This window comes from Panthera leo, chromosome B3 (assembly GCF_018350215.1).
Source record: "Panthera leo isolate Ple1 chromosome B3, P.leo_Ple1_pat1.1, whole genome shotgun sequence".
NCBI classification, from domain to species: Eukaryota; Metazoa; Chordata; class Mammalia; order Carnivora; family Felidae; genus Panthera; species Panthera leo.
In genome coordinates, this window is record NC_056684.1 from 4,646,621 (window position 1) to 4,773,997 (window position 127,377).

The 127,377-nt window shown below is 46.7% G+C and overlaps 2 protein-coding genes and 1 long non-coding RNA gene across 11 annotated transcripts; 2 read left to right on the top strand and 1 right to left on the bottom strand.

The window, feature by feature from the left end:
- Nucleotides 1–2,940: 2,940 nt before the first annotated feature.
- Nucleotides 2,941–51,206, bottom strand: ZNF592 (zinc finger protein 592). 4 transcript variants are annotated; one of them, XM_042940913.1, is made up of 11 exons: nucleotides 51,105–51,202; nucleotides 38,664–38,767; nucleotides 33,634–33,717; nucleotides 20,769–23,046; nucleotides 13,849–14,027; nucleotides 7,814–7,990; nucleotides 7,380–7,539; nucleotides 6,978–7,265; nucleotides 6,633–6,745; nucleotides 5,937–6,072; nucleotides 2,941–4,377 (listed from the first exon to the last, which is right to left on the bottom strand). In XM_042940913.1, exons 4-11 carry the CDS (start codon nucleotides 23,025–23,027, stop codon nucleotides 3,823–3,825), a joined length of 3,867 nt encoding a protein of 1,288 aa, XP_042796847.1. In that variant the 5' UTR covers nucleotides 23,028–23,046; nucleotides 33,634–33,717; nucleotides 38,664–38,767; nucleotides 51,105–51,202; the 3' UTR covers nucleotides 2,941–3,822. The 4 variants fall into 4 exon arrangements, with proteins under 4 accessions (XP_042796847.1, XP_042796848.1, XP_042796846.1 ...); XM_042940914.1 differs by lacking the exon at nucleotides 51,105–51,202 and adding an exon at nucleotides 50,524–50,746; XM_042940912.1 differs by lacking the exon at nucleotides 51,105–51,202 and adding an exon at nucleotides 39,657–40,143.
- A 347-nt stretch (nucleotides 51,207–51,553) lies between these two features.
- Nucleotides 51,554–74,996, top strand: LOC122221570. 3 transcript variants are annotated; one of them, XR_006203299.1, is made up of 5 exons: nucleotides 51,554–51,818; nucleotides 54,901–55,074; nucleotides 57,269–57,409; nucleotides 67,441–67,565; nucleotides 74,607–74,996. It is a non-coding gene; the product is annotated as an uncharacterized LOC122221570 (long non-coding RNA). The 3 variants fall into 3 exon arrangements; XR_006203298.1 differs by lacking the exon at nucleotides 51,554–51,818 and adding an exon at nucleotides 51,865–52,017; XR_006203300.1 differs by lacking the exon at nucleotides 51,554–51,818 and adding an exon at nucleotides 52,394–53,348.
- A 5,157-nt stretch (nucleotides 74,997–80,153) lies between these two features.
- Nucleotides 80,154–121,148, top strand: SEC11A (SEC11 homolog A, signal peptidase complex subunit). 4 transcript variants are annotated; one of them, XM_042940917.1, is made up of 7 exons: nucleotides 80,154–80,315; nucleotides 102,048–102,157; nucleotides 107,486–107,635; nucleotides 113,943–114,062; nucleotides 114,579–114,616; nucleotides 120,137–120,194; nucleotides 120,624–121,148. In XM_042940917.1, the coding sequence occupies exons 1-6, from the start codon at nucleotides 80,265–80,267 to the stop codon at nucleotides 120,160–120,162; spliced, it is 495 nt and encodes a 164-aa protein (XP_042796851.1). In that variant the 5' UTR covers nucleotides 80,154–80,264; the 3' UTR covers nucleotides 120,163–120,194; nucleotides 120,624–121,148. The 4 variants fall into 4 exon arrangements, with proteins under 4 accessions (XP_042796851.1, XP_042796850.1, XP_042796853.1 ...); XM_042940916.1 differs by lacking the exon at nucleotides 114,579–114,616; XM_042940919.1 differs by lacking the exons at nucleotides 114,579–114,616; nucleotides 120,137–120,194; nucleotides 120,624–121,148 and adding an exon at nucleotides 114,790–115,241.
- The last annotated feature ends 6,229 nt before the right edge of the window (nucleotides 121,149–127,377 follow it).

Consider the following 127,377-nt stretch of genomic DNA (forward strand, 5'->3'; position numbering starts at 1 on the left):
AAGAATGGCCTGGATCCCTTGGAAAACACGGCCCCGGGGAAGGAGGGTGGGTAATTGAAGGGGTGATGACACGGCACATCCTAGAATCTAGAACATTCTGTCTTGCTCAGAGTAGACCCTGAGACAACTTTGTAGCGACCAGTTGAATCAGACTCTTTCATTCCCACGTGCATACGTGCGTGTACTCACTCACTCACTCACTCGAACACTCTTGGGACCGCTACGGTTTGCAAGGAACCGTGTGAGGAGCTTTCAAAGAATTAGACTGACCCACTGGATGAATTTGAAACAATCTCCATTGCGGAAGTGGAAAAAAAAAAAAAAGCAAGCTTCAGAACACTGCATAGAATGCTACCATTTGTATTAAAAATAGATATATAAATATACATATTTATAAACTTGTAAATGCATAGAATTGCTCAGAAAGGGTACACAGGATCTAGGTAACAGTGATTAGTTCTGGAGGCGGGCTGGGGAACTGAAGGCTGACCTCCGATAGGAAGCTTACTTTCCATTGTATACTCACTCTTTTGTATTGTTTGGATGTCTTACCGTGTAAATGTATTAATTTTTCAAAACAACAACAAAAAATTTAAAAACGAGTTAAAGAAAGTGCGCCCAGAGCGGAATATACAGTGGTGAACAGGGCAAGCAGGGGTTCCTCTGTCTCGGGGAAGGCAGAGTTTGTCGAGAACTCGCTAAGCCACAACTGTGAAGTTTTCAAAACCAGACTGTTTACATAAGTTAAGGGAACAGTTCTTTCTACACCAATTATAGTAATTCAGCACATCATTTTACAGAGATAAAGCAGTTGGAAAATAAATACGAGTCATTTGTCAAGCCTTAGAGTGTATTAAGTTGTAGTTTCTACAAGGGTGGGGATCTTATCTGTTTAACTTGATCGGCAGAGTGTTCACTCCGGCTAATGTGCAGATAAGTGCTTGTTACAGCAAGCGTTTTCTGATGATAACAAACGATATGATAAGCACACCCATTAAAAACGTCTGAAAAAAAGAAAAGATCGGAAGATATTGGACCCTGAGGGAACCATGTTTTCTGGGATGGTCCCCCCGGCCCGCCCCGAAAAAGTCTTCAAATGCAAGATATACCCCAATGTGAATGGAAGGTCGGGGAAACACTGCCTGGGCTGCAGAACGTCACGCACGGAAGTTTCGCGCAGGGCTCTCCTTGGGGTGACTTGGCACAGACTGACTGCAGAGAGAACCTGGCGCTCCGTGGGGTACCCGACCACAGGGGAGGTAGGAAGACAGGTGTGTGGGTGGCTGCGGAGTGCCACTGAGCTGGTGGCCAGCCAAAGCAGCCGGGGCACTGAGGAGGCACAGGGATCGACACCGTGGACTTGAGGATCCCGCGGGCTTGACTCGGCACCAGCACTGACAGGCGGCCCAGCGGGTTATTCGACCTCTCGGAGCCTCGGTTTTCTTTCTGCGAGATCCTCGTGAGGACTCGACGGAAACCACCGGAAAGTATTTAGCAAGATGCGGGGCGCGCTAGCAGGGTCTGAAGTGCCATCGTCGTCAGTGCTGCTACATGATGGATACGTGTCCCGGGCAAGTTATCGCTGACCATCCGCATCCAAGCCTGAACAGCAGGTGAGGTGCGCCCCACCCTCCGTGCCCTAAAGGCAAGAATCCCTTACGTTCATGTAGTGTTTCACGAACTTAGAAAAGGTCCCACAGTCCTCATCCCACAAAAGCCTGTGAAGCGAGATGGAGGGGAGTCACCAGGACTATCTGGAAGGGGGGTGGGTTTGCTAAGAGCCGATTAGGGGCGGAACCCAGGCTGTGGCCCAGGCTTCCTGGCGAGGAGCTCGGTCTTTTCACCACACACCACTCCCGGGAAAGAGAGCTGGATGTGGGTCAGGACAGGTGGTCATCGAGGCTGCGAGGTCACCACCCCCTCCCCCACTCCACCCACCGCTATTTCTGAGCGGGAAGAGAGGCAACAATCCATGTCAAACCCTTCTCAGGGCCTCCTCTGTGATCCGTCCCTGCGGATGGACCATGGGGGGCAGGGCGGGCCCCGCAGCGGAACCAGGAAAGGGATGACAGCCCACGTGGGGTGGCCTCAGTGTCTGCAGGTGGCTGGATCGGGCCCAGCTTGCCTCACTGCCTGCCTGGGAAGCAGGGACGGCAGGGTCTGAAAAGGAGGCGGGCTCTTAGCGGTTCCCCGTGCCGTTCACATTTCCACCGGCATCTGACAGAAAATGTACTTTTTTTCAATTGTGAAAAGGTCAGGCGTATTTATCTGACAACTGATAGTGCCTCCCTTGAAAGAGCACCTGTAAGAACTCAGCCAGCGCCCGCCTCCCTCTGCTGCAACGGACGGACGCCACCGGACCAGCCCCACACCCCGGCCGTGCAGGGCTGCAGCCACGGCTTGGGTCAGAGCTCAGAGGTCGCCTCCACAGGGCCCCGACTCTGCCAGCAGTGAAGAGGGCCCAGCCTCCCGTCTGATCCCGAATCTCCACACCAGAGAGGTCCCTGTGGCAGCAGCAACAGCAAGGCCTCCCGAACACGAGGTAACTACAGAACATCCCCCCACCCCCACCCCTGCCGTCCTCCCCCCTCCCCCCCCCCCCCACCACCCCACGGCCACCGGTTTGTAGGAAAGAGAGAGGCGCCCGGAACATTTCAATGGGCCCTAATGCCAAGGCTGCTGACCCCGGGGAGGCCTTGCAGGTGACGCCTGACCAGTACAAAGACCCTCCCCTCACGCCCTTGCAAGGTTTCTAGAGGACCAAGTTCCGAGCCGCTGGTTTCCTAACCACGGCTCCAAGAAATCTGGGGAGGACCTTCCTGGGACGGCAGGACACTGCTCTCCCCCAGAGATGGGACAGTGACAGAAGTGTGGGAGAGACTCTTACACGCAGCAGGGTAGGGCCAGGCTCACCTGAAGAGGAATACAAGAGCCCACCTGCATGGTAAGAAGAGTTTTTATTTGAAATATAGTCTGAGCAACATGAGTGTAGCCAGGAGGAGGAGGGGCCGGCCTGCCCAGAGCGGCGGCCTCTCTAATGGCACAGGAGCGAGAGTACAAAGATCCCAGTGTCCGTGTGCCCCCAAGCCCACTTGTCAGGAAAGGCGGAACAGCAGCAGAACAGGGGCGCACGGCTCCTTCTGAAGGGGGTGTGCCTCTCGGTGCCTGCCTGCCTGGGCCGCGGCGCCTGCCCTCCCGGGGTCCAAACACCAGTGTGCTGCACAACCTTCTCCCACCCGCTCAGACAGGAGGGGCCCGGGTGACAATTCTCCAGGACCGTTTTGGGGGGAAAAGAATCCGAGAAGACAGGAAGGAAGGGCAGGGTGATTGAGGGCCCTCCGCAGGCCAGCCCGGGCGGAGCTCCCCAGAAGGCCCGCGCGCGCGCGCCGGCAGCCTCACCCCCTTCTCCGGCTCCGGCTCCGGCTCCGGCTCCGCTGGCAGGAAGCAGAGCGGCCCGTCCGCAGCCCGCGAGAGCTCCCAGGAGGGCCCTGGCTGCAGGCAGCGGGCGGGGGCCTCCCGGAAGAGCACAGCGCCCAGGGGTTTCAGGCCAAGACGTGTGCGGCCTGGGGTTGGAAGGACACAGACAAGAGCTGGGGTGCCAAGAAGCAGCACAAAGCCATAAATAAGAGAAGCAGATTCAGAGCTGTCAGGGTCCCGGGTGACGCACACTGCCCGGGGCTGGGGGACACCCAGACCCCACAGCTCAGGGCGGGCACTGCTCCAGGGCACAGCGGGGCAGAGCCTCGTATCTCCCACCGTCCCCGTGGCAGACGGAGGACGCCCGGGGCACCCCTCCGGCCACGCACGCTGCCACGCCTCTGGTCACACCTGAGGGGACGGAGCGTGGCTGTCCCGGTCCTGAGAGGCCTGTGGTTGACTCTGAGCGTCCTGGGCTCCGTCCTCCTCAGGAGCCGGGCCTGGCGACCTCGCCTCTGTGCCGCCCAACAAAGGCTCTCCGGCACCTTCTTCCAGTCCGTTCTCCCTGGTCTCCACGGACACTTCCTCCCCGGAGCCCTCCTCTGGCTCCGCGGCCTCCGCCGCCGCCTCCGCGTCCTCCGCGTCCTCCTCCTCCTCCTCCTCCTCCTCCTCCTCCTCCTCCTCCTCCTCCTGGTCTCTCACCTTGTGGACGATGTAGAGGTGGCGGCTGAGGGAGCTGGCAGAGGTGTAGCACAGGCCGCAGAGGAGACACTGGGCCGTGGAGCTGTCCGCCTGGTGCCGAGGTATGTGGCTCTGAAACTCGAGCCCCGAGTCTGTGGCAAAGCTACATTTCGCACACTGGAACAGGGACTTGTGCCTTTTGGTGGAAGACACGGCCGCGCCATTGCTGGTGCCCGGAGCGTCCCCGGCTCCGCTGCCCGGTCTTTTCAGATGGCTCACCTGGAGGGGGAGGCAGGTGAGTGGGGTCCCAGCCTAGCCCGAGCCCCCCAGAGCTGAGCTGCACTCCTGAACGGTGCAGCCCCCACGCTCGCAGAATCACCCCCCCCCCCCCCAGGCCAGGCTCGCCCTGGCCCCAAACCGGGTTTAGATCTGGTTTCTTTCAGGTTTTTCTGTTGGCTGGTGCTTTGTCTAACGTAACGTATGTGTGCGGCCCCACGTTCCAAGGACACGGGACGGGCATGTTCTCTGCTCTCCCGAGAACACCCTGCCACCTGGCTTCTGAGGCCCCTCCAAGAGAGAGTCTCTGTGTGCACAAAGATAAAACTGTCATCTTTGGGGCACCTGGGTGGCTCAGTCAGCTAAGCACCAACGCTTGGTTTCTGCTCAGGCCATGATTTCAAGGTTCATGAGATGGAGCCCCACGTCGATCTCTCCCTCTCTGTCCCCTCCCCCCCCCCCCCCCCGTGCTCTCTGTCTCTCTCTCTCTTTCAAAACAAATGAACATTTCAAAAAGTTTTTTAAAAAGACTGTTGTTTTCTACAAAATGATAGCACTACATGCACACTCTTCCTCCCCCTGCTTTTTCTACTGAATGACATGTGTTGGCCATCGTCTGCATGAGGGCATACACAGAGGCTTCCTTCCTCTAACACTGGCAATGACGAAGCGTCCCCGCTGGCAGACATTCAGTTGTGTCCCGTCATTATCACCGCACACAGCCCCGCAGCGAAGATCCTTGCACACACCTCCTCGGGCGCGAGGCCGAAGCTACAGGGCAGACAAACCCTAGGGACGGAATGATGGCTCCAAGGGCACGTGCATTTGGAGGGGGGTGTGCGTTTTAATCACAGGCAGATGTCGCCAGAATGTCAACTGACACCCCACCTGCTCTGTGCGGAAGGGCCTGCCGACCAACGCCCTCCCTGAGTGGCCGAGAAGGAAGGCCCTGGAAGTCCAGGCGGCTCTCAAATTCCCCCCGACATGCCTGACCCTCTGAGGAGCAGCCCTCCCCACCATGGAGCAGGAAGGGCCTACAGTGGAGGGGGACCAAGCGGTTCTAGAAGTTCAGCAGAAATAATGGGAATAGGGCACGAAATGGGGGCAAGGTCACGGGACGAGGGCCCAGGCTAGCAGGGGTCTGCACCCAGCCCCTCCCACAACGACTGTGTGTGTGTGTGTGTGTGTGTAAGAGAGACACTCACTGCCGTCCTCGCCTGACAGGCAGCCCTGCCCTTCCCCCTGACCCAGGACTAGTGGGGCAGAAACAGGACAGTGAGTGTGAACGCACTCCAGTGTCCACACAACATGACACACAGCTGAGGAAAGCATCCCAGTGACAGGGAAACCACAGGAACAAAAGGCTGATGGGCGGTCTCACAGATCTTTGTCCCTGTCCTTTACCTGCATGCAGTCTCCAGGTGGGTCACGCGTGACTAGGGAATGGCCTACATTGAGGGAAGCTGTGGCTGCTGGTTGCTCCCCGGAGCCCTCCTGCTGGCCCTGCAGCTCAGGGGGCTCACTGAGCAGGCGCCTCCAGGGGCAGGGGCCCCCGCACTCACCTGAGGGGAATGTCCACCCGGAGGTCTGACTTTGGACGTCTGGCTCAAATCAGGGTTTCTGATACCATGCATAAGGCTGATGTGGCTCTCCAGAAGGGAGGGCCGAGGAAAGCTGGGGCTGTCCTCTGTGCAGTACCTGCAGCCGAAGAGACTGTGTAAGAGGACAGGCTCCGAGCACCCCTGGCAGGAGCTGAAGCTGCTCCTGGCTCCAGGGGAGAGTCTGGAGCAGGCAGAGAGCTGGCTGGGTGGTCATCGGGCTGGCTGGGCAGTGCTGGGCTCCCAGAGAAGGTCAGCCGACGAGCCGGCCAAGGTGGCAGACAACAACAGCAGGTCTCACAATATCTGTGCTGGCCCTAAGCCAGGTCAGCAAGGAAGAGGCCAGGCTATGTCCCGAAGCACAGACACGATGCGGAAGCCTCTCGGCCAGACGGGGCACAGTGACACCGCCAGCCCTCCGTCAGAGCAGCGGGCGGTGCGGCCCAGGGTCAGGGGGGTACGAAGGGGGAGGGCTCAGGGGCCAGCAGGCTCTAGAAGCTGGTTCCCTACCGGCCCTGCCTTCTGACTTAGCCACAGCGTTTTCCCATTAGAAACCCGCTCATATCATCTTGCTTCCGACCCCTGATCTCACAGCAGAGAAAAGCCCTGGACAGACTTTTTGAATTTCAGGCCTCCCGGCTCCCACCTCCAGGGACTCACCCGCAAGTGTAGACCTTCTTCACGGTGTCGTGGTTGTTGCGGATGTGTTTGCGCAGGCTGTTGGGGGTGTGGAAGGACTGCTCGCACTGCCGACACGGGTACCGCTTCAACGTCTACGGGAGATGACGGGACGCAAAGCATCAGAACCGTAAGACGGTTCTGGGTATATCTTTCTACTCGGGTGACGCAGGCAGAAAGGGGCTGCCCCAAAGACCTCGGGATCTGTGGTACCCACCCTGCCCCAAGCACCGGGAACCCTAAGGGGTCAGCCACACAAGGGGGCTCTGAGCCCACAGACGTCCAGAGAGTCCTGGCACTGCACCGTGACGACGTGACGACACTGACCCGACCGTGGCTCTTCTTCATGTGGGACACGTAGTTCTCCCGATCAGGAACCCACTCCTGACACTCCTGGCAGGTCCAGCCAGTGTTCCTCAGCCGGGGCCTGGCCTCGGTCCTGCGATGGGCCTCGGGCCTGCCCCAGCGGCCGGAGGGCAGGGAGCTGCCCCGAGCGGCCACGCTGGCGGCCGGGGGCTCGGTGGGAACTCGAGAGCCAGGCCGGCTCGAGGCCGTGTCCGACGAAGACTGGAGGCTGGACAGCTCGTCCACGTTTCGGGGAACACCGTGGGTGCTCTGGGGATGGGGAGAGCGATTACTGACCGGGCGAGGGGAAAGGTGCACAGAATCAGACCCCCCGGCCTGAGGCGCGCGTCCTCCTCCCCAGCCTCCTTCCCTAGGGCACCCCACCTTGACGTGCTGCATCAACTCCGGCTTCTGCAGGAACAGCAGTGGGCACTCAGGGCACTTGAAGACGCCCACCTGCGTCTTGCTGGCATTCTGATAAAAATGCTGCTGAATGTGTCTCTTCTTGTTGAAGACCATTTCACAGGAGCACTTATAAATGAGCCTGACGAGACAAGCCCCGGGGCGTGAGGTGGCCAGGCTCTTGTGGGCACAACCTCCACCCCCACTCTGCTCTCTCTGAAACGGGGTCCACTCCGGGGAAACACTACTCTGAGCCGATGTGGATGCTCCCCCGCCTCAGGATGTCTTCAGTGACCTCCAGGCACCCCTTCCGCCAGCCCCGGCTCCCTGGTCCGTCCCGGAACCTCCCCCCGACCGTAGCACCTAGGCCACTGAGCTCCACCCCACGGGCCTGCTGACCCTGGGGCTGCACTCACTGGGAGGGTCTGTGGGGCTGGGAGGGGTGCTGAGAGGCGCTGTGGTCCGCGGTGCTGCTGGCAGTCTTGAAGGCCATGGGGCAGAATGCACATTTGTGGAAAACCTGGCAGTGTCGCTCCTGGATGTGGCTTTTCAGCAAGGCCAAGGTCAGGTGGACGACCCCGCAGTGGATGCACCTGGATGACAGGAGGGGGCGGGGGTGTCAGGCCCAGAAGCAGCGCTGGTAAGGGAGGGATGGAGAGCAGGGACAGAGCCATCTCCGGGACTCTCTGTGTCCCCCTCCCTTGGGCACTGTCTTCCATCCTCCACACCTACGTCCTGAGAGCCTGCCTGCTGCCATCTGGCACAGTGCGGTCACCCAGGACACCCAAGCCCAAGGCTGTGCCTGGTAGAGAAGGGGGGAGAAACCCGCCCCTCCCCTCACCGGCCAGAGGCTATGCTTCTGCAAACCAAACGTCTGAGCCCAGCTGAGAGAAGCTGGCGGGAACGGAGAGGGAGAGGAATGGTTCCAAAAGGACATAAACAGCATCCTTTGAAGTGTGACACGACGGCAGGGGTCCAAGGGAAACTTGGGGAGGAGGCTACAGGAAGCCTGTGCCTCCCCACAGGCTGGTACCCAACGTGCAGGGACGGCCACTTAATAAAAAGTGCAGCTAGAAATGCGGCGCTCGGCACGGCAACAAGCACATTCAAACACACAGCCCTCAAAGCCCAGGACGGAACCCTCCAGAGCCTGTCCGGGGAGCTTCAGGGGCGGCGGGAACGCTCTACGCTGTACTGGCCACATGGCAAGCGGATCTAAATAAAATAAAATAAGACACAGTGGCCAGTCACGCTGGCCACACGTCAAGGGCTCCACAGCCAGATGTCGCTGGTACCATTCTGCGCTGTGGGGCTCATGCCTGTCACAGTGTCTCCTTGGTGGCACAGTGGATAACTTTTTACTTCTTCTCCCAGGTTGTATTTCCTGAGCTTTGTTGGGTGAATATATCACTTGTATAATGAATGAACAGTCTTAGGCCATTTTTTCTGAAACGGAGGCATTCTGAAACTTTCAACTTCAAAACCTCTCTCTATAAACACCACCTCTGCTTTTCGCAGGATCACGGGACCATGTGACCTCCATGCATCCTGCATCCATTCCAGTCCCTAGGCACATACCCAGGTCTCCCCTCCATGAGAAAACATCTTTCCTGCTCCTAGCCACTCCTCTCAAGATAACTTCTCTCTTCCTTTCGTTGCAGTATTTCCTGACCCCATAACCCTGACATCCCCGTAAGCACTAGAAGAGAGGCTATTGCTTTACTAAAAAAAAGGACATGGGGGCGCCTGGGTGGCTCAGTCGGTTGGGCGTCCGACTTCGGCTCAGGTCACGATCTCACGATCCGTGAGTTCAAGCCCCGCGTCGGGCTCTGGGCTGACGGCTCGGAGCCTGCTTCCGATTCTGTGTCTCCCTCTCTCTCTGCCCCTCCCCCGTTCATGCTCTCTCTGTCTCAAAAATAAATAAAACGTTAAAAAAAAAAAATTTAAAAAGAAAAAAAGGACATGGCTTCACTTAAAAATTCTTTGGCTCCCAAATATAAACCCTCAGTCCAGTACGTTAGCCCATTTTCACAGTCCACATAAATCATCACAGAATCCTTTTGTGTGCGTTTAGGGGGGTGGGCGGGAGATGGGACCACCTTTGCGAGCTTAATCAGTTACGAGAAGCAACCCAAAGAACCAGAAAGCTGTTGGCAGTGATCTCCGAGGTGCACTCACTAGTAAATCTGTACATTCTTCAAATTAAGTGTTTCTAATGCAAACTACTGAATTATATTTTCTTTTCTCTCCTGCTAAACAAAATAGTGACCAACTTCTAGCACACAGAAGTACTTCCATACCATAAGGCATCATAAGGAGGAAAAAAGTCCACACATTTCCAAAGTGGCCGAGTATACCTGACATGTGGAAAGAATCTTAAGTAACCATATTTGTGCAGTTTGACCAAACTTCAGCAGGAGGAATATACTCTTCAAAAATGCAATGGAAAATCCATTCTATTTACCTTACAGACATTCTTCAAAGAAACCTCAATGAAAGTAAAAACATGAAGGTTTAAAGGGACATACATCAGCTTCAGTGAAAGACTGAATCAAGTAGGGTTTACAAATTGATGAAAAAGCACTCAGAAGACAAATCTGACCCCACAACACAGCTCTTCACCAATTTTTTAAGAGAACATAGATAATTATGGAATCATATGTTGCGAAATATGTAAAATTTTTCTAAAATTTTTTTTAAATTTTAAATTTTTTTAAATTTTAAATTTAAATTTTTTTAAATTTTTTAAATTTTAAAATTTTTTTTAATTTTTCTAAAATTTTTTCTAAAAACAAAGGGTAGTAAAATACTTAATTGTCCTAATGATCACAAATAAGAAAATGACATATCATTAAGAACAATCTAAATTTGCTCCTTTATGACATCATTGGTCGCTCTCCAAATTTTCAACAAAGAGCAGAATAATTTATATAATTCTAAAATATGTATATAATGTATATACCCCTTTTACATAAAATACATACACATAAAACACATACAAAATGTACAGGACTTTGACAATGTCTTCAAGAAAAAGCACAAATAATACAAAACAAAGTAATATTGTAAAACCCAATGAAATGGAACATAGGTACATTTTCAGAATTTACTAAAAAATATAATACCCACACGATGGGAGAAAATATTTGCAAATCATGTATCTGACAAGGGACTTTTACCCAGAGTATACAAAGAACTCTTATAACTCAACAGTAAGACAATTAATAATCCAGTTTAAAAATGTGAAAAACGACATTTCTCCAAAGAAGATACACAAATACCAAACAGAAAAGATGCTCAACACCACGAGCCATTAGGAAAATGCAAATCAAAACCATAACGAGACACCACTTTATACCCACAGGGATGGCTATCAGAAGTCAGACCATAACAAATGCCGGTGAGGATGCAGAGAAACCAAACATCCTCCTACCCTGCTGGCAGGAAGATAAAAATGGTGCAACCATTTTTTAAAACAGTCCGGCAGCTCCTCAAAAAGTTAAACGTAGAGTTAGCAGTTGACCCAGGTATTCTAGTCCTAGGTATATACCCAAAAGAACTGAAAACATATGTCCACACAATAACTTACAAGGGAATGTTCATCAGCGGCATTATTCGTAACAGCCAAAAAGGTGGAAACCCAAGTACCCATCAACTGGTAAACGGATGAACAAACTGTGGTGTATATACATATACAATGGAACACCATTCAGCCACAAAAAAAGAATGAAATGCTGATATATTACAATATGCATGAATCTTGGCTAAGTAAGACTACATATTATATGATTCCATTTCTATGAAATGTCCCAAAGAAGCAAATATAGGAGGCAGAAAATAAATTAGTGTTAGGGGTGGGGGAATGGAAGGGTTATGAATGTAGAGTTTCTTTTTGGATGATAAAAATGTTCTAAAATCTGTGGTGGTGACTATACAGCTCTGTAAATATACTAAAAACCATTGAGTTGTACCCTTTAAAATGGGTGAATTGTATGGTGTGTGAATTATGTCTAAATAAAGCTAATACAAAAAATATATGTGAATAGTTGAAGATCTTAAGTGCCACGAATACTATGTTAGCATACACATCTTCTGAGTTCAACCACGGATCACCGAAGATTTTACTGTCAAAACCGTCAGTAAGCCATCTGGCTGAATCGCATTACATTTGTGTCTGACATTCCTTACAAGAAGGCTTGATAAACTGAATTGCTTTTGAGACACTATGTTTTGTTTCCTTTTAGTCTTACAGAAGAAAGTAAAACAAAACATTGAATTAAGAGACAAAAAAAAAAAAAAAAAGCCACGAATCCATCTATGCTATTAGAAATGCCTTGGATTTAAGATTCAAGGACAAAAACCCAAGCATTGCTTGCATTTTTATTGGGCTGGATTTGATCTTGGAGCAAGCAGCACACGCTGAAGTCAAAGTTGGAAAGGTGTTTTCAAACGTTACACCACACTGTAAAAACACACATTCAGGTGTTTAGTTTAACAATGTGGCCCGGGGGGCGCGTGCCTGGCTGGCTCATCGGGTGGAGCACACAACTCTTGATCTTGGGGTGGCGAGTTCGAGCCCCACGTTGGGAGCAGAGATTGCTTATAAGAACAAACATGGGCTGGGAGCCGCCGAGCACTGCTCCTCTGCAGCATGGTGGTGAGGGCCGTGTGACCCCCTGCTCTGTCCTGCTCCTCCGGCACAGCAGCTTCTCCACCTCCCTAACGTGCACGAGAAACTAGTCCACATTTCAACATGCTTCCACCAAGACAGAAGCCTGGGAGTCGCCACTCGCCCCTCCCCACTCTCAGCCCGGTCTACCAGCTCCCGTCAAGCTCTAATGCTTTACTCCCTAAAGCCTTCCCGGACCCACCTTCTCTCTGTCCCCACAGCCAGAGTGCTCGGTGCTTCATCTGGACTATCACACTCACCCCTCAGCCAGCCTCCGGGCTCTCCCCTCTCTAGCACACACGTCAGCTCCCCAGAGCGATCTTCCTGAAGCACAGGCCTGCAGGGACCACCGCCCTGCTACAAATCTATCTGTAGCCCCTCACTGTCCCCTGGAGAAAGTCGAAACGTCTGCCAAGGAATACAAGGTCTTGCCTGGGCCTGGCCCTTCCAATGCCTTAGTCTCTTTTCTCTCCCCCTCCCCCGCCCAGTTCATCTCCACCCCCGCTCTACAGAAATGCCCTCTACAGGGCGCATGGTCCCTGTAACCTTCTCTGTGCTGGATAACACACGGAGACACTCTCCCCTTTTCTTTGGCCTGAAAACCTCCTAATATCTCCACTCTGAGGCTGTCCTGACCGCTCCTCTCCTGGGGCACTTCCCGTTCTGAGTTACAGTCACCTGGGCAGCTTTGTGACCCATCAGACAGAAGCCCCTGGGTCCTGAGTGTCTGGCATGCTAGTAAAGGCAATAATAAGTACTCAGAAAGAAAGTTACTAGATTAACTAAATCAATATTTTTTTTACTACCAAAGAGAAGAAAACCTTGCTAAATTGGTGCCGAACTAACTTTCAGATGTGAAAGTTATTAAGTAAACACATCAGAAGATGTAGAAACTCTCAAATGCAATAAATCAGTAAAGGGGGCCCAACTGAGCTGATGTAGAAGTTACAGACCGATGAGTCTGGGAGGGAGTGTTCTTCCCCATTTTGATCTTTTTCCTGAAAATGACTTCGTGCCTACATTTATTTGACACATGGGGGGGGGGGGAGATTCAGTTTAAAATAGAGTTTTCTTGGTTTTACTTTGAGACTGATCACTTTTTCCATCGTCAGGTTTTGCTGGTTTCTAACAAACTGACAAAAACTAGTCAACATAAAGACACCAGAGCTCTTTGGGTTTGGTCTTGCAGTTCCATTTGGTAATGGAAATTGAGAACATCTAAAGTACGACAATTAGCAAATGTATTATCATGATGGTACTGTAAATTTAATATGCCAAACACAGAAGCTTTATCAGCAAATCAACTTTATATACTTTTAAAAAGCAAACGAGGGGCGCGCCTGGGTGGTTCAGTCAGTTGGGCATCCAACTTCCGCTCAGGTCATGATCTCGCGGTTCATGAGTTCGAGCCCCGTGTCGGGCTCTGTGCTGACAGCCCAGAGCCCGGAGCCTGCTTCGGATTCTGGGTCTCCCTCTCTCTCTGCCCCTCCCCTGCTCACTCTCTCTGTCTCTCTCTCTCTCCCTCAAAAAATAAACATTAAAAAATAAAAGTCAAACTAATCTCCCCAAAACTTCTCCTTTAAAGCTACATTTTAATGTTTAATTTTAGCTCTTTATTCTTGTCCCCCTTTCTCTTCTTGTTCTCTACCACATGAAAATGCCTGTCTCTATACCAATCAACATCACTGTCTGATGAGGTGGGATCCCAGGCCCCTGAAGACCGAAGGTCATGCTGGAGCACGCTCTGGCCCAGGAGCAGGACCAGCGCGGGGCAGCACCCACCTGTAGCCCACCTTGCGGGCGTAGTGCAAGCAGTTCTCCTTCACGTGGGTCTGGAAGTAGGCCGAGCGACAGAGGGCCCCGCACTCCGGGCAGCAGTAGGGGGACTTGTGGGCGTGGATCCGCTGGTGGGCACAGAAGCTGCACTGGTTGGGCAGCAGCATCTGGCACACCTGGCAGGTCTAAGAGAAAACACCAAGAAAGCCGTTCACGCAGGTGCCGCAGGCTCACGGCTCTCCAAGCACCGCGGTCTGGCTCCCCTGCAGCGTGGGTCAGAACAGCCCCCTCCTCCCGCCGGGCTCTCCTCCCACCCTCCTAGGACACTCGGGGCCCCTGGGCCTCGTGACAGGTGTAGACCTGACGCCCAAGCAAGCTTCGCCTCTCACCTTATTCGTCAGAGACAGGGCTGACGCTACATTCCCACAGACCAGTCCCGCTTCTAGGACTGCGAGTGTTTCTTCCCTCAGGCTGAGCAGAAGACCAGCTTTTCCCCTCCAGAGGCCAAAGGCGCTTCCCGAAGCCTCAGACCCCACTACGCTCCCAGAACCGCCAGGGCCTCCGCCCTCGCTCAGCAGAGGCAGTTCCTGCGTGACACCGCTAGCCCGTTCAGGGACTTCCAGAGCAGACCTGATTGGCTCTCGGAAGCCCCCGGGCCAGGCGGCCGAGTGGCCTTGCCAGCGCCCACTCCCTCGGCCGGGTTTGCCCGCGCAGGGGTGTCCTGAGCCACAGCCGACCACACACACCTGCAGGAAAGGGCAGGACGGGCAACGGCTCCTTCGCTCCCAGACTCGGGAGAGAACCTGGGGGGAGAAAAGTCCTGCGGCCGCCCCCTGACGCCCTCGTGGGCACAGCCCCTCTAGTGGGCACAGCCCGGGGGAAGCAGCAGACTGAGCTGGCGCCCGAGGCAGGGGCCCTTCTGGGTCGGAAGGAAAGCGCCGCACTCGCTCCTCGCTGCGGGGGCCACTGACCTGGGCCCAGAGTTGTTCAGAGGGCCAGGTCGTTGGGGAAGACAGGAAAAGCAAAATCCAGAACGTGGAGCCTCTACAGGACATACCACCCAGGTTTTTCAACAAACAGATTTCAAGGGAAAAACAGAGAGAGAAAGGGAAGTTACAGATTAAAAGAAGTTTAAGAGAAATTTTCAAATCGCAATGTAGAGCACTTATTTGGATCCTGATTCAAGCAAGCCAACTGTAAAAGAAATGAGACAATCAGAGATACTTGAACACTAACTTGGTGATAATATTGGGAAGTTTGACATTTAATATTAAAGTTTGATAAGAAGAAGAAATTATCATTGTGATTAATTTTGAGATGTGATGATATCATGTCTGTGGTTTTGGGGGAGGAACCTCATGTTTTATAGATACATACTGAACTATTATAGATATGGTGATGCTGGGATTTGTTTAAAAATAATCCGGGGGGGGGGGGGTGGTTAGAAAATACATAAAACAAGATGGACCAGGAGTTGATAATTGTTAATACAGGGTTCGTTATGCCATTCTGTCCACTTTTATATGTGTTTGGGACATTCCATAATAAAAAGGCTTTAAAAAAAATTTTAAAGTATTATTTTAGATGTAGAACAGTAATGAAGCTGCACCCTTCTGTGTAAGAGACGGAGGAAGATGACCTCACACACACACAGGCACACGCATGCACACGCACAGACATACTGATACGTATTTGTAAAACAGAGCCATGGAAAGATAAACTGAAAGTGAACAGAAATGGTTACATATGGGGCAGGAGGGAACAGAGTGAAAGGGACAGAGACAGACCAAGACTTCAGGGTGGACTCTGTCATACGGTTTTTAAGTTTGGAATCACAAAAATGTTTTACGTAGTTTTAAAATAATAAAAAATTAAACTAAGTAAACAAAAGCATTCCCTAAAAATTGAAAATCAGAAACTAAATAATCTAACAATGTATCAAGCTGGTGACATCACCACATAGAAAAAAATAACTGTTCCCAGTGTGACCTTTAGAACACAGCATTGGGGCGCTTGGGTGGCTCAGTGGGGTAAGCATCCAACTTCGGCTCAGGCCGTGATCGCACAGTTCGTGAGTTTGAGCCCCGCGTCAGGCTCTGCACTGATAGCTCGGAGCCCGGAGCCCACTTCAGATTCTGTGTCTCCCGCTCTCTCTGCCCCTCCCCTGCTCTCTCTGCCGCTCCCCCCCCCTCAAAAACAAACATCAAAAAAAATTTTAAACACGGCATATTGACTTATACATCTTAATGTGATCTAAGAGCAAAAAGAACTGGAAACACATCTTCAATTTTATTCAGTTGTTCTAACATTAGAAATAATATTGGTATTGATATTTTGAACTTTATGTGTATGTATGTGTAGTAGGAAAATCTTAGGAACCAAGATTTTCCGTATAAAATCAGTTACGTAAAAACTCTGATTTGGGGCACCTGGCCAGCTCAGTCGGTAGAGCACACGACTCAATCTTGGGGTCATGACTTCGAGTCCCACGTGGAGTATAGAGACTACTTAAAGAAATAAAACTTTAAAAATACATGCATACTGACAACCATACAATAAAAAAAAACATACGGTTCTTAGCTCAGGCCACAGCAAAAGCCTAGTAGCAGATGTACCCAGCGAGCACCTCTGGCGTCCAGAAGGGGACTCCTAAGCACCATTCCTCACTTCAAGAACCCTGGTTCCTCAGAAGGACGGCCGACTCCTAGTTTAGCACAAGAAACGCGCCCAGTACATCTTTTGGGGGCTGAAAGTAAGGTAGCTTCTCAGGCTTTACGAGTTCACGTCCGGAGGGTGCAGGAACCAGCCTGACGGGGCCCCACGACCAAAGACGTGGAAAAGTGACTGACCCCAACATACCAAACACGTGAAAACCACTGCTTCCATGACAACGGCAGAGGAGGCCACCTCACACCCACTAGGATGCCTCCCATCAAAGGCAAACAGACGCACAAACAAAACAGAAAAAGGTGTTGGGGAGGATGTGGAGAAACTGGAACCCTCGTGCTCTGTTGGCGGGAATGTGAAATGATGCAGCCGCCATGGAAAATGGCATGGGGGGGGAGGGGGCGGGGATCCGTAAAAATTCTGAAAGAGAGTTTGCCCCTGGTCTAGCCATTCTACTTCTTTTTTTTTTTTTTTAATTTTTATTTTTAATGTTTATTTATTTTTGAGAGACAGAGAGAGACAGAGAATGAGTGAGGGAGGGGGAGAGAGAGAGGGAGACAAAGAATCTGAAGCAGCTCCAGACTGGAGCTGTCAGCATAGAGCCTGATGTGGGGCTTGAACTCATGAGCTGTGAGATCACGACCTGAGCCGAGGTCGGACGTCCAACTGACTGAGCCACCCAGGTGCCCCCTAGCCATTCTACTTCTGTGTACACACCCGAAAGAACTGAAAGCAAGATCCCCGAAAGACGTGTGTGCACCATGTTCACGGCCGCGTTCTTGCCGATAGCCAAGAGGTGGAAGCGGCCCGAGCGGCCGTCAGGGGATGAACGGAGAGACAGAGGTGGTCTAAACACACAGTGGAGGGCCAGGCAGCCTCAAAAAGGAAGGAAACGCGGTCACGTGCTACAATACAGCCGAGCCTTGAGGACACCATGCTAAGCGCAGTAAGTCAGTTGGGTAACTGAAAAAACCAGTCCTGTGTGATTCCATTTGTACGAGGTACAGAGTAGTCGAATTCATAGAAACAGAGAGTAGAAGGGTGGTTGCGAGGGGCAGGTGGGAGGGGGGAAGGGGGAGTTGTTTCGTGGGTATAGAGTTTCAGTTTTGCAAGATGAAAAGAGTTCTGGAAATTGATTGCACAACGGTGTGAATGTACTTAATGCTACTGAACTGCACACTTAAAGAGAAGGGTGAAGACGGTAAACTCTAGGCTATGTGTATTTTACCACAATTTTTTAAAATAACAGAAAATCGTGGGGCGCCTGGGTGGCTCAGCAGGCTGAGCATCTGACTTCAGCTCAAGTCATCATCTCACGGTTTGTGAGTTTGAGCCCCGTGTGGGGCTCTGTGCTGACAGCTCAGAGCCCGGAGCCTGCTTCACCTTCTGTGTCTCCCCCACCTCTCTCCCTCTCTCTCTCTGCCCCTCCCCCGCTCACACTCTGTCTCTCCCCCTCTCTCTCAAAAATAAACAAACATTAAAAAAATAAAAAACAGAAAATCTTAACACACTACTTGAGATTGTTTGGGCATCCACTCACTACTGCAAATACTGTTAACTAAGGGAAACAAATTAAGTATATATCCCATTTTCCAACATAAACTATATTTCAAGGTAACCAAATAGCCCTCATCAAAGAGGAAAAGATACTTTATACAGAACTCCAGCTAACAACTGAGAAAGAAATAATAAAATTACAAAACACCCTTATGCAACTCCTAATAAAATGACTGACTCCAGGAGCAATTATTAATGGATACTAAAATAATTACACGAAGTGTAGGGAACGTTACAATGAAGGCATCAGAACATCGCCACCTGGACTCACTGGTCATACTGAGCATCGTCAAAACAGAGGCAGGCAAGGACTCTGTGCCTCCCTGAAGTCAAGAAATACAAAAGGCACGGTAGTCCCCCTCCTCAAAACTGCCAATTTCTAGTCTACCCCATAAGATATGGCATATTGAAGAACAAATTAATTGTATGAGGAAGCACCGGTCAAAGCCAGAATTGTCCTGGAAAATTCCCAGGGCCCAGAGACCTGTTTCTTCAGGAAATCAGGGACATGAAAAGTAAGTGGGGGAGGGGGTCTGGTGGGGTGGAGTGGGAAACAGTGCTGTTCTAGAGTGAGAAATGTAAAAGACATAAATGAATGTTAACACGTGGGTCCACGTTTGGATCCCCATTCAAAACAAGCCCAACTATAAAAAGATAGTTTTCGATACAAAAGGAAAATTCGCGTATGGACTTGTATTAGACAACATGAAAGAATTGTTATTCATTTTGTTAGAGGTGACAATGATACTATAGCTGCATAAAAGCTTAAGACCAAGAAAAAATAGTCTCTCTGTGCTGACATCCTGCCCAACAAGGCCACATGGAACACCAGAAGCCCTCTGGCCCCGCAGAGGCCGGCACACCCAGGGAGAGCTCGCAAGGCCCTCCTGCTGCTCCTGCACCAGTGAAGCCCGTCTCCCCCCTCCCCGCATGTGCCCTGAAGCCTGGCTACTGTCTCGGGAGACTCAAGTCCCCCAGCCAACAAGGCTAGGTTTGGATCCCAGACCTCAAACCTTACCCTCTGCCTAAGACTCGGAGACCGCACTTAACGGCGGGACTCCTCGTGAGGGATTTGAGCTGGGCTGAGAGAAGCCCGACGGCCTTCCTGGCTACCCTCTCCCTTCTTGTCCGGGGGACCTCTGGTCCAGCTCCCACCAGAGGAGAGCGACACACAGAAGAAGCAGGATGGGAAGGGTGTCAGCCGGGGATCCTATACCCTGACGTCTTCCTGCACGGATTTTAGAAGGCGGGTGAAGAACAGTGTGGAAAAACACCAAGCGTCAGAGCTCTGCGGAAAATGGTTCTGATCACATGACCTAGAAGAAGAGGTCCTGGCCCGAGTCAGCCATGTGGGGACAGCCAGAAGACCAAAGCCCCCGGGGAAAGGGGCCGGGGTCGCCACACTCCATCGGACTCACCAGAAGCAGAATGCAAACTGAGGGGAAAAGGCGGAGAGGAGAGACAACAGCCACCCCACAGCACCTCGCTGGCCCCGCCCCGGGGCTGCAGAAGGTCGACAGGCCACCAAACTCCACCACTCCTCTCCTCTGAGCTGAGCGCACTTTGCACTGTCCGGCACCTTTGTTCCCCGTACTCGGAACACCCCGGCCCCTCCCCCTCCTCCAGACTCTTCTCCAGGGCCCAACTCAATCCTCCTGTCATTCCCCACGGCCCCCGCCCTCCGCCTGGCGCTTCCTCGCGTCAGTCCCTCTCAGGCACTCCGTGCAACCTCGTCTACAAGCCTGTCAGCCCCAACCTCGGTCTGCCTCTGCCTCAGCCTCACATTGTAGCAGGGGTGAGCCCTGCCCCCGCTGAGCCACGGGAAGCCCTGGAGGAGGGGTGTGACTCCCTCCCCACCCCCCACAGCACCCCTGTGCTCCGCGGGGGACGGGGCGCACGGGGAACACCTGTGGAGAGCTCGTGGGCCACCAAACAGGTGTGCGGCCCCTGCTGGACTAAAGTAGAAAGAGCTGCTTTGCTCTCCTCCCAGGCCTCTGTGGCCCTGGCTTAGGGAGGCTGGGTGAGCGGCTGGGCTTGGCTAGGTCGTGAAGGGAGTCACCTGGAGGAGGAAGGAGAGAGCCTTCTGGAGGCACGTCTGGAGGCCTGCTTTCACAGGGCCTCGTGAACACAGACAGCCACCGACACAGCCCAGACAAACACCACTCTCGTCAAGAGCTGGAACACGCACGTACGCGTGGCTGCTCTCCTGGAGTGGGAGGACACAGAAGGGAGAGGCCCCAGAAGCTTCTGCCACGGCCTGCGTTCCGGGCCACTCTCCTTCCTCGGCCCGACCCTGGGGAACAGCTCAGGGGTGACGCGGTTCCGAGAGCACGGGCCGTGGTACCGGGCGGCGAGGCCCCCACGCGTCCCCAAGCTCTCCGGGCCCGTGAGAACACTGTGTGGACCCCTCCCAGGGACCTGGGGGCCGCCAGCAGAGACCCACCCAGCGGAGGGGGTGCTGAGTGGCCACAGATACAGCGGGCAAACCTTCAGAGTCTCCCCGGGGGGGGGGGGGACCCTTCCCCCAATAAACACCAAGCACTATGCATTCAGGAGGGTCACTAACCATCAGGCCAGACGTCCTCTTCTAAGACTCCTAAGATGCCACCAGTGCCCCCGCATCAATGAGCTTTCCTCCATGCCCAATCATGGAGCTCGTGTAAACCAGGGGCCGACGGCCAGCGCAGGAAGGGTCTGCTTACCAGCCCCTCGGTCTCCTCCGTCGTTCTCTGGAAATGCGCAGCCATGGCCATGTAGTCGCGTATCTGCCTGTGACACTCGAGACACTTGATCCCGTGCCGGATGAGCCTCACGGGGTCCGGGTAGAGCGGCAGAGCCGGAAGGGCCGGGCCGGCACCGCCCGGAGACGGGCCGTGTTTGGGGGAAGCGGGGGCGGCGGGGGCGGCGGCGGCGGGGGCGGCCGGGGCCGGGGAGTTCGCGGGGGCGGCCGCGAACATCTGGTCCACAGAGATGGGCTTCACGAGCAGCTGCGAGCACTGCATGACGAGCCCCTTGCTCTTGTGGTCGCGCGCGTGCCGGAGCAGGCTGCACTTGTTGAAGAAGAGAAGCGTCTGGGAGCACAGCGTGCACAGCACCTCGATGTGGACGCTCCGCCGGCCGTAGTGCTGGCTCAGGCTCTTCTCTAAGGCAAACGCGTCCCCGCACTCCAGGCAGCAGTACCCGCTGGCCGGCACGTGGATCCTGCTGTCCGCGGGCGGGCTGAGATTGGGCGCGTAGAGGGGCACGGGGTTGGAGCTGTGGAGGACCTTGTTGAAGACCTCCACGGCCAGCGGGGCGGCCTTCTTCACCTGGTGGACCAGGGGCACGGACATCTGGGTGAGCTGCGGCTGGCTCCGCCGCTGCGCGGAGGACTTGGCCGTGACCGACGCGGCGACGCTGTGGGGGACCAGGTTCAGGTTGGCCAGGTGCACGGCCTTGGGCAGGAGGCTGGCGGGGGCCGGCGCGGACGCCTGAGGCGCCGCGCTCTGCTGCTGCTTCCTGCCCGTCTGCGGGCCGGGGGCAGCCCCCTTTGGGGCCCGAGCCCCGGAGCTGCAGCAGGAAGACGAAGATTCGCTGGCCTTCGGCGCGCTCTCGTCCCCCTTCTTGTCACCCTGGGGGCTCCCGGCGTTTGCGCCCGCCTCAGGAGAGCGCTCCACCGCGGGCAAGGCCGTGACCTCATCCTCTGGCACCTCGCTCGGGGCCTCGGCAACGGCACTCCCTAGAGGGGACCCAACGGGGGACTTACTGGGATCGTCAGGGTCCGGCAGGATCCTCGTGACGGTCCGTTTGATTTCCCCCGATGACGTCTTAATGGTTTTGATCCTGACTTTGGGAATTGCTGGTGGGGAGCTGGCAGCCACCGAAGGGGAGCCTTTGCTGCTGCTGTCACTGCAGATGCTCCGAGGGCTGTCCGAGGGCTTGATACTCTTTCTAGTGGCCTCCAGGGGGCTCCGGGGACTCTTTGGTGACTTGGGCATTTTGGGGCTGCCTTTGGAGCCCTCTTTAGCGGGCCCTGAGGGTTCCTTTGTGTGGCCAGGCTGATCCTCCTTGGTGACACTGGCCACTCTTTTGGCCTGCAGGGCCACCAAGGCTGCGACACAAGAGGACAGCTTGGAATGAGCTGGCTTCAGACGCTGCCTAGGGGGGACTGACGAGCAGGTGCCGAGCTCCAGGGCAAGCCCCTTAGGCTCTCCAATACTGTTGCTGGGGTGGCTGTTGAATTCCAAAGCTTCCCCAAAGAATCGACTGGCATCCAGCTCCTTGTGAGGCTCCCCCACCTTCTGCCCACCTCGCTCGTGTTCCGGCTGACTCCCCAAGGGCAGAGGTTCTGGCTTGGGCTCTTTCTTACAAAAGTGATCAAACATATGCAGCTCTGGGACCGGAAACTTTGCCAGAGCCTCCAGGACTGGGCCCCCCACAGGCCCACACCCAGGAGGGGGTGGAAAATAACCGTCAGAGTGCTTGGGCTTCATTCCAAACCCATTATCTTTGATGGCATCCTCAGGTTCTGGGCTGGAGATTGGACTGAACTGGTTAAAGGTCGGTAACGGCTCTGACTTGGAAGGTTCTAGCTTGCCGGGGAAACTCCTGGCACTGTCGCCATTCATGAAAGTTGAATCAAATTTCCCACAGTTGTGACCCAGGTTGTGGGGATCTGGAGGCAGGTCTGAGCCCCGGAATCCATTGTGGAGGAGGCTGGGAGCGATGTGGTCCTTCTCCGCTTCGAACGACTCCTGGCGGCTGGTGTTCTTGACGATGACACTCACGGCCGGCACATCTGAGGCTGATCCTGAGTGAGACAAGGACACGCTCTCATCCATACACATGCCTGCGGGTTTGAGGGGACTCTCATTGTCCTCACTGGGGGTCTGGATGGCCTCCTTGGCATCAAGGCTGGTGGGATCTGGGATGTCAAAGGCAGCCAGAAGGTCATCAAAATCTGGAGTTTTCATATCCCCCATGGCTGGATGCTGGCAGGGGCTACAACAGAAGCAGAACAGGATCAGTGATCCCCGGGGTCCCCCTGGACTCTGTTCGGCATCATCTTCATCACACGCCCATCGCACTAACACACACGCACACAGCCGGGGTGCACACACGTGAACCCCACGGCTGAGTTTTACCCCAACAGGTTTCCAAAATGCTGGGGACATTGGGGGACGGATGGAAAGAGAAGTTTACACGCAGTGACAAGGCCACCTGGCCGGCCCTAAACATCAATACCTGGAAATTCCTAGCTGGTTGCACAGCCAAAAGGAGAAAACGCTCGTATCGCGCCCCCTCAATTTCTCAGGGACTAGCGTGACTCCCTAAGCACGTGCCCTAGTAAAAACCCAATCACCGAGACCTAAAAACAAACTAAAAGAAAAATCGAGAAAACAAAGGTATGGCTCCGCGCCTCCTTTCTTTCGAAATCTTCCGATTCATATATGAGACTTGGCGAGGACTTCTGCTAATTTGCCTCCTACTATTTAATCATGAATTTTGTATAGCTTTGTGTTTTTTGTTGCACGAATTCAGTCAAATCTAAGATGATTTGCTACTGCCAGGATGTATGCTGTCTCATAAATAAACTCAACTCCAGCAAATTGTGTCACCTCTCAGGCCCTTTTTTCTCTAGTTAGTGTCTGCTTGCCGTAATTTTCACCTAAAACTGTTATTGGCTGGTAGGTGGACCACTAAATGTGAGGTGCAGGATGACTCTCAAAACGGCAACCACACGGTCCTCAGATGGGCTGGAGAACAGTCTTGGGGAAGCCCCAAATTTCATTTTAACTTAATACTCAAAGACAAGATCCACCTGTCTCCTTCATGCTCTGGAGAAGGAAAACTATGGCCCTGCTGTGACAGGAAACCCAGGGCCCTAGGAAAGAGGCCCTCTGTCAGGACGTCACTGTGACACTCACGCTCAGATGAAACAGAAGCTAGCTGGTTCCCACCTGCTGGAAAGAGGAAGAAAAACCCCACCATCTCCCTTGTTCAGCCCACAACTCCCGCGTCTGCTTCGGCATCCCAGAGCCTCGCTTGCCTGCACATTTCTTACACGTTTATACTGAAAACCTGTCTGGATGAAGAAAGACATGACTCTTAGCAAGCAGGAGAGTAGCTGCACAGAACCAGTTACGTGACAAATCCTCGGGTCCAGGGACCCCAAGGCCCATGTTCTTATCCTGACAACAAAAATTCCCAAAAGCTGTATGCGGAAATATGCAGTATGATTAAAACAACACAAAAGGGACAAACACGCACAAAAGAATCTAAATGTCCGAGAACAGAGGATGATTAAATCATCGATAGACTATTATGGCAGCCAATAAAAATCCTAATTATGAAATTCATATAGCAACATGGAAAACTAGTGATAGTGTTGGAGCCCCTGTCTGGCTCAGTCAGTGAAGAGTGCAACTCTTGATCTCAGAGTTGTGAGTTCAAGTCCCATGGTGGGTGTAGAGATTACTTAAAAAGAAAAAAATCTTTAAAAAAATTACTTGGGGCACCTGGGTGGCTCAGTCAGTTCTAAGTGTCCAGCTCTTGATTTTGGCTCAGGTCATGATCTCGCAGTTCATGAGTTCAAGCCCCACAACCGGCTCTGCGCTCACAGCAAGGAGCCTGCTTGGAATTCTCTCCCTCCCCCTCTCTCTGCCTCTCTCCCTCCCTCCCTCCCCCAACTCTCTCTCAAAATAGATAAATATACAGTGTTGTTAAAAAATTAATAGAAAATGCTATTAATACAAAGTTAAAGTTAAGTTAAAAACTTAATACAAAAATGCTGCTAGACTATAGCCATGTAAAACTAAGTATGCAGTTGAGCCAAGATTAAAAGAAAGAGAAAAATAATTTGTAGGGTGGTGGGATTACTGGCGGGTTATTTTTTCAAAACTCTTTTTTGTGCTGATAGATTGCATTTATAATTTTAAAAGTGGGATATAAACAGGGCAGCGGGTGACGGGGGAGGGGGGGGAATACTTAGAACCATGAGGGAGCAGGTGGCATAGCACAGGTGTATCTGTTACCACCTCCTGGGACCCACAGTTTCGCAGCTTTGGTCTCTTGCCCCTCCCCCAACCCCCAACAAAACATATCTGCCTACTTGAGAGTTCTTACAGAAAATGAAAAATACCTTCTGCTCTGGGAATATATCTAATTATGGTAGATAATAATAAAGTGAAATACCAATTATCTACACTAAATATGGGCTGGCGGAATATCTTTCAAATGTGATGTAAAGTTCCTGGACACAAACGACTGTCTCCTGGAAATAGGAGCCCATAAGCAAGGGGAACAGACTGGGTACTGTGCAAAGCACTGGCACCCCAATACCAAGTCCCCCACCATGCAGGCTGGTGCTAACTGTAAGGAAACACCTCTGTGATGTCCGTGTGCGTTTATTTCCTTCCCCCTCCCACCCCCACCCCCACCCCCACTTTGTGCAGTCTAGAGGGGAAAAAAAAAGAGATGGAAGGAAAAGGGCAGAACAGACTGGTCTTTTTACGGAGCTGAGACCAGCACACGAGGGAGGAGAGGAAGTGGTTGGTGGTGTGTGTGAGGATAACGTGAGGTCACAGGAGCTTAAAGCAGAGAGAGATTACATCAGAAGAAAGCCAGGTCCTCCACATCGGGGAATCTCAGAGACGGGCTGAGATCGGTCAGGGGGAAGGTGAGGTAACTTTTGCAGGGAAATGGGGTGGCTGCTCGACAGCAGAAGCAGGAAAAACCTTTATAACCTTTGGACCTTAAATACCAAAGCTGACACTTTTAAAAGCCAAAGATCAAGTCCTGTTTTCTATTTACTTGTAGTAGGGAAACCAAAACCAGCAGCAATCAGTAACGGTGAATAAGGGGCTAACGGCATACCTGTTTCCATTTCTCTAAACCTTGCTCTAAAGTAAGCATCACATTGCTTGTAAGTAGAATATAGAAACTAATCAAAATGTAACCTATCATAAAAGCAAAGGAAGAAAGAGACTACCAACAAAAAGTTCTACTCGCCAAAAACCTGCCAGCACAAGGTTCAAAGACAAACAACAAACCAGCAGGAATATGTGCAACACAACAGTTACCATCATTAATGTCTTTACTACAGAAAAGGCTCTTACGAAGCAGTAAGTAAGAGATAAGCAGCCCACTTAGAAAATGAGCAAAGGTGGCGAGCACATAATGAAGAAAAACACAAGTGGACAGCTATTCCATAAAAAAAAGCTGCTACTTCCCAAGAAATTAGAGGAATACAAATTAAAATAATGAGAAGCCATTTTGGCTTACCAAATTGACCCAAGTTTTAAAAAATAATAATTCCCAATATTGGCAGAGATGTAGCAAAAGAGGCATTTTGAAGGAAGTATAAATTGATACAATTTGTCTTAGCAGCAAGTTAGCGATGCCTACATAAGGCTCAATAGTTCCACTCCCAGGGGCGCCTGGGTGGCTCAGATGAGTGTCCGACTTCGGCTCAGGTCATGATCTCACGGTTCGTGAGTTCGAGCCCCAGGTCAGGCTCTGTGCTGACAGCTCAGAGCCTGGAGCCTGCTTCCGATTCTGTGTCTCCCTCTCTCTGCCCCTCCCCCGCTCATGCTCTGTCTCTCTCTCTCTCTCTCTCTGTCAAAAATAAATAAATATTTTTAAAAATTAAAAAAAAAACAGTTCTACTCCCAGAAATGTGATATTTGCATGTCGCAAAGATAATCATTGCAGAATTTTTTATAACAAAAGTATTTCATGACAAAAAATGAGACACAACCAAAGTTCCAACAATAGAAAGCTGGTTCAATAAATTACGGTATATTAACACAATTAAATACTAGACATCATAAGACAATATTTATGTCTATGAGAAATGCTCCTGATACAACGTGGAGGCAGGGGAGGATGCTGTAGTGTATACATGGTACAATCTCTACTTAAAACAAAAAATTTTAACGTACGGTTTTTATGAAAAGGGCTAGAGAAACACTCTAAAATCTTAAAAGTATCTCAACAGATGATGAGATTCTTTTCTTTCGTTTATCTGCATTTTCAAATTATTTATTCAAACTATTTCATGTTGTACTGCTTATGTAGTTTCATTAAATTATATTTTTTCATATAAAAAGAAGAAAAGGGACACCTGGGTGGCTCAGTAGGCTGACCGCCCAACTCTTGACTTCGTCTCAGGTCATGATCCCAGGGTCGTGGGACTGAGCCCCGTGTGGGCCTCTGCGCTGAGTGTGGGGCCTGTTTGAGATTCCGTCTCCCTCCCTCTCCCCACTCACACGTGCACTCTAAGCAAAAATAAAAAAATAGGGGCGCCTGGGTGGCTCAGTCAGTTGAACGTCTGACTTCGGCTCAGGTCACGATCTCGCAGTTTGTGAGTTCGAGCCCCATGTTGGGCTCTGTGCTGACAGCTCAGAGCCTGGAGCCTGCTTTAGGTTCTGTGTCCCCCTCTCTCTCTTCCCCTCCCTTGCTCATGCTCTGTCTCCCCCTGTCTCAAAAATAAGTAAACATTAAAAAAAAATTTTAAAGGAAAGATAAAAAATAAAGAAAGAAGAAATTAGGGAGGCCAAAACACTTGAGAAGCTTCTTACAGAGGACTCCAAAAATCACTAATATAAAATTCTCGAAGCACATCTGGCATGACTCAGCAGGGGACTGCCAGCTAGAAAACTGGTGAAACAACTTAATTAAAATAGAAAGTGTGGTCAAGACGTAAAACATCGGCGTGCCGGCGTCTGCAGCCCATCTCGGGCTGGGAAGCGCAAACCTCAGACCTGCTCTGCCGGGGGACAGCCTTTGGGACCAGAGCCTGGTTATGGCCTCTGCCCCGTGTCCACCAACACCAGCCCAGACACCTGGCGCGGCCCAGAGAGCACCGGCTGGGCTCACCGCGCAGCATCTGGACGGGCTAACGCCAGGCGTGGTGAGCCCGCCAGTTCTCTGTGGCCTAGGCTAACCGTGCGACATTATGTGCAATCCCGTGCGAGTAAAGAGCAAGTCCAGGACTGTCGGACTGACGCCATATCCTCTCTAAAGAAGTTTCTCCTCAGGAAAGTAAGTATAAATCCCCATTTTTTTTTTTATTATAGGGTCTACTACTTGACCAAGAAATTTTATCAAACACTTAAGTAAATATGTCAGTGGATGAGAGGAGGAACACCTTAACCCTGGAAGGGCCTCAGGAGGCCTGATCAGCCTATTAGAATTCTTTGAGGGCATATAAACAATATGATTATGGCAGAACTAGTAGGCAGAACCCCTATAGACTTTAAACGCCATATTTCACCAAAAACAATTTTAAAAACCGAATGCCACAGAACTTGGGTGAATGAATGTTGTATGCGTGTGTGCTGTGTTTGTGATTGTCATTTATGAGGAACCGTGAACAGTGGAGTTTCTAACCCACTGACCAGTTCAAGACAAGCTTAATGCTTTCATAAATTACCTAGAATGGTAGATCCCAACCCAAAGGTAGTCCCAATGACCATCATATCCACATAGGTAGTCCCAATGACCACCCATTAAAAACACCACCACAGAGCACCTGGGTGGCTCAGTCTGTTAAGCATCCAACTTCAGCTCAAATCATGATCTTGTGGTTCATGGGTTTGAGCCTCACATTAAGCTCTGTGCTGACAGCTCAGAGCCTGGAGTCTGCTTCAGATTCCGTGCCTCCCTCTCTCTCTGCCCTCCCCTGCTCACACTCTGTCTCTCTCTCTCTTTCTCAAAAATAAACATAAAAAATAAAATAAAATAAAATAAAATAAAATAAAATAAAATAAAATAAAATAAAATAAAATACCACTACTGAATGAGGATCTGTAAAAAATTAATTTAACTTCATTTATTTATTTTGAGAGAGAGAGAGAGAGAAAATCCCAAGCAGGCTCCACATTATCAGCACAGAGCTCAACATGGGCCTTGATCTCATGAACCATGAGCCAAAATCAAGAATCAGATGCTGAACTAAGCCACCAAGGAGCCCTGAAAAAATTAATTTAAAAAGGAGGTCTCAAATTAAAAATAGACCTACCCTATGACCCAGCAGTAGCACTGCTAGGAATTTACCCAAGGGATACAGGAGTGCTGATGCACAGGGGCACTTGTACCCTAGTGTTTATAGCAGCACTTTCAACAATAGCCAAATTACAGAAGGATCCTAGATGTCCGTCAACTGACGAGTGGATAAAGAAATTGTGGTTTAGGGGCACCTGGGTGGCTCAGTCGGTTAAGCGTCCGACTTCAGCTCAGGTCATGATCTCACCGTCTGTGAGTTCAAGCCCCGCGTCGGGCTCTGTGCTGACAGCTCAGAGCCTGGAGCCTGCTTCGGATTCTGTGTCTCCCTCTTTCTCTGACCCTCCCTCGTTCATTCTCTGTCTCTCTCTGTCTCAAAAATAAATAAACATTAAAAAAAAAAAAAAAAGAAATTATGGTTTATATACACAATGGAATACTATGTGGCAATGAGAAAGAAATGAAATCTGGCTATTTGCAACAATGTGGATGGAACTGGAAGGTATTATGCTGAGTGAAATAAGTCAGGCAGAGAAAGACAGACACCATATGTTTTCACTCATACGTGGATTCTGAAAAACTCAGCAGAGGACCAGCGGGGAGGGGAAGGGGGAAAGAAAAAGTTACAGAGAGGGAAGGAGGCAAACCATAAGAGACTCTTAAAAACTGAGAATAAACTGAGGGTCGGTAGGGGGTGGGAGGGAGGGGAAAGTGGGTGATGGCCATTGAGGAAGGCACCTGTTGGGATGAGCACTGGGTGTTGTATGGAAACCAATTTGACAATAAATTTCATGAAAAAAAGAAGAAGAAAAAAAAAAAAAACAAAGAAGAAGGACATCTCAGTGCAGCGCCTGGGGAGCTCAGTCAGTTAAGCATGCAACTCTTGATTTCAGTTCAGGTCATGAGCTCACAGTTCATGGGATCGAGCCCTCCATCAGGCTCTGCGCTGATGGCGAAGTGTGCTTGGGATTCTCTCTCTCTCTCCTTTCCCTCTGACCCTCCCCTGCTCATGCCCGCGCTTGCTCTCTCTCTCTCTCTCAAAATAAATAAATAAACATTTTTAAAAATTTCTAAAGGAGGTCTTAGGGCACCTGGATGGCTCAGTTAAGCATCCAAGTCTTGATTTCAGCTCAGATCATGATCTCACAGTTTGTGAGTTCAAGCCCCAGCATCGGGCTCTGTACTGATGGTGTGGAGCCTGCTTGGGATTCTCTCTCTCCCTGTCTCTCTGCCTGTGCTCTGTCTCTCTCCCTCTCTCAAAATAAATAAATAAACCTAAAAGAAATAAAAAGGAGGTCTCATATTCAAAATGCTTTGGGAACCAATGATCTAGCAGAATATTAGGCTATAAGCTTCAGGAGGGAAGAGGCCTGTCTCATTAATCACTGCATTCTCCATTAGGTACTCAATAAATACATTGTGAAGCAATAAAGTGAAACCTTCAAGATTGTAAATAGCCTTAAAACTGTTCCAGAAATCAAAATCAAAATTAAAAGACAACAAGTTCTCAGGAGGCTGTATGAATGGGTGAAATTATGGCAAAGGAGCATCACTGGAGGCCAATTTGGTGAAGGGACATTTAGGAAAATGCAACCTTAATGACACTTTTAGAATAATGGGTTCTAAGCTAAGCAGTTCGATAAAGAGGCTTGGCCATCAGCTCAGACTATTCCCTGAAGACACCACGTTGCATGTTTTCTCACCAAATGCCCAGAAAACATGGGGCTTTGTTAGAAAGAATACTGGAAACAACACACAACTTTTGATCTCGCCCTTTTTCAGAACCGCCCGGTGTCCACAGCTCCATGTGCTGTTCAGTTGTGGTTCCCTTTCTTAAGAAAGGCATACCAGAGTCAGAAAAGGTCCTAAGAAACAAGAACGAAGTTATCAAGTAGATAGAGGAGCCTTCTAGTAAGAGCTTACAGATTAGAACTCTTTAATTCTGGAGAGACGAAGGTTTGGGGAAAGGGGGAGGATAAGTCACATACAGATTTGTTCATCAAACCTTAAGATACTACAGAGGAGAGGGGCACCTGGGTGGCTCAGTCAGTTAAGCATCTGATTTCCGCTCAGGTCATGATCTCACAGTTCATGAGTTCGAGCCCCACATCGGGTGAGCCCCACTTCTCTCTCTCTCTCTCTCTGCCCTTCACTCACTTGTGCTCTCTCTCTCTCTTTCACAAATACTAGAGAGAAGCATTCTGAAGTTTGAAATAAAAGATATAGACAGACAAGAAATAACTGCCCACTAGTCAGAAACATACTGAAGTTGTTACAGGTAAAATATATACATGTAGTAACATCCACACTTATTTGGATCTAGAAATTAAAAAAAAAAAAAAAAAAGGCTCTGAGGAACTAAGAAGAAGGGATCGTCACTAAACCTATGAGCTTCCTTTCCCTCAGCACCGACGCTTTTGAATTTCAAATCAACATTAAACTTGGTCATCTGTTTCTTTTAACAACACTAAGTTCAGTAATGGTAGATTAATAAAAGTTCAGAAACAGGACACCCAGGGGGCAGAGGCACTCCAAAAGCATTACGAAAAATTGGATCTCGGGACACCTGTGTGGCTCAGTCGGTTGGGCCTCCAACTCTTGGTTTCGGCTCAGATCATGATCTCACACTTTGTGAGATCAGGTCCCGGGTTGGGCTCTGTGCTGACAGAGAGGAGCCCTGCGTGGGATTCTCTCTCTCTGCCCCTCCCCTACTGACACACACACACACACACACACACACTCTCTCTCTCTCTCTCTCTTTGTCTCTCTCAAAATAAATAAACAAACTTAAAAAAAAAAAAGAAAAGAAAAATTGGATCTCTAGTCAGTATATCGTTTAATGAGCCAAGGAAGCAAATAACATGTTCCAGATTTATACAATGAAAGTTAAAGGCAGCAAGATTCAAGGAACATTGGACTGGGAACCACAAATTCAGTTTCCTCGAATTTGCCACCGCTTGTCGGATGATGTCTAGAAGGATGGATGTGTGTATGTTTTCCAACCTGTGGGTAAACTCTTTATCCTGCTTCCACATGACTGAATGTGGCTTACAAGCTGATATAATCTGTGTTCAATCACTGTTATAATGGTTTAGAGTTTACAAAGGGGTAAGTGGAAGTTACCCTCAGCTTTCTACTTTAGAAGGAGTATTCCAGAGGAAACGGAGCAAAGACTAATCCAAGCTGTCTGATGCACAGAGAAAGTGCGTGCGGCCACGCTTACTCAGCACAGGCTGAGACCAGAAGGTACCTGAGCTGGTTGCCAGACGGGGGAAGTTCTGTCGCAGGAAAGGAAGCTGGGCAAGGGGAAAGAGAACGAGCGAGCGAGCGAGCGAGCGAGCTGCTGCTCCTGGGGTTGTCAGAAGCTTTAGTCTGGACTCAGGTTAAACGGTGATGAGAGAAAGACAATGAGCCCATGGGAGGTAGAGAAGGGAACTCAGTGAAATCTAATGACCTGGGAAAGGTCCCACGTTCCTGGACCCAGAATGAAGCCCCAGGCCAGGAACAGGAGAGCTAAAAGAGGAACAAACTGGGAAGCATGAGAAGGGCTTTCACCCCTATCCCATCACAGTCACCCAGGAGATCTCAGGCAGGCTTCAGTTTATGATGTAAAATTAAACTAACTCGAAGGATCTCTGAGTCCCCTACAACTATTGGATTTCTACACAAAACTTAGCTCCTAAAGTGGACCAGTGACTCTCTACCATAGACCTGTCACTGCCCTCCCGAACACGGGTCTCAGCGATCCCAAGGCACAGGTGTTCTGAGTCAGTCAGTAGCCAGTGTCTCATTTCACGAGACACCTGGTATTTGAATCATCAGCAAAGCACAGCCCAAAGAGATGCTCAGCAGTAAAAGAAAGCAGGTGCCAGCGGACGGTGGACCCAGGCGAAATGGCAAAGCTTTTCACTTGTCTTCTTCTTCATCTGGTCTTAGCCCCCTTCAACGCACACTCCACCACAGCGGTTGCTGTGAAACATCTATCTGATCACAGAGACGTCCTGCTCACGGTGCCGGTCACCTGCAGGAGAGAGCTCCAAGCCTCCGCCCAGAGGGAGAGCCCACTCCCATCTGGTCTGCGCCCACCTCTCCAGCCACTTCCCAGGGTGGTTCTCGCAGACTCCCTCCCGACGACAGAATACCTGATGGCCCACCGCACTGGCCCCAGACAGTGCCTGAGCACCGCTCTGCCCCAGGAGCCCCTCCTCTGCCCGCCTCCTCTGAGAGCTGTGACTCCAGACCTCTGCCCTCTTCCTCCTCCTCCTCCTCCTCCGCCCCCCTTCCGCCATGGCGGCACTTCCCGCAGCGGGATGGGGTCCTGGGTTTACTCATCGGTCTCTAAGCCTCTCCAGAGCTAGGGTCATGTCCTTCACCTCTATTTCTGAGACCCCAACACAGCTGGTCCGCAGGGACAAGCAAGCTGTCACTGCTCACTCCGGCCCAGGACAGGTCCTCAGTGCCTCCCCAAAGCCCGCTGGCCCTGCCCCGAGGCAGCTTCCCCTCCCCCTCCAGGCCCTTCCGCCCAAGCAAAACTCCCACTTCCCGGGGACAGAGTCATATCGCAAACATTCTAACAGGACTCACAGGATGTTAGAGCTGAAGGGGACCTCAGAAATGATCTGGTCCAGTGGCTTCCAAATACACGTCTGCAGATTGCTCCTGGACTGACTGCAAAAGAATAACATGGGGAGTGACTTTAACACAGAGTCCCAGGCTCCTACTAGGAGACTGCGACTCAGCAAGTCTGGGAGGGATCCCCGCGTGTTTGTGAAGCCTCCCGGTTGACTGCAGCGCCCTGGCCTCGTCCACCCTCTTCATCTTTACGTGGACAACCTGGGCTCCGAAAGGAAAAGCTCAGGGCGCCCAGCTGGCTCGGTGGAGAAGGCGACTCTCCACCTCGGGGCTGTGAGCTGAGCCCCGGGTTGGGTGTACGGATTGCTTAAAAATAAAATCTTGAAAGGAAAGAAAGAAAAAGAGAGAAGAGAAGAGAAGAGAAGAGAAGAGAAGAGAAGAGAAGAGAAGAGAAGAGGAAAGGAAAGAAAAGAAAAAAGAAAAGAAAAGAAAAGAAAAAGGAAAAGAGAAAAGAAAAGAAAGAAAAGAAAGAAAAGAAAAGAAAAAAGAAAAGAAAAGAAAAGGAAAAGAAAAGAAAAGAAAAGAAAAGAAAAGAAAAGAAAAGAAAAAGGAAAAGAGAAAAGAAAAAAAAGAAAAGAAAAGAGGGAGGGAGGGAGGGAGGAGAGAAGGAGAAGTTCACGCACCAAACATTGACCCAATGCCAGGAATGGTGCCTGGCACTGAGGACACAAAGGGAAAGCCCAGACCCTGCTCTTGAGTGCCCCCACACACGACCCACTGGAAAGCCCGGCCGCCACGAAACTGGGGGTGCCACAGAAGGCCAACAAGGGCACTGCTTTCCCACTGGCAAGGAAGGGAGAGGGACTCCGTCTGAGTGGGGTCACCTCAGTGCGCTCCCCTGGGCTCCCTTCTGTGTCCCTCACTCCTTTGAGGGCACAATTTACTTTTGCTGTAGTTATTTCAGTAAATATTCCCTCTTCCGCTGTCTTATAAGCCCCTCAACAGGCACTCACTAAATTATTAAACCAATATCCCCTCAATTCAAGGTTTGGGTTTCTCCTTGGGGAGGCATGTCAAAGATAATATGTCCAGAGTCTAACTCTCAATTTCCCGTGGCTCAGGCTGGGCATCCGTGAGTCCTCTCACCACCAGACCCTGCAACCAATCCAAGAGCAAATCCCATCAAATGTTCCTTCAAAACATCTCCAAATGCAACCGTTTCCTGCCTCCAGCCAGATTGCTGCTCTAGAAACACCCACCAGGGGCGCCTGGGTGGCTCAGTCAGTGAAGCATCTGACTTCAGCTCAGGTCATGATCTCAGGGTTCGTGAGTTCGAACCCCACATCAGGCTCACTGCTGTCAGCACAGAGCCCGCTTCAGATCCTCTGTCTCCCTCTCTCTCTCTGCCCCTCCCCTGCTGGTGCATGCACTCTCTCTCAAAACTAAACATTTAAAAAAAAAAAAAAAAAAAAACACCCATCAGATCACATTCCTCCTGTCCTTGAACCCCTTCGACACGGTCCCATCTCACACAGAGCGAGCTCCGGCCATCACCACAGCCTCCGTGGCCAGGAGGGTCTAAGTGCCCCGTCTCCCACACCTGTCTCTGTCACCCAGTTGGCTCGGGCACACACAGGCCTCTGCCCTGTTCCTCAAACACACCCCTGCTCAGAGCCTTTTAGTCTACTGTTCCCTCTGCTAGGACTGCCCTTCCCCTCAGATCTTGAGGGGCTCACTGCTCACTTCCATCCAGTCTTGACTCAAATGTCCTTTTGTCAGAAGCCTCCTGTGACCAGTGTATGTAACGTCCCAGTCCCCACCCTCACGGTCACACCATCAATCTCTGTCCTTTGCTTGTCTTTTCTTCAAAGCCCTTCCCACCACCTGACACATTGCATAATTGCTCATGTCTTCATTGTCTCTTTTTAAGCTCCAGTGTGTTTACTGGAAGGTAATCCACCATTAGAAAGGGGGGATGATTTGACAGGCTCATCTGTCCAGAACTCACATTGCTCAAGGAGAGCCGTGGAATCCTAAGCAGGTTTATTACTAGTCAAGAAGTTGGCAAGTTTGCCACGTTATTTGTGTTTCGCTTTTTAAAATTCCTTCATAAACAGAGAGACCGTGAGCGGTTGGTGGGGCCTTGCCAGTGGGAAGGGGTCTGCCCAGAGTAGCACGTGGCCATGAATCCTGGGCTCCTACATGGCTGATTAAGTGAAAATGCTGAATCGGTGGAAGGGGTCTACTGGCCAACATCCCCACAATAAGGTCACTCATCTTGAGGATGGAAACAGTGTGACATCAGTAGAAACGGAGGGCTACCTCTGGGCAGGGCACAGGGTAGACTTAAGTCTTAAGAAAAGGGGATACAACTCTGTGAATATACTAAAAATCATTCAGTTGTGTGCTTTAAATGGGTGAATTGCATGGGGTGCCTGGGTGGCTCAGTCGGTTGAGCATCCGACTTCAGCTCAGGTCATGATCTCGCGGTGTGTGAGTTCGAGCCCCGCGTCGGGCTCTGTGCTGACAGCTCGGAGCCTGGAGCCTGCTTCAGATTCTGTGTCTCCCTCTCTCTCTGCCCCTCCCCTGCTCATGCTCTGTCTCTCTCTGTCTCAAAAATAAATACAAACATTAAAAAAAATTTTTTTTAATAAATAAATAAATGGGTGAATTGCATGGCGTGTGAATCTTATCTCAAAAAAACTGTGTTTTGTTTTTTTTTTTTTAAGATAAAAAGAGGGGATAAAACTGGAGGGAGTTGGGATTAGGCAGCACCTGACAGCTCACTGAGATGATAGAAATGGAAACTAGGTATAGACAAAAACAAAGTTTAAACGGAGCTGAGAACGGAGACAAAAACTGATACTCTGTAACCTGCACCCCCTTTCCCTTTCATTACTTGCAAACAGATCTCAGCACTAACTGGGCGCTGCATTTTGTTAGAAAGGAACAGAACAGAGACTAAGAAGCAAGAGGGACAGGACTCCTCCTTGATCACACAGCCTCCTCCTCAAGGAGTCCCTCCCACTGAGTTTTGTAAAAGCATCATCTCCTAGTAGTAGGGACACCCAAAATTAAACAAACAGCTGGTAGCCTCAGACCTGTTGGGAACCAAGCCTCCACTCCCTGAACAAAAGGGCCCCAGCCAAGAAAACGTGGCCATTCCGCAGGATTACTTTTTCCTCATTTCTGGCACCCTCGTGTTTGGGGGGTCTGTGCATATTCTGGGTCTCATCTACCACAAGCAAAGTGAGGTCCCAGAGATTCCAAAACCAAAAGGTTTTCAGGGGGCAGGGGTGAGGAGGCGGGAGCAAGGAACATGCTATTACTCTTGGGGTATCTCTGTGGTTCCCTTCTCTCTCTCTTTCTCTCTCTCTCTCTCTCTCTCTCTCTCTCTCTCTCTCTCTCCCACACACACACACACACACACACACACACACACACACATCTTCTTCCTCCCTCTTCTCTCCTTCCCCTCTCAACAGAGACCAGGTGGGGGCACCTGGGTGGCTCAGTCGGTTAAGCGGCCGACTTCGGCCCAGGTCATGATCTCACAGTTCATGGGTTCCAGCCCCGCATCGGGCTCTGTGCTGACAGCTCAGAGCCTGGAGCCTGCTCCAGATGCTGTGTCTCCCCTCTCTCTCCCCCTTCCCTCTCCCCTCCCCTGCTCGTTCTCTCTCTCAAAAATAAATAAAAACATTAATAAATAAACAAACAAACAGAGACCGGGTGGGCTCTTTCACCATGGCTCCTCAGACCAAGGACAGTCAGCCTTCTTCGGGAAAGCGAGGCACCAGCCAAGGCAGCTTTTTACCAACAAGGCAATATGGCAACAGATCCGACATCCGGGTGCCCAACGGTGTGCCTGCTGTATGTGCCCCTGACATTCCAAGGGGACAGCAGAGAACAGGTATCTAAAGAAACACCTCTGTGTGCCTTTCTACCACCAGACAAAATGGAATATTAAAATTCCTTATCTTTTTAAGACACGTAATAAAATATTTACAGACAGAATGATGTGATATCTGGGATTTGTCTCGAAATGACACAGAGCAGGAGGAAAGGGCAGGGAGGGTTTTTATGAATGAAACAAGATTTGCCACAAACAACTCCTGGACGTGGGCGAGGAGCACATTGACGTTTATCCGTTATTTTCTCTATGTGTGTATACTTTTGCCCTCTCAGGGCCAGACCCTTGCCTAGTGGACCCTGTGAGTCCAGCTAGATAACCACCAATGTCACACCCACTAGGATGGCCATTATTTTAAAAAAGAAGGAAAGAACAAGGGTCGGCGAGGGCGTGGAGAAGTTAGAACCCTTGTGCGTTGCCGGTAGGAATAAAAAAAGGTGCAGCCGCTAAGGAAAACAATACGGTGGTTCCTAATGAAAATTAAACATAGAATTACCATGCGATTTAGCATCTCCGCCTCTGGGTATATACCCAAAAGAACTGAACGCAGGGTCTCAAGGAGTAATCTTTATACCCACGTTCACAGCAGCATTGTTCACGATACCCAGAAAATGAAAGCAACCGTGTCCATCGATAGATGAATGGGTAAACCAAATGTGATATAAACAGGCAATGGAATATTATTCAGCCTTAAAAAGGCTTAAAGTTCTGACACATGCTACAGCATGGATGAACCCTGAGGACATCATGCTAAGTGAAAACAGCCAGGCGTAAAAGGACAAATAGCGTATGATTTCGCCTAGGAATCCAGGCTCCCTAGAGTAGTTAAGGTCACGAAGGCAGAAAGTACGACAGTGCGTACCAGGGGTTGAGGGGAGAGAGGACAGGGAGTTAGTGTTTCGCGGGTACAGGGTTTCATTCTGGGATGATGAAAGATTCTGGAGGGTGGTGACGGCTGTACCATCGTGAACGTACTGGAGGCTACCGAACGGTGCACTGAAAAATGGTTAAGATGGTCAGTGTCTTTACGTATATCTGGCCACAGTTTAAAAAACAAAACACAACACCGAGGAACATAAAGACGTCGCTTGTGTCTCTTCAAGGCCAGCTCAGGTCAGCCTAGACATCATACCTCAGAGAGGTTCTCAAAACAAGGGTGTGGTGAGCGTTGCTGGGAGTGTGGAGTTATGGAGAAAGGCATAACATCTGCCTAGGCACATGGTTTCCAAACACTACCTAAGGAAAGAAACAAAAGAAGATGTTTTTTAATAGGCCTGACGGCAAATGTCTAAGTTAAGGTGCTAATCACAATAATAAAGGGTCTAGGTCAGACCCTGAGAAAACTCTCCAAACGTAAACTCAAAGCCCCATACTCAAGGATAAAACTTCTGCGGGCCCCAGACCATCTGCCCTCCCCGGCCATGATGTGGTGGTTCAGAGCACAGACTCTGCCCGGGTTCCAACCTCAGCCACGCTCACTAGCCATTTGACCTACGGAGGTTTGCTCACATCTGTGTCCCAGTTTCCCCATATGTAAAATGGGAAACTGTTGTAGGGACTCAGTGAGTTAACATTTGTAAAGTTCTTACAACACTGCCTTCAACACAGCAAATGCATGTGTTTGTTAACTATTATGCCACAACGTCAGAGTGCCCCAGCAGGCTGCTGGATCCCCAAATGTCAGGCTGCTTGGAAGCACACACAGGGGACAGAGACAAGGGAAGGGAAGGCCGGCTACCCCTCCACACAGCTCAGGAGGCCTGCTGGAGCGGAGGAAGAGGGCCCAGGAGTGGGCAGAGGGACCGCAGCAGACACGTGGGGGGGGGGGGGGGAGGGGGGGGACCGTCACAGGTGGGGAGGAGCAGGAAGGGCAAGCACTGGGCAGGGGGAAAGAATGACAGAAGATACCAAAAAGCTGGCAGAACCCATTTTTTTTAAACTCGGTGATCTTCACGGTCACCGAGCATCAGAACCACCTCAGAACTTTAGAAACTCCTTCACGCTCGGCCACAACACCCTGAAACGTGGGTTTAATCCGCCAGCGGGGAGAAACTGGGTACTGGCCCCTCGGCTCTGTGAGCCCACAAACGACAGAACGAAAAGTCACATTTCAAATTCTGCTCACGTGCACTCTTAATTCTGCATTCCCTCGCTTGACTTCATTTCTGTCTTAACTTTGAAAGGCTAGCATTTACTTGGGATTCTAAAGAGAGATAGAGACAATATTAATGGAAAAATTTAGAAGGGAAAGGAGGGAAACGCACTGTCTCAATTCTACAGAAGGGAAACAAAAACTTTCCCCCCTGAACTTTCTTTTTCTTATTGGAACATCACAGTTCAAAACGTAAACTGAGAAGCAGACACTGCGCTACCCCAATGAGGACAAAGGTCAGAGACCGGGGCGCCGGGTAGGTGGGTGTTTTACACAAGATCTCCCAAGCAAGTTAGCTCCGGGGTGCCCCCGTCAACGTGCCCGGTCATTCACTCCAGGTTAACCTTAGCCTGCAGCCACTGGGTTCCGTCAGGTTACTCAAACTGTCCCCTGTAGCCAGGGACACAGTTGGCTACAGAGAGAGGCCGGCAAACCCCAGCATCAGGCTTCACTGACCCAGGCTGGCTGCCCCCTCCACCCCACCCCAGTCACCCTACGACCCTTGGATTTACAGAAGCTTTACAGTTTATAAACCATGATTCCCACTTCACAAGGAACCCTCCAGTGAGTGGCAGAGCCAAGAAAAACGCTCAGGCTCCCGTCCGCCCCCAAGGGCCAAGCTGTCCTTCCACCGGAACTCTGAACTGGGAGGTCGGATTTCACGTTCATGTTTCCCATCGCCCTCTCTTCCCAGGGTGCCACTGGAGATGGCGCACGTCTCCCTTCAACCTGCCGTCGAGACATTCGCTGAGACCCTTGCCGTAACTATGGCGCACCTGAGGGTGTTGTAAGACCCAGATCAGAAACAGTGTCCTAGAACATCGTTCTCATTAGAGGGTCGTCCAACACCTGAAAGATTAGGAACTGCCAGAGCCAGAGAGACTTCAGAAGACCATTAAATTTAAGCCACTGACTCTACAAGCAAGGAAACCGAGGCCAGAGAGGTAAGGTAATGAAATGAGATAACGTACGTAAACCGAGGAGTTTTTATTACTGTGAAAGATTTTTGTTGTTCCTGGCAAGGGGACCGGCCCTCCGTCCCAGAGGGGCTCGAGTCTCTCACTCACATTTACCCGTTCCAATGTCTCCATCAAGTACCAGGGACAAGGCTTATTTAAATATCCTTAAAGGAGTGATTCTGGGCCTGGATGCACATTAGAAACACCTTGGGAGCACTGCTAATCCTAAAGCCCACATCAGGCCAATTCAATCAGAAGCTTTAGGGGCGGGGCCAGGCATTTTTTAAAACCACCACAGGGTGACAGGTGTTTTTGGGGCTGAGAACCATGGTCTGTGGACCAAAGCATGGTCCCGACTTCTGGGCCTACCTGGAAATGGACTACGTAGCAGTGGAGTGAGCCCAGGAACCTGAAGCTGTGACAGTTACCTGGTGGTTACAGAACAATGGCATCGGCCTCACATGAGTCCTAGAAATGGCACATGTGTTCCAGGTGACCCCAGAGTCCCAGATGGACTAGAAGCTGGCCCGAGAGAGGCTTCCAGATGATTCAGACCCCCAACACCCACTCTTAGCCAAGAGCCACTGCAGAAGCCCCCCGGCCTCAATACTGGCAGCCAGGGTGACGCTTCCAGAAAGAAGGGGGAGTCCGCCGTGGCTCTGCACAGCTACTCCAGGCCTCCCATCTCATTCAGGTCCCCAGTAGGATTTACAAGCCCAGTAGGACCACTCAGGCCTCCTCTCCCATACTTTCCCCACCTCACTCCGGCCCCCGCCACCCTGCCCTCCTTGCTGCTCATCCTGAACCCCCTCAAGCTTTCTGGGGCTTCAAGGACTTTGTCTCTTGTTTTTCTCTCTACCCTGCTTGCTCCTCCCTCAGATATCTGCATGGTCCTCTCTCCCACTCCTGCAGATCTCTGCTCAGGTGTCTTTTTATCAGTGAGACGTCCCTGACTTCTGTATTTAAAACAGAAAATCTGCCTCCACACCCAAACCTCCATCCCTGCTTTGTTTTTCTCCATAAGACTTTTCACCCTCTCTCATACTTTATTTTTACTTGTCATCTATAAGCCTACACACACTAGAATATGAGCCTCATGAAGGTAAGATTTTTGTTTGTTTCCCAGGGCCTAAGATAGTGCCTGGCACATAGCAGGCACTCAAATACTTATTCTAGGAATGAACACATCAGAAACGCCAATCTCAAAACATAACTTGTACCAAAAGATCACAGAGAAGCTGATGATACCAAAATCACTCCTCCACTGATCTCATCTTGGCAAAAGCCTTTTTAAAAACAGGCTAGAGGCCTAATGAAACAGAAACCATTTAGAAATAAGTATTTCCAGTCAATTAATTCAATCCAAATGGGTTTGTGAGTCAAAGACAATTTGTTTTGAGAAACAGATAAAACTATGGAGACAGAAAATGAACTTGAAAGAAGGTGATCGAACAAATGGATTTCAGATACTCCTCTGGTATGTGTGTAGTTTCGGAAGAAAAGCCAGGAGTACGGACAGCCGCTCTCAGACAGCAGAGCAGGAAGAGAAGAAAGGCTCCAGTCCCGGGTCACAGCCTGTGAGCGCAGGCCCGGTGCAGGATACGACCTCACACCACCAGGCCCATCGACCTCCTGAACCTAAGGAGGACCCTTCCCTTCCCCTTTCTCCTACTTACACCCACCTGCTTCCAAAACTCATCTGAAGCCACGGACAATACTTTGAGCTCTACCAAGTCGGGAGTGCTGGACGCCCTTGTCAGGGCAGCCACACAGAAGCTGGGGAGCATCCTGCCATGGCCACGTCTCCCTGAGGTCATCTGCTCCACATCCTTACCCTTGTCGCCTCTTTCCTCACCCCCTCAGACGCTCCCAACGGTCGTCCCGCGTGTCTCCCGAAGACCAGTCTTCCCCAAACACCACTTTCCTCAGGTCACTCACTTTTCTCAACAGCCTCATGTGGTTTCCTCTAGCCTACCACAGCTCCAGCCTCGGGCCAGGCTTTTGACAACGTTCACGTGCTAGGCCGAGGCCAAGTCGACTGACTTTATATTTCACCAGGTGCTTCTGCACCTGCCTCAAACCACCAAATCACGGCCTTCCCCTTCAACGCAGCAGTAAGAGAGAAGATTGCAGAGACCGATCAACCTGAATCAAGTCTCTAATCAACGTCCCCGCCGAGAGCATCCCCACTCTCCACACCATCCACGCCCGTTCTTTCCCTCCAGCTTCTAGCCACACCGTCCTTTCCCGCTCCGTTTCCACCACACACACACACACACACAGTGCTCACGCACGCACACGTACTCATTCCGTAATAGTAACTGTGCACCTGCTATGTGCCAGGTCCCTGTCCATGAGGTGCTGACATTCCACAGGATGGAGACACACAGACACTGACAGGCAGATGCATGATGTCAAGGAGCCCTACAACCTTCCTCAACAGGAGCTCCTCAACTGAAATCAGAAATCGGAGTAACTGCATTTTCAATTCTGAAAAAAGTGAGAGAGCAAGCCAGGTGAACAGTGGGGAGAAGAGGTTTGGGGCAGACAGAAGAGCAGGTGGAAAGGCCCTGAAGCAGAGAAGTGCCTGGCGCAGGCAAGGAGCCCACACCAGAGTAGAGGGAGCCAGAGGAGACGGGGGGAGGAGGCAGACCACGGAGGGCCCACGGCAAGGGCTGACTCTTGCGCTTAGAAGGAAGGTTTCGGGAGGACGTGGGGAGAGGAAACACACTCTGACTTACACTGGAAAAGAATCACCCCCCCCCCCCCCCCCGCTGCCTCTCATTTCAGCCATCTATCACGAGGAATGAAATTATGGCAGATTTGTTCTCCCCTTGAACGTTCCAAAATTTTCCAGTGAGTATTGTATTGTTTTTTAAATGAAGGAAAAAACAATCTTCCCAACCCTTTAAGACTCGGCCCAAAGTCCACGTCTGCCTCAAGGCCCCCCCTGGCCCAGGGCTAGGACTGTGCCCATGCTGCCCCCTCGGCCCCAGGACGACCGGGGTGACCCCATAGTTAGCGGGACCTACACGCGGCAACTCGTGTGCATGGAAGTTTCCGGTGCTGCCCTCGCTGCTCTCCTGCCATGTGGGAGTCTGTCCCTTCGGACACTCTTGCCCCCAAGTGCCTGCCTGGGTCCCAGTCTTCCTCTCAGTTGACTTAATTAATTCTTGGTAATTAAAGCTACTATTTGGTGATGAACCGCTAAGAGTCTGACCTCTCCCAGGGGGGTGTAAATATTTTAAAAGGGGAGTCCAAGTGGAAATGCAAAAGCCTTAGACTCGGAGGCCTGGGGCTGTAATGATGGGACGACAGCACTGGGTGCATATTTTGTGGGTAGCTGGCTACCTTCTGCTGAAGGGTTCAGGTGCTTGAAGAAGCAGCAAAGGGAGACAAGGGAAGAAATGAAAGATGAGACTACATCATCGCCGCCACCTCCCTCCTCCCAGAGGGCCATCCAATCCATTTTGGGTACCAGAGAATGTTCCCCAGAGGTAACCCCAGCCATCTCAGAGGGGTGGCCTGTGTGAAAGTAACCACCACCCTCAGAAAGAAAAGCCCCCTCAAGACACGTCTGGTCTGGAAGCAAAGTGTTCTCTAATTGCTTTCAGTGGGGGAGCTCCTTGAGGGCAAAGTTCATCTCACATGAGTCTTTTATGTGCCACAGGGCGCCCAGCTCTGGGTTGGACCCAGGGTAGGCCTTTCATAAGCAACTGGAGATTACTGATCGATGATGGCCCAGTTGCAGAAAGACTCCACAGGATTTCAAATACAAGTAAACATTCTAATTAAGAATAATGGTAGAATTCATCACACATCTAATATTTTTAAGGGCCTGAAGATTTATAGCCTTAATGAAGTCGCAGACAGTGAAGTGGTTTTTACAACTCGGCCGGTTCAGCTCAGGTCTGCAGAGTCTGTGTAACAAGGCAGAGAGCAGCCCCTGCCCGTGCAGACGAGAGCCTCGACTGGGCCAAGCCCCAGAAGAATCTGAACAGCTGCTCACTGCCCACCCCTGGGCTCCCTTCTCCTCTGAAAATGCCAAACCTCTGCCTCAGACGTGTTCTCAGGCCCTGGAATAACCCTGAGAGGCCTGCAGTTACAATGGACACCTGCCTTCAAAACCTCTCTCGGGTCTCGCTCTGCCCTCTGGCTTGCCAAGAAACAACTTCAACTTCAGCAGGTGAATTGGCAGGGAGGAGTAGCACGCTGTAAACCGCAAGCCGGGGAACACAGGTGGAGCCAGAACCCACTCCACCAGCTCACGTTCAACTCCAGCCTGCCAAGGGCAGCGTCGGTAAGATGCTCCTATGCCCAAAGGCTGGATGAAAATGAGGAAGCAGCAGCCACCCCTCCCCCGCATCACACCCAGAATGACCTGAACCCCCAGAAGCAGGGAAGTCCTAGGAATGCACGTGAGGCTCACACACGGGAACCCCCGTCTTTACAGTTCCATGACCCCCCCCCCCCCCGCCGCCGGCCTCGGTCGTAACACCAAGGCCTCGAGCACCCCCCCCCCCCCCCAAATAGACATGCGGGAGACTGAGCCTGTGGACCACGGAAGAAGGCCTGGAGGCCGCACCCAGAGGAGTGATTTCTTTAAAAGCATTCCTGAAGAGGGGACTCCCTCCTTTCCTTTCCGAATCTCCTGGACACTCACTCCGTCTGTTAATTGTGCTCTATCTTCAATAAACTCTGCTTTCACCTCCAAAAAAATAAAAAATAAAAATAAGAAAATAAAAGCCCTCCTGAAGAAAACACCCAGCCAAGTCACCCTCCAATCACTCCTCCCAGATGGCTCGGCCCTGGCCCTCAGGGCCCCTCCCAGTCAGAGGTCCCAGCTTCACCTCCCCTCTAACAGAGGCACCTGCCCCGAAGTGAGCGGGGAGGGGGGGCTTGGAGGGACACAGCCCCGGGGAGTGTGAGTTTTTGCTTTAGGGCCTTCAACGTTTATCTCCCAAGTGAAAATAGACTCACTGATTATTTGTTTTTGTAAAGATGATCTGTAAATCTGTAGAAAATTCAAGTGACAGGCAAAACTAGAAACAAAAGTAAAAAACCGCCAGACCCCACACCACTCAGAGGGAAGGAGATCTCACAGTAAACTCTGCTCTGCGGACAGGAGGGGGGTCCATTCTGAGGCAAACTGGAGGGTGGTAGGCCTTGATTCTCTGGAGAAGCCTGGAGATTTAGTTGTGCCCAAGGCCCTTAACGCCACCTCTGGACTTCTCAGAGCATTTTCCGGGGCAGGTGGGGAGGGCGCCCTCCAATCACGGTAGAGCCCTCGCAAATAGAGGTAACAAAGTTATACAGACCTGAACCCCCGCATCCCCACATGCTGACTGGAGGCCTGGAGTTAATCTGTTCAGCAGAGGTACTCCTTTTTCTCACTCAATATTGTGGCAGTCTCTCCACAATCAATCACCAGCATAGACAACATCAGCCTTCTCGTCCCCTGGAATGTGTTAATGAGAAAAGCGGCCACGATTCCTACTTGGTGCAACACCTTCAGAATCTCAAGCGGAGAGTGTAAAGGACTTACCCAAAGTCATACAGTGAACAGAGGACAGCCCAGAAGTGCCGACGGGTTTGAAGAATGACTTTGTGGTGACACCAAACTCGAAAGGTGTTCATTAACTTTTCTTCGAGTCATAAAAAGGATCAGATATGTCATTTCAACACACATACACACTTCCCACTTCAAATAAAAGTCAACGGTTGGCTGAGGCAGCACTCTCGTCTCCTAAAACATTTCTTAAAATTAATTAGCTAATGGATCTCACGCCCAACACTCCTAGAACATGAAGGGGGAGAACACTGGACCAGATGCCCAGAAATGGAAACAGACACAGATTTTCGTGTACATGCAATCACTTCACCTCATGGATGTCAACACTCAGAATTCTCTCCTATTCAGGATGTTCCTAATTTTGTAGCCAAAGAAAAAGTCAAAACCAAGGTACGTAGAAAGACAGAGGTGGAGACAAAGATCTAACACAAACACTAAATTATTCAAATGTTAACCGTGGTTCTAGGTTATAGGATTTATCAGTCAGTTGTGTTTCTTTTGTATACCTGCGGCCCCTAAATTTTCTACAGGAAAGTGCTTGTGTAATTATTTTTAGAGTTTTAAAATAAAAATAATTAGTCCGCAACCTAGGTTGGCCTATTTGGATTTTATTTTTCACTACAGAAAAGCACAAACTCAAAACTCGAGGGGATCCACCACTCTTCCCAGTTTTGCACAAGTGGAGACAAGTGTGAGAATGAAACCCAGACCCCGCGAAGCGAAGACTCACTCCGGTCCAGTAGGAAAGCTCACCATGACCAGGCGGAGTAGAGGGCAGGCATTACCGCTTTCTTTTCCGTCTCCAACGTGTAGGGAAGATGAACATTCGAAACTAATCTCTCCTCAAGTGCAACCAAGAGTTCACAGACCTCTGCCCCCAGAACAATTTCCAACGCATCTGTCCACAACCACCCTTTAGCTCCAAGACTACCCACACCACTTAGAATCTGCATACCGCTTCTAAGGAACCCCCCTTTTCCGGTATTTTATTTCGAAAAGAGTTATTCCTCCTCTTCCTTAAGATTCACAAACATATCATCCAACCCACAGGATACAGAATCATCCATTCTATCAATGAATAATCATGGTCGGCCATGCTGTACGGAGCTTAAGTAAAGATTATGTTAACAAAAAGGATGGGTTTTCATGGGCCTGAGGAAAACAGACAGGAATTGAGGAGCAAGATTTTGTTAAAATGTCTCAGCCCTGGCCAGAGGGGGTGGGGTGCGGTGGGGAGGGAGATGGCCAGAGGACAGAACATCTGTCATTCCGCAGTTTCATTTCTCATGGCCAGTTAATACCCTGAGTTTATGCATCAGTCTCTTCCAAGTTTGGTTAGTGAGTCAGTCTGCCTGGATCCAATCAGCTCCAAGTGCCTTACAAAACTGAATTTCGGGTCTACGAAACTGAGAACCAGATCCTGAAACATAGTGATCCCACCGAAATAAAGCCACCCCCAGGATGACATCTGTCTCCACTCTCTAACTCCAACACCCGTCATGGTGTGTATTTGATGTGTCTAATACTCTCTGATGTATCTAATACTCATCTAATACCCTCCATGGCTTGTAGGATAAAATCCAAACTTGACCCGCCTTTCACAGCTCCAACTCAGCTTTCCAGCCTCCTCCCCAAACAAGCCAAGCCTCTCAAGGCTCCATGCTTTCATATATAGCTCTCTCTGCCTAGAATGTCCTTTGGCCAGTCTTACTTGCCTACAAAACTCCTTTGCTTCCTCCAAAGCCCAGTTCAAAATTCACTTCTGCCCTGAAGCCTTCCCTACTCCCCCAGGCATTTAGTTCTTACAGCTTATAACAGCTAACTACAGGTGCGTTAGAGAACTTAAGTACATTGTGCTTCATCTGTTTCAATATCTGACCTACCTCTGGATACCCTGAACTTCTGCAGAGAAGAAACTCACTTTGTATCCATAAGTCCTAGCACAGTGTCAAGAATGAAAGGTGAGATCAATGTTGAAAGGTTGATCAGGTGGAACACTGGCATTGAGTCGCTTGGAGGAAAAGGGAGGGGAAAAGAGTCTCACAAAATCTGAGAATTAAATTATCCGTATAGTGAATCTCATCCAAAGTGACCGCAATATGGTTAAGAGGCAACATGAAAGTTTTAAAAATTTAAGTAATAATAGCAACTAACATTTGAGGTGAGCGCTATGGCTTTGGTTAATTTGATGCACACAACAGTCCTGTGAGGTAGGTACTTTTATCTGCATTTAAGCTGGGTAAAGCTTGAGGCCTTTCCAAAAAGGAAACTGAGGCACACAAGAGATCAAACTCAAAATCATTCCCTTAGCAAGTGGCAGAAGCAACCGGTAGTCTGGTTCCAGAGCCACTGGGCTCTGGGATCAGGAGGACCTGGGTTTGAATTCAGATTATGTTACAAATGTGGTTTTTGGGTAAGTCATCTAACCCCTCAGGACTTGTTTCCTGTCCCTTCTGCGCTCGTGTCTGTAAAGGGGCAGGACAAGCCCTTTCTCTCAAACTGCAGAGGAGTAAGTCAAATATGATGTTTGCCAAAGTCTCCCAAATTGTTTCTCCCGTCTAGCAGGCGCTCCGTAAATGCTAACTCGTCTTCCTTTCCCTTCCTAAAAGCTGCACAAAGTAGACTCTGAGGGAAAAGCTCTCTCCTAAACTACTCTAAAGGCTTTTCGCTTTTCTGAGGCAGATCAAATAGTTAGGCCCTCAACACAGAAAGCCTCGCCTTACCTGCTTATCTCAAAGTCCATTCCCCAGACAGAGGCCAGAGACCTTTTAGAATGTAAATGTCATCATGTCAATCACTTAAAACCCTCCAAAGGTCCCTAATTTCACTGGAGATACAAACCAGAGTTAGAGGGGGGAGGCAGTCTGTCCGCAGGGCCCCCTGTGATCTCCCTCACCTCTCTACAGACTTACCTCCCCTCTCCTTTTCCCCCTCCAGCCACACAGGCCTCTTTCGCTTCCTCCAACTTGCCAAGCTCCGTGCTGCTCCACACATGGTTAACTCTTAACCCTCCTTCGGGTCTCACCCCAGACGTCACTTCCTCAGGGAAGCCCTCCCTAAGCCCCCAAATCAAATCAAGGCCCATTACTCTTACCACTCTCTTCATCTTTCCTTCCTTGTGCTCATCACGGTTTGAAATGATTAGTTTACCACTTCCTTCAGAGTTGTATTCAAAAGACACCTTCTTAGAAGGCCTTCCCAGGGTACTTGAATGCAAATTCAACCCCCACCCAACATCTCATATCCTCCTTCCCTATTTTCTTTTTATCCTTTAGCATTTAGCCCCTTTTAACAGGCTTTTTTTTGAACTATATCTTTTACTTTCCTGTCCTCCCTCCCCCTCTCCCCTCTCCGCCCTGAAATGAAAGCTCCAGAAGGGCAGTTATTTCTGCTTGCTTTCTTCACAGCATCGAAAACAATGCCCGGCACATGTTTGTTGACAAACATTTGGTGCTGAATGAAATTTCAAGATTACTTATTATTGGGCTTTCTCACTAGGCTACAAGCTCAAGCTACAACATATCTTTCTGCTTTACCACCATCCTCCCAACACCTAGTCCCGTGCCCGGCACGTAATAAGTGCTCAATAAAAATTTACTGACTGAATCAAAGCCACGACCATTGGGGAAAAATGGGCAAAATATGTGTGCTGGCACCATTAGCTTCCTCCTCTCTTTCACTGTGTGATGTACCTGTGAGTTTGAGGAAACAGACCCATGAAATCCCAGCAGGCACCCACCAGGCCAGGCATCTGTCTGTCCACATCCTGTATGCTCAGCCACACTGTACACACAAGCAGATGCACCCTACAGGCCGTACATGAACACAGAGCTGAAGGCAAGGGGGCCAACCCTAGGCCCAGCACCCATCTCACCCCCAAGTCCTATTCTAGGCTAGTCCTGGGTGCCAGACATGCTTCCCTGGGTGGGCCGGTGGATTTTTTCCAATCCAGGACTTTTAATGCCACCTCTGGCCTACTCAAAAAAAAAAGTTAAAAATCCCTGAGCAGCTCCAATAATCCTGGGGTTCTGAGGAACAGACATACCTAAGGTCGTATGGACCCCTCCCCCTCACACACGCTGATCCAAGGCCAGGAGGCCATCTGTCCAGCAGACGCTCCCGTGTCCTCCCTCGGGTCACATTGAGCCTCCCCCCCCCCCCAAACACACACACACACACACACACACACACACACACGCACGCACGCACACACAGGTTGGCAGGAAGAGCCCCTGCAGAGAGATAATTTCCACCCTGATCAACAGGCCTGGTCGCCCCTTGAGGACCCCCAACTCTGGAGCAGAAATACCTGTCTGCTCCCGGAGAAGCCTCCCCCAGGATCAGAACTTGGGCGGAGGTGGGGGGCAGGGACTGCGGGGCGCCCCAGAGGGTCGGTCCCCGAAGTGTCCGCCCCAGGACGGCGCCAGCTCTCGGCGCGGCGGGGACGGAAGGGCTGACAGGGCGTCCCGGCGGGGCCAAGCGGCACCGTTATCCGCGCCCGGGCGGGGGGCCGCGGGCTGTGGCCGAGGGCGGCCGCCCGTCCCGCGCAGGGGAGGGCAGCGGCCGTGCCCGGGGCGGCGGCGGCGCGGCGGCGCGGCGGCGGCGGCGGCGGGTCGCGGCGGCAGGGGGCAGGCGGCCCCGTCGGCCGGGGGCGGGGTGGGGTGGCGGCCGCGGCCCGCCAGGCGGCGGTCGGGGGAAGTGGCTGCCTGCCTCGCCTCGGGCGGCGCGCAGGGTCCGCCCGGCTGCAGGGCCGCGGCGCGGGCGCGGGCTCGGCCCCGGCTCGGCGCGGCCCCGGGCGCGGGCTGGGGCGGCCTCGGCCTCGGCGGCGGCGGCGGCGGCGGCCCCGGCCCGCAGGCTCCCCGCCCGGCCCGGCCCGCGGGGGGCGCTTACCTGGCGGCGGCGGCGGCTGCAGGCCCCGGGCTCGGCCGCGCGCGTCGCCAGCGCCGGCTGCGGGAGCCACAACATGGCGACGGCGGTGGCGGGCGGGGCTGCGGCTCCGGGGGCGGAGCGGGGGCGGGAGCCGGCCTGGCGGCGGGACCCGGCTGGGGCCGCGGGCGGGGAGGGGGGGGGTGGGGTGGGGAGCGGGCGGAAGGCGGCTCGGACCTGGGCGCCGGCCCAGGGCGGCGCGGCTGAGGGGGCTGCCCGGGCCCGGGCCCGGCCTCCGGCCTCCCGCTCCCGCCCCGCGCTCCCGCCCGAGGCGGGCTGCGCGGCGCGGGCCCGACGGCGGCGGCGGCGGCGGCGGGGCGGGCGGGGCGGGGGCGGGGGCGGTGCCAAGCGGGGCCGGACCCCCGACCCCGCGCGCCCCGGCCGGGCCCCCGCCCCCCCCCCCGCCCCGCCCGCCCAGCCGAGCACCGGGGAGGCCGCTCCCTGCGCCCTGGGCCTCTCGGCCTCCGCCGCGCCTCCCGGGCGGGGGCCTTGGGCAGGCGCCGCCGTCTCCCGCTGGAGGGACCCGGGCTGCCTCCGCGGCCGTGTCGCCCCAGCGGACGGCGAGCGCCTCCGGAGCCGGGACGGCGTCCTCGTCACTTGGGTCTGGCACGTAGTGGGGCCTAGCGAGGGGCTGCACATGGAGGGACGCCGCGGTGGCGCGGGCCAGGCGCTCAGCGGGTGCGCCCCAAGGGTCTGCGGGCCTCGGGGACTTGCTGGCGGCGGGCCTCGGGGGGGCGGGGGAGGGGGCAGGCTGACGCGTCGCCTCTGGGAGAACCGGGAGACCCGCGGCGAGCAGAGTTGAGGACCGGCCAGCGGGGCGTCCCGGGGCTAGACCTGGGAGATGTCCGAGTGACTGGGGGAGCCCCGGCCGTGCAAGGTGAGAACTCAGAGACGCGGGCGGAAGGCCAGGCGGGTGACCGGCGGGACCTTCCCAGAGCCCAGCGCACCTGGGAACAGGCGGCGTTGAGGTGGCAGCTAGGTCAGGGTGTCTCCGACCGCGGACACCCACTGCTGAGCACGGAGACATTCCTTCTGAAGAACCAGGAAAGAGGTGCCAGTTTGCGAGAGGGGCGGAACTAACTTCTAGCCGGGGCCCGCTGTGCGCCAGGCACCGAGCTGAGCGCTCGGATAAGGAGTGCGCGGCGGCGAAGCGGTGAAGGCAGTAAAGGGTGATCTTTCCAGACGTTTGGCAGTGAGCCGGAGAGGCCTGTAGCTCAAGAGGTAGTAAGAGTAAAGGAGACAGGTGATTTCTTTCTCTTTCCCCCACCCCAGCCCCCTCACCCAGCATGACGTGGAGCTCTGAAAAGAGCTGGGGGGGGAGGGGGGGATAAGAGATGGGGTCATTAACGGCGCAAGATCTCAGAAAAGGAAAATGAGGAAGGGGTGGTGGAGAGGGAGGAAGAAATCAGAGAAGGGACACACCTCTTCCTACAAGACTTCAAGGATGCATGCATAAACAGAAATATTTTGAGATGGGGAGGAGGCCTCCTGAGCCCTGCATGTTTCCATGCATCAGCTGCCTAGATGACCCTAAAGTCATCCATAGGCCTTCTGAGGTTACTGCCCTTTCAGACTTCAGCGCAACTGGCTCAGATCCCTATTCCTCTTAAAGTGGGAAACCCTGCCTACCTGCCAACATTTCCAATTCTTCTAATTATCCTATTGCTCCAATTATTTCTCCTAATTTACGGTTCTCGTAATTATCCTATTGGCCCCAATTTTCTATTCCCGGTATTCCACTGTGCGCTTTTAGGAAATTTGTCACTATAGCCTGGGTACCACCCCATCTATATTCCCCCCAGATATAGCACCATATGTGAAAACAAAGCACCCAGTGTTATATGACTGTTAAATAAATTATGGTTTATTTGTAACCATTAAAAATCACGTTGAAGAAAAAGATAGACGATATGGAAAATATCAGCAATTGAAAGGCACATCATAAGATAATACTAGCTTGTAATATATACACATACTATGCGTATCACGTATAGATATCATGCTAGATTTAAAAAATGGGATTTTTATTTTCTGTGATGTCTTCTTTTTCTTGTTTTTACAGTACATTACTATTTCTCTTTAAATCAGGAAAGGTGATATTTTAAAGCATTTTTAAGAATTTTTTTTTTTTTTTAAGATCTTTGCGGAGTTGGAAAGAGTTATTAGGAATCAAGAAAGGCGGGGAGCCTGGCTGGCTCAATCAGAAGAGTATGTGACTATCCATCTGAGGGTCATGACTTCAAGCCCTACCTTAGCATGGAGCCTACTTTAAAAAAAATGAAAAGAGGAATCAAGGAGATTGGAAAGGGATCTTTGAAGGATGGAAGGGACTTAGGTCAGCACAAATGGGCTAGTTGAGGAGGCTGCCTTAGGCAGGAGGGACACAAAATGAGAACTGGAGGGAATAGTCCAGTAACAGTAGCAGGTCAGTTTCGTTGAAGCATAGGATTCAAGGGAGAGAAAAGTAGGAGACCCAGTCTGGAAAAATAAGATGGGACCATAGTCCTAAATGCCAAGCTGAACCCTTTGTGATTTGTGGCTGGCAAGAACCACTGGACCTTGAGCTGTGCAGGTGATAAATGTCAAAGTAAATTTTCCTGTAACCTCTTACTTAATGAGGTTCTGGATCTCAGCCCTTCTATCGTAATGATAGTCGGACATGTGATTGACTCAGAGCAGTGAGGCAGGGGCAACCGTATTTTGCATTCCAGCTGCTTACAGAATGAGAATTGGCCCTTGCTTCTCTGCCTGTTAATCACTACAATTTTTATTCACAAGGCACCAGATTTTCAGAGAGAACAGATTAGCAAAGAGCGAAGCTGAAAGGAAGAAATGTGCACCTTAAACCAGAGCTTTTAAAAAAAAAAAAAAAAGTTTTTTAGGGGCGCCTGGATGGCGCAGTCGGTTAAGCGTCCGACTTCAGCCAGGTCACGATCTCGCGGTCCGTGAGTTCGAGCCCCGCGTCAGGCTCTGGGCTGATGGCTCGGAGCCTGGAGCCTGTTTCCGATTCTGTGTCTCCCTCTCTCTCTGCCCCTCCCCCGTTCATGCTCTGTCTCTCTCTGTCCCAAAAATAAATAAAAAACGTTGAAAAAAAAAATTAAAAAAAATTAAAAAAAAAAAGTTTTTTAGAACTTTCTACGAGTTCCACAGATAAATGAGATCACACAGTATTTATCTTTTTCTCTGACTTATTTCACTTAGCATAATGCCCTCAAGGTCCAACCATGTTGCCACAAATGACAGTATTTCCTTCTCATATTGCTGAATAATGTTCTTTGCCAACGTTTTTGACTCTGACCTTCTATACGAAATATACTGCACATCTCAACCCAGAATATACACACACATGTACACACCTCCGAGAAGTTTCATGAAGTATTACTGTTACTTTATGCACTGCTGGCTGAGACTTTCAACTTCATGATTTTTATTTCTTTTGAAATACCGGTCAGAACCTACTACATTGATTTTATAACCCACTACAGGGTTACAAAATGCTTCAAAGGATGTTGAAAAGAGGCTAGACTATTCCCTGCTATGTTTGCAGTTCTCATTTAACTAGCCATACAGACTGTGACCTTAAGTTTGCCATGTTTACATGTCCCAGAAATCAACAGGACAGGTGAGACTCCCGGGATGTGGTGGGGGTGGGGATAGAAGGATTGACACAAGCCATGTTTATATTCCTCTTCCCTTCTTAGCAAATATTTCCTGACACCAGCATCTCTCAGCAGCTGTAAATGTGTTCTTCTTTGTCTAGCCTGAGATACAGATTGAACTTCAGACAAGGCCGGACGACCCTGTAAACCAGAGACAACTTTTCATTTGAATGAACAGAATCACAGACTACAATGAAAGGGGGGAAAAATGTATCTTGACTGTGACAGTACATAGAAGCTGTCTTACTCACCACTGTTGGAATATCATAGAGACAGTAAGTACCACCCCTTTCTTCAAAGTCCAGAACCAATGAGGAGATGAAAATAACTGCATCACCAACAGAGCTGAACTGAAGAATGTGGCTTAGCTGATGACCCGTAGGCTTTTTAAGATTCCCTGAATTAAAATTCTCTCCCCCAAAACTCCAACCTTCACCTTGAGGGGGCCTAGCCACTTTAACTGTGTCTGCTTAGAGAAGATTGCACTCTCTGAGGGCAGGCAGATCCAAATTCACCAATTAGGTAAGTCGCTCCTTCTGGAAGACCCAGGATAAATTCTCTCCTACCTGACCTCCTATGAAAACAAACAAGCAAACAAAGTTGGGGAATAAGGATTTATCCCTGCCCAAACAAACTGGATCTGACTCATTAGTTTGGCAGTTGAATGGGAAAGTGTATTAACGCAGCGAATTATAAAAAAATGGCAAATACATGCCTTAACATTTCATTTTCACTTAAAACCTATAAGGAACACCCATTTGCCAATCTTTTGATGCGAGCCAAACCTTTTCTTTGAGGAACAGTGCTGATTACAGTTTTCTTGAGCCCTATCTCACATAAAACCTATCTGTGGTATATTTTCTATGCTTTCCAATTTGTTTCTTTAAAGTTGACTAAGGACTTGGGACGCCTGGGTGGCTCTATCTGTTAAGCGTCTGACTTCTGCTCGGGTCATGATCTCACAGTTCATGGGTTCGAGCCCTGCCTTGGGCTCTGTACGGACAGCTCAGAATCTGGAGCCTGCTTCAGATTCTGTCTCTCCCCCTCTCTCTCTGTCCCTCCCCTGCCTCTCTCTCTCTCTCTCTCTCTCTCTCTCTCTCAAAAATAGATAAACATTAAGAAATAATTTAAAGTTGGCTAAGGACTTAAAACATCTTGAAAAGCAATATAAGTGGAGGCTTCTTCTTTAAAAAAAAAAAAAATCCTTTGTAATTGTCTCACCCACACCTGGTTTGACAGTTTTCAACTGGTCATTAGCTAAACCTTCAACTGACATTTCATAGAAACAACTCTTTCTCTTTATACACACGCTTCATCAGTTTGTGTCACTTAAATTAATTACACTCTGGCATACAGTTGTCATAAGCAAGTTTGGGACCAAACACAACAGACTCCCGTTAGGCATCTAACTCAACTAGTAGGAAGAAGTGTGTTGGAATTCCACAGATGAACTCATTAATCCAAAGCGTTCAGCAGGTCACAGGTAGTAGTCATTATGTTCAATCAGAGGGAATGGAACGTGTTGATTCCAGAGAGTCCATTAAGGGAGCCATTAATGCTCATAGACCAGTATGACCGACTCTGTATGCGTATATCTTAACATTCTTCTTCCGTCATGGATCCATTTTATAATCCCCTCAAAATCACTGTCCCTCCATTCCCATGTGGCTAAACATGGCTTTAAATGGTTTAAGATTGGAATGGCTATCAAAGAAATTCAAATGGTAACATCACATACTGCATTAGCAAACTATATGTATCTTAAACACTTTCCAGTGCTAATAAGATGGTGTAATTGTATTCAGAAAAAGCTGTGGCAATGTGAATTGGTATAATCCTTTTAAGAAGCAGTTGACGCTACTTCTGAAGAGCCTTAAAAGAGATATGGCTCCCTTTTGATTCATCAGTACCACTCCTAGCAACTTTTCCTTGGGAAGTAATCCTCCCCCAAAGAGAACGTCCACACTCACAATATGTGCTACTGCCTTTTTGTGATAGTGAAAGTTGAAGTAATTTACGGTGTGTAACATTGTGTAACTTACCACTGAGTAAGCAGAAAGGGGTAACTTGGAAAACACTTAATGACATATTATTTGGAAAAAAGATACAATTTGTTCTACCATACCAAGAACCTGAAACGGAATTGTATACTTTAACTGGGTGAATTCTGTGAATCGTATCTCAACTTTTTAAAAAAGATACAATTCTGTATTTTTGCTTTTGTATCAGCCAAGATCAGCAGGAAACAGATGGCCTACTCTGAAATGTGTAACTGAAGAGAGTTAATGAAGGGACAGTGTGCAAAGATGTGGGCACGTTTGAGGGAAGCCAACAAGGGGCAATGAAGCACCCCAGGGCTAACAAAGAGAGGAAACCCAGGGCTAAATGAGAACAATGGCTGATGGAAAGGGAAGGCCAATAGGAACGTACAGGAATACAGCCCTACCCCTGTCTCTCTCTTGCCCTCAGATCTCCTGTGCTGCCTCCCACTGGCTGAACCCAAGAGGAAGCCTAAGGGCAAGTGAGCCCTGATGACATCGTCCTTCAAGGCCAGCCTCCAGAAAATGATGGAGGGTAGATCTGGAAGGACAAAGGCACAATATCTAGCAGGTATGTGATCCTATAACAACGTAAGAACCGTCTAAGCATATGGCCAAGGATCTTAAGGGAACCCAGAAAACCAGGGTTTCCAGAGATTAAAAAGTGAAGGTAGCTAGAGAGCAGGGAGGGTAGGTGGAGGGAAGAGGAAAGGTTGTTAACTGAGGCTGAGACAAGGATGAGAGGCAGAAGCAGGCACATCTTATTTTATTTTATTTATTTATTTTTTTTTTTTGCCAAATACTTGGCTGGAGACTGAGCTCTGGAAGAGATTAAAAGGAGAGACAGGAGCTAAATTAGACTAGAGTGCTGGAAATTCTTCCCCTATTGGCTATTACCCTGTATTTCTCCTTCCTAGCTAAACTCCATGCCTTCGACAAATAATTGTTTAGTACCCATCATGTGCCGGGAACTGTTAGGCCCTGGGGATTGAGGAGGGAACAAAATTAACATCCTTGCTCTCCTGCAGTTTACATCCTGGTGGGGCGGAAAACAGACCATAGATAAGTAAATATGTCAAGAGTGATAAGTGTTATAAAGAAAAACATGGGAGAGCAGGGAAATAAAATTCTGCCCATTCCACATCTTAAAAACCTCTTGGTTTAGACCACACACGCCCCTCCACACACACCAGAGCTCCTGAGTTTATTAAGCCGTGCACATCTCTCACCTGGACAAAGATCGTGACACCTTCCTGCCCCCAGCACCTTCCAAGCAGTCCTCCACTCTGCCGTGAGAATCTTCCTGAAATGAATCACGTCAGTATCCTGCTTAAAACCCTCCAAGGCTCCTGTTTGCTTACAATGTGGAAAACCATCTCACCTCCTTACAACGACGGACCTTTTTGAATCTTCTCGGTCCTTCATGCGCCTCTCCCTCTCCCGCTCTCCTTTTCTACCCACACTAATTATCTGTCACGCCACACTGTCTCTCATTCCCATATCTTTGTTCATGCTGCTCTTTCCACTTACAATGCCCTGCCACGCCCTCCACCTTCTCCCAAATTTGGCAACCCTGTCCTGGTTCTTTTAACCCCATTAGCTGTCACGTCTTTGGTCAAACTTCCCTGCCCTTCCCAGGTGTGAGGGAGCATCTCCTAGCTCCCTCCTTCATGTTATCAGTGTATCTTATAGGTACCTATGAATATATTTATTATACCATATAATCTTATTTCTTAGACTTCAAGATGCTTTGGTTTAAATATAATCCATGGGTCGAACCCCTTCATTGGTTCATGCCTGACCCTCTTTTGTTACTGATCATCCACTGTAAAAGTTAGAATTGACAACTTACACATATCCCCCCCCAAACCCAACGGTTAATCTTATGTTTATTATTTTCTTGCTCCTAAAAATAGTTTTATCTAGAAAATAAATATATTATCAAAAATTAATTTTAAAAATTACCCTGACTCTGATATCATGTCTATGTGAAATCTAAAAAACAATAGATGGGGGCGCCTGGGTGGCGCAGTCGGTTAAGCGTCCGACTTCAGCCAGGTCACGATCTCGCAGTCCGTGAGTTCGAGCCCCGCGTCAGGCTCTGGGCTGATGGCTCGGAGCCTGGAGCCCGTTTCCGATTCTGTGTCTCCCTCTCTCTCTGCCCCTCCCCCGTTCATGCTCTGTCTCTCTCTGTCCCAAAAATAAATAAAAAACATTGAAAAATAAAAAATAAAAAATAAAAAAAAATAAAAAACAATAGATGAACAGGGGCGCCTGGGTACCTCAGTCGGTTAAGCATCCAACTTCGGCTCAGGTCGTGATCTCACAGTTTGTGAGTTCGAGCCCCATGTCGGGCTCTGTGCTGACGGCTCAGAGCCTGGAGCCTGCTTCAGATTCTGTGTCTCCCCCTCTCTCTGCCCTTCCCCTGCTCATGCTCTGTGTCTCTCTGTCTCTCAAGAATAAATAAATGTTAAAAAAATGTATTTAAAAAAATAGATGAACAAACAAAAAGCAGAAACGGACCCCTAAATATAGAGAAGGAACCAGTGGTTGTCAGTAGGGCAGGGGGAGGAAGATGGGCAAAATAGATGAAGGGGAGAGAGAGGGCCAGGCTTTCAGCTGCGGGATGAATAAGTCATGGGGACGAAAGGGACATAGTCAATGGCATTGTAATAGCCCTGTGTGGTGACAGATGGTAGCTACATATTTGTGCCGAGTGGAGTGGAGTGTAGAGTTGTTGAATCACTATGTTGTCCACCTGAAATTAATTTAACACGGTGCACCAGCTACACTTCAATTTTAAAAATTACCCCAGCTTTATAAAAATTTAAAGTTAAAAAGTCTTGCTTTTTACAAAAGCTGAAGGGCGCCTGGATGGCTCAGTCAGTTAAGCATCCAACTTCGGCTCAGGTCATCATCTTACGGCTCTTGCGTTCCAGCCCCTCCTCAGGCTCCCTCTTGTCAACATGGAGCCTGCTTCGGATCCTCTGTCTCCCCCCCTCTCTTTCAAAACTAAATAAACATTAAAAACATTTTTTAAAGTTGAGATTGAATGTGTTTATATATACTTAACAGCTATATATATTTCCTCTTGTGAAATATCTGTTTGTATCTTTCTGCCCATTTTCTTTTTTTTTTTTTTTGTCCTTTTCTCATTAACTTTCCGGATTTCCTTAGTTCTTTTAATAATCCTTTGCAGTTTTTCCCCCCTTAGAATTCATGTACACAGAATAAGTTTAATTTCTAGAAATTTATGTCTATATATTTACATAAACACTTAAGTATATATTTTTGTGTATGCAAACCTGCATGCATATTCCCAAAACATGTATTTTAGTTATTTTCTTTACTTTTTTTAATTTTTTAAAAATATTTATTTTGAGAGAGAGAGACAGAGACAGAGCGCAAGCGGGGGAGGGGCAGAGAGAGGGGGAGACACAGAATCCGAAGCAGGCCCCAGGCTCCAAGCTGTCAGCACAGAGCCCCATGCGGTGCTTGAACCCACAAACCCTGAGATCATGACCTGAGCCACCCTATGCCCCCAGTTGGTTTCTTCATTAAAGAGCATTGTGCCCTACATAATATCCTGGGACTTCTTTTTTACTTTCCGTGTTATTTTGTTAAGATTTATCTGGGCCTGCTGCATGTAACCGAGTTTATTTGCATTGTGGCCGCTGTAGATTGTTCTGGAGTGTGAATATACTAGTATGACTTTGCCTCTCGATGCAGAGGCTCTTGGCACCCTGTGTTCTTCCCCTTGGCCCGTCTCAGGTTTTAGGCAAACATGTGGTGGCCAGTTTCGTGAGCTCCCAACACGGACAATTCCCGATGCGAGCGTTAGGCCTTGGGTGTCTCCAGTTTCTGCTTCAGGCCCTTCTGTGCCACAAGAGCCTTCTCGGCAGCCCTGCAGGCGCAGCCTGAAAGTGAGGAGAGCTAACCCTCGACCAAAGGGGGGATGTGAGCCAAGAGATAAACGCCCCAGGCTCCCATCCTTCGGATGAACAATTCTGGGAGGCATTCTGTACACCTCTCAGAGGCGTCCGTGGAATCTCATGCCCCGTGTCAGCCTCCCTTCCTGCTCTGCCTCACCCTTCTCTCCTTCCCTCCCGAGGCCCGAGATCACTTCCCAGATAAACAACCTGCACCCGAGTCCTCGACCCCATCTTTGCTTTTGGGGAACTCAAACTAATACAACCGATGCTCTGATCATGGACGTTCGCGTTGTTGCAGGTTTTTGCTTTCGCAAAAGTGCTGCCAAGAAGATGTGTGTAAAACCCACGGGTGCACAAGGGCAGGAACTTCTCTTGTGTATTTACATAAAGTAGAAATGCTGGGTCAAAGGCTAAAGTCAACTTTCAACTCTGCAGTTTCAATTCCAAACCGTTTACCAAAGTGCTTTTTACCGATTCACGGTTTCAGCGTCATCTATGGGAGCCCATTGTTCCCCCACATCCTCGCCAACACTTGGGATTGTCAGATTTCTTAATCTTCACCACCCAAGTGGCTATCAAACGGAATCTCACTGCGGTCTCAATTTTTACTTCTTGACGATTCATGAGATTGAACCTGTCTTCATATATTTATCGACCATAAATGTTTCATCTTCCGGGAAATGTCTATTTTGCCCACTTTTCTACTGGTTGATTGTCCTTTCCTCCTTAATTTTACTAATTCTTTTTTTTTGTTTTGTTTGTTTTTATCTGCTGACGTAATCTCTACCCCCAACGTGGGACTCGAACTCACAATCCTGAGATCAAGAGCCACACATACCACAGGCTGAGCCAGCCAGGTGCCCCTAATTTTACTAATTCTTGGACAGTTACAGTCCCCCCCCCCCTTGGCACTCAGGTGCTCCTAATTGAATTAATCATAGTCTTTACCTGATAAGACCTTTTTCCTGGTTACAAAATTAAGGCATGCTTGTTGGAAAAGAAACACGTAAAGAATACAGACACGTTGGGGCGCCTGGGTGGCTCAGTTGGTTAAGCGTCCGACTTCGGCTCAGGTCACGATCTCGCGGTATGTGAGTTCGAGCCCCGCATCGGGCTCTGTGCTGACTGCTCAGAGCCTGGAGCCCGTTTCAGATTCTGTGTCTCCCTCTCTCTCTGACCCTCCCCCGTTCATGCTCTGTCTCTCTCTGTCTCAAAAATAAATAAATGTTAAAAAAAAAAATTTTTTTAAGTAAAAAAAAAAAAAAAGAATACAGACACGTTGAGCTTAGAGAAAGTCTGCTTTGTATTGGCTCCATCCCACCTCTAAGTGGGAATAACTCCCACAAATGTGTCATCCCTTATTTTGGGGACTTTGTTTTCACATATGTCTCCCAAACTAGACAGTTTCCCACAAGTAAGGACTCTGTTGTAGTCATCCCTGTATTCTAAGCCCCAGGCAAAGTCCTGGCTTAGATCAGGAATGTAACATATCCTTGTCAAAGGAGCTGACGAAAGTGTGTTCGAACAGAAGTTTTAAAGGTACAAGACTTCAGCCTGGCTGGACAGATGATTCAAGTCGGAGAAAAATGGAAGACAGGTACTGGTAAAACGTCCTGGGGTTTGATTACTTAAAGTCTCAGCCGTTGGGCCGAAGTGTTTGATTCTTATCTTGGAGGCAGCCAGCTGAGGAAGCACTCGAGCCTTCTTCAGGTGCAGGGAAGTTATTTGTTCTTACGTTTTTATCAGCAGCAGAATTAAAACATTGACAATCGAGTCATCTAACGGCAGTGCACCAGACATAAGGGAGGCGTTTGTGGAAAATAAAACCAAAGACAGAGAAATGAATGAATCAAGAAGTTAGGAACTTTTTTTTTTGGGGGGGGGGACAAAGACTCCTATGAAAAATTCACGAAAACTACACCTTCCTTCAGAAAAATAGACATAGACCTCAGCCCCTGCCCTTTAAGAAAGAAAAATAAGATTTTATTTTTAAGTAATCTCCACATCCAATGTGGGGCTTGAACTCACAACCCCAAGATCAAGAGTCGCACACTCCAACTGAGCCAGCCAGGTGCCCCTGGCCCCTGCACTTTATAAGAACCTTTGATCAGTGGGTGATTTTTTTTTAATGTTTATTTATTTTTGAGGAGGGAGGGGCCAGGGAGTGGGGAGAGAGAATCGGAAGCGGGTTCCACGATGACAGCACCGAGCCCGAAGCGGGACTGAAACTCACGAACTGTGATACCATGACCTGAGCTGAAGTCGGATGCTTCACTGATGGAGCCACCCAGGCGCCTGATGATTAGTTGGTTATTCTCAGAGCGAGAGATTAAGAACCTGAACCATGGCGACAGTACGTGTCCATTCATTCAAGCATGGTGGTCCGTCTCCTACTATATGCGAGGCGCCGTAGTGTGCTGGGCACACGCACCATCCAGTTTGAGGCATGGAGTAGCGTGGCATGGGGGTCAGCAGCACAGACTCTGGGCCCCGCTGGCTGGTTTCAAACCCCTGCCGGGTGACCCTGGCTAATTTGCTAAATCCACCAGCACCCTGCAGGTGTTTCACAGAGATGGCACCATCTTCACCCTCATCATTAAGAGGATCCTACATCCCAATAAAACACTTAGAATTCAAGGCATGGAGGGAGCCCTCGGCAGAGCCTCAAGGCAGAAACCGGAGCGGAGAGCAAAAGGAGGAAGCACAGAGCATGGGCTCAAATACAAGATCTTTGGCCAAAATGGAGGAAGGAAGAGAAAGCAGTAACTAGAGGGGGAAGTGAGGGCAAGGAAGATTTTTTTTTTTTTTTTTAAGATGGGCGAGATCCTAAATGCTGCCGGAAGGAAATAGTGGAGTGGGAGAGGCTGAAGCCAAATCACTGATGATCTGTTCTTTCCCCTAAAGGTGCCCAGGTGGCAGAGAGGAAGGTTCCAGGGCAGAGGTGGAGGGTCTGGCTTTAGCTGGGAAGCCACTTCCGCTCATGTGCTGGAGGGGAGGAGTTTATTGCGGTGTGGCTGCAGGTGCAGGCTCGGCCAGGGAGGAGGAGTGTCACCATACCACCTGTGGTGGGGGGAGGGGGGAGAAGGGGCTGGCAGGAGGTCTGAGGACAGAGGACAAGTCGTGGCTTTATTTTAAAGAGGGGACAGGCAGTGAGCAGAGCAGGTGACAAGATTGCCAGAGATCATTCAGGGCTCATGACTTTATAGGGATTCCGATCTGCCTGGTTGGGAAACTTCGGGAGGTCATCAGAGCTACGGGGCAAGAAATGCATCTAAAGAAGGGGCGGCGAGGGGCGCCTGGGTGGCTCGGTCGGTTAAGCATCCGACTTGGGCTCAGGTCACCATCTCACAGCTCATGAGTTCAAGCCCCACATCAGGCTCAGCGCTGACAGCTCAGAGCTTGGAGCCTGCTTTGGATTCTGCGTCCCCCTTTCTCTTTCTGCCCCTCCCTCGTTCATGCTCTGTCTCTCAAAAATAAACATTAAAAAAAAATATTAGAAAGAAAGAAAGAAAGAAGGGGCGGCGGGTGCTGAGTGAAGTCGGGAAGAACGGGACGGACAGGCGACCGCTGGATTTGCCAACCGGCCGGTCGCTGCTCAAGCAGTGTCTTGAGGGTCACTATAGCGTCAGAGCACATGACACATGACAGAGAAGAAAAGAAAGAAAGAAGAGCAAGGCAGTAAACTACCCGCGATCCAAGAACTGATGCTGAAATGAAGGGGAAAGTAAGACATTAACCAGAGAAAGAGTCAAATGAGGCATATTTTTCTTTCTAAAAGTCAGGAAAGGTACACATATTATATACATATGTATACATATTTTATATACATATACATATATATAATTTTTTAAGGCAGCTATTGTAGGTGCTGACAGGAGAGGGAGGAACAAGGCCCCAGGCCCCAGAGGTATGATCAAGCATAATATGGTAATAAACAGCTCCTCTGGGCCAGGTGTTTTCCGTAAGACCATGTTCCCCCCCCATACAGAGGCTCAGAGAAGTTAAAGGCTCCCCCTGGATCGGGGAGAAACAGAGTCTCGAAGTTATTCACCCCAAATCGCACTGCTAGCGTGTGACAGAGCCAGGATTTAAACCCAGGTCATATGACTCCAAAGTGCCAACGCTTACTGACCCTACACCACAGACAGGAAGAAAAGCTGAGACTCCTGAAGAGGAGGAGTTATTTCTGCCAGCGCCGAGGAAAGGAAAAGACTTGGAAGAGATGTGTGTGCTTGAGATTTGTGTTTATTTAGAATTCTTCTCCTTCCCACTCACATGGAGAAGCAAGCATAGAAGCATATGGACTTTTAAAGTTGGCACGATTGAAAAAGCCTCGCTTTATACATAGAGGAAAACTTGAGCCAGAGAACCGAGCCGACCTTTCTGTAGCGAGAGAATTCATTGGCTGTGGCCAAGAAAGTTACAGTTGAAGACCCAGGACAGTTGTGTGACCAACTGATTCACCCAACCCTCTACCCAGGTGGTTGCTTCGTGGAAGAAGCGATCCTCCCTTAACTCGGGAGAACGGAGGGGAAACAGTTTGCATATGTTGACAAGCTGTTTATTACAGTTACCGACTTGAGGCATTTTGTGGTGTCTTTTTCATCTATCAATATTTTCTGATAGGTGATTTCAAAGTAACTGCCTAAAGGACAGACCTCGTTTCTTTTTGCCAAACTTCCACATGCGGGGAACACGGAGAAAACCAAAAACAAACCAGAGCCCAGAGGGAAATGTGTAGAGTTATGTTCAGGTCGCAAGTCAGGGCCAGAGACAGAAACTGAGAGCTGTGGTAAGTATCTGGGCAAACAGGACCCAAGGTCAGGACACAGGGAGCAGACCTTGCTGCCTCACCACAGTGCTAGCCCCAGAGGTCACACGAAAGGCAGTGGAGAAAACGCCAGGGTTCAAAGGCATCTAGCAAACCAGGAAAGCACTGAAAAAAACAGCTCTGAGCAGAAAGGAGGTAGCCGCCCGACCCCACTTGCAAACTAACCTCTATATGCCCACAAATGCAATTTAAAGAAAAAGGTTTTTTTAATGTTTATTTTTGAGACAGAGACAGAGACAGAGAGCATGAGTGGGAGAGGGTAGAGAAAGAGGGAAATGAGCTCCAGGCTGAAGCAGGCTCCAGGCTCTGAGCTATCAGCACAGAGCCCGACACGGGGCTCGAACCCACAGACTGTGAGATCATGACCTGAGCCCAAGTCGTACGCTTAACCTACTGAGCTACCCAGGCACCCCCACAAATGCAATTTTAAATCATCTAGAAGCCCTATTAAAACCAGTGAAAAGAAACAAGTGAAATCAAATTTAATATATTTTCTTTAACTTAATATACTAGAATTACTATTATTTCAACTTGTAATCAATATGACCAATAGTTTAAATTCCTTTTGTCATGCTAACTCCTCAAGATCCAGAATGTGCCTTGTACTAATACATCTCTATCCAAACTAGCCCCCCTTTGAGTGCTCAGTGACCCATGTGGCTACTGGCCTTTGTGTCAATGAACACAGGGTTAGAGAAAACCATACTTAACATTCTGGCATTGACATATTTTCCTTATATCGTGTTTTTTTTCTTTTACCTTTCTTTCTTTTAAAACATGTTGAATTGGGGAAGGGCTGGGTTTTTTCTAAGTCTATATAATTTGAGAGATAGAGAACATGCACAAGTTGGGGAGGGGCAGAGAGCGAGAGGGAGAGAGCGAGAATCCCAAGTAGGCTCTGCACCATCGGCAAGGAGCTAGATGTAGGGCTTAAACTCACGAACCGTAAGACTGTGACCAGAGCTGAAGTTAGATGCTTAGCCACGTAACCGACTGAGCCACCCAGGCACCCCAGGGCTGGATTTTAAAGGAAGTGGGAGAAAACTTAGATCCTGAGAGTCTCTAGTTTGAAAATTTTTTTTAATGTTTATTTTTGAGAGAGAGCATGCGTGAGCAGGGGAGAGACAGAGAAGGAGGGAGTCACAGAATCCGAAGCAGGCTCCAGGCTCTGAGCTGCCAGCACAAAGCTGGACACGGGGCTCAAGCTCACGAACCATGAGATGGTGACCTGAGCTGAAGTCAGACGCTTAACCGCCACCCAGGCACCCCTCTAGTTTGAAATTTTAAAGGTTTCCATTATGGCTCTCCTAATCCATTTCCATCCTATCCTTGAGAGATGACTTTTTTTTTTAAGCCCCATGGTGCAGAGAACTCCTTAGAAAGATAAAAAGACAGGAAATGTCATGCAGGTGGATACCTGCTACCAAGCATTCATTCCTTCTGTTCATTCACTAGTCCATATTCGTTCTTAACAGTTACTACACATCAACTATAGGTCAGGGACTGTGCCTGGGGTTAGTCTTCCAAGCATAGTCCCTGGCTTGTGAGAGAGACAGTTTAGCAGAAAACCCAGAGAAAACATTACAGTAAAATGTACTAAGTGTTGGGGCTCCCGCGTGGCTCAGTCGGTTAAGCATCCGACTTCGGCTCAGGTCACGATCTCGTAGTTTGTGAGTTCGAGCCCCGCGTCGGGCTCTGTGCTGATGGCTTGGAGCCTGGAGCCTGCTTCGGATTCTGTGTCTCCCTTTCTCTCTGCCCCTCCCCCACTCATGCTCTGTCTTTCTGTGTCTCAAAAATAAAGAAACATTAAAAAAAAAAATTTTTTTTTTTTTGACGTAGTGAGCATTGTGATAGGGGAAGTATGAGGAGCTGAGTGGCCGCCTGGGAGAATAATGGACTCCATCTCCGGAGATAAGGGAAGGCTTCAGGGGTGGAGGAAGGAAGGAAGATTGAAGGAACAACAGGTAAGCAACAGGGAGAAGGGAGGGCTGAAAAATGCTCGGGACCGAAAGAGCAGCTGTAGGGAAGGCCCAGAGGCCTTTTGTGGAACCGAAAGCGGTTCCCTGTGGCTGGGGCCTCTGGGGTGAGAGGGGACACTGGCATCAGGCATTACTCCTCGGGGCTGTGCGGTTAATGGTGGGAGCTACGAGGCAGGATGTTGACAAATTGGGAATAGGCCGGCCCAAGACAGGAAGTACTCCTCCCTGAAAATATTCCTTCACCAGTTCAGTTCAAGTTCACTGGTTACACACTCAAATGGGTTAATGAGCTATTCTTTCTTTCTTCTTCTTTTTTTTTTTTTTTTTTTGTTACTCTTTGTGTTTTCGATTCCAGTATAGTTAACATACAGTGTGATATTAATTTCAGGTGTGCAATAGAGTGATTCAATACTTTCATCCATCACTCAGTGCTCATCATGATACGTGTACTCTTTTTTTTTCTTTTAAGTTTATTTATTTACTTAGAGAGAGAGCGAACAGGGTAAGGGCAGAGAGAGGGAGAGAGAGAACCGCAAGCCTGCTCCACATGGACAGTGTGGAGCCCAATGCGAGGCTTGAACTCACGAACTGTGAGATTACAATCTGAGCCAAAACCCAGAGCTGAACGCTTAACCAACTGAGCCATATAAGCACCCCTCTTTTTTTTTAATGTTTATTTATTTTGAGAGAGAGAGAGAGGGAGGGGGGAGGAGCAGAGAGAGAGAGAGAGAAAGAGAATCTTAAGCAGGCTCTGTGCTGACAGTGCAGAGCCCGACACAGGACTCGATCTCACAAACCATGAGATCATGACCTGAACAAAAATCAAGAGTTGGATACCTAACTGAGCCACACGATACACATACTCTTAATCTCCTTAACTATTTCCCCCACCCCTTCCACCCCCCTCCCCTCTGGTGACCACCCGTTTATTCTCTACAGTGAGGAGTCTGTTTTCTGGTGAGCTGTTCTTTTTTTTTTTTTAATTTTTTTTTTTAACGTTTATTTATTTTTGAGACAGAGACAGACCATGAACAGGGGAGGGGCAGAGAGAGAGGGAGACACAGAATCCGAAACAGGCTCCAGGCTCTGAGCTGTCAGCACAGAGCCCGACGCGGGGCTTGAACTCACGGACCGTGAGATCATGACCTGAGCCGAAGTCGGACGCTCAACCGACCAAGCCACCCAGGCGCCCCTGAGCTGTTCTTTATAAAAGCAAGAGTTTCTCGTACAGCGATCACTCTCTTGTCAGATTATGTCAGGCTATGAAGACTTCTTCTTGATTCAGAAAACTGAACGCGGTTGAAGTCCCGTGTAATAGAAGTCATATAAAAGTACATATAAAATACAGGCGTGGAACAGTGAACGGGTGTTAGCTCTGCCCCGGGGAGGTCTGGCTAGGCTTCCCACAACAGATGACACTTAAACAGGGTCTGGAAGAAGAAGAAGCATAGTCAGGCCTCCAAATGGACGGACATTCTGATAATGACAACAGTATTTACTAAGTGTCAGGAACTATTTTTGTGGTTTACATTCTAAGCTTACTCTACCTCCAAAATAATAATAATATAATAATAATAATAATAATAATAAAACACTAGATACCACCATCCCTGTTTACAAGTGAGGAAACTGAGGCACAGAGACGTAAAGACCCTCTAACGTGACTTGTCTAGAGTCACACGGTTTGGAAGGGGTATAGTGTGGCTCCAGAGTTTACCTCATTAACCAACCCCCCCTCCCATCGTATTTGAACATGCCTGGATTATAGGGTGAGGGATTAGCAAGGAACGTCAGATCAAACCGGTGAGGGAAGCAGTGGCCACATCAGGCAGAGTTTCAGCAGCAGCCCCTTGAAGACAGGTTACATAGCAGCCTTTAGGTAAATGGTTTTTTTTATGACTTGAGTGCATATATAAACGATTGCTAATGATCATATTTTTGAATGTGGTTGCATTAAGAGAACATTATATCCAAATCCAGATTTACACAAACCGCATTTCCAGTGGTGATTCACTGCCTCAACAGATTCCCATAGGATCCTTTAAAACATCAAGAGGATGTAGGCAGGCCGGATCGAAGGACGCAGAGTGGGTCCCGCAGGACCAGCCAAGAGGGTCTCTGGCTTTGTGCAGGATAGAAAACAAACACAGGCCGGGAGGAAGTAAAAACAGAGTTTACCGAATAACGTAAATGACAGAGTATAGCAGACGAAGGTCTGGGAGAGGCAGGAAGGAAAGGAGAGGGAGTCTCTTCCTCGCTTGGGTTTAGGGGTTTAGATTGGAAAGGGGTCCGGGGCACATGTTCCTTCAGGAATCCAGGGAAGGGACCGCTCAAAGCCAAGTGCAGGTGGACAATAGGTGTTATTTCATAAATAACTGGAGGTAGGGGGTGTGGATGCCACCATCGGCTGAGGTTTGTTCGAAGCTAATGTCCTGGAACGTGTTTGGGATCCAGGTTTTTAGATGTTATCAGGCGTTTGGGGGCCTAGGACAAAACTCAGAAAATGATTAACTTTCTTGCTTCCCTCTCCGAGTGGGAACGCAGCTTCTTTGGTTGATTCGGACGCAAGGTGAGATATGGAACATGAATAAATAGGGGCTAGCAGAAAAACAGCAGAGGGAGAGCCTTTCTAAACATGGAGTCCCTCTGGTTTCCCCATGATTAACTGTAAAACTGCAGAAGCTCAAAAGGCAGCTCATCAGCGACAGAGGAGGTGTGAGCCCTCCTTAGGGGAGAGGGGCTCAGGTCGTCCCCACACTCTCAAATCTTCACCCGCAGGACCTCCACAGTCACAACACACGCTCTCCTATCTGAGAACCAATAGAACAAACAGCAAGCTCCCTTTGCTCGTTTAGCCAGGGCACAATGGCCAAACAGGAAACTGGTGTCCCCCCCACCCCCGCCCCCACAGCATATACACGCCTACCAACTCAGAAGGCTGGCATTTCCTTCTCCCAGCTGCCCCAGCAGCTGTCCAGGACTTTTTAAAGAGAGCTCTCCAAAAGCCTCCCGGGGAGATGTGACTGACTCTAGTAATCTCTCTGCATAGAAGGCACCTTTAATTCGGGGGAATGAGATTTCTTCCCAACAGCCCATGTTGCACAGAACCACTGCATCTTTTAAAACCAGGCTTTCTGATGTCCAGAGCCACCAAGCAGAAAGTCTCCTCTCGTTAGCCCCTGACTTGACCTAGAAGAGGCTGGCTGGGCGTGTCCTTCCAGCAAACCCAGAGAGATCCTTTCAGGAGGTGGCACCAGGGAAGAGCCAGGCCACACCAAAAAGTGTGGCCTGTGCACTGGTTTGTCTAGATACTCCTGGACCACTTCCTTTCCTGACAGGGCTATACAGGAACCTTCTCCTTCCACCCACCATTTCCTTCTTTGGGAAGGTCGAGGAGAAACTGGTAAGATCATGGTTATTTTGGGTGGTGGCCTCGGAGGGGGGCTCAATCAGTTGAGCGTCCGACCTCGGCTCAGGTCACGATCTCAGTTTGTGGGTCGGAGCCCCACGTCGGGCTCTGTGCTGACAGCTCGGAGCCTGGAGCCTGCTTCGGATTCTGTGTCTCCTGCTCTCTCTGCCCCTCCCCCATTCATGCTGTCTCTCTCTCTCTCTCAAAAATAGATACACATTAAAAAAAGAGAGAGAGTTAACTTGGGGCCCATAGCTGGCTCAGATGGAAGACCATGAGACTCTTGATCTCAGGGTTGTGAGTTCGAGCCCCACTTTTGGTACAGAGATTACTTAAATAAATAAATACAATAAACTTAAACAAACAAACAAAAAAAAAAGACTTAACTCATTGGCCCCAAATCACACAGCTAGTGAGTGGTTGATCTGTGATTTAAAGCCAAGTGGGTCTAACTCAACTTCTATAAGAAGATGTTTCCTTCAGGCAGGCCGGCAGGCTATATATGAAAGAAAATACCGGCCATGCCCTTGTGATTGATGGGGTCTAAAAGACTTTTATGTTGGGAAGATGTGCAGCCCAGTGAGGAGCGAACATAGCATGTCAGAGTCCCTCATTTGGAAAATTTAATGCCTTAGGCTTTATGTCTTCATCTCCTCTGGAATCATCTGTCCTAAATATCTGAATCATTTTCATAAGACACACTGTTTCCACTGTAACACTGCAGGGAAACTTCATGAAGCGTTTCCATACCCACTCAGTTTATATTATTCTGTCTAGGTCCTGTTCCTCCTTACCAGATTCTTTTCATCCCAATTACTTGTTGCTCAGTCTGTCTGAGCAACAGACTCAAGACCGTAAGCTCCCAGGAAGAAAGCACCCCACACCTAACCCCATTTCTGGTTTGTGCTGGACATTATGTTTCCCCTTCCACGTGTGATGCTGGCCCAACTGTGGCCCAGTTGAAAGTCTCCTTTGACCAAAGCAGTGTCTGAAAGATCCCTTCTCCTCTCTGACTTTCTATAGAATGTATAGGCTGACCGTTATGCCTTAACTTTTTGTTTCCTTTCTTCTTTTTTAAATCTTTATTTATTTTTGAGAGAGAGAGAGAGACAGCATGCACACAAACAGGGAAGGGGCAAAAAGACAGGCAGAAAGACACAGAATCCTAAGCAGGCTCCAGGCTCTGAGCTGTCAGCACAGAGCCCGACATGGGGCTCGGACCCACGACCTGTGAGATCATGATCTGAGCCAAAGTCAAACGCTTAACGGACTGAGCCACCCAGGGGCCCCTTGTTTCCTTTCTTAAAGATACCTTTTATTTTTACCTTTTTTTTTATCCTGCTGCAAATGGTACTGAAAGTTCTTCAAGGACTAGGACTATTCTGCTTTTCACTTTGATAAACCCTCTTTCAGCCTTGAGCACACGTTGTGAGCCAACATCCCCATCTATCTGAGGGAAGGTGATCTTATCCTTAGAGTCTGGCTTGATCCATCTGTCTCTGGGTGAGCTGAGCCTCCCAGGCCTTAACATCTCCATTCATCATTTGACAATTCTTTTGTGTGTTTATTTCGCATAATATTCCGGGGGTAAAAAGATAGGTTAGAAGGCCCTTGCCCCCAGGAAACTCATAGTCTGGTGAGAGCGACAGGTACATAATTAGATGATGAGTATGTAGGTAGAAGTGCCATGAAGCCTTCCGGGAGGACATGATGCACGAGCTCAACTTGAAAGGCAAGGAGGAATAAAACGTGTTGGGTGAGATAGAAGACTTTTCAGGTGGAGGAAGCCGAGGACACAAAAGCAAGAGTATGCAGCATTCGGGGAAGTACGTACTCTCAATTGTGAGGAGAGTGAGACCAGAGGGAAAGGTAGGCAGGGGCCAGAACACAAAGTGCCCTTTGTAGCATGCTAAGGAATTTGACCATATCCTGAGAGTCAGGAAGATCTACTGAAAGGTTTTATGTGAGGAAGTAACATCATCGAACTTACGGTTTGAACAAAGGACCCTGGCTGCAGTGTGGAGAAGAGATTGGAGGGAGGCAAGACAGGGGGGCAAGACTTCAGGCTGAAAGACTGGTTAGGGGTTCATGGCAACCGTCAGGACGAGTAGAATGAACCAAGGTAGTGACAGTGGAGTTGAAGAAAGTGGATGAATAAGAGAGATATTCAGAAAGTAGAATTACAAGATTGGTGACTAACTCGATTTGGCAAGTGAGTGAGAAGGAAGAATCAAGGATGACAATTAGATTTCTTACTTTTGTGATTGGGTGGTGCCCAAGAACAGGTCTTTTTTTTTTTTTTTTTAATGTTTATTTATTTTTGAGAGAGAGAGAGACACAGAGCACGAGCTAGGGAGGGGCAGAGAGAGAGAGAGAGAGACAGAATCTGCAGCACGCTTCAGGCTCTGAGCTGTCAGCACAGAGCCCAACGTGGGGCTCGAACTTATAAACTGCGAGATCATGACCTGAGCCGAAGCCGGATGCTTAACCGCCTGAGCCACCCCGGTGCCCCAAGAACAGGTCTTTTGTGGGAGAGTAGTGAGGATGGGAAGCTGTGACATTTGGTACACAGTGAGTTTGAAATGTATGTTGGACACCCAAGTGCAGATGTCCAGAAGCAGTTGACATAAAAAGTTGACATCCAGGAGGAGATCAGAGCTATGGATATGGGAGAAGTGAATGCATAGGGAAGGTAATTGGAGTCATGAGAACAGATAAAATCACCCAGAGGCGTCGTAGGCTGAGAAGTGGTGCAGGATTTCACCGTCGAAGGAGTAAGCTAAAGAGTCCATGAAGGAGACTGAGAACAACAAGCCAGAGGGGCAGGAGGCAAACTGAAAGGGGGACGCAACAGGCCGAAAGGCATTTTAAAAGGTTATTTTATGGCGTTCAGTCACAGGATGGGGGCAGAAACCAGGTTTCAGTGAATTGAAGAATATAGATGATGAAAGGGTATGTGTATCCTTTGAAATTCATCAAGCTGTATGCATACTGTGTCACGTTTTACTATAGGTAAGTTATACCTCCATAAAGCATTTGGCCTAAAAATCTTTTAAGATGTATGTGAACATGATCCTATACTAGGAAAATAGAAAGTTAAGGGGAAGAAATTGAGGGAGAGAAGGAGTGATTAAGGGGGAAAAGTTCTGAGGAGGTGGAAGAGATAAACTCTGGCCGGTGGAAAGATTAGCTTTAGACAGGAGGAGGGATGCCTCTTTCACTGATGGAGAAAAGAGGAGGAAGGGGTGTTTACGGAAGCAGAGAAGTTGGATAGGGAGTATGTTAGGAAGTCGAGTTTCTCTGTAATACTTTCTTTTCCGCATGAAACTGGACTCCAGACGTGATGGTTTAAAAAATACGCCCACAAATTCTTTGATACTCTTCCCTTCAAAAGTAGAACTTAATTCCCCTTCTTTTGGGTCTGTACTGGACTCACTGAAGATGGAAGAAATGATGCTATGTCACTTCAGAGATTAGGCTACAAAAAACACTATGACTTTTGTCTTGATAGAGCAACCAACCATCCTGCTTTACCTGGGACCAAAGATGCAGGAATTTCAATGCAAAATCAGGATGCGTTGGTGATCCTGGTCTTGAGCTGGTTCTTTCTCTCTTAGATCATTCGCTCTGATGGAAGCCAGCTGCCATGTTGCAAGCTGCCCTAAAGAGAGGTCCCCATGGCAAGAAGCTGAGGGAGGTCTCGAGTCAACAGCCAGCTAGGAACTGGGGCTTCAATCCGATAACCCAAGAACAATTGAGACCTACCAACAGCCACAGGAGTGGAGCTTGGAAGCAGAACGTTCTTCAGTCAAGCCTTCAGATGAGACTGCAGTCCCTCTGGACGGTTTGACTATAACTTCATGTGAGACTTTGAGTCCAAACCACCCAACCATGATGGCCCCAAATTTCTGACCCATAGAAATTGTGAGATATTTGTTGTAATTTTCTTTTTTTTTTTTAATTTTTTTTTAACGTTTATTTATTTTTGAGACAGAGAGAGACAGAGCATGAACAGGGGAGGGTCAGAGAGAGGGAGACACAGAATCTGAAACAGGCTCCAGGCTCTGAGCGGTCAGCACAGAGCCCGACGCGGGGCTCGAACCCACGGACCGCGAGATCGTGACCTGGGCCGAAGTCGGCCGCTTCACCAACTGAGCCACCCAGGCGCCCCTGTTGTGTTAATTTTCTAAGTTTGGGGGGTAATTTGTTATGCAGAAATAGGCAACTAATTCATCAGATCACTGAAAATGAGGGGGAAATAATGAGAAAGGTTTCCAGGTCCTAGCATGGTTGGATGACTTTCTCCAGCAGCCCTCGACAACTCCACACAATGTGCTCATCCACTTTCTATACCATCGATATTATGCAATGTCCAACAGTATCTTTTTCCCCCAATGATATCTTTTGATAAAGGAATTTTGCCAAAAGCTTATTTAGCTTTCTTACCAAGCAAATTTATCATTATTAACATTATGACTGACTGTAAAACTTCTTAGCCAGAATGTGACTGTTTTGGCTTTAAAAAATACAACCTTAAAGGATGCCTTTATGGTTTTGACCACTTCTCCTTATGTTTAGGGGTAAATGTTATCAATGTCATTAGGAAGCACTATTCTGTGAGCTCTTCTTCCAGAAAAATTTGTTTTATCAGATTGGCCACTGAGGTTTTCTTAACAATGGCACTACAAGGCACCTGGGTGGCTCAGTTGGTTGAGCGGCCGACTTCAGCTCAGGTCATGATCTCATAGCTTGTGGGTTCGAGTCCCGCCTCGGGCTCTGTGCTGACAGCTCAGAACCTGGAGCCTGCTTCGGATTCTTTGTCTCCCTCTCTCTCTGCCCCTGTCCTGCTCATGCTCTGTCTCTGTCTCTCTGTATCTCAAAAATAAATAAACATTAAGAAAAAATTTTTTAAAAATAAGTAAGTAAATATTTTTAAAAAAAATTTTTAATGGCACTATGACTTCATTGGCTTTGTGCCACTATTTGACCAAGGTTTATAGCATAATATACTGGGAACCAGGGCAAAATAGATTGCCAGTTTAATAAAACATATGTCTTAGAGGTTTATCATATTTCTTATTAGCAATTTTCCCATTCAGCTGCTCATCATAATTCATCATGCTTGTGGATTACCCAATCCCAGCATAGACAGAGTCACCCTGTGTATTTATTTGCACTGGATTCCTGGTTAATGTTTCACTTACAACGTTCTTTTCCACCCCCCTGAGTTTAAAAGTATTCAGCATACTGATTTAATTAACTTTCAGCTAACTAATTGAATTCCTGAATTGCATTACTGATCTACTTTTGCGAATTTAAAAGACAACATAACACAATACATTTCAAATTGAACACATAAACAATAACACATATTGTGAAACAACATGTCCACACCCTACTAATTGCACATTAGCTGAGACAAACTGTAGAGCTAACGCAACCTAAACCTTAAGAGCAAAATGATTATTGAGAGTATAACAGGATTTCTGAGAAAGTCGTACTTAACATGACATCTAAAGTTTGTGAAATAGGTGTGAATAAAGCTTCTCATCCCAATAAAATAGCCTGTAGACAACTTAATGGGTCCCTGGGTCCAGAGACCACATATTGGAAGAAGGCTGATAGATGGGGAAGAAAAAAAATATATATTGCAGAGTCACGTGACCAGAGGACTCACTGAAATACAAAAAATGTAAATGGATGAAGAGGCGAAAAATTGAAAGGAAATGTACAGTGTGATCCCATTTATGTAAAAAAGTGAGTGTAAATTTTAAGCACATAGGAAGAAAGCACTGGAAGGAAAAATTGTTATCAGTGATCAGCCTAGGGAGGGGAGGGGCTAGGAGAGCAAAGGGAACCTTCATGTTCTACTCTATATGCGTATCTTTTTTTTAATGTTTATTATTTATTTTTGAGAGAGAGAGAGAGAGAGGAAGAATGCTCAGCAGGCCCTGCACTGTAGCACAGAGCCTGCCACGGGGCTTGAACCCACGATCCATGAAATCATGACCTGAGCCAAAATCAGGAGTCGCACTTATAACCAGCTGAGCCACCCAGGTGCCCCATGTATGCCTCTTATTAATTTCAAATTGTGGTCAAATACACATAACACAAAATTTACTAAACTACCTTTAAGTATAGAGTTCAACAGTGTTAAGTATATTCACATTGTTGTGCAACCAATCTCTAGAACTCTATCATCTGAAAAAGTTGAAACTCTTTACCCGTTAAATAGCAACTTCCAATTTCCTTCTTCCCCCAACCCCTGGTGACCATTTTTCCACTTTCTGTCTCTATGAATTTGACTATTCTTGCTCCCTCATATAAGTGGTATCATTTCAATATTTGTCCATTTGTATCTGGTTTATTTCACTTAACATAATGTCTTCAAGGTTCATTCATGTTGTAGCCTTTATCAGAAATTCATTTCTTTTTAGGCCTGAATGATATTCCATTGCATGTTTATTCCACATTTTGTTCATTCAGTCATTCATTCATGGACACATAGGTTGCTTCCACCTTTTGGGTGTTGTGAATAGTGCTCCTCTGAACACAGGCGTGCAAATACCTCTTCAAGACCCTTTTAGTTCTTTTCGGTATGTACCCAGAAGTGGGATGGCTGGATTGCCTGTCTTGTTCTGATCTTTTATGATGAGAATGTACTCGTGTATTATTCATATAGGTCAAACATACAGAGAAATGAAAAAGAAGTCACCATCAGAGTGTGAGTTATGGGCATACAAGGTTTCAGAGGTAGAGTAGTACCTGAACGTGGCCCAAGTACAAATTGTGTATATCTAACAAATGACGTCTTAGGCTTGCTCAAATTTCCTCTGTGGTAAGAGAGCACCTACAGAGCCAGCTAACCCAGTTCCTTAAGGTATGGGCAAAGTTGGAAAAACCAAACTGGATTATTCAAATGTATTTTTCAGTTTCCTGCCCCTACACCTTTATTGCCTCAATTCCCTCCACTGGGTATATCCTTCACCTGCCAACTTGACCCAAATGTCCTCTCCCTTCTGAGGCCCCTTTTAACCTCCCCAACGAAATTGACTCTTGCTACATCTGAAGCCCCACAGGGCTTTGTGCCTCTCTTAGGGCTCTTTTCCTCACAACACAAAGATTAAGTGAGGCTCATACCCATTAAAATGGTTATAGAGCCTCATCTTTCGACTTGAATTCAACATTCACAAGCGTAGGCCAAACACTGTATTAGCCAGGATTTAGGTTAGAACCCATAGTCAACATTTATTGACAAATACTTAATAAGTATTTGCTATGAGTTTGGCACTATTATGCAGTCCCTGCCCTCATGGGGTTTATGTGTATTTTCTTCCACAGGCCTTCCTATTTTGGAAAAATCGGGAATTCATTTTCAACTCAATAAGTATGGGTACCTAAGGGCAGCAGTTGGAGATGACACATGTACATATCCATACATTTGAAATTCAACAAATATTTACTGGGTATCTAATACGTGCCAGGTTGTACGTTCGCTACTGGGAATTTAACAATGAACAAATCATCGATGCTTTTTCTTTCTTTTTCTTTCTCATAACAGCTTTATTGTAGTATAACTCAGACACCATACAGTACCCCAATTAAAGTGTACAATTCAGTGGTTTTTAGTGTATTCACAAAGTAGTACAATTATCACCAGTATTTTCAACACCCTTCAAAAGAAACCCCCTAACCAGTAGCAATCACTCCCCGTTTCTCCCAACCCTCAGCAACCATTTCATTCTCTCTCTCTATTTTTGCCTATTCGGACATTTTGTATAAATGGAATCATACAGTTCACGGTCTTTTGTGACTTTTTTCACAAAGCCTGACATTATCAAGGTTCATCTGTGTTGCTGTATTTCTCTTTACTGACAAATAATACTCCATTTTACGGCTAGACCACATTTTGCTTATCCTTTCATTGGTTAACGCATATTTGGGTTATTTGCACTTTTTGGTTTTTATGAATAATGCTGTCACGAGCATTCGCGTACAAGTTTTTGTGTGGACATGTGTTTTCAATTCTCTTGGATATATACCCAGGCGTGGACCTGCTGGTGAGTATGGTTAATGTAATAATTCTATAGTTCCTCCTTTTGAGGAACTACCAGTCTATCTTCCAAAATGGCTGTCCCATTTCACCTTCCCACTAGCAGCCTACGAGGCTTCCATTCTCCCCTAAACTTGCTATTATCTTTTTCATTATAGCCATCCTCCAAAATATTTAACTTTTTATCGTGAGATCATCTTCGATGCATACAATTGCAAAGATAGTGCAAAGTAGATCCTGCACTCAGGTTCCCCTAATGTGAGATCACCAATCTTTTGGAAAAGATAGAAATAATAGTTAAGAGGCCAGCTCTACTCCTTCTCGTCCTAGGTGCATATTAGCAGCTTGGACAAGTCAAGGCAAACTTTGTACAGAGTCAGGGTCAGCGAGAAGAGGGTCACATTCAGGTGCCCATGGTAACAAAAGCCGGAGGCAGAGTTCAAGGAGCCAGCAGATCCTGTTAACGGGGTCACGTTAGGGGCGGGGAGACGGGGAGCAAGGGGCTTCCTGACACCCCGCACCCCTGGTGGTCTCATCACACTGTAGCACGCTTTGGTTGTTGTCTCCTGCACCAAGAGTCTTTTGAACTCCGGAGAGCTTGAGGCCGTGCTTTGAAGGGCTCTCATAACCTCCGCCCTTACCCGTAAAACACTTAACGAAACCACCTCGGCCGCCACCTCCCGTAGCGCGGGAGACCAACCTCGCACCCCCCGCCCCCGAGAAGGCAAAGCCTGGCCACAAGTCCAGTGCCACACCCAGACTCGGGGCCCGGCTGCAGCCGCCGGCCACTCAAGGGCCGCCGCTGCCCCCGGACGCCGGAGCCCGGCTCCCGATTGGCCAGGCGTGCACGAGAGCCCGCCCTCCGGAGGTCGCCGGGAGGCCTCTCGGCTCCCCCGGGTCGCCGCCTCCGCTAGGGGCCGGTAGCTAAGTGCGGGCACGGGGCTCCGGTAGGTTCTGTGCAGGCGAGGTCGGGCGTGGGAGCGCCCTGTTACCGCCACACCAGGCCGGGAGGCTACATTAGGAGAGACGAGAGTCCCTTTGTCTGCTCTCCGCAGCGACGCGCCGGGCGCGGGGAGGGAGCGCCGGTTCCCGCCCCGGAAGCGGAAGTGCGGACGCCGCGGGGTCCTGTCCAGTGCGAGCCCGGCCGGTGCGCCAGCCATTCCGCCCGCCGGTCACATCGCGCCCTCTCCGCTGCCCGTTTCCCCCGCTCGACGGCCTCGCCATGCTGTCTCTAGATTTTTTGGACGATGTGCGGCGAATGAACAAGCGGCAGGTGAGGATGGCCTCCCACTCTTTCCTGGGGCTCCCCTCTTCTCTCTGACGCTGCCACTGCGGGGCCGGGCGGACCTCTGGCCCCCAGTGAGAAGGCCTGAGGAGGGCTGACGCCTGGATCATTCCTTCTCTTGGTGGAGCGTGTGGCCAGAGGTCGCTTTGTCCGCCCCCTATTTTTAGCCCCTGGCTGCGTCTGGGCCTGCTCGGGGCGAAGCGGGAAGCCGGGGGCTTCACGTTCCATTCCTGCTATCGAGGCAGGAGAGCGGGTGGAAACCGCAGGGCGCTAAGTGGGAGTTGGGGTTGCCTGCTATTTTAGACTCGGGAAGGCGGCAGACTCGTGTTTTCTGCGATCGCAGCGACTCCCGGTCACTTCCGGCGACTGGGTTTAGCAGTTCAGTGCTGCTTCTGGCTTCTGGAATGCTCGGGAGGGCGGCTGTAGGCCCCCCAAGAGCCGTTTGGCTGCTCTCAGGCCGAGGCAACCCTCCTGCTGCAGCCGGACCCCAGCGGGCTGCAGGGCCTGTCCCTGGAGCGCCTCTGAGCTCAGAGTTGGAGCAGCAGTACTACTTGCCCTGGAGTCCTCTTAGCAGTAAGGTGGCAGCTCTCAGAATCCTCGGATTTGCTGCCCAGTAGTAGTGGCACAGGGATCTTGAAATTGAGATCTGGTGATGTTTTGTCCCTTAAACCTTACTCCGTCTTGAACTTCTAGACCTTTTGCCAGATGGTCCTGGCAACACTGTTGTAATTATTTAGTCATTAGGAGAGGTCGCTCCTTTTTGTCTTCTGCACGAAGTGTGTTTGTAGAGCCTAGTTTTGCTTGCCTTGGACCTTTTTTTTTTTTTAACGGTGTTTCGCTCTTAAGAATTTAACGTGTCACTATTTTTTTTTTTAACTTTTAAAAAATGTTTATTTATTTATTTATTTTGAAAGAGAGCGGAGTGGGGGTGGGGCAGAGAGAGAGAGGGAGAGAGAGAATCCCAAGCAGGCTCCGGGCCGTCAGCGCAGAGCGGAATGTGGGGCTCGAACCCACAGACGGGGGGAGATCCTGACCCCAGCCGAAATCAAGAGTTGGTCCCTTAACGGACTGAACCACCCAGGCGCCCCTAACGTGTCACTGTTAAAGATGCTCTTTTGGACTTGTATTCTACAGTATTCATAGTTACCGTCTAAGGAAGTGGATATGTACCCTTCGCTTAGTCTGCTTCAGACTTTTCCTAGCTCAGTGTCACCTCTTAAACACGTTTCCTAATTCCCTCAGTCATAATTGATCATTCTTTTCAAGTTGCACGAAGTGCTGGTCTTTATGGTAACACTTCAGTGTCTCACTTGTACAGTGCTGTCTTCTTCATATCTGGATTTCTAGGTGCCATAGACATTTCTCCGGAGAAATACTTAGTTTGGGCCTACTGGTTTTCGTTTTGTTTTGTTTTTGTTTTTGTTTTGACTTATGCCAGGAATCAGACGCAAAGGTCAGTGAGACAGACAATGGCTTTGAGGAACGTAAGTGTGTAGAAAATGACTAAGGCAAATAATAACTATTTTGCACCCTTGCTGTGTGTGATGTGTTTATTTACCTGAGAGGTAGGTAACGTCACTCCCATACTGCAGATGAAGAAAATGAGCAAACTCCCAGAGGTTGTTGGGGGGACGTGGCAAGGACTGAATAGCATGGCAGTGGGGTGAGGGCAAGTAATGAAATGAGGCTTTATCCGTACGTGATATCTGGGGACAAAAATTGACAGTGACTCTAGACACTGAGAGCTAATCGGACGAAAAGGGTAACTCGAAGTTTGGTTCTTCTCTTCTAAAATTGCTGTCATTTGCATAACTTTTCCACTTATCCTTAAATATCATCAAATGTCTGGTTAATTTGTTTGAGTTGTCATTGTTCTTTTTTCTTATCAGGTTCATAGAGGAATACTTAGTGCAATAAATTTCATCCATTTAATTTTTTTTTTTACATTTATTTAAAAATTTTTTTTTTAACGTTTATTTATTTTTGAGGCAGAGAGAGACAGAGCACGAACGGGGGAGGGGCAGAGAGAGAGGGAGACACAGAATCAGAAGCATGCTCCAGGCTCCAAGCCATCAGCCCAGAGCCCGACGCGGGGCTCGAACTCACGGACCGTGAGATCGTGACCTGAGCTGAAGTCGGACGCCCAACCGACTGAGCCACCCAGGCGCCCCACATTTATTTATTTTTGAGAGACAGAGAGAGATAGCATGAGCACGGGAGGGGCAGAGAGAGAGGGAGACACAGAATGAGAAGCAGGCTCCAGGCTCCGAGCTGTCCGCACAGAGCCTGATGCAGGGATTGAACCCACGAACCGTGAGATCATGACCTGAGCCGAAGTCGGACGCTTAGCCAACTGAGCCACCCAGGCACCCCAAATTTCATCCATTTAAAGTGTACCGTTTGATAAACTTCCGGTTAACTACGCCCATCACAGTCAAGATAACTGAACATTTCTATCACCCGCAAGATCCCTTGTGCCCCTTTCTGTTTCGTCTGTTAGCAGCTGGCAACTACTGATTTGCTTTTTGTTAGTATAGATGGACTTGCATTGTATTTTTTTTTTTTTTATTTTTAATTTTGGACTTGTAGTTTATATTCTTTTGAGTTTTGATTTTTTAACACCTTACTCAAGACTTTTGTTTGTTATATGTAATGCAGTTTTTTTGGTCAGCCTCACAGTTGCCAGAAGTAAAGTGTTTACCTTCCCTGACTCCTATACATTGTTGCCAGATTAAAGGCCTCTCTCCTGCCCTCAGACCTTCAGCTCCTCATTGCCTTGTAGGTAGTGGCCTAGACCCTTAGAATGGCATTTGCAGTAAGCCACAGTCGTGTTACAGTCGCCGTTTCTCCCCGCTTCAGTTTACTTTTTCTACCTGTCTCATCATTGTCTCTGAACATTGTTCCATTCAAACCTTATGTACTCTGCTGCCTTAAAACTCATCTTGTATTCTTTCCGAGTCTTTGTGGACTGGCCCAGAACATTCAGTGTTAGCAGTTATATACTATTTTATTTGTCTTCTTCCCTTTGGAGTATGGCTCCTTTCCTGAAGTATCGGATCGCTGTTTTCCTGCAGCTTTTCTTCATCCATGAAGACCTGATCAATAGAGTTTGACTGTTTCTGCGGTGTAAATACACCCAACATGGCTGATTTCATGCTACCAACATGACATCTCTCAATGTGGAATTAAGAAGAGCTGTGGTAGCAGGCACCTGTTATTTCCACTTTACAGATAAAATAGAAAAACATAATCTCAAGAACACAGATAACGAGGGGAAGAACAAACATAGATAACGAAGGGATGCCTGGGTGGTTCAGTAAGTAGGTTGAGCTTCATGCTCTCGGTTTCAGCTCAGGTCATGATCTCACAGTTCATGGGTTCGTCAGGCTCTGTGCTGATAACATGAAGTCTGCTGGGGAATCTCTCTTTCCCTCTCTCTCCGCCCACCCCTGCTTGCTCTCTAGCTCTTTCTCTAAATAAATAAATAAATAAATAAACAAACAAACAAACATTTTAAAAAAGGACATAGATAATGATAAAATGTAGTAAAATAGTCGGGAACTGATGAATTTAGATTATTTCTTTGTGGTTGTTTTTTTAAAATGTAATTTAATTGTACTGATTTTCAATAACACTGTGCTTGACACCCAGCTTGCAAAACTCCTGAAAAGTTAGCAAATTGGCTCCAGCACACTGCTGGTATAGGTTAGGTTTTTTATTTTAGTTTTTAGTTTTTAAATTTTTATTTAGTTTTGAGAGTGTGGGTGAGTGGGGGAGGGGCAGAGAGAAGGGGAGACAGGATCTGAAGGGAGCTCCAGGATGACAGCAGAGAGCCCGATGTGAGGTTTGAACCCACAGACTGTGAGATCATGACCTGAGCTGAAGTCTGCCACTTAACTGACTGAGCCACCCAGGTGCCCCCAGGTTTTTTTTTTTTTGTTTCTTAAATGATTTTATCTTTAATCACACCCATTGTGGGGCTCAGATAAGTTCGAATGCTGTATCAACTGAGCCAGCCAGGTGACCCTGGATATAGGTTCGTTTTTTGATGCCCATTGGGATGGCCTTTATGTCCAGAAAGGCCTCTTTAAAATTATCTTTTAGTTTAAAAAATAATTTTCAGCTTGTAAAAGCTAAAACTTTAAAACTGAGTTCTTAAGCTTCTAGAATGAGTGTACAAATCTTATTTAAAGGCTAGGAAATTAAAAAAAAAAGTCTAGGAAATTTTAACAGACATTTTTAAGGCCCTTTGAATATTTGGGCTAATTTACAAACAAACACCTGAAAAATATTATAAATTTAAAAATTTCTTTTGTAAAGCGTGCCTGAATGGCTCAGTTGGTTGAGCATTCGACTCTTGGTTTCAGCTCAGGCCCTTATCTCATGGGTTGTGGGTTCAAGCCCCACATCGGGCTCTGCGCTGTCAGTGTGGAGCCTTCTTGGGACTCTCTCTCTCCCTCTCTCTCTGCCCCTTACTCTCTTATGCTTCTGCGCACACGCTCTCTCCCAAAATAAGTAAGTAAACTTTAAAATTTTCCTTTTTAAGAACATCATTCAGCAAACATCACTGCATACTTATATCATTTGTATATGTCTGGGACTACTTAAGTTCTCTGAACTGTTTCAACACTGTGTAAATAGTAAACTTTCTGCTTAAAATCATAAATCTACAACAATTGATTATATATTACAAATTGAAACTACAAACCTGACCTATTACTTTAATGGGCCAAGTTCTTTTAAATTTTATAAATACTTAAAATACCAAATATGCACAGAGTTTTTAACATAAAAATATTAACACTATACATAATTTTCTTTAAGAATTTTTGTTCTTAATTATAAATTTTACTGGGGTCAGAAGTTGTTTACCCACGGGGCGCCTGGGTGGCTCAGTCGGTTGAGCGTCCGACTTCGGCTCAGGTCATGATCTCACAGCTCGTGAGTTCGAGCCCCGTGTCAGGCTCTGTGCTGACAGCCCAGAGCCTGGAGCCTGCTTCTGCTTCTGTGTCTCCCTCTCTCTCTGCCCCTAACCCACTCACATTCTGTCTCTCTCTCAAAAATAAATAAACATTTAAAAAAAAAATTAAAAAAAAAAAAAAGTCGTTTACCCACTAAGAAAAGAAGTATGTCATGCCAAGTAGTTTTCATGCTACTTTCACATGTAAAATTTGAGATTGTCCCTGTTTGCCAAGAATTCTTAATGACCAGAGGGTATCGGCCAGGATGTGACTAGATCCATATTTGAGCCCTGATGGGATTGGTCCAACTTCCACAGAATTTGCTTATTAGCTCCTCCTTAGGCCTCTTACATTACTCGGTTTGAGTTTTGCATTTCTTTGGGTTTTAATTATCTGTATGTCTTCTTGCCTAAATCTAAAGATCTTAGGACTTGGCAGAATCCTTCAGTCTTTTTCTTTCTTCTTCTCTCTTAGGATCACTCAGCTCCTAATGGCTGTGGTAATGATATCTGATTGAACCCTAGATACCTGTGATGATTTTTGTTTAAATGAATTGGTCCCCCAGTGAGGCACACAGAAGCCAAGGAGATTTTTCTTAGTCTTCGACCTAATATCAGTAAGTGTGCAGCAAATAGGAGGTACATATAGCAGAGGACAGGTCTATCCAGATTTTTGAAAACTCATATAGTCTTGTTTAGGATGAGGAAAATGTTACTGACAAGGTGTCCACATTCAGTAGTTAGTTGCCAAGTTTCAGTGTAGAAATACTAACATCAGGGGCACCTGGGTGATTTAGTCGGTTAAGCATCCGACTTCGGCTCAGGTTGTAATCTTGTTCATGGGTTTGAGCCCCATGTCGGGCTCTGGGCCGACAGCTCAGAGCCTGGAGCCTGCTTCGGATTCTGTGTCTCCCTCTCTGCCCCTCCCCTGCTTGTGCTCTGTCTCTGTCTCTCTCTCTCTCTCAAAAATAAATACTAAAAAAAAAATTAAAACTGAGACATGGTGAATCAGCGAGATGTCACTAGCCAGCACTGTTATGGGTGGACAAATCCAAGCTTTCCATGGCATCCGCGGCTGGAGTCCACATCTGGTTGATGGATTGGGACCACACCAAAGGAGAGTAGATGCAGTGTGTGGAAAGCTGTTGCTTCTCCAGCTAGGCTCTGTTGGTCAGCCAGAAGAGCTAGACATGGAACAGAAGAGAGCAAGGACAGACTGCATTGAGCCAGGCCCTTGATTTCTCGCCGCCTCTAACCACAGCGACCTCCAGCATAATAGCAGGTCCTTCGTTTTGACCTTCTAGATCTTGGGCACATTTCTGTTTTTGGCCAACTTTAACCCAGAACCCTAGAGAGAGGGGATTTGGGGATGCCTAGTTAGTTGTAGCTTATCCAGGTTGGCAAAGTGCAAAATTACTGTAGTCAACTCGGCAACTATACACACATCTTCTAATCGTATTTAACTTTTTTTAATGTTTATTGATTTTAGGGCGGGGGGGAGGTGGGAGGGGTAGAAAGAGAAAGCGAGACAGAGGATCCAAAGGGGGCTCTGCACTGACAGCAGAGAGTCTGCTGTGGGGCTCTGCCTCATGAGCTGTGAGATCATGACCTGAGCCGAAGTTGGACACTTAACCCACTGAGCCATCCAGGCGCCCTTGTATTTAATTTTTCAAATAAAACAAAATTATGCTTGTGTCTACTATGTAGCTATCCTTTGTTTTTGTAATTGTTCATGTGGTTGTAGCTGTATTCTTTCTTCCATTAGCCATTCCATAGTCCTTCTGCTCTCAGCCAGAACCCAAGTTGGTCATAGTTTCTTGCCTGGTGGAGTGACCCAAACTTCATTACTAAAGGGTTAATGCCAAGAGTAGTCCTGCCTGAATTGGACTGTCGTGGTTTTCACTAACTTTTATCCCAGAGCATAAGAGAACTTAGAGAACTTCTTTGTATAGTCCAGGATTCTATATATAGTCCAATTATACTCACTTCCCTCATTATGTAGAAACAACCCTATCCTCTGAACGTCAGGATCAGTCACCCTTGCCAATAAGTAACCCTCTATTCTTTGCATTTTGGTTCACTGGCATGAGGAGCCCAAAGTGGCCAGGTAGTGCTCTCAACTTCCGGTTTCATGGAATCATCGTGTCCCCTGATGGAAGGATATCTCCTGTGAAAATGAACATGTCTAAGCCAGCAGAATCCAAAGTTGTGAGAATGGAAAGTGGAAATTTCACTAGCAGATTGTTAGGGGTAATAGTGAGAGCTCACTCCCATTCTCATCCTTTTCTTCTGGACGAATGGGTAGTACCTGTAGAAGAAGTAATCTCATATATTGGTTGCTGATTCAGAGCGTGTACCACATACCGGAAGGCAGTAGACACTGTCCCAGCCCCACAGAGTGTTGCTGGTGACTAACTGGTGCACTAAGTAGCCTCCAAAGGCCATCTGTGTCACTCGGAAGATGGAAACCATACCAGTGACTGAACAGGGAAACGTTTAACATGAAGAACTGTTAACTAGTAAAAGATATTCAACTACTAAAAACGGGTAAAAGAGCACTCAAAGTTCAGAAATGTCACGTGCAGAAAAGAGCTACACCCTCTAGGATGAGGGAGTGAACGAGGAAAGAACCGCCCTCCCAAGCCTGAGATTCGAGACCTCTTTTGAGAGCGTGTGGCTCCACAGGAACCACACGGTCTGCCGCATGCAGTCTGCCATGGCAGTGACATTTGCCAGAGCAGTGAGCCGGGGCTGCTCCATAGAACTGGCCTGCTGGGCGGCTGAGAAATTTGCCAGGGATCACGTGGGCAGGAGCCAGCCTGTGATGGCCAGTGACGAACACTACCAGACCTGCACACGGATCCGCTCACTGGAACGGAGGAGAGAAGCCCCTTCCTCCCTCACTTTGCAGTGGCCCTCGCGTGCCTTTTATTAATAAATCCAAACATGACTGAGCCGGTTGGAAAAGGAGACTTTGTGTAGGTAACCCAAGAATGGATTTGGAGCTCGGAGGCAGTACATTGATAACTGGCCTACTGTTCCGCTGTTATTTCCGGCCAGCCACTTCCAGACGATGGGAGACCTAGTAAGACCGGTGAATTCCATGACCTGTATGGCCACCGCTGTACTTTAATTATCCATGAAATAAGTTCCCTCATCACAATGTTGTATGGAATACCATGATGAGGAACTAAGGCATTCTGTAAGTTCACGGATGGTGGTTTTGCCAGAGATACCAAGGAGAGGGAAGACATCCCTATCTAGAATATAGTCTAGTAAGGAGAAGTTGCTGTCCGTCCCATGACAGAAGTAAACCAGAATCAGGAATGGTATCATTGTTGATTTTTTTGCTGTTGGCAGAGTAGACACTCATCATTGGCCAGAAGCAAATTGGTTTTGGTGACTGAAAATCCACATTGCTAACCATCAGCTTGGCTGCTTACAGACAGCCACTTTGACCACCAGCCCGTTGGGCAAGACGAGGGTAGCTGGATGTCTGACTGACATCCAGAGAGTAGGTAATTTTATTTAACTGATTATTTTAGTATGTGCTGCCGAAACGAGCACTGCTTAGCTGATTATTAAGGTAACTCCTCTGCTGGGACACCTGGATGGCTCCGTTGGTTAAGCGTCCAACTCTTGATCTCAGCTCAGGTCATGATCTCACAGTTGGTGAGAGGGAGCGCTGTGTTGGGCTCTGTGCCAACTTGCGGATCATGCTTGGGATTCTCTCTCCCCCTCTCTGCCTACCTCTCTCTCTCTCTCTCTCTCTCTCTCTCCCTCAAAAAAAAAAAAAAAAAAGACTTCTCTGATGATATAATTCTTTGGTGAACATTTATATGGGACACAGACATATCTTCACATTCTAAATACCTGCTTGGAGAGTTCCCTCAACATACCACTGACCCAAATGCCTTGTCTCCGGCTTTTCGATAACGTCCCTTCCAGTCCCCAGCCAGCCAGCCAGCCAGCCAAACCGCCGTTCACTTTTGAATCAGTGTAAATCCACACCTGTGGCCACCTCTCCCTCCAGGCAAAAGGAACCACTTCTGTCACTCAAAGTTCTGCCCAATGGGGAGATTTCCCTTAATCACGGTCCCTCGTGGTCAACCCTGAATGGGCATGCAGTGCCACAGCCGTCTGTTTTCAGCTGGTGCTAGGTGGTTCGTGTAGAACCGTCTAAAAACCAGGCCCGACGTCGTCCTTAGTCAAAGGGAGCTCCCGTGAGGCAGTAGGTATGAGAGAAGTGAAGCAGTTTAACCTGAGTAGAAGCCATGAGTATCTGAGTCACTTGCTCGTACAGCTGTGTCTTCAGACCTGCCCGAGCCCGGTCTTAAGTAGCCCGCTTCTGCTTGATGGTGGAGTACTTCCGCGAGCTGACGCACAGCTTCGTGGCTTGGTGTATCTGGCGGTTCAAGCTGGGGAGTTCAGGTCACGTGGTAATTTGGTGACCCCTCCCTCCCCCCGGTCAAGTGTTTGGTCTCTGCCAGAACCCAATAGACGCCAGAAGCTGTTACTTCAGAGAACAGTTCTCCAAAGTATAGCATAGCTTTGCCCCCAGATCCACAGGTGTGTGCTGTCGTTGACCCCTAGAGAATGGCCAGAGGCTCCCCATCTGTCACAGACACTTCAGTCATCATCTGGGTCTGATGGCCCAGTTGCTAGAACAGCTTTCATGGCAGCTTGGACCTGTTGTGGAGCCTTGCTCAAGACCGGCTCAAAATGGGTTTACTAGATACGGAGATTGGACTAGCTCACCCACATGAGGTATATGTTGCCTCCAAAATCCCAGGAGGCCCGCTAGGCTTCAAGTTTCTTAGTGGTATCGGGAACCAGATGCAGCAACTTCCTCTTCGTCTTGGAGGGGATGTTTTAGCAGGGACCGCTGGACACCCAAGAGTTTTCATCAGGAGGAGGATTTTTGTGGGATTTATTTCCCACACTCTGGCCACTTGTGTATTTTTCTTTTTATGTTTATTCTTGGAGCGAGAGAGAGAGGAAGACACAGAATCCAAAGCAGGCTCTAGGCTCCGAGCTGTCAGCCCAAAGCCCGACACAGGACTTGAATTCACGACCCGTGAGATCATGATCTGAGCCGAAGTCAGACGCTTAACCGACTGAGCCACCCTTGGTATTTTACCAAGGGGTCTAGGTCACAAGGTTCAACTACCAAGTGCAGTCAGCACTATATTGATGTCATCAACGTAGTAAACAAGTTTACTCTGGAATGGAAGGCCAATCAAGGTCCCTGTGGCTAGATTACAATCGAAAGCTCTAGAATTGATGTAGCCCTCAAGTAGACCCTGTCACCAAAAGCATACCTAGTGGTCTTATTTCTCTTGCTGCAGGGGTCCTCAGAGACAGGAAATTGTCAGGAAAACATGCGAGCCTCTTTTAAGTTAATGTTGGCTAGAAACTGATGATTGTCTTGCTAAGACAGGGTACTCAACCCCCGATTTTCATCATTCAGACTCATTAAGGATGTGTACCTTTTAGTTCTGATTATGGCTACGTGTAACATTGTTAAGGGACTGTGACATACAGCATTGTGTTTATGGTTATGGGCCTGGAATATCACTTGTAGCAAGAAATAAGACTGGAGAGGTCAGCAGGGCCCAAATCATGGAAGGCCTTGTATACGGAGGAGTTCAGACGTGGTAAGTCGTGAGAAAAAATTTGGAGCAGACAGTACAGTAATTTCACTTTCACTTTATAAAAGTAATATACAGGCAGATGAGTTACATGGATGCAAATCTAGAGGTAGAACTGTCAGATTATTTTCATAGTCTTGGTGAGAGGAAACGAGACCTGAATTCAGGCAGTAGCCGCAGGAGTAAAGCCAACAGGCTGGATGTTAGAGATGTTGGGGGGGTGAACTCTAGAGGCCCCATGGCGGATGTTGGGACCACACTGGAGAGTGTGGAAAGAGGAAGCAATTTGAGGAAAAGGGTTGAGTTCAGCTTTGGACATGGGTGATTTTCAGAAGGTAACTGAATATATTTACCTAGAGGATATAAATGGTGTGACACAAAGAGATCTCAGTGTCATCAGCGTAGAAGTGATAATTGAAGCCGTGAAGAGACAAGATTGCGTGCAGAATGGGGAAGGACAGGGGCAAAGACGATCCTAGAACACCTGTCTTTCAGGGTCTGGCGTAACAAACCAAGGGATGAGTGGGTTATAAGAAAGTTAATCGAGTGCTAAATGCCTCAGAAAGACAAGGTGGTTGAAATAAGTTTATGGGCTCCCCCTCCCCCCCCCATAATGAAACAATGAATAGTTTAAATAGGTGTTATATTTACATTGCTCAAAAATTTAAAAAGGGAAAGTGACTTTCCTATAGTTTTGCCAGCATTGTATGTTTCCAGACTTTTAGATTTTTGTCATTCTAGTAAGTGAAGACTGGTATCCCAGAATAGTTTTACTTTATATGTCCGTTATTATGAGTTTGGTCGAGCATATTTTCATGTGATTTTGGAGTTGTTTTTACTTCATTTTCCAAGAACTGGCAGTTCATAATCCTTTGCCTGTTTTCTTTTTTGGGTTATTTTCTTATTGATTGCCAGGAGCTGTTTCTAGGAAGATGAGTCTTTTGAATGTATATATGGTAAATACTTTCTCATAGTTTATCATTTGTCTTTTGACTTATAATTTGCCATGCATAGTTGTGGGATTTTTTTAGTTATTGTTTGCTTTTTTGTTTTGTTTTGGTAGTTACCTTTACCTAGATTTGCTTCATAGCTTCTGGATTTCAGGTCAATTAAATAAGACTGTCTTTACTCTGAGGCCTTTCCTACTCTGTTTGCTTCTATTTTGTATCCTTGTCCTTAAAAAAAAAAAACAAAACTTTATTGACATATAATTTATAAAATTCACCCATTTGAAGTGTACAATTCATGTTTTTCAGTAAATTTATCCTTCGCTGGATAGTTTATATAAATGTAATCATCCAAAATGTAGTCTTTTGCAGCTGGCTACTTTCATTTAGCATATAATTTTTTAATTGTAAAATACCCATAAAATTTATTGACTCATCCATTTTTTTTATGTTTATTTATTTTTGAGAGAGAGAGCGCGCGCACATGAGCAAGGGAGGGGCAGAGAGAGGGGGAGAGAGAGAATCCCGAGCAGACTCCACGCTGTCAGCACAGAACCTGACGCGGGGCTCGAACTCAGGAACCATGAGATCTGTGAGAACTGTGAGACCAACCATTTTTTAAGTGTAGAGTTCAGTCAGGGTGCCTGGGTGGCTCAGTTGGTTAAGCAGCTGACTCTTAATCTCACTTCAGGTCTTGATCTTAGGGTTGTGAGTTCAAGCACTGCATTGTAGGTGTGGAGCCTACTTAAAAAAAAAAAAAAAAAAAGTGTAGAGTTCAGTAGTGTTAAGTACATTAACACGAATGTACAACCAATCTCCAGGACTCTTTTCACCTTGTAAAATTAAAATTCTGTGCTCATTAAAAACTCCCCATTCTCCCCTCAGCCCATCCTCTGGCAACCACCCTTCTACTTTCTATCTCTATTTGACTTTTATTGATTTTTTTTTGTTTGTTTATGTATTTTCTGTCTTATTGATTTGTGCTCTAAACTGTATTTCCTTCCTCAGTTGCTTTGTGTTTAGTTTGCTATTTTTGTCTGGTTTCTTGAAGTGGAGTCTCGGGTTATTGATTTAAGATCTTTTCTGCGGCGCCTGGGCGGCTCAGTCAGTTAAGCACTCGACTGTCGATTTCGGCTCAGGTCATGATCCCACAGTTAGTGAGTTCGAGCCCCGTGTTCGGCTCTGCACTGACAGCGTGGAACCTGCTTGGGATTCTCTCACTGCCCCCCTCTCTCTGCCTCTCCCCTGTTTGCACACACGCACTCTCTCTCTCTCCCTTTCTCTGAAAATATTTAAAAAAAATTTTTTTAAATCTTTTCTAATATATGTATTTAAAGCTATAAATTTCCTTCCAAGCAGTGCTTTAGCTACACTCCATAAATTTTGATATATTGTGGTTTTGTTTACACTCAGTTCTCACAATATTTTATGATTTCCTTCTGACCCGTGGGTTATTTATAAAAATGTTTGATTTCCAGATATCTGTGGATTTTCTAAATTTCTTTCAGTGCCGATTTCTAATTGAATTCCATTGTGGTTGGAGAGCATAGTTTGTGTGATTATAATCTTTTAAAACTTGAGGCTCTTTTTTATTTGCCAAGGGCTGGATCTCTGGAGAATGTTTCATGTGTGTTTGAAAAGAATATGTATTCTGCTGTATTGGGTGGAGTGCCCTATAGATGTTTAGTTGGTTGATGGTATTCAGTTTTTTTATACCATTGATGATTGTCTGTGTCATTCTATCAACTATTGAGAAAGGGATATTGAAGTCTCAAACTTTTTATCTTGGAATAAATCCTACGTGGGTATGCAGTGTAAGTATTGTTGGATCTGATTCGCTAAAATGTTGCACATAATTTTTATATCAATATCAATGATCTGTTCAGTGGTTTACTTAAAAACAACAACAACAACAACAATTATTTTTTTTGGAGAGGGGTGGCTGCATGGCTCATTCGGTTGAATATCGTTATTTCTTCTCAGGTCATGATTTCGTGGTTGGTGAGCCTCACATGGGGCTTGATGGCTGCTCTCTACACGAGCCTGCTTCGGATCCTCTGTGGCCCTCTCTCTGGCCCTCCCCATGCACTCTGTCTCTCTTTCAAAATAAATAAATAAACATGAAAAAAAATTTTAAAGCTAGTTTTTTTTAAGTTTATTTATTTTGAGAGAGAGAGAGAGTACGCTTGCATTGGGGAGGGGCTGAGAGAGGGAGAGAGAGAATCCTAAACAGACTCTGTGCTGTCAGTGTGGAGCCCAGTGCAGGGCTTGAGTTCACGAACTGAGAAATCATGACAGCCAAGATCAAGAGTTGGTCTCTTAAGCAACTGAGCCACACAGGCACCCTTGTTAATAGTTTTCTCAAACCGTGTCTGGTCTGGTTTGGTAATGCTGGTCTCAGAATGAATTGGAGAGTATTCCCTTTCCTGCGATTTTCTGGAAGAGTTGGCGTAGAATTGTTAATGATTTTTTCATTAAGTGCTTGGTAGAATTCACCAGTGCATGCCATTTAAGCCTGGAGTTTTTCTTTTTGGAATGTTTTTAAACCATAAATCCAATTTCTTTAATAGATATTGATCCATTCAAGTTATCTTTCTTCAGTGAGCATTGGTAACTGTCTTTCAAGGAATTGGAAATATATTAGCATAAAGGTTTTCATAATACTTATTATCCCTATAATGTTTGTATATAATACAAATGAATAGATATTACTCTAGTGATGTCATCCTTCCTGATACTAGTAATCCATATCCTCCCTCCCTCTCTCTCTCCCTCTCTCTCTTTCTCTCTCTCTTTTTCCTGATTAGTCTGGCTAATCGATCTTCTTGAGGAACCAACTTTTGATTTGATTGATTTTCCTTATTGTTTTCCTGTCTTCTGTTTCATTTCTTTCTCCTCTTATTTTTAGTATTTACTTTCTGTGAGTTACTTTGGGTTTCATTTGCTTTTCCTAGTGTTTTAAGGTAGAAGCTTAATTTAGGAAATTCACAAATATTTGGAAATTAAACAATTTCTAAATAACCCATGGGTCAAAGGAGAATCAGGAGAGAAGTTACGAAATATTTTGAACGTGTAAGCAAAAATACAACATATAATTTGAGACTTTTCTGTTTTATTTTTACTGCTATAAAATTCTTCTGTGTAGTATTTTAAATGCATCCCACAGATTTTGATGTATTTCCATTTTTATCCAGTTCAAAATACTTTCCATTTCTTTTTTGAGTTCTTCTTTTACCATGGGTTATTTAGAAGCCTGTTCTTTGATTTTGAAATATTGGAGGGAGTTTTCAGATACCTTTCTGTTACTGATTTCTATTTTCATAACATTGTGATTGGAGAATGCAATTGGCATAATTCAAATCCTTATCTATTTACTAAGACTTGTTCTGTGGTCCTGAATATGGTCTATCTTGGTAAACTTTCTATGTATACTTAAAAGGAATGTGTATCTGTTGTTGTTGGGCAGAATGTTCTGTAAATATTAAGTCAAAGTGGTTGGAAGTGCTGTTCAAATTTTCTCTAATCTTACTGATTTTCTACTTTCTTCCTGTATCAATTATTGATAGAAGGATTTAAAAATTAGTAACTTAACAGCTTTGGATTTGTCTGTGTCTCTTGTAGTTCTGTCAGTATTTGCTTCCTGTATTTTGAAGCTAAGTTATTAGTTGCATAAATGTTTAGGATTATGTCCTCATAGTGAACTCACTTGTTTATAATTATGAAATGACCCTCATATCCCTTATAATATTATTTGCTATAAAATCTGCTTTGTGTGATACTAACATAGCCACTCCATCCATCCATCCCTCCATCTGTCTTATCTTCAGTTTTCTTTTGAGTACGATTAGCATGATATGTTTTCCTGTCTTTTTACTTTTAACAACATTTGTATCTATATTTAGAGTACATTTTTTGTAGGCAACATATAATTGGGCGTTTTTTTTTTTTCTAATTCAATTGGTATAGTATATAGGTAGTTTACATTTTATGTGATTATTATGGTTGTGTTCAGGAATCTCCATCTTAATTTTTTTATTTCTCCCATTTGTTTATTATTTGTCATTCCTCTTTTTTCATCTTATTTTGGATTAGTTGTGTTTTTTAGGTTTTTTTGGATTTTTTTTAAGTTTCCATTTTATTCCTTTGTTAGCTTGTGAGGCATACCTTATTTGTTTGTTTGCTTTAAGGTTTATCATGTGTTTTTTTTTTTTTAAACTCATCTCAGTCTATCTTCAACTTATATTTTATGACTTCATGTATAGTATGAGAGCATTCCAATAATACATTTCCATTTCGCCTCCTCTGCCTTTGGGTTCTTGTTATATATTTTACTTCTGTATATTTTGCCAAAATACTTTATTGTTACTTTTGCTTTAAATAGTCTATTGTCTTTAAAAATTTTATTTGAAGGGGCACCTGGGTGGCTCAGTCGGTTAAGCATCCAACTCTTGATTTCAGCTCAGGTCATGATCTCACAGTTCGTGAGTTTGAGCCCTGTGTCCAGCTCTGCACTGACAGCTCAGAGCATGCTTGGGATTCTGTCTCTCTCTCTCTCTCTCTCTCTCTCTCTCTCTGACCCTTCCCCCACTTGTGCACACACTCTCTCAAAATAAATGAAGTTTAAAAATATTGAAATAAAAATTGTTTTAAAAAGAAAAGGCGTTTATGTATTTACTGACATCTGCTCTTATTCCTTTGTGTTGATCTAGATTTTATTTGGTACTTTTCCTGGAGGACTTTTTTTTTTCTTTTACTTTTTAATTTACATCCAAGTTAGTTAGCATATAGTGCAATAGTGATTTCAGGAGTAGAATCCAGTGATTCATTCCCTACATGTAACACCCAGTGCTCATCCCAACAAGTGTCCTCCTTAATGCCCCCTGCCCATTTAGCCCATCCCCCCTCCCAGGACCCCTCCAGCAACCCTCAGTTTGTTCTCTATATTTAAGAGTCTCTTGTGATTTGTCCCCCTCCCTATTTTTATATTGTTTTTGTGTCCCTTCCCTTATGTTCATCTGTTTCGTATCTTAACTTCCACAAATGAGTGAAGTCATATGATATTTGTCTTTTTCTGACTAATGTAGCTCAGCATAATACACTCTAGTTCCATCCATGTTGTTGCAAATGGCAAGATTTCATTCTTTTTGATCGCCCAGTAATACTCCCTTGTATATATATACACATCTTCTTTATCCATTCATTTGTCGGTGGACATTTGGGCTCTCTTTCCATACCTTGGCTATTGTTGATAGTGCTGATATAAACATTGGGGTGCATGTGCCCCTTCGAAACAGCGCATCTGTATCCTTTGGATAAATACCTAGCGGTGCATTTGCCGTGTCATAGGGTAGTTCTGTTTTTAATTTTTTGGGGGACTGGTATTTTTGTGTGGAGGACTTTTTTAAAAGATTTTTTGTGGTGTAGGTCTGCTCACGATGAAGAAGTATTTTTTAGGGGTGCTTGGGTGGTTCAGTCGGTTAAGTGCCCAACTCTTGGTTTTGGCTTAGTTCATGATCTCATGGCTTCGTGGGTTCGAGCCCCTCATTGGGCTCTGTGCTGGCAGTGTGGAGGTTGCTTGGGATTTTCTCTCTCTCTCTCTCTCTCTCTCTCTCTCTGCCCTTCCCCCACTCGTGCTGTCTCTCTCTCAAATAAATAAACTTGAAAAAATTTTAAAGAAGAAGTATTTTTTAATTTTTGTATGTTTGAAAGGCTTTATTTTGCCTTCCTTTTTGAAAGAAATTTCTCAGATAGAATTTTAGGTTGATAATTTTCCTTTTAGTACTTTTAAGATGTTGCTTCAGTGACTTCTGGCATGTGTTATTTTTTTTTTTTTTTTTAACGTTTATTTATTTTTGAGACAGAGAGAGACAGAGCATGAACAGGGAAGGGGCAGAGAGAGAGGGAGACACAGAATTCGAAACAGGCTCCAGGCTCTGAGCTGTCAACACAGAGCCCGACTCGGGGCTCGAACTCACGGACCGTGAGATCATGACCTGAGCCGAAGTCGGACACTTAACCGACCAAGCCACCCAGGTGCCCCGGCATGTGTTATTTTCAAAGAGAAGTCTGCTGTGATATTTGTTCCTCTTTACATAATGTCTTTTTTAAATCTGGCTGCTTTTACAGTTTTCTCTTTCTCATTGGTTTTAAGCAGTTTGATGATTATTTTAATTTTGTTGTAGTTTTCTTCAAGTTTCTTTTGCTTGGAGTTTGTTCTGGTTCTTGGATATACAAGTTTATAGATTTAATCAAATTTGGGAAAATTTTGGCCATTATTCAGGTTTTTTCCTGTCTTCCCCTTCCTCCTGACAAATCCCATTACTTGTATGCTAGATTGCTTGATGTTATTCCTCTTCTGCAATTTTTCTAGAAGAGTTGTCATTGAATCGTTATGATTTTTCATTAAATGCTTGGTAAAATTCACCAGTGAATGCCGTTTGAAACTGGAGTTTTTCCTTGTTGGAAGGCTTTAAACTATAAATTCAATTTCTTTAACAGACATCGATCTGTTCACATTATCTGTTTCATGTTCAGTGAGTTTTGGTAGCTTATGTCTTTCAGTGATGAGAAGATATTGTATATCGGTATAAAGGTATGTTTGTAAAGATATGTTTTCTGTGTCAGATTTTTTATCTTTTTTTTTAAGTTGTATTTATTTAAGTAATCTCTACATCCAACATGGGGCTCAAACTCATGACCCCAAGATCAAGAGTCGCTTGCTCTTCTGACTGAGCCAGCCAAGTGTCCCATGTGTCAGATTTTTAAAAGATATAATGGGTTTGTCTTAAATGAAACTTACCTTACTGTTATTAATATTATGCCTGTTTAGACTATTCCAGATCTTTTGTTATCATCATTTAAGGTCATCACTGGGACTGTCAGTGACTTTACTGGACCATAATAACAGCATCTATTCTGAACACGTTCAATTTTTCCGGCACCATCTGTATGACTTCTAGCTGCTGTCAGGATATTTGCCTCTAATACCCCAGCTTCTAAGCACTTCCTCTTTCGTGAGTTAGACAGCAGGAGAATTGTGGTTATGGACTGATGAGTCTCTTAGTTTGAGGTCTTAAGAGGAATTGAAGACTTAGGCCAACTGTCATTTTGTAGCCCTGAGACACATTTTGCTTCCATGGTCGCTTCTGTCTTTGCTGGAGATTGCTAGAAGTGTGACTTCTACGAAAATACCCTATGTGTTGAACTTTCAAATCTCTTTTGGAAGAATAAGAAATACACTGTGTCTTTGATAACTATAACAGATAAACGCACACACTAAACGCACTGTCTATCTTCTAGATAGATTATGGCTGTTAAAAAATTTACCAGCTTTTATTTTGCTGAATTTTCTTGAACTCTTGTTATGTATTACTTACAGTGTATTTTATTTGTTTGTTTATTTAAGTTCATTTCTTTTTGAGAGAGTGCTCATGTGCGTGCCCGCAAGTACACCGTTTACCGACTGAGCCACCCAGGCGCCTCCAAGTGTCTTTTTGTTAATGAAAATCTTTCCATTGTCATCTTTCCATTTTCAGAAGGGCACCAGTGTAGCATTGTCAGAACAGGTGTGGGGGATCTAATAAAGTATTCTTTAAAAGAAACATGAAAGACAAAAATTACAATTTCCTTTGTCCCTGCAAGGTCACTGTTCCACCCATAACCACCCTTCCCTTTTTCCTCAGACTTGTAATACTGCCTTTCACCATAGAGTCATTGTTGGGAAATTTATCTAATCACCAAAGTCACCCCCATCGTTCTTATTAAGGAGGAAAAGGTTAAAAGTCCCCCACTGTGTATAACTGGTATGTCCCTTAAAAGGCTCCTATACAGCTAAGTAAGTGGCTGAAACCTAGGCAGAAGCACACTATCTGAGCAAAAATTTGAAAACTGTCATGTTCTTCTCCCTTTCTTTTCTCGCCTCTTTTTCCTACCAACAGCCTTACTCAAAAGAGTAAAATAAAAGAGCCTCCCTAGCTCCTGCTTGGGATTTGCTGTCTCTCCCTCTCTTTTTCTGCCCTTACGTGTGTGCACTCACGCGCTCTCTCTCAAAATAAGTAAACATTAAAAAAAAAAAAACTCATTAAAAAAGATACTTGAACTGATAGACGTGGCTATTTTTAGATTTTATTTGTTTCAGTGTGAATTGTTTAAGTTTTGCCACAGAAATATTAACATGCTTGATTTGGGGATATTGCCATAGACCCTGCTAGGGGTGTTATATAAATGTATGGTTCTCGCAAGGATTACCTTTTCAAAATTTGGCCGATTTTGAAATATGACACCTTTCTGACTTCTGAATAAGGGATAATGGAACCATATTTTACATTTGGTAGTTTGTGTGGAATCTCACAGAAATTCGGGATTGGGGCGTAGAATCTATTGTTCTAAGCAGTACTGTAGGTGATTTTTTTAGTATCAAAAATTTGGAAAATACAGCCTTTAGCTGGATTCCTGACTGTTTACCCACTGGTCGACGATAATCACTTCTTAGAAACTAGTTTTCCTACTTCTAGCCTCTCCTCCATTTTCTCAATTCTGTTTTCTGAATCAAAGGACCATTTTTTTTGGTCTTCTCAGAAGCTACCCTCTCAAAGAGGTAGAGTTTAGGAGACCTGAGTTGTAGTAGTTACTACTCTGCCTGCCAACAGCTGTACAGCCATGAGCACATCACATAACCTCTCCGTGCCTCAGTTTCCCTACCTGTAAATGGGAGTGTCAAACTGTATGCTCGTATTATGCCAGTACTCAAAGGATAGCAAATATTTGTGTCTGTTAGAAAATGTTCATATTTTCTTCTTTGAGGATGATGTTAATTGTATCCATAGAGCACATCATATTTCATAGGGGTGCCAGAATTTAAGTCATATTTGAGTTTCCCCAATTGATCCCAAAATGCCTTTTCAGAATCGTCTCTACGTCTAATGTGGGGCTCAAAGTCACGACCCCAAGATCAAGGGTCACATGCTATACCGACTAAGCCAGCCAGGCACCCCCCAAAATGTCTTGAATAGTTGGGATTTTTTCCTACGAGCATTTTTTTGTTTTGAACAAAGATCCAGTCAGAATGCATTGAATGCATTTGGTTGTGTCTCCTTAGTCCTTTTTATTTTTTTTTTTCAACGTTTTTTTTTTTTTTTTTTTTTTTTTTTTTTTTTTTATTTATTTTTGGGACAGAGAGAGACAGAGCATGAACGGGGGAGGGGCAGAGAGAGAGGGAGACACAGAATCAGAAACAGGCTCCAGGCTCCGAGCCATCAGCCCAGAGCCTGATGCGGGGCTCGAACTCACGGACCGCGAGATCGTGACCTGGCTGAAGTCGGACGCTTAACCGACTGCGCCACCCAGGCGCCCCTCCTTAGTCCTTTTTAATCTAGAACAGTCTCCCACCTTTATTTTCATGATGTTGAGTTTTGAAGACTAGACCCGTTGTCTTGCAGCATGTCCACGCGCACATATATTTTTTTAAGTAACGAAAATGAGTCGATCATCCTCTCTGCTTTTACCCATTATCCGGTCTCAGTCTGACAGTTAGCTCACATTATTTCCCTCACACAAAATGCCTTTTTGGTGTTGTATCTGCTTCTTCAAGTCCTAGAATTTGACGATTTGTCAAGTAGTGGAAATTCAGCAGGACGGAAAAGGCTGGCCTTCGAGTCCTCTGTGTGACTGACGAGCTGTATGACTTTGGCGAAGTCATTTCCTCCCTCTGAGACTAGGTTTCCTCAACCATAAAATGAGGAGTGCGGTCACAGGCCATCAAATAGCCCACGGTTATCAAGAGATAAGTGTTGTGGGGAAGTACGTCCTGAAGGAGTTCAGGAGCACTGGTATGTTACTATCGGCTGGTGTGTATCATGGATGAAATTGGACTTGAGGGGAACTGTCCTGTAGCCTAAATGAAATAACGTCTGTTGAAAGTTCTGAACATAAGTTTCCTGTAAGGGTAGCGTGTTTAGCAAACGAAAAGGAGACAGGTTGTTGGGTGGTAGGAGGGCTGTTCCGGGATGCTGATGTATAATCGTGACCGTATTTTAAAGAATGTTTCAGAACTTCGGCTGCCCTGATGGTACTGCTTGAAATGTTTTAAATTGACACTACTCTCGGTCGCTTTCTTGAGCGGGGATAATTATGGATCTGATTTTCCTCTCTTTTGTTTTTACAGCTGTATTATCAAGTCCTAAATTTTGGAATGATAGTTTCCTCGGCACTAATGATCTGGAAGGGGTTAATGGTCATAACTGGAAGTGAAAGTCCGATCGTAGTGGTGCTCAGGTAACAACTTCTTTTCACGGCATAGGGTTGCACGGCATTACTTGAGAGAAAAATGGACTAACTGAATAACCGTTGTATTATTGTTCTAGAAACTACATTTTCCCAGAAGAGGGCCTGAAAGAAAGTTAGTTCCTATTTTTCAACTGTGAGAAATGCACAGCCTTGTTAGGCACTTACCATTCAGACCCCAGAGGGCTCATGACTTTTCTATGAAACAATTACTCTGTTGTGAGTTTTCTTTTGGGCACATCTCTTAAGAAAGTGTTTCAATGTACTGTGTTTTCCTGAAATTCTTCTGTCTTGGTACGCTCCTCATTTGGATAAGTCAAGACTGATACTTAGTTGTTAGTTTACTAGATTATGTATCCTCTCCACGAACTAAGAGTTTTTCTGCGGCACTCAGTGTCAGTACAGAAGCATCACTGATTATTTCCGTGTTTCCTGCTGACCTTTAAATATCACTTCTAAATAGACTTCAGGAATTTTGAAGATACCAGTGCTGTCTCTTAAAGTGACAGATAGTACTGATTTTTTTTCCACCGTTCCTCCTTCTCTACCCTCGTATTCATACTCTAGTGCTTAAAAAAAAAAAAAAAAAAAACTAATTTAGTAACTAACTCCTTCTGGGACAATTACCACTTGGTTGTTGAATTGAATCATTATAGTTCTGTCTTATTTGGGGTTTAATTATGTAAGCTGTTTTCAAGTCTTTTCTGGAGATAATGGTGTGTTAATATAAAATAAATCACGAATGTTGTGTAAATTCTAGGTACTAGTACATTACTGTTAACAAGATCAATTTGATTCCTTCATTGTCGTATTAGGATTTATGAATTTCAGGGGCGCCTGGGTGGCTCAGTCAGTTAAGTGTCCGACTTTGGCTCAGGTCACGGTCTTGTGGTCCGTGAGTTTGAGCCCCACATCGGGCTCTGTGCTGACAGCTCAGAACCTGGAGCCTGCTTCAGATTCTGTGCCTCCCTCTCTCCCTGCACTTCCCCCACTTGCTCTCTCTCTCTGTCTCTCTCTCTCCCAAAAATAAACACTAAAGAAAAATTTAAAAGAAAGAAAAGGATGTACACATTTCAGCAACAAGTGGTTCCAGCACCAGGGCACTGGGTCTCCAGTGTCTCACTCTCACCTTACTTGCTCTTACGCATACCTTTGTTCTGTGTTTCTTAACAGTCACACGGAACTGTAATTTTAGAGATCCAAAGGCACGGATTTTATTAGCTGGGAAAGCATTTAATGTCCTAGTCTGGGAGTATAGAGACTTCGCCCCAAGTTCCCAGACGGTTTTAGACTCAGTGGAGAGCTTCAGTTTCAAACACTGACAGGAGAAACCACACTAATTGGCGCTGTGGGGAAAAGGTGTAGAGAGAGAGCCCGGGGAGGCTTCTTTTCGAGAGTCTTCCGGGATTCTTTCATATTGAGTTCCCTTCAGTGGAGCTGCTTCAGGACAGTCTCACGACCCTTAAAATGGAGATGTTGGAGTGAACAGGGGATTCAACTAAGGCCCTGCTCGACACAGTGGTGGTCCTGCAGCTAGAAAATTTGTAATATCATTTGGGGCTTAAAAGTGGCATTGGGATAAGTTATTTTGCAGCAAGAGGTTTATTTATATACTAAGCTTTTCCGATTAGCGGTGTGAAATAAGGAAAGGAAATTAAAAGAGACCAGGTCCTATTGGAAGAGAATTTGATCAAGGCTGGAAGGAGCAGTCATTAGAGAAAGGTCATGTATGTGATTGGGTGGCCAAGTAAAAGCAGGTGGCCCAGGTTTCATGTAACTTCGAGGAATATAATTTTTACGTGGAACCAAATATGCCTCAGAGGACTCAGGCTAACCGAGAACCCGCCTTTAAGACTTTTGTGAAGTCATTGGGGATAAAGACAAATAACTTTTCTTTGTTAATAATTTTTTATTTATTTTTTAAATTCCAATATAATTAACACGCAGTGTTATGTTAGTTTCAGGTGAAGACAAATACTTTCATTAACTGAGTTTCAGGGAACTTTCAAAACTTTTTTTCCCCTTTTATAGAGCTGAAGTCAGTTTAAAAATATTTCAGTGGTTTATATATAACTTTTTATAAAGTTTATGATTGATGTATTAAATTTTTTTTAATGTTTATTTCTGAGACAGAGAGAGACAGAGCAGAAGTGGGGCAGGGGCAGAGAGAGGGGGTGACACAGAATCCGAAGCAGGCTCCAGGCTCTGAGTTGTCAGCACAGAGCCCGACGCGGGGCTCGAACCCACGAGCTGTGAGATCATGACCTGAGCCGAAGTCTAGATTTCTAGATTTTTCTCTCTGAAATCTAGACTCTTGTTTTCACCCTACCCTGGACATCTCCATCTGAATGTTGACCGGGCACTTGAAACTCCATGTAATAAAAGTAAAATTCATCTCCTTTCCCACCCACCTGTTCTTCTTCCCCGTTTCTGTGACCGTCACTGCCATCTGCTCCATTGCCATTGTTGAAAACCCCGGAGTCATCCTTGCTCACCCCTTTCTGTCATATCCGATTGGCCATCAAATTTGTTGTTTTCCCTCTCTCTTCTACTCTTTTAATTGTCTCCCCTGCTGTTGTTCTATTTCAGGCCCTCAGCATTTCCTGCCTGGGCTGTTGTAGTGACCTTTAAAAATATGCTTTTATAATCAGAGAAAGTTAATATATTTTCATTGTATGAAACATGGAAAACACAAAGAATCTAGATGAAGTGAAGTCACCCGTAGTTTGGGATATAATGAATATTACCATTTTAGTCTCTTTTTTCATGTATATTACTTCCTACATAATTGAAGTAATTCTGTATATGCATCCTTTTCTTTATTTGTCCCCTTGTGATTCTCCCGTGTCCATATTTTTAATAACACTTTTAATGGTTGCCAAGTAATAGTTTGGACAACTGGTCTCCCAGTCTACCTTCTGGTCTTTTCTAGTTTACTCATTATTTCAGTAAATATTTGAATGTCCTGGGGCGCCTGGATCTCTCAGTTGGTTAGGCATCCGACTTCGGCTCAGGTTATGATCTCACCATTCGTAGGTTCAAGCCCTGCATCAGGCTCTGTGTTGACAGCTCAGAGCCTGCAGCCTGCTTCCGATTCTGTGTCTCCCTTTCTCTAACCCTCCCCCACTCACATTCTCTTTGTCTCTCTCTCAAAAATAAACATTAAAAAATTAATATTTAAATATCCTTTACTCTGTAGCTTCTGAAGTGATGTTTCTTTTTTTTTTTTTTAATGTTTATTTATTTTTGAGACAGAGAGAGACAGAGCATGAGCAGGGAAGGGGCAGAGAGAGAGGGAGACACAGAATGTGAAGCAGGCTCCAGGCGCCGAGCTGTCAGCACAGAGCCCGACGCGGGGCTCGAACTCACGAACTGTGAGATCATGACCTGAGCTGAAGTCAGATGCTTAACCGACTGAGCCACCCAGGTGCCCCAGAAGTGACGTTTCTTAAATGCAGTATGATTATAATACTCCCTAAAATTCTAGAGTGGTTCAGAGGCAGTTTAGCACAGTGAGAGTAGATTCTGTTGGACTCCCTGTTCAGATCTCCTCTGTATAATTTTTTTGGTTGATAACTTTGTACCTTTCTTAGCCTCAATCTCCTTATCTATAAAGTTGGGGTAATAATAATATCTAAATCAGGGGCGCCTGGGTGGCTCCATCGGTTGAGCATCCAGCTTTGGCTCAGGTCATGATCTCACAGTTCGTGGGTTCAAGACCACATTGGGCTCTGTGCTGACAGCTCAGAGCCTGGAGCCTGCTTCAGATTCTGTGTCTCCCTCTCTCTTTGCCCCTCCCCCACTCATTCTCTCTCTCTCTCTCTCTCTCTCTCTCTCTCTCTCTCAAAAAAAATGTGTTAAAAAATTAATAAAAAATAATATCTACATCATAGAGTTGTTCTGAAGATTATTTAAAAGAAACAGAATAGCACTTTGTATACAGTAAATGCTCAATAAAAATGAACTATTAAACCATAGCAACTCAGCTTTATTCTGTTTTATTTATATAATTTTCAAGCCAGGTTTTATTTGAACAAAGGATGTCACTGATTTTAAAAAGCAATCAGTAAAACCTTGAAAACTACATGTCTAGAATACTTTCTCTAACGTTTTCACCAAACACCTGTCCTGTCTTCTGCCTGAACATCTGAAAAAGGGAACACTCATTGTCCCCTGAGGAACCTTAACAAAAGTGTTGAGAATAAACATGTCCTGGAAAATCCACGTACGTAGCGGTTCCCAGATTTTACTATACGTTGGAATCACCTGGGGTCTTTACAGAATACTGCTGCCTGCCTCCCATTCCCAAGGATTCTGCTTTATATTGGCCAGAGATATGACCTAGCATGTGGAATTTTTTTAAAAGTTCCCCAGGTGATTCTAATATGCAGCAAAGTTTGGGAACCACTGCTATATTCTCTTATGAGGTCCCAGAATCTCCATAAAGACATGTTTGGACTTTGTCATTATTCTTATACTAGATTTTAATCCTTATCTATTTTTCTCTTACTAAATCTATTGTTATGGGGCACTGGAGTTCGAGTTTCAGAAAATAATACTGATGGGCTATTTCTTCATAGCAAGAAAAGGTTCATTAATTAGTACAAATATCATAGGACCTTTGAAGAACTTGGTACAGGGTGGACCAGAGGAGAGGTGAGAAGACACTCTAGAAGTTTGTCTTCACTAATCACCATGGCATTGAATCCTTTACTCGTTTCTGAAATTCTTAGACAAAAATCCCTGCTCTTGTTCTTGGTTTTCTTTCTTGTGTCTCTTTTTAAAATAAGTAAGTGGAAAACAGAAGCATTATCTTTGTAGCTGACTGTTCTTTGACTTGATGGGCTGTTTTTCCTTCTAAATGGGTCGAAACCGTAAGGTCATCTTGGTCTATATCTTTATAAATGGCAGAAGATGACCCAGTTCTCATTTGAATATATTTTGAATAATGTTTAGCGTTTTCAGATGAGGTGGGAATAAGGGCAGTGTTTATAAAGTTCATTCTTTTATATTCCATTTGTCACTTGAAATTTTAAAAGGTTAAGGAATTAGTAACATTGCCCTTTTCAAGATTTAAGCTCCTTTGAATAGCAATGCTTGAAATGGATCTAGTTAGTAAAGGCTAAAAACTAAAGAAAGCTTTGTATAACTCATTAGTCCGTGGAAACCATATTTTGAGAGTATACATTGATGTTGATATATTTGTTAAGGTATCGAGTATATTCCAAGGGTGGTACTTTTGATTGTTTTGTTGAGTATCTAATTTTGAAAGTAATTTTAATCTCACATTTTCTTTTTACTAACTTCTTTCCCTCATAGTGGCAGCATGGAACCTGCATTTCATAGAGGAGATCTTCTCTTTTTAACAAACCGAGTTGAAGATCCCATCCGAGTGGGAGAAATTGTTGTTTTTAGGATAGAAGGAAGAGAGATTCCTATAGTTCATCGAGTCTTGAAGATTCATGAAAAGTATGTGCAAACTATATTTTCTCTGTTTTAAAATGTTTTCATGTTTTAGTGTTTTGAGTATTTAATTTTGATGGCCTGAAGATTAAGAAGTGTGGGGAGCACCTAGGTACTTCTTCCAGTCCATTTTTATGAACACCTGAAGGTTTGGTAGACATTTGGAAAACTAAGTAGTTATTTATTAATTCATTTATCTCTCTGAAGTTTTTTCTGGAAGTTTTTCTTGGTTGCCTTTTACTTCACAATCAGATCCATAGCCCTGTATATCATCCCCCAGAGCACATGACATAACAGATGGTCCCAAATAGAATTTTCTTTTTTTTTTTTTTAATGTTTATTTTCGAGAGAGAGAGAGAGCACGCAAGCACAGGAGGGGCAGAGAGAGAGGACGACACAGAATCCAAAGCAGGCTCCAGACTCAGCTGTCAACACAGAGCCCGACGCGGGACTTGTACTCACAAACCGCGAGATCATGACCTGAGCCAAAGTCGGATGCTTAACCCACTGAGCCACCCAGGCACCCCCCCAAAATAGAATTTTCTAATGTAATTGATGAAGTAGCCCTCCTTAATCTTTTGAAAAAAAATCTTTAAGGCAATCTAATAGATATGTCAAACAAGAATAAATTTATCAACTTTTTCAAATTCCAAAGAAACTTTCTGAAATATAATTACTCTTTTAAACATAGACCCTTCTTGCATTTCAGAATTAGAATGGGGCGGGGCGGGGGGCACCTGGGTGGCTCATTCGGTTAAGCATTGACTTGAGCTCAGGTCATGATCTCACAGTTCGTGAGTTCAAGCCCCGCATCTGTGCTGACAGCTCCGAGCCTGGAGCCCGCTTCAGATTTTGTGTCTTCCTCTCTGTCTGACCCTCCCCCACCCTCACTCTGTCTCTCTCTCTCTCTCAAAAATAAACAAACATTAAATTTTTAAAAAAATTTTTTTAAAGATTTAGAATTAGAAAGGACGTATGTAAAGCCTTTAGAATCACCTGGAGGTAGAGGTGGGGCATAACAATGAGCAAAAAACTTTACCTCTCTTGGTGGGCTTCTTTATCTGTAATATTAAGAGGTTTTGGAAGATGAATTACAAGATCTGTGAGTTCTGAGCCTGTGCTTCCCTGTCCAGCTCTGTATTCCTCACCCCCTCCCTTCTAAATCTATGGTACTTCTAGCTTAGGAATCATTCAGGAGGGAAGGAAAGAAAAAAATGAAGGAAAAAGTAGGTGTCCTGGAGGACAGAGGACAAGTAGAACGGTGAGCAGGTGATTTAGGCTCTTGGGAATGAGGGGGAGCCCTAAATAAATATTATGTTATTCTTACCCCACCCTCTAGGATAATTTTTTTCTCCCCTTAAAGAAGAAGGACCTGTCAACTGTTGCTTTTCGACAATCCCCTAAACATTCTAGTTTAAGAGAATTCCTTCTTCACTGATGAAACAAAGATCTGACTGCTCTTTTTTTTCAAACTTCAGTCTATATTTTGAAAGATTATAATTTTAAAACAGCATTCTGCTATTGACTAGAAAGGAATGACTGAATTTTTTTAGAAATTTAGTTTGGGGGCACCTGGGTGGCTCAGTCACTTAAGCGTCCGACTTCGGCTCAGGTCGTGATCTCACTGCTCATGGGTTCAAGCCCGTGTCAGGTTCACGCTGATAGTGCAGAACCTGCTTGGGATTCTGTCTCTCTCTCTCTCTACTCCTCCCCCTCTTGCGTTTTCTCTCTCTCAAAATAAATTTTAAAAATTAAAAAAATAACTTTAGTGTGGAATTATGAAGGTTTATTCCGTACAGGTAGTGTTTTCCAGAGTCTCAGAGTTAATTTGCAGCGTTTGTTCTTAGCTTTGCCTTTTGTAAGCAAAGCAAAACCAACTGAACTTAGCAGAGAAAATCAAATTAAACTCAGGCCCTGCTTTGGGTGGAACAAAAGTTGTCCATTTTCATATGCAGTCCCTCAAAATTCATTTTTTTATTTTAAACAGTTCATCTTGTTTTAGGACAGGTTCATGACAGATATTACATCAATTACAGTCCTTAAAATTTAAAAATAATTTTAACAGAATGCTGAATATTTTAAGGTTGGTGATTCATTTTGGATTCTGGAGATGCCTCCAAGTTGAAGTCCTGTTTAGATAACAGATCCAGCTAATATTCTGAAGCTTCCAATTTCCTTTTTTCTTTTGGGGAGACTAAAATACTGATTGTGATAATCATATAAATTTTTTTCTTAAATTTTTTTTTTTTTTTTTTTTTTTGAGAGAGAGACAGAGCAGGAGTGACAGAGGGGCAGAGAGAGAGAGGGAGACCAGAATCCAAGGCAGGCCGTAGGCTCTGAGCTGATGGCACAGAGCCCAACGTGGGGCTCAAACTCCCGAACTGGCAGATCATGACCTGAGCCACAGTTGGATGCTCAGCCGATTGAGCCACCTGGGCACCCTGATAATCATTTGATTTAATAGCGTTAATACTGTTATTAAATGTGGGACCAAATGACAACCAGAATGGATTGTTTGTGGTAAATGTGCCCTGAACCTTTTCAGCCTGATTTTTGTACTGTTACTCATTTCTTTCATCCCAACATTATTTTAAGAAATAAAATCCTGGGGCGCCTGGGTGTGGTTCAGTCGGTTAAGCGTCCGACTTCAGCTCAGGTCACGATCTCGCAGTCCGTGAGTTCGAGCCCCGCGTCGGGCTCTGGGCTGATGGCTCAGAGCCTGGAGCCTGCTTCCGATTCTGTGTCTCCCTCTCTCTCTGCCCCTCCCCATTCATGCTCTCTCTCTGTCTCAAAAATAAATAAAAACGTAAAAAAAAAAAAAAAAGAAATAAAATCCTGAGCTTTGAGAACGATAGAGGTGGGAATTGTTCAGCCGACCTCTTTCTTTTATCTCATTCCTCCTTCTCCACCTGCTCCTTGTGTGCTGTGCCTTTGTAAATTTGTAAATATCATATAAAGCTCTTTTTTTTCATATATTGACTCTCCGTCTTGTGAACACTCTTATTACATGTATACACACGATCCTGTATACATTTAGGAAAGACAGCAAACAAAATCACCTGTAACCCTAGCACCCGGAGAAAATGTTAAATTTGGAGTCATCTTCTCTTTGTGTTATAAACACACATTTTCTCCCCCGTACAACACTGGGATCTACTCTACTATCTTTTGTAACGTGATGATCTCATGAACATATGGTGGAATATACTGGTGTTACCCCGTATGCAAAGAATCCCTAAACTAAAAGACCAGCTGGCCAAGTACCGCTTAATATGTTGATATTGGGTCCATGAATTTGAATCTGTTCTTTGTGCCCTGCGTAGTCATTCCCTAGCCCTTCCTGTTCTTGGGATGACACTAACCGCGTGCGCTGAGGTGTGTGACCGGGCAGTGGGAAAGCACACATAATCCAGTGCACCGCTGAGCTCAGGCAGAAGCTCTTGTAAAAAATGTTAAGAAACTTCCAGTATTTATAATAGAAGGTCGTTTGGAAAATAGTGTATTGCGAAAAGGTGGTCGGTGGTGGTCTTTAAAGACTCCTCCACCTCCCGCGTTGACTGTGATTACTGTGTTTTAATTAAGTAAAACGAGGGGAGTTCTCACGCCTCACTCCTGCACGAGAGCTAGGAGATACGCTTGCTGAGGCAAACGGTGCCACAGCTCTTCTTTGACTACTCCTCTCTCCCCCTACTCTTCTCTTGTTTTCCATTTTCTTCCAGGTTAAATGAGTCACAAAAGAGCTAGCTCGTAATGATGGTTGTGTTTCCATGTAAAGAGGTGACATTGCTTTTAATTATCATCAGTCGATTTAATTCTCTTGAACAGTTCCTCATGTTAGCCTGTTAGTCGCTCTGAATGCTTATGTTTTTCTCACATATAAATTCCCACCCTGTCTTATTTCTTAGCGTACTCTCATGCGCATTTATCGAGTGCAGCCTATTACAGAAGGTATAATTTGATGATGTTGAATACCGTGTGGTCAGGTGTTCGGAAGGAGAAATTTTTGCAGTTGGGACGACGGGCTTTGCTTTTTCTGTGCAGAGAGATTGTTTTGCACCCCTTTGGCTTCTGGGGTCTTTTTCTTATCTAGAAAGTGATTCAGTCCCCCGCCCCAGCATCACGGTATTATGCTGGTTGAATTCAGCCGCACACACACCGAGCTCCTCGGAGAGACAGCATGCTAACTATTCGGTCCCTGTGCTAGTGAGGGACAAGCCTACGCGACTGTGTCTCCGGTCAGTGTTTGGGCCCGTGAGCCGTGAGGTGCTGGAGTGAGTCTTGACGGCCAGTGGGTCAGGAGCCGGCCGCCACCACTCCCATCAGGTCGAAGGGGATCCCTGCTTTTCAGGGATATGATATGGCTTTATAGTCTCTTACATTTAACCTGCTTACATTTTCAGCAGTCCCTGCGGACGACACCTTGGACCCGGGAGCTCGGGTCTGTTTGTGTGTTTTGTTGGTAAGTTGGGTCTTTCAGAAGAGCCCGGATCTGCTGTGGCATCCCTTTCCTTTCCTGGGGAGCTTTCCCGTTCCGCCGTTCTCCTTTCCTCGAACTTGACTTTACTCCTCTGCCTCTGTGGGCTTGCTGCTGTTTTCGTGGTTGAGTGGACTCTTCCTTTGTGCGCTCCCGACTTTGACTCTTGCGACGGCCCCTCTCGGCACCTGCCTTCTTTCACTCTCCAGACTGTTTCAGACATTCTTTCGCTCACCGACTTGTCAGCTACACATTATTTTTTTTCTCTGTATATATTTGCATTTTTTCTAACCAGAATCTCATTTTTAGCATGTCTGTTTGCACTTAACTAGTTTTGGTGTTTTGTAGCACCTTCCAATTTAGTTTCATCTGCACATTTAGTGTCTAGTAAGCTAGTTTTTGGCTTAGCATCTAAGTGGCTATCAGTCAATAGGAGGCTGAGGCTAATTTTCTTCTTTCTAATACAGTAGTTAACCCAAACTCACTTGAATTAATTTTAAGATAGTCTTTATCAAACTGTGAAATGTACTTTGCTTTCAATTAAATTTTAAAATTATTGGCAACCTCCTGTTCTTTAGCAGAATTAAACTAATAATTCCCTGATCAAGTAAAATGCTTTTCCTATAAACCCTGACATGTAAAAGCAATGTATGTTTGTTGGAGAAAGAAATAGAAGAAAAAGGTAAGCTAAAGAAAGCCATAGATGGCCACTGCTTTTACCTTGGGTATATCACTTCAGATCTCTTTTATATCGTTTTTTTTTTCTTTTGTTTTATTTTTTAAATGTGGAGCATTTCTGGGGCGCCTGGCTGGCTCAGTCAGTGAATCCAAGGGTCGTGAATCCAAGCCCCACGTTGAGTGTGGAGCCTACTTAAAACTAAAATTAAAATTAATTAATTAATTATGGAGACTGTCTAATGTGCACAGAAGTATACAACACTGTATAATGAACTCCCATGTACCTGTCAGCCAGTCCCAGTAATTACTAATCTGTGGTCAGTTCGGCCCCACCTACACTACCTCTTCCTGTGTCCTGCCTGTGTGACTTAAATCAGATCCTAATGTCATGTCGTGTCATATGTACATATTTTAGCAAGTGTCTATAAAGCATAAGCAATGAGCTTTTAAAAAACGTAACTACAGTCAGCATGGTTATACCCCAAGAAGGAACAACTGTATGTTTGCATCCTTATGTGTCCAGTCTTTGTTCAGATTCCCAATTGTGTCATAACTTTTTTTTTTTTAGCAGTTTGTTTGACTTTTTGATTCAAATAAGGTCCTTGGTTGCAGTTGGCTTATATGATATGGCTTTATAGTCTCTTACATTTAACCTGTAAATTCTTTCTCCTGCTTCCTTTGTCCCTCACAGCTTGTTGAAGAAAGTCGGTTATTCTGTAGTTTCCCCTACTGGTTACTGCCGATTATGTCCCGTGAGGTAGTTTAATGTGTTCCTTTGCTCTTTGTGTTTACAGAAAATTGGTGGCTTGTGTTTATTTTAATATTTTTATGAGACTATACTGTCGATGCTATTACGTAATCTTTTCTTCATGTAATAAAATTTGTATGGTCTTCCAGTGTCATTAACTGTCCTCCTATAACGTCGTTCTCAATGCTTGCTTATTTCAACTCCTGAATGTTAGACTTTAACCTGTTTCCAGTTTTTCCCTCTCATAAACACAGCTGTGAACATCCTTTTAGCTACATAGGTAATTATTTTGATATTAGGCATGATGGTCAAATACCACAGCTCCATTGGAGTTTTAGTTAACAAAAGCAGATTTGGTGCTTGCAAATGGCATGAAGGTATTTGGTAATTTGGGTCTCCCGTACTCTTTTAAGGCAAAATGGACATATCAAGTTTTTGACCAAAGGAGATAATAATGCGGTTGATGACCGAGGCCTCTATAAACAAGGACAACACTGGCTGGAGAAGAAGGATGTCGTGGGGAGAGCAAGGGGGTGAGTACAGGGGGAGGCGTTTATTGAGATACCCGTGTCACATGAGACGCGGCCCTCTTTCCAGTCGTCTGATCGCACACAATTGAGTATAATGTTTTGACGCTGGTTCTACCAAATCACCCTGTGTCCTTTGAAAAAGTATTCTTAGAATACATCTAAAACTTGAGGTACGTTGCTCCAGAGGGGAGGAAATGGGGTCCAGTGAAAGAATATTAGTGAGGAGATGATGATTGGGGTGACAGTTTTAAAAATTCATCTTTTATTTAATTTGTTCAAGAAACATTACTGGACAGCTTCCATGTACTCTGATGTCTACACTGTCTAGTCTCTGGGGGTCCAGAGCAGTGTTCATCCTGCTTCATGAAACGTATTTCTTGAGTAGTTTCTTAAGTCAGCAACTTAAAGTATCCATCTAGATTAATTTTGTCATGTTTATTTCGTGCTGTTTTATTTCCAGTCTTAAAACCATTGAGGTCAACTGAAATTAAAAAGTTATATGAAGCCTGTTTATTTCAGATTTTATCAGGAGAACAGATCAGTGGAGGACAGGAATTGTAAGTTGTTGATGTGAGGACATACGGAATTGTTACTACCCTCATGTTATTAATAGTATTAACGAGAACTCACATTTACCAGGGCTTACTGTGTGCCAGAGACTCATTCTAAAATCTTTACAAGTATTACCTCATTTTAACCTCAGAACAACCCTAATATTTCCATTCTACAGATGAGGAAACACAGACAAGTTAGGCTGCTTATCCAAGGCCACGCTGACGATGGGAGGCGTCTGGCCGACTCTGGAACCCACCCTCTGGACCATCCCACCAAAAGTCCGGGCGTAATGCTTCTGAAGTGGATAGCTGCCGGTTCTCACTATTTAGATGCCCCGTGGGGCTCTGACCCCTGTCAGAACGTGCCCTCCTTATGTAGACACTGGGTTCACAGTGATTCCGCTGGAGATCAGCCACCACACTGAGGAGTTCCCTTCCCACAGAGAGTGCAGCGTGAGAGAGCCGCCTCAGCTGTAGCATGAGAGGCGTCGGTTTGGGGCCAGAGAGATTGGAGCAGCACAAGCACTGGTGTGTTTTGTCTCTCGTAAAGCTGTTTGTGTGCGTGCCTCCAGTTCGAGGGAACTCCTTTTCCTATGTTGGAGCTAAGTATGCCTTTTTTTAGAAAAGATTTTATTTACTTTTAAGTAATCTCTACACCCGGGGCGCCTGGGTGGCTCCGTCGGTGAAGCAGCTGACTTCGGCTCGGGTCACGATCTCACGGTTCGTGGGTTCGAGCCCCGCGTCGGGCTCTGTGCTGACGGCTCGGAGCCTGGAGCCCGCTTCGGATTCTGTGTCTCCCTCTCTCTTTCTCTGCCCCTCCCTCACTCACACACACACACACTCTCTCTCTCTCTCTCTCTCTCTCTCTCTCAAAAAATAAACATTTTAAAAAATGCTTGAATTAATCTCTACACCAACATAGGGCTTGAACTCACAACTCTGAGATCAAGAATCGCCTGCTTCACCGACTGAACCAATCAGGTACCCCTAAACATGCTTAAAGTATGTCTTTCTGAAGAATTTTTTAAAAATCTTTATCTATATACAGTGTTATTTCTAAAATCCCAACATTGAGGGGCACCTGGCTAGCTCAGAGATTACTTAAAAGAGATTAAAGAGATTACTTAAAAAGTAAAATCTTTTTTTAATTTTACTTATTTATTTAAGTAGGCTCTGTGCTCAGCATGAGCCCAACACAAGGCTTGAACTCGTGACACTGAAATCCAGAGCCAGACGCTCAACTGACTGAGCCACCCAGGCACCCCCCAAAAAATACAATCTTTAAAAAAATAAAATAAAATCCCAACATTGAAAATACAGACCTTTTTGTAGCTTTTAATTAAGAAAAGGAATAGCCTGGCAATTTCTGAACTAAATAACTTTCCATCAAGTATAAACATCTGGGAGACAGCAGGCGCACAGACCCTTAGCTGTACAGATTTACTTGGCGTTGATTATACTGACACTTACCTTGACACAGTGGGCAGAGCACCACCTTTTGTGGAAGTTTGTTTATAAAACACTAAACTGATCATTCAAAGTCAGACTGTACCCAAACCTTGAGGATAACTTTTTTTCAGGTCAGTCAGTGACTGGTACAAATGTCTTTGTGCAATAAAAAAAAAAAAAAAAAAAAAAAAATTTTCAAATAGTTGCCCACTAAAAATTTGTACGCTGAGGCCTAAGGCCCTAAATAAAAAGGTAAACCCCTTTTATTGAGATAGAATTCACATATATTAGAAAATAAAGTTCACCCCGTAGAAGTGCGCAGTTCGGTGGGTTTTATTATATCCACAAAGTTACACAGCCGTCACCACTGTCTAATCTCAGAGCACGGCCACACTCCCAAAAGAAAACTCCATACTCCTCGGCAGCCAGTCCCCTGTCCCCTTTCCCCGCAGCCCCTGGCAACCGCTAATCTACTTTGTGTCTCAATGCATCGCCTGTTCTGAATGTTTTATATAAACCGAATCTTACAATATGTGGTCTTCGTTTATGTCTGGCTTCTTTCACCTAGCAGAATGTTTTCAAGCCTTATTCATGTTATAACATGTAATAAAGACAACCCGTAGAAAGTGAAACTAATACTGAACCAACCAAGTATCTAGTAGGAGTGATTTCTGTCTAAATTCAGGATGTTGAAAAACACAAGAGGACCTTAGCCATAAGAGTAGAGAAAGACAAAAGACAGGCAGAAGCTGAGCAGTGGGATGTAGTGACAATGAAGAGAGACATAAACAGAAAGGAGCAGAGTGATTTAGCGCTCTGTTCACTAAAGTCAGTTTTAAGGACGAGGCTTTTCAAGTGTACTTTTTCCTTAACTCGAAACGTCATTCTGGGGTAGAGACAATGACCCTTTTAAAGTCAGCTCCCAGATAGAGGCCTCCCTTTTGACAGCTGACAAAATCATTTTCTCCCGAGTGTGAGCAGCCGGTCTGTCCCTCCCCAGCACCTCTGCTCCCAAGAACCCCAGGGGCATGTGTTATCCGTCCCCTGCCTCCTGGTTGTTAACCTGGCACCAGCACCTCTTGGAGGTGGCTTTCTGGGTGGCACTTGTCTCACTTCTTTTAAACCTTCTTCTGCTTATTATCAACTCCGCTTTAGCAGAGTTTCTCCGAGCAGAGTAGGGAAACGTGCGCCTGATGTGAATTTAAGACGACCGATAATGGTAGCCTTGTGCACTTGATTTGCACCTTTGGTGCCTCTGTCCGTGGAGGGAACCAGTGAGACAGAGAATTAAATCTCTTGTTTGACTTCGGGCTGCCTGACATGTTATTTGCTTCCATTGCTCCTAAAGTCCAAGTTGCTGCCGTTTCACTTGTGTCGGGGCAAGGAAAAAACCACCCTTAGGGGGGCAAGACACTTCCACGGGTAACCCATAAGCAGGCTGTATGATCACTGGGAGCCGAAGGCTCTTGGAGCATGGATAATGCGTGGAGGGAACAGCAAAAGTCTTGTCTGTGAGAATGGCTGCGGATTAATCATCAGACCAGAATAAGCAGCCTGGCCCTGGTTTAGTGGAAATCACAGGTGTTTTTATCGCATTTAGTCTGCATTTGACTGTGAGGCATCTGTCTTTACATCCTTTTTTTTTTTGTAAGCTTATTTATTTATTCTGAGAGATACAGAGACAGTGTGCGTGGAGGAGGGGCAGAGAGAGAGGGAGAGCGAGAATCCCAACCAGGTTTCGTGCTGCCAGCATAGAGCCCAACATGGGGCCCAAGCTCAGGAAAACATGAGATCGTGGCCTGAGCCGAAACCAAGTCAGATGCTTAACCGACTGAGCCACTAGGCACCCCTGTCTTCACATTCTTAAATTAGATGATTCACCCCACAGAAAGCTATTGCTTCTATGAAGATGCTATAAATGAGACAATAACAGTTAAAACATTAAAAAGAAAAAATACGGGGGCGCCTGGGTGGCGCAGTCGGTTAAGCGTCCGACTTCAGCCAGGTCACGATCTCACAGTCCGTGAGTTCGAGCCCCGCGTCAGGCTCTGGGCTGATGGCTCAGAGCCTGGAGCCTGTTTCCGATTCTGTGTCTCCCTCTCTCTCTGTCCCTCCCCCGTTCATGCTCTGTCTCTCTCTGTCCCAAAAATAAATAAACGTTGAAAAAAATTAAAAAAAAAAAAAGAAAAAAAAAAAAAAAATACGTATTAAAACTATAGAAAACCTGAATCTACCCTCCTGGAACTTAGCTCTGCCACCCTGGAGGGACTGTGAATGTTCAGCTCTTAGAGGTCCCAGGGGTTGAAACTAAAGCCTGGGCCCTAGGAGGGGTATTATTTGCCTCCACATGCCAGGTCCAGGCACCTCACTAGCTAGAACTGAGTCTCTGCTACCCGAGAGTGCAGAAGCACTATCTGGGCCCCACCCTCCATAGATGCTCTGACTCCACAAATCTGGGGAAGATCCGCCACGTTTTAACAGGCTATCCACGCGATTCTGACAAAGGAGGCCTAGGTTTTAGGAAACACCAACTTATGGAGTGAGAGTTTGGGAATGGAGAGAGAGAGGGATGGGTCTGGTAATGCTGCCAGGACGGGGTGAGGACCGGAGACAGGAAGTAAGAGGAGTTCTTCAAAGGAAGTGAAGTGCACCAAAGACAAAACTTCTGCTTTTCAAGCTTGCCTTAAGGCTTCGATAGGGAGGGGTGATGTCAGAGGTCGTTGCCCATTGTGCACCTTTGGCATGGCGCACAGCCCTGAATAGTAGAAGCATCTGGGCTGTTTTAAAGTACGCAAAGTTCAGTCTCCACCTCAGTCCAGCCTCCCTTCTCTAGGACAGGCTCTGGGTCAGTATCATGGAGCCCACCCTGAAGTAAAAGTGGAGGCGGTAAAACAGGAGGAGAAAGAAGAAAGTTGTTCATTTGCTAAGTGCCATCTCCTTCCACGTTGACGGCCCCTGCTGACCTTTTCTTTCCCCCCTGAATTCTTAGGAAGTTGAGTATTTTGCATCGAGGGGAGAAGTGGAGTCCTGGAGCAAATGAGGTCTCCAAGGGAAAGGGGAAAAAAGAGGCCTGGACATGCAAACATTCAGTCAGGCAGTTATTTGCTAGATGCCTACGACCGGTGCAAGGTGTTATGTTTGGCCTTGAGGATACACTGGGGAGCAAGACTGGCATCGTTTTTGCGCTTACAGAGCTTAGAGTCTCGTAGGAGAGACAGACGCTACACAGCTAGTTGTGCAGCTAGTTTCATAATAAAAAAAAACTGGGGGGCTCAGTCTGTTAAGCGTTCGACTCTTGATGTCAGCTCAGATCACAATCACGTGGTTCATGGGTTCGAGCCCCATGTTGGGCTCAGCGCTGACAGTGCAGAGCCTGCTTGAGATTCTCTCTCACTCTGCCCGCCCCCCAAATAAATAAATAAACTTTAAAAATATTGTGGTAAAGACTTCAAAGGGGTTTCAGGGAAAGTTTGTGGTCCTCAAAGTCCGCTTCTGCAGACATGTGAAGGAAGATGGTTGGTGAGACTGGTCTGCTGCATATGGTGATTTGAACTGTTCTGGAAAAAGGTTCAGGATTAAGAGAGCCAGAGTACAGGTGGCGAACAAATGAGAGGGTGCTGAAATCTTCAGTACTGTAATGGAGCTCTTTCGCTCTCTTTTTGGACATTTAATATGAAGTACCTTATAACAATCTGGCTGTGTTTGCCTTGTCTCCCCAGAGATATTGACCACTCCCTGAAGGTTATGACCACAAACCCAGCCCCTAGCACTGAGTCCGCATGTGGCCTGAGAGCCACCATGTAGAGGCCTGAGACCTTAGATCTGGTTCTGGTTCTTGGCCACAGAAGCCATGGACCTCAGGCACGAGCATCTGTTTCCTCATCTATAAAATGGTGATATTCCTAACTTCCCTGTCACATGAGTTGTTGAAAGGATCTTCTAGGACAGTCTGTGCGAATGGACTTTGTGAACTGAAAAATTAGTTTTCTGTGGAAGATAATTGAGAATATTTGGTTAATGAGAATGGCTGCTTGGGGAGTTCTGTGATGATCAGTTTTTTGTTTGTTTGTTTAGATTTGTTCCTTATATTGGGATTGTGACGATCCTCATGAATGACTACCCTAAATTTAAGGTAAGAGCCTACACTGTTTGTTTCATTAAAAATGGGATTTTTGGGGGCTCCTGGGTGGCTCAGTTGGTTGAGCGTCTGACTCCTGATTTCGGCTCAGCTCATGATCCCAGAGTAGTGGGATCGAGCCCCGCGTTGGGCTCTGTGCTGAGCATAGAGCCTACTTGAGATTTTCTCTGTCTCTGTCCCTCTGCCCCTCTCCCCAGTCACACTCTCTCTCTTTTTCGCTCTCTAATAAAAAAAAAAAAAAAAATATATATATATATATATGATCTTTTGCTTAATTTTGGAAAACTGTTAAATGGATTACCAGCTAGTTGGATCATTTAGTAATTTATCACGGCCACAAAGACCCGCTTATTCATGAACTCCGAGGACCTGTAAACTTTTAAAAGCTTCCCTGACTTGTGATGTTCTGTGTTTATTTTCCAGTATGCGGTACTCTTTTTGCTGGGTTTATTTGTGCTGGTCCATCGTGAGTAAGAAGTCTGCCTTGCTGTTCCCGGAAGATGCCGTACTTTTCGTTACTGAATGTTCGGAGTAGATACTGATCTGTGATTGGTGGAGTGGAGAATGCTCATGTCGGCGCTTCTTGGTAGCAATGGTTTGCATTAGCTTCTGTTTCCACGCCAGGGTATGTGTGGGCGGGTGCACGGGCACCATGGCGCGCTCTCGAGGGGACTCTCAATCACAGGATTTCATATGTTGTCATTGTCACACTTTCACATTTTTGTACATCAGTGAATTTTTTATATTAAAAGGTTGAGCCAAAGCCCCCAGTGTTTGTATTTGGAAGCCAAGCTTCACTTCTAAAGTGCCTACAGAGTTCTGTAAATTCACGCAGCTCTGCACGAGTCTGAACCCGTCATTCCTCCCTATGAGGTGGGAATGGCGTAGACTGAGGTGGTCGTAAGTCTTAACTTTTCAAATTTTAAATAAAAGACTTTGCATATCGAACCCCTTATCCCTGACTTGTGTTTGTCGGGAAAGCTTTGCCTTCCTCTGCCGGTTCTTAGCACCCTTGGGGAGATACAGACTTTGATGTGAACAGTCCTTCAGCTAAGAAGGTTGTCCTGATACCAACAACTGTTTCTTGTTTGTGCGTGTGTTTTGTTTTTGTTTTTGTGGAGCAGCAATGCCCGTTGACATTCGTAGGAAATCTCTTAGCCATGAAATTGATTCTTCACTGGGGTGTGACCCAGATGGGTAGAGGCGCGGTTTGTGTTGCTGGAAGGTTCAGAAAACCCTCACTGTGCTGTAAAGGCTCCTGCCCTTTTCTTCACTTGAGACTCTCAGCCCTTTCTACACGGTGGCAGTGTGTTTTCGGCATCTGGAGGAAGCCAGAGGAAGGTGCTGGAGGCCAGGCATGCTCCTTGCTTTTTAAAAACTACTTTGCCTGAACCTGTTCTCTTAAGTGCCTGGCTTCGCTCTTCTCTGATGCAGACTTCAGGAAGGCAGGGTTTTAAAGCGGTGAATGCCAGGCCCGGTTGTGTTTTTCTTCTTCTAATATGGAGGCAGTTTGGGAAATGGTAGCGTAGGGTAAGCCAGTGTGTTTTTAAGTACAAAGTACTCTTGATTCTTTTTGTTCTCTCCTTGTATTAATGTGAAACCTGAAAGTAAGCAAATTTTCTGTGTGGGGCTAAATGAGCAGGTTCCATTATTTGCTCAGCTGAAGTAGGAATCAGTCCACACTTTAATGCTGATGGAATTATCATTAAAAAACAGAGACAGTTTAAAAATAAGAACAGTTAATCTTCTGAAGCTCTCCCGTATAGGGAGTAGTGCCATCCTAAGTCCATTAACTAGGCTTTAGCCTTGAGACTTTGGATGTGGGCTCTTAATGATCTCAGCCGAGTATGAAACTTGGCAAATCCCTGCTAACAAGTGCTTCTTTGAATCTGCCCGTGAGGCTTATATTGTACTTAGGTTTTCTCCTGCGCCACGAGAACGTGGCAGCAGTCTCCTGTGTGCAGAATGGTAGAAAATTGCCATTCACTCCATTTCTTCCCTCCTGATCACCCGCAGAGGACGGGGGTTAACTGCTTGGCCTGATTGCCCAGGCTCTGTTTCTGTAGCGTCCTCTGGGGGACTGCCCTGGAGAAGCAGTGTGCTTCGCTGCCCCTGGGGTGCCTTGTGATCCTAGCCTGCCTGAGTGTAAGCATCCTCGTACTTGTATCCTCAGCTGTCCAGATATCTTCTCCGGACACGCTTACGCAGTTAAGACAGTAATATTTCCCTCATTTGCATATTTTCACACCCAGTTTTGTTTTTGCTCCTGTGCTAGATGCTCTTGTTGGAGGCAACAGCTGAATTTGTCTGCGAAGCAATCAAATCATTCAGGAATATTTGAATTACTCTACCAGCCAAAAATAAAGATTATTCTGGGAGAGAGGTTTTATGTTATCCGTTTGTATGTTGTCTAGTTTAGTGCTAACACCTAAGACTGACTTAAAGCTGGGCAATTGTATTATTAGTCAGCATAATGTGTTCTAAAAGCTCTTCGAGAATGGCTGACACACCAGAGATGTTCATTTTGGTGTTTTATGGAATTGTAAGCTCTTTGAGATTTGGCTAGGCTAGCGGGCAGTTCGGAGGGCTTGCCCGTTGTGAGTGTTGGGGATCCAAGAGCCATCAAGATCAGTAAAACTTCAAGTGAGAATTTGATCTTGGGGTTGCCTCTCGGCTGTGACTCACCCAACTGTCACCAGCCCAGCGAGGAATTCTCTACAAGTTATTCTCAAATACCTGTCCTCACTTCTGGCCCATGTCTCTTTGTTCCCTCTGGATGCTTTCACTTGATTGTCCCCTCTTTAAACTTAAGCTCATAGCCATTCCTGCAAACTCCCCCTCCAGATTTCACCTTTTCTTCGCAGGAGTGGTCACATAGATTTTTCATTTTCCCACCATATTTATTAGTCACTTACAAGCCCTACATTTACCCCTGTCATTCCACTTCTCAATGCCATCACCTGAATCCAGAAACACAGTCAGTGGTTCCCTTTGCTTGGTGACTGTATGTCTCAGTTTCCCTGCCACATGCCAGTCTGTGCCTGTTCAAGATCATTTCCGCTTGCTAATTAATTTTAGTGCCCTGTTTAAAAAGCGTCTCTTTTTGGACCATAAATGATGTGTAAGTTTGTGGACATGGCTGCAAGTTCCCCCATCAAATTGCAGGCTCCTGTAATACAGGGGCGCTGTTTTATAGACGCTGTACTGTGCTGTCCCAGTAACATCTAGTAGCTTGTTCTAAATGTTCAGCGTAACCATGCATTGGAGCCAGAGGCGGTAACTTAGGGCAGCATTATTGTTGAGCTGTTATTCTGGGGCAGAGCATATGAATCATTAAAGTGATTTGCACTTTCCTGTTATTTAGTAAGTACATTATCTTGTTCTTGCCAGATTTGAATCTGAAAACTTTCTCTCCCCGTGGTTCCATTTAAACAACATGTTCTCTTTCTAGAATTTTTTATGTTAATCCTGTTTTCTTCCCTTTTGTGTTCGTCCTTGGACTCTTCCTGCATTTTCTTTCTCGGTGGGAGAAGCATTGGTGTTTGTCACCTTTCTTAAGGAGTCCGAGGCTTCTCAGAGAGCCTAGGCTGAGAATAAGGGCTCTGTGACCTTTAAGTGCATATTTTGGTCATTTGCTCTCGTGTGTTACCAAGTCCATACAACCTCTAAGGACAGTGTGTAGGGCTATCTCAGCATCTGAGGGCACCCTTCTTATGACATTTATCGCTGTTGAGCTTCTGGAATGATCCAGCTGATTCTAGCCAGTTAAATGGATTGTCCACCTTCCTCAAGATGCTCCTGTCTGTCAGGACGGCCTATTCAGACTATTTTCTGGCAAAGTATATCTTTGTTAGCATTCTCCCTTACTAGAACTATAAGTAATATCAGATAGACTTTTAGAAATAAACAACAAATATGAGCCTTAACACACAAGTGTTGGGTCTGGGCGTAGAAGGAATTCTCTGTAACTAAGAAATGTTCATTAAAGACTAGAATATGCAGGAATTATTAAAAAAAAAAAATAGTGAAGGGGGTGCCTGGATGGCTCGGTCGGTTAGGCGTCCGTCTTCGGCTCAGGTCGTGATCTCACAGTTCGTGGGTTCGAGCCCCGCCTCCAGCTCTGTGCTAACAGCCTTCTTCGGATTCTGTGTCTCCCTGCTTTGGATTCTGTGTCTCCCTCTCTCTCTGTCCCTCCCCTGCTGGCACTCTGTCTCACTCTGTCTCTCTGTCTCTCTCTCTCAAATAAACACTAAAAAAAAATTTTTTTTAATGGTGAAGACATTGCCTTCCGAGTGTCATATAGGATTTTTTCTCAGCTCTTCTACCCTTGACGTTGGTCTCAGTGGATAGACATCTAGCCTTTGCTTATGCTGGTCGCTCCGCCTGGAGCGCCTGCTCACTTCTCCACCTGCTAACAGCTCTTGCACTCGGCAGACACTTACTGAGCATCTAGTCTGTGCCAGATCTGGCCCTGCCCCTGGGGGTACAAGGTGAGTAAAGCAGGGAACTGCTAGGAACTCCGTGCCTTAACCGGAGCCACATGTGAACACTTTTCCCACAGGGCGCCCGTAAGTGGGGTCACAGACGCGGAGGGAGCTCAGGGGAGGAGTGTGTTTCATTCTCCGCTAGTGCCTCTTGCTCGGTGCCGTCAGGACTTGGTTTGAGCCCTCTTTTTTCCTTTTCTTTGTTTCTTGTTTTCCCAGCCCGCCCCTCCCCGTTGTCCACGTCCTCCTAGACAGCGCGCTCCGAGTGGTGGGTCATGTGTGTGTCCCACATCCCGACGGGTTCCTGAGGGGCGTGGAGACAAGGCCAGCCTCTGGCTCATCCTTGTGTACCCTCTCCTCCCTGTCACGGTGCTTTGCACGTTTTAGATTTATTGGTCGATCAATAAATTGTTCCAGAAGGATTTGTTCCAGGAAGGGCTTGGAACAGCTTATCAAGATACGCGTGGTACCTACCATGGGATTAGATATAACATAACTGAAGAGTCCAGGGTGGGACCAAGTGTGGGAGAGGAAAGGATGAAATGGGAGGTGGGTTAGTGCTCACAAGACACGTCAGACATTCCGCCGTCGGCCGGAGGAGAGCCGTAGACTTGGTTCGCAACTCCTTCCGGCAACACCGGCTGTAGAACGGTGTCCCTTAACCTTTTAAAACTCATGGCCTCTTTTAAGAAACATAAAATCTCTTCCCTCTTCTCCATTCTGGCCAACTCCCCCTCAGGTCTGTTATATGCAACCTCCATCCTCTCCAGCAAAGAATCTTTTCTCTTGCTTTTTCTCGTTTTTGTTGTAAAAACAAGACTGACTTCCTTCTCATATGCTGTTACATTATATTGAATATGACTCTCATATACAGTTACATTATATTGAATATGTATACATATCATATGTGGAGGGAGAGAATATGATTTTTAAACTATAAATCCCTATTCTACAAATCTTGGGAGTTTCTGGAACGGTACCTACTCTTGGTTAAGAGTCGTTTCCCTTTCCTTTAATTGGCCAGTTGATTTAGATTGATAAGCTGGATTCCAGCTTTAAATCAAGGAGTCTAGTTAAGAGAGTTTGTACTCTGGATCTGTGTCAGGCGGGCAACTAGATCCCCGGCATGAGACTTGATCAAAGTGGTCAGCCTGACAACTTATTTAAGCGAAAAAAGAGCAATCGCTCTAGAGCTTGTCTCTTGGAATGGGCCAGAAGCTGAGGTCAATATGCTGGCCTTTTTAGTCTGCCAGACAGCTTGCAGTGTAACGGGCGTTTTGCTGACTGTGGTGTCCGCACACTTTTAGAGGCTACCCGGGGACCCCTCCCTCCCCTGTAATGGGCTTCAGATGTGAGGCAGGCTCTGCTTTTCCCAGGACCCAGCTAATAGGACAGGGTACTTAGACTCTGCCGTGTGCTCTGCTAAGTGCTTTTGAATCTGTGACAGATTTGTATTTTCTCTCATTCAGTCTTCAGAATAAACTTGCATTTTACATAAGAGAAACCAGAAGTTCAGAGACCTGCCTGCTGCTGTTTTCATGTCACGCTGTTAGGGGTCATCACCCTGTCCTTGTACCTCTGTCATATCTGATGAGACCCTTTCATTTCATATCTGATCAGACCCTTTCAATGAAATGGTCTGATGAGACCATTTCATTTAAAAGTTTTAAAAAGGGGAATAGATCCCACGCCCACAGGGCTCTTGGGAATTCTTCAGAGGCTCTAGGCTGTCCCGTGGGCTTGCTCAGATGAGCGAATCGGTTAGAAATAGTGAGGCGCTCTGGACCTCAAGGGGTATTTATTTCAGTTACTGAAATGTCCCCTGAAGTACACGGTGGTTCCAGCCAGGTAACATGAGTGCTGGGCCTGGGGCCGCCCCCTCTCTCGGGTTTTCGGGACGTCCCTGAGCAGCAGCTGCTTTGCCCCCTTAGCCACCGTTGGGATTGCCCTCACTTTGTCAGATGGAGGTATTCTCTCTTTTTCTGAATATCGCCTTTAAAAACCGCTCTGTGTTTTGGCAGTTTCGGTTTCTGCAGTATTTCCTTACTAATGGTTAGTGTTCTGATTGTCTAGCTCATCTTTATGTGCTCCCTCTGGCTGAGAAATTGCATCCTGCATCCCTGAGTCTCCTCTCCTCTCTTAAGGATCCTGCTGTTTTCCTGATGATACACTGCTTTCCTGAGCAAGACCTGAGATATAGCTCAGTGTGCTTCTCTTCAGCCTCCCGGCCTACACGGGCACAGATCTGTGCTCAAGAGTTTGCCACCAGTGCTCCTACAGCGTCCTTTTCTGAGCAGCTCTGGGTTTACTGTCCTTCCTTTTCACCAGACTCGTGTGTGTCTAAGTTTCTGCTTTTCCCTTCCTCTGTTGTCCTCTGCAACTTTCACGTGTGTGAAGTCCACTCTGGTTTTCTCCATTTGTTTATTAGTTTTTGTGTGACTAACTCGCTTTGTCCTTGCGTTAACCCATCTGTAAAATGGGCGTCATACCAGTCTTTACTACGTCAAAATAGTGTTGGTGATCAAAGGAACGTGCGTGTAAGTACTTTTGGAAAACAACAACAGAAAAGATGCAGTTGTGAAAAGATGTAACTTGTAATTGATCCTAATTTAATGAAAATATAGCAAAGAGTAATACATGTGTCCTTTATTCAAAGCCATCTTTGATTAAAAACCATGGTGCAGTTTAAATGC

Bases quoted from the DNA above. Each gene is read 5' to 3' on its own strand.
- SEC11A (XM_042940916.1), top strand. From the start codon at position 80,265: ATGCTGTCTCTAGATTTTTTGGACGATGTGCGGCGAATGAACAAGCGG. The intron at 102,158-107,485 runs GTAACAACTTCT...TTTCCCTCATAG, and splicing joins CCGATCGTAGTGGTGCTCAG to TGGCAGCATGGAACCTGCAT. The intron at 114,063-120,136 runs GTGAGTACAGGG...TTGTTTGTTTAG, and splicing joins GTCGTGGGGAGAGCAAGGGG to ATTTGTTCCTTATATTGGGA.
- ZNF592 (XM_042940915.1), bottom strand. From the start codon at position 23,027: ATGGGGGATATGAAAACTCCAGATTTTGATGACCTTCTGGCTGCCTTT. The intron at 7,266-7,379 runs GTGGGGTGCCCT...CCCCATCCCCAG, and splicing joins AGTTGATGCAGCACGTCAAG to AGCACCCACGGTGTTCCCCG. The intron at 6,746-6,977 runs GTCAGTGTCGTC...CATCTCCCGTAG, and splicing joins TGAAGAAGAGCCACGGTCGG to ACGTTGAAGCGGTACCCGTG.